The 107961-nt window shown below is 40.3% G+C and overlaps 6 protein-coding genes across 25 annotated transcripts in view; 3 read left to right on the top strand and 3 right to left on the bottom strand.

Moving 5' to 3' along the window:
• Positions 1-16153, top strand: part of LOC114798476 (pregnancy-specific beta-1-glycoprotein 4-like) — an 18407-nt gene extending 2254 nt beyond the window's left edge. The window contains exons 2-12 of one of the 3 annotated variants that reach the window (XM_028994222.1): positions 2012-2053; positions 2829-3092; positions 4932-5207; positions 12145-12417; positions 12609-12902; positions 13097-13372; positions 13501-13602; positions 14444-14507; positions 14590-14649; positions 15075-15119; positions 15198-16153. In XM_028994222.1, the coding sequence (XP_028850055.1) occupies positions 2012-2053; positions 2829-3092; positions 4932-5207; positions 12145-12417; positions 12609-12902; positions 13097-13372; positions 13501-13602; positions 14444-14507; positions 14590-14608 (1610 nt within the window). In that variant the 3' untranslated portion in view covers positions 14609-14649; positions 15075-15119; positions 15198-16153. Of the gene's footprint in view, positions 1-2011; positions 2054-2828; positions 3093-4931; positions 5208-12144; positions 12418-12608; positions 12903-13096; positions 13373-13500; positions 13603-14443; positions 14650-15074; positions 15120-15197 lie in introns of all 3 variants that reach the window. The other 2 variants (XM_028994223.1, XM_028994221.1) reach the window with 2 other exon arrangements.
• Positions 16154-22535: 6382 nt separating this feature from the next.
• LOC114798477 (Fc receptor-like protein 5) lies at positions 22536-35934 on the top strand. 3 transcript variants are annotated; one of them, XM_028994225.1, is made up of 16 exons: positions 22536-22609; positions 22949-22990; positions 23784-24053; positions 24411-24686; positions 26944-27216; positions 27915-28184; positions 28349-28618; positions 28738-29031; positions 29116-29391; positions 29490-29765; positions 32419-32520; positions 32773-32829; positions 32916-32975; positions 34036-34095; positions 34538-34582; positions 34657-35934. In XM_028994225.1, the coding sequence occupies exons 1-16, from the start codon at positions 22579-22581 to the stop codon at positions 34662-34664; spliced, it is 2610 nt and encodes an 869-aa protein (XP_028850058.1). In that variant the 5' UTR covers positions 22536-22578; the 3' UTR covers positions 34665-35934. The 3 variants fall into 3 exon arrangements, with proteins under 3 accessions (XP_028850058.1, XP_028850059.1, XP_028850060.1); XM_028994226.1 differs by lacking the exon at positions 29116-29391; XM_028994227.1 differs by lacking the exons at positions 32419-32520; positions 32773-32829; positions 32916-32975; ... (1 more) ...; positions 34538-34582; positions 34657-35934 and adding an exon at positions 30055-30089.
• A 552-nt stretch (positions 35935-36486) lies between these two features.
• LOC114797698 (synaptotagmin-2-like) lies at positions 36487-67387 on the top strand. Of its 8 annotated transcripts, none has more exons than XM_028992697.1 (9): positions 36487-36757; positions 55106-55313; positions 56223-56383; positions 60891-61031; positions 61447-61614; positions 61698-61865; positions 61967-62084; positions 62597-62730; positions 62877-67387. In XM_028992697.1, the coding sequence occupies exons 2-9, from the start codon at positions 55133-55135 to the stop codon at positions 63090-63092; spliced, it is 1287 nt and encodes a 428-aa protein (XP_028848530.1). In that variant the 5' UTR covers positions 36487-36757; positions 55106-55132; the 3' UTR covers positions 63093-67387. The 8 variants fall into 8 exon arrangements, with proteins under 8 accessions (XP_028848530.1, XP_028848533.1, XP_028848532.1 ...); XM_028992700.1 differs by having other exon boundaries at positions 55109-55313; XM_028992699.1 differs by lacking the exon at positions 36487-36757 and adding an exon at positions 50893-51034.
• Positions 67388-68214: 827 nt separating this feature from the next.
• On the bottom strand, positions 68215-82361 carry LOC114797700 (protein phosphatase 1 regulatory subunit 12B-like). 5 transcript variants are annotated; one of them, XR_003750971.1, is made up of 12 exons: positions 82281-82361; positions 79663-79753; positions 79363-79530; positions 79010-79103; positions 78737-78864; positions 72387-72403; positions 71658-71787; positions 71281-71385; positions 71140-71190; positions 70718-70768; positions 69160-69318; positions 68215-68735 (listed from the first exon to the last, which is right to left on the bottom strand). XR_003750971.1 is itself a non-coding variant. In XM_028992708.1 (12 exons), the coding sequence occupies exons 1-11, from the start codon at positions 82298-82300 to the stop codon at positions 70045-70047; spliced, it is 894 nt and encodes a 297-aa protein (XP_028848541.1). In that variant the 5' UTR covers positions 82301-82354; the 3' UTR covers positions 68215-68735; positions 70014-70044. The 5 variants fall into 5 exon arrangements, 4 of the variants coding, with proteins under 4 accessions (XP_028848541.1, XP_028848540.1, XP_028848539.1 ...); XM_028992708.1 differs by lacking the exon at positions 69160-69318 and adding an exon at positions 70014-70083 and having other exon boundaries at positions 82281-82354; XM_028992707.1 differs by lacking the exon at positions 69160-69318 and adding an exon at positions 70014-70086 and having other exon boundaries at positions 82281-82354.
• Positions 82362-83190: 829 nt separating this feature from the next.
• LOC114798421 (centrosome-associated protein CEP250) lies at positions 83191-89241 on the bottom strand. Its single transcript, XM_028994129.1, has 5 exons — positions 88918-89241; positions 87469-87905; positions 87234-87366; positions 86015-86813; positions 83191-83741 (listed from the first exon to the last, which is right to left on the bottom strand). The coding sequence occupies exons 1-4, from the start codon at positions 89191-89193 to the stop codon at positions 86034-86036; spliced, it is 1626 nt and encodes a 541-aa protein (XP_028849962.1). The 5' UTR covers positions 89194-89241; the 3' UTR covers positions 83191-83741; positions 86015-86033.
• Positions 89242-91725: 2484 nt separating this feature from the next.
• On the bottom strand, positions 91726-107724 carry LOC114798320 (immunoglobulin-like and fibronectin type III domain-containing protein 1). 5 transcript variants are annotated; one of them, XM_028993929.1, is made up of 29 exons: positions 107592-107617; positions 107403-107444; positions 106880-106963; positions 105958-105990; positions 105643-105765; positions 105342-105481; positions 103881-103980; positions 103765-103806; positions 103653-103695; positions 102503-102689; positions 102090-102203; positions 101402-101564; positions 100972-101244; positions 99922-100416; positions 99647-99772; positions 98535-98864; positions 97197-97346; positions 96512-96636; positions 96277-96418; positions 95504-95797; positions 95099-95395; positions 94849-95028; positions 94528-94656; positions 94119-94427; positions 93774-93859; positions 93455-93647; positions 93035-93331; positions 91921-92247; positions 91726-91833 (listed from the first exon to the last, which is right to left on the bottom strand). In XM_028993929.1, exons 3-29 carry the CDS (start codon positions 106920-106922, stop codon positions 91829-91831), a joined length of 4746 nt encoding a protein of 1581 aa, XP_028849762.1. In that variant the 5' UTR covers positions 106923-106963; positions 107403-107444; positions 107592-107617; the 3' UTR covers positions 91726-91828. The 5 variants fall into 5 exon arrangements, with proteins under 5 accessions (XP_028849762.1, XP_028849764.1, XP_028849763.1 ...); XM_028993931.1 differs by lacking the exon at positions 107403-107444 and having other exon boundaries at positions 105958-105975; positions 107592-107724; XM_028993930.1 differs by lacking the exon at positions 107403-107444 and having other exon boundaries at positions 98535-98861; positions 107592-107724.
• Between the last annotated feature and the right edge of the window lie 237 nt (positions 107725-107961).

Genomic DNA, 107961 nt, shown 5'->3' on the forward strand with positions numbered 1-107961 from the left:
ACACAACCCATCAAGAACACCAAAGAACTCTTCTTTAAAATTTCTACCAACAATCCTGTTAAACTCCAGGTAAACCTGAAAAATATTAAATATGCTCAGTTTTGATATTCAGCCAGAGTTATTTATAACACAAATAAACCTCTCTGAACATCATGTATGTAAAACAAATAAGAAAAAAAATACATTAAAGGACACATCCACAAACCTGGTTTTCAGTCAAAAAAGCACTGGCCAGCTTTGGATCATCTGGTTGATGTCAGGTTCATCCTTTACAACCTCCTCTCATCTAAGAACAAACATGATTCCTGATGCAAGCAAGGAAAGGGCTTAGTTCCTTCTTGCATAAGTTCCATATTTTAGCCTGTAACGTTTAAAAAACTGTGCTCTTCTCGCAGATAGTACTTGCATTTCCAAAGCATTTTAAAGTGGCTTTAAACAAAACTAGTAGTGCAAAAAAAAAAAACTGGCATATGTTGAAAGTGGGTGTTTACTTTTTCAAACCTACATTGAAATAATTTGAATTCTACAAAACTGCATGTAGATAAGTAGAGAGCTACTCTAAAAACACATTGCTGCAAGTATCAAATGCTCACTGTTCCCTTAAGATGACCTCATAATTAAATGCATGTTTCAAACTACAAATGTTCCAGCAGTTTCTAATTTGAATAGAGAAAACAACTCACCTTGTTCATCCACAAAATGGTTCTCGTTGCAGCAAGCAAAACTCCTTTTAAAATAAAAAGTCCAAACTTGAGAGAAACAGACAAATGTAGACAGAAAGGTATACTTCTAAAATACAACATTAAACCCCAAAACCCCCTTTCACATTGTATATGTAAAATAAAGCTTACCGATCTCCGTGTGAGTGAGTACACACAAATTGCTGGCCCCAATGCAGTCGCAAGATATTAAGCATTGTTAGCATAGCAAGTGTTAGTTAGCAAGATATTAAGCATTGTTAGCATAGCAAGTGTTAGTTAGCAAGAAAAAAATTCTCCTCCGTCCTTCTACCCGCAGCTTTTGCCTCAGAATTTTTTTTCCGCCCGTCTCCTACCCCCGCGGCTTTCGCTCATAAAATAATTTTTTCGCCCTTCAGAAAATTTTTTTTTTCGCCCCTCAGAAACTAAAGACGGTGCAAAGACAATGGCGGCTTCTCTCGCTGATGTCCCAGGTAGTTGACATGACGTGCGTGCTCTCTTTCAGGTCCGCGTTCCCAACCCAGCACCGCTGGGTTACAGATCGAGACCGATTTTCAACCCAACAACAGACTCAACCCAGCATTTGGGTTGAAAAAACAACCCAGCGTTTTTTAGAGTGTAGGTAAAGCACTTGGCCTCTTCCTTTAAAACATTTTAATTTCAGTTTGGTTTTAAATCAAGTTGCTGAGACAGCATATTGAACTGCAATTTTTCTGAGATCTGCTGTCTTGGTGCTTGACCACCAGATTCTTTGTAATTTTGGCAAGTTACAAAATGCTCTTCCTTTTGAAATAAAGTCAGCACTATCAACCCAAATTGATTTTCAATTTAATTCAGATAGGCCATACTTATAACAGGTGCAGGGTAATCAAGGACATAGGAAAATGTCAAATTGTGACAACTTGATTAAAATAAAGTTAATTTGTAATAGTAATACTTATGCATACACTGTGCTTTTGTCACGGCGGCGAGCAGACGGGGGAAGGAAGCGCAGAGACAGGACATTCGGGAAACAAGGATTTGTTAATAATAATAAATAAACACAAATAAACATCAGCACGATGGATGTAAGCAGGGGAATAGAGCCCGCAGCTGTGTGGGTGTTGCCAGAACTCAAAAGGTTGCCAAGTTGCAAACGAAGGTCTAGTTCACTCAACTGAGTCCACTAAAATTTCGCCGCTGCAGAAGGGGTGGAGTTATAGTCTTTTAAAGGCAATCAGAATTGGTTTCAGCTGTAGTGATCACCTGGAGCCAATCCTGACAGCTTTGGCATTTTGGCATTAATAAATTTTTTTTTTTTTGCTTTTATTTAGTTGCATTTGCTGTGGCATGCTTGGCTCAAGAATCGACTGATAGTAAGTAAAGATTTTTTTTAGATAATTATATTAGTATATTATGATGATGATAGGGTCAGAGCCTTGTATTCTGTGAGGATGCTGAGTATGCACATGACAGTGAATCTCTTGGTGCCTGGGTAAATGGAGGAAGGGAAGCCGGAGGGAGAAGAGCAACAAAAAGCTAGCTCATGTATGGACAATTAGCACATGCACCAGAGAGCTACCAGGACTGAAGGAATAGTTGGGAAATTACACTGGTAAATAGAATTTGGGAACATCTGGAAAAACCTAATTAGCTTTGGACACCTGGAAAAACCTAATCCCTTATATTTAAAAACACATCTTTCAGGGAGTCCACAAGATGACATCTGTATTGAAATTATGTGAAATTGTTTGAAAACTTGCATTTAAAACTTATATATTAAAAAACAGAAAAATAATAATGGTCAAATACTTCTTGAGTTCTCCACTATCTGACATCATTGACTGAGTTATCCTCTGAGACAGTGACTATGAAGTGTGACATACAATCTAATAAGGCAGACTGGGGTTATAAATGGTGTAGATATGGAAGAGAGCTGGAGGTGAATGTGGACATTTTTAATTAACTATGCTACCAAAGAATCTTCAGAGCTTTAGCAAAGTTGTTGACTGATTATAGACACCTATTTTCATATATAGAAAACAACAGCAATATCAACCTTATTGTCATTTCCTTATTTTATTGCATGAAAAAGAATTCTATTTTATTGCAGACAAACTGAACAAATATCACTTTCTATTTCCTGTTTAGATATTCCTGAACCACGGTTGACATATGAATGGAAAAACATCTTCGCTTCTGAGAGTACGGTTCTGAAGTGTAAAATCCAACCTGAATCAGAAAGTTGGAGTTATAAGTGGTACAGAAATGGTGAAAGTCTCGGTGAGAATGGAAACGCTTATTCAGTTAGTTCGGCAACCAAACAGAATGCTGGAGTGTACACCTGCCAAGGAACCCACAAGAAAAGAAATGTTACATCTAAACTCAGCAAAGCTGTTGAACTCATACTTAGTGGTGAGTTCTATTGAATGTATCTGTCACAGTCTTCCAACTTAATTTTAAATATATGCTCAAATTATAATGCCTATTATGTAAGTACGAAACATGTCATAATGCTTTTCATTGCCCATACCCCACTGCCCTGATGACAAACTAACGTAGACCCTAACAGCATAGCATGCTTGTTTCGTAATATATATATTACATTTTCTTGATATATACAGGGAGTGCAGAATTATTAGGCAAGTTGTATTTTTGAGGAATAATTTTATTATTGAACAAAAACCATGTTCTTAATGAACCCCAAAAACTCATTAATATCAAATCTGAATGTTTTTGGAAGTAGTTTTTAGTTTGTTTTTATTTTTAGCTATTTTAGGGGATATCTGTGTGTGCAGGTGACTATTACTGTGCATAATTATTAGGCAACTTAACAAAAAACAAATATATACCCATTTCAATTATTTATTTTTACCAGTGAAACCAATATAACATCTCCACATTCACAAATATACATTTCTGACATTCAAAAACAAAACAAAAACAAATCAGCGACCAATATAGCCACCTTTCTTTGCAAGGACACTCAAAAGCCTGCCATCCATGGATTCTGTCAGTGTTTTGATCTGTTCACATCAACATTGCGTGCAGCAGCAACCACAGCCTCCCAGACACTGTTCAGAGAGGTGTACTGTTTTCCCTCCTTGTAAATCTCACATTTGATGATGGACCACAGGTTCTCAATGGGGTTCAGATCAGGTGAACAAGGAGGCCATGTCATTAGTTTTTCTTCTTTTATACCCTTTCTTGCCAGCCACGCTGTGGAGTACTTGGACGTGTGTGATGGAGCATTGTCCTGCATGAAAATCATATTTTTCTTGAAGGATGCAGACTTCTTCCTGTACCACTGCTTGAAGGTGTTTTCCAGAAACTGGCAGTAGGACTGGGAGTTAAGCTTGACTCCATCCTCAACCCGAAAAGGCCCCACAAGCTCATCTTTGATGATACCAGCCCACCTCCACCTTGCTGGCGTCTGAGTCGGACTGGAGCTCTCTGCCCTTTACCAATCCAGCCACGGGCCCATCCATCTGGCCCATCAAGACTCACTCTCATTTCATCAGTCCATAAAACCTTAGAAAAATCAGTCTTGAGATATTTCTTGGCCCAGTCTTGACGTTTCAGCTTGTGTGTCTTGTTCAGTGGTGGTCGTCTTTCAGCCTCTCTTACCTTGGCCATGTCTCTGAGTATTGCACATCTTGTGCTTTTGGGCACTCCAGTGATGTTGCAGCTCTGAAATATGGCCAAACTGGTGGCAATTGGCATCTTGGCAACTGCACGCTTGACTTTTCTCAGTTCATGGGCAGTTATTTTGCACCTTGTTTTTTCCACACGCTTCTTGCGACTCTGTTGACTATTTTGAATGAAACGCTTGATTGTTCGATGATCACGCTTCAGAAGCTTTGCAAGTTTAAGAGTGCTGCATCCCTCTGCAAGATATCTCACTATTTTTTATTTTTCTGAGCCTGTCAAGTCCTTCTTTTGACCCATTTTGCCAAAGGAAAGGAAGTTGCCTAATAATTATGCACACCAGATATAGGGTGTTGATGTCATTTGACCACACCCCTTCTCATTACAGAGATGCACATCACCTAATAAGCTTAATTGGTAGTAGGCTTTCGAGCCTATACAGCTTGGAGTAAGACAACATGCATGAAGAGGATGATGTGGACAAAATACTCATTTGCCTAATAATTCTGCACTCCCTGTATATATATATATATATATCTTGTAATAGCTCATTTATCAGTATTTCTGAAATCTAAAATGTCACTATTCCTATTACACCCTCTTTAGATCTTCCAACAGCCCAGCTGAATGTGGAGTCCAAATGGACCAAAGTTTTTTCAACAGAGAGCGTGGTTATGAAGTGTGATATTCAGCCCGGTTCAACAGACTGGCGTTACAAATGGTACAGAAATGGACAAGAGGTTCCTGATCCTACAAACGGGAACAAATATTCAATTAGCCGTACTAACAAAGAACACAGTGGAGAATACACATGCCAAGGAGTCCACAGCATACGAACTGTAGCAACCGGTGGCAGCAATGTCATTCAGCTCACTGTTGATGGTAAATATTTTTCACACTATTCTATTTACACTATATCTACAGTACTGCGCAAAAGACTTAGGCACCAGGAAAAAACAGTAAAAACAAAACTGCTGTTTTTCTAAGATGCTATTTTGTTAACAAATACTAAACAAACCCTTTGAAACACTGACTTTCGTTTTTTTCAATAAAAAAAAAAAGAAAAAAAGAGTCTGTTATCCTATTGTTCCGTAAGCAGCAACACAATGTTGTTCTCAATTGATTTGCTTGTAAGAAATCACTTTCTGAAGTATTTCAGAGTTATTTTAAATTATCTTTGATTAGTTTCAATACTGCCTAAAACTTTTGCACAATACTGTATATATTTATCAGATGCCAGTCCACCTGGAGACAATCGGGGTTAAATGTCTTGCTCAGGGACACAATGGTAGGAAGTGGGGCTTAAACTTGTGGTTTGTTTCACAGGCAAGTGTCTTACTCACTACGATCCTGTCAGGGAGAGGAGTCTACAACAATATACAGCCTATGATTAATCTCCAGATAGTTTAAGAGAATAATATATATAGCAAAAGATACCATATATGAAAAGTTCTGAAAATGACACAAATAGCGTTTTTCTCAAAGTTCGCTGCTTCCAATTTGTATTATGGCAATTTGCATATACTCCAGAATGTTGAGTTATCAGATGAATTGCAAAGTCCCTCTTTTCCATGAAAATGAATTCCAAAAACCCATTTCCACTGCATTTCAACCCTACCACAAAAGGACCTGCTGAGATCATTTCAGTGTTCCTCTTGTTAACACAAGTGAGAATGTTGAGGAGCACGAGGCTGGAAATCATTCTGTCATGCTGATTGAGTTAGAATAGCAGACTGGATGCTTTAAAAGGAGAGTGATGCTTGAAATAATTGTTCTTCCTCTGTTAACCATGGTTACCTGCAAGGAAACATGTGCAGACATCATTGTGTTGCATAAAAATGGCTTCACAGGCAAGAATATTACTGCTACTGTCACGTCCCTGTCTAGGGGTCAGGAGACACGACAACAAACGAGGGGAATATGTGCAGTGGGAAGACACATATACCAAAACAAAGTGAAATATTGTGCTTTTATTTACAGTGAGCGGTGAACAACAAACCAAAACCAAAAGTGCTAAATACAACAAACACAATTCACAGGAGGACAACGTACCATGAAAGGAGAGACAAAACAAAGCCACAACCAACCACACTAATCACTAACACAAGAACAACTCTTATCTAACTAACACTCCAACGCTAAACTCAAACTCTCCTCTCGCTTCCTCCTCCTCCAGCTCCACAACAATGAGCCCTGAATGGTGGCTGGAATGGTCCTTAAGTAGTTCTCGGTCCTGTGCGTTGATTGGCTGCCAGCTGACGAGGGAATTAGAGGGTGGAGCTGTAATCCAAATCTCCTCCCCCAGAAGCCAGCCTAAAAGAGAACATGCACAAAACAGAGCACCCCAAGCCATTCTACGGCCTAAAGGACGTAACACCCCCCCCACCACAAAAAGAAAAAAAAAAAAAAAAATATATATATATATATATACATATATATATATATATATATATTTTTTTTTTTCCCCTCGCCTCAAACAATTTTAACACGAATGAGCGCGTGATAAGGCATCCGCCAAAATGTTGTCCAGTCCTTTCTTGTAGCGGATCACTAATGCAAACCCCTGCAAATACAGGACCAGTGAAGAATGCGTTGGTTTACATTTACATTTACGGCATTTGGCAGACGCCCTTATCCAGAGCGACTTACAACGTGCTTTCAAGTTACCATCGATGAAGAGATCAATTCCGGTTCACTAGGACCCCAACTATGAATACATCTATTTTATTCACTCTGTTGTAGATTCTGTACACAAAGTTTGACAACAAGAAAATTACAATTTAATCTAAATATTCTTTAAAGAGGAAGGTCTTGAGCTGTCGTTTGAAGGTGCTCAGTGACTGAGCTGTTCTGACCTCGAGGGGAAGTTCATTCCACCACCGAGGGGCCAAGACGGAGAAGAGTCTAGATGAGTGTCTTCCTTTTACCTTCAGAGATGGAGGGACCAGGCGAGCAGCACTGGAGGCTCGGAGTATACGAGGTGCAGTGTGAGGTGTAATAAGGGCTGTGAGGTAGGATGGTGCTGCTCCATGTTTGGCTTTGTAGGCCAGCATCAGTATTTTGAACCTGATGCGTGCAGCTACTGGGAGCCAGTGGAGGGAACGTAGCAGAGGGGTGGTGTGGGAGAATTTGGGAAGGTTGAAGATCAGTCGTGCTGCTGCATTTTGTATGAGTTGTAGAGGTCGGATGGTACATAGTGGTAGACCAGCTGGAAGGGAGTTGCAGTAGTCCAGTCGTGAGATTACTAAGGACTGAACCAGTAGTTGGGTGGCCTGGGTTGACAGGTAAGGGCGGATTTGTCTGATTTTGTAGAGTTTGTGTTCCTCATCCTGGAGAGAAACACCAGAGGGTCATGATCCGTGAACACGACAACTGGAACAGTAGTGGACCCAATGTAAACTTCAAAATATTGAAGAGCCAATTCTAGTGCCAGTGCCTCCTTCTCAATAGTGCTATAGTTTAGCTGATGTTTTAGAAACCTTTGCAAGAAGTAGCAGACAGGGTGATCAATTCCTTCGGCATCTTCCTGCAATAGTACTGCACCAGCTCCGGTGGCACTTGCATCTACTTCCAGTTTAAAAGGTTTTTGAAAATCTGGTGCCCTCAATACAGGTTCACTACTTAAAGCCTTTGCATGTTGTAAACAATAGAAATTCACAGTCTTTCTTAACGGCAGCAGAACGGATCGTCGCCTCACGTACAACCTCTGCTTGGTCAACTGAGAGCGTTAATTTACAGTCAGTACCTTCGCTCTCGTCCCGCACAGATGGACCTTCAGTCGGGTTTGACACCGCTGTTAGGGACGTAGAGCTTTCAGACCTGTGATCTGGAGATAAGAAAGATTCAGAGAGATCCACAGTATCCTGACATTTTCGTGACTGAGCTCTCGTAACTGCACAAGCAGGGAACGTACTAGTATTCTGAGAGGATTCACCGAGTACTTTGCTAACCAGAGGATTTCTAATCACCTCGGGAGAGGGAAAAATCTGTCCGCCAGCCAAATCATTTCCAACAATAAAAAGAATCCCATTCATTGGTAACTGAGGTCGAATAGCGACGTTAGCCAAACCAGAAAATAGTTCGCTTTTAATATGGACAGAATGCAAGGGAACAATCATAACGGTCATATCGAGTCCCTGCACTAACACATCATAACCATAGTAAATGGTAAACAGGAATCCAAGATAAAAGATTGCGCGGCACCTGTGTCACGCAATAATTTAATGTGCACACGTTTTCCAGACTCTCCCACAGAAACAAACGCATCAAAAACGAAAGGACTAAACTCCTTATTTACCGAATCTTTCACCTGGGTCACACTAATATTATCTACTAAGCCAACCCCCTTCTTCACAGGGTTTTTTCGAGGATTGCTCCTTCTGTTTTAAAACAGGGCAATCCGTAATAAGATGTCCGACCTTGTGGCAGTAATAACACTCACGAGACTCCATCTGTGGGGATGCTCGGTCCGACCTCTGATTTGACCAGCCCCGCCGTGGGAATGTCGGTCCGAACGATCCTACAGACTCGTTCATTAAATGGTGGCACCATGCGAATATTACGCGCAACATCAAAATGATTACCAAGCTGTTGTGCGTTTTCGGGTTCTTCTGAATGTGGCAAAACTCTCCGCGACGGTTCCCCGCGTCCTGGCGAACCTCCTGGAGAACTGAATCTGGAACCACGGAGTGGTACCGCAGGTCGTGGGTCGACCCCAGTACGGACCGCCAGTTCCAGCTCCAGCTTTCTTAAGGTGAACTCGCGTTCTTCCCGATCACGCTCACGCTGAAACTCACGAACACGCTTATTTTCCTGCGAGTACTGCTCTAACTTTTTCAAATCCAGCTCCTGCTGAATTTCCAATTTCCTCAGCTGAATTTCCTTCTCCATTTCCTTTTCCCTAAACGCACGAATGTCCCGCTCCGAATGTAATTTGGCCGCTTCTAATTGGAGTACACGTTCCTGTAAGGAGTACTCACGGATTTTAAGCTTGGTCTCTGTGTCAATCGCGGCCAAGGCCGAATTGGACCGTGAGACCGGATCTGACTATGCAGCAAGAATACGTTTTTCTACTAGACCCGTTTTCATCGCACGAAACAAGGTCTCTTTTAAATTTCTATCATCGCTGGACAACAAAATGGAGAAATATGCATCAATCTGAAGCAACTGTTCCTTTGTACAGTGTGACAATAAATTCTCAGAAGGACTCTGAAGAAACTCCTCCAGCACAGACAGTGTACCTTCCATCCTGGAGTACAGCACTCACCTAGTTTGCAAATACAAAAGCACAAGCTTCACTACTGCACACCCCAATGTCGGAACGGCTCTCACCCAAAACTTCCAGTCACCTACTTACCTAACCAACCTCTAACTTTCCTAGTCTTCAAAGCTTACCAACAGCAGGCGACTTTAAACGCGCAACGTCAGCCCTGCGTACTTCAGACTGAAGTAGCAGCCTGACCGCGTACCTACCCCCGGAGTCACTTCAAAAATAAGAAAGGAAAAATAACAAAAGAAAATGTTAAACAGTGCCACGAAGGAAGCTCTGCAAGCAGAACCAACTGCAGCACTCTACTGACTGGATTTCGGGTTACTACTGCACGTTCTGAAACTAACCACACGGGCACAAAATGGCGACGATCCCAGACAAGCACCCCACTTGTCACGTCCCTGTCTAGGGGTCAGGAGACACGACAACAAACGAGGGGAATATGTGCAGTGGGAAGACACAAATACCAAACCAAGTGAAATATTGTGCTTTTATTTATAGTGAGCGGTGAACAACAAACCAAACCAAAAGTGCTAAATACAACAACAACAACACAATTCACAGGAGGACAACACACCATGAAAGGAGAGACAAAACAACTACACAACAAAGCCACAACTAACCACACTAATCACTAACACAATCCAAACTCCAAAACTCTCCTCTCGCTTCCTCCTCCTCCAGCTCCTCAACAATGAGCCCTGAATGGTGGCTGGAATGGTCCTTAAGTAGTTCTCGGTCCTGTGCGTTGATTGGCTGCCAGCTGACGAGGGAATTAGAGGGTGGAGCTGTAATCCAAATCTCCTCCGCCAGCAGCCAGCCTAAAAGAGAACATGCACAAAACAGAGCACCCCAAGTCATTCTACGGCCTAAAGGACGTAACACTACTAAGATTGCACCTAAATCAATCATTTATCAGATCATCAAAAACTTCAAGGGTAGATGTTGAAGTGTTGTGAAGAAGGCTTCAGGGTGCATAAGAAAGTCCAGCAAGTACAAGGACCATCTCTTAAAGATGATTCAGCTGTGGGATCGGGGTGCCACCAGTGCAGAGCTTGCTAAGAAATGGCAGCAGGCAGGAGTGAGTGAGGTGAAGACTTTTGGAGGATGGCCTGGTGTCAAGAAGAGCAGCAAAGAAGTCACTTCTCTCCAAGAAAAACATCAAGGACAGACTGATATTCTGCAAGGGATTGAACTGCTGAGGACTGGGGTCAAGTCATTTTCTCTGATGTTGCCTCTTTTCGGAATTGTTTGGAGCAATTGGAACGCCACCATTAGTCTTGTCTCATGCCAACAGTAAAGCATCCTGAGACCATTCATGTGTGGGGCTGCTTCTCATCCAAAGGAGTGGACTCACTCACAACTTTGCCAGAACACAGCCATGAATAAAGAATGGTACCAAAACATCCTCCGACAGCAACTTTCCAAACCATCCAAGAACAGTTTGGTGAAGAACAATGCCTTTTCACGGTGATGGAGCCATAAGTGTTAACTAAGTGGATCAGGGGTAAAAACATTGAAACTTTGGGTCCATGGCCAGGAAACTCCCCAGACCTTAATTCTCAATTGAGAACTCGTGGTCAATCCTCAAGAGGCAGGTGGACAAACAAAAACCCACAAAATCAGTCAGGATTTGGCCCAGAAGTTGATTGAGCATTGATTGACCACACTTTTTGGTTTTACTCTGGCGAATTGTAGAGGTCTTAAAAGAAAAGACAGTGTAAATATTGACTCTTTGCATAATATTGATGTAATTGTCTATAAAAGCCTTTGAAACTTATAAAATGCTTGTAATTATACTTCAATACAACACAGAAAGAACTGACAAAAATCTAAAAACACGAAAGCAGCAAACTTTGTTAAAAAAAAAAAATTGTGTCATTCTCAAAACTTATGGTCATGACTGTATAAAATAAAAAGTTATTCAAAGTTATTTTATTACTTACTCACTTATTTTCCATAACTGCTTAGACCTACTCAGGGTCCATGACACTGACTACATCCTGGACTTCTCCAACCCTACAACTGTAGGACTTATTATTATATCATCCCCAACCCTGCACTGACACCATTTGCAGGCTCACTCTACCCTGGAAGGGGGTCCCTCTCTGTATCACTCCTTCCCAAGGTTTCTTCCTTTCTTTTTTTCTCTCTCCTAGAGTTTTTTTGTGTGGAGTTTTTCCTTGTGTGCAGAAGGGTCACGTGTGGGGGGTGTCAACTGTAGGGCCTGTCAAAGCCCATTGAGACATACTGTATGTGATTTTGGGCTATATAAGAAATAAATGTTGTTGTTGTTGTTGGTTGTGGATGCTGGAGCCTTGGCACTGGGCACAGGCAAGGGGTGTCAACCCACCACAGAATGCACACACATACACCATTCACTCGTGATGTAAGGTCCAGGTGTGCCTGGCCCACCATATCCTTGTTTGCCTTCTTGTCAGTTGTAGTAATTCACCACGTGTGCATATAATTATCAAGGGAGTAAGAAAGCTCAATTGCTCCACTACACCCTCATGATAACACCCAGCCTACTTACTATTTACCCAATAGATCTCCCTGTACCACAGCTGACATCCGAATGGAGAAACGTCTTCTCCTCTCAGCCAGTGGATCTGAAGTGTCGCATTCAGCCTGATTCGACACACTGGGATTACATATGGTACAGGAATGGACAAACATTCAGTGTCAGTGGAAATGTGGACACACATTCAATTAGCTCCGCAACCAAAGGGCATGCTGGACACTACGCCTGCCAAGGAAACCACAGGACACGACTTGTGGACACAACTGAAACCAGCAAAAAATTTCATCTGTTGGTCAGTGGTGAGTGCTGGATAACACAAAGCATCATACTATTAATGACTTTTCTATATAATATTTTTTACTATTATTTATTTATGTATTTATTTTTATTATAGTTCCTAAAATTGGTTGAATTCTGGCTATGAGAAGAATGTTAGGACAGACATATCTTAACATAACGTTTACCTCGGTTTTTGTTACATGCTCTTTAGATCTTCCAAAGCCACATCTGACCCTGGAGTCTAAATGGACGAAGGTGTTTCCCTCTGAGAAAGTGAATATGATGTGTGACATTCAGCCGAATTCAACAGACTGGCATTACAAATGGTACAAAAATGGACAAGAGTTTCTGTACACCATGGACGGACAGAAGATCGATTCTGACAAGAAACGTCTCATCCAGTTAGCTTCTAGTGGACAATCTGGAAACTACACTTGTGTGGGAAAACATAAAACAATGCCTGTGTCTACTACTGCCAGTAATATGATTGATCTGTATGTTTATGGTAAGACGTTGGCAATAGAAAATTCACTATTTTTTGTCATGTCAGCTGAGACACGTATCGCTCAGAACTCAGCAGATCTGTGAATCTGATGGTAAAATGTACGTAGACATGATGTCCTCCAGATGTCACTATAACTGCATTCTGCGTCTGTGCTCGTAAAGCACAATGAACCCTGTTTTTTTGTTTGTTTCCAGCCCTCCCATCAGCTTCGCTGACTGTTGACACCAGCTGGACAGACATTTTGTCTGTGGACAGTCTGACATTGCTGTGTGAGGTTCATTATAAGGACAACTATGGATGGAATTTTACGTGGTTCAGAGATGGAACGCAACTGTCTGACAGTTTTCAGGAAAGACTCTCTGTCAAGGCCACAGAAGACATGTACCAGAGTGAATTTCAGTGCAAGGGATTCAGAACAGAACGACCAACGTCTTCCACCTTCAGTGAGGCTTTTAAAGCAAACAATCTTGGTAAAAACTAAATTTAGATTATTTTTTATATTTTGTTCTGTAAATGAGAGAGCTCTGGGCAAAAAATGAACTGCTTTACATTCACTTCATTTCACCCAATCAAACACTGTCTTTCTGTATCTTTTCAGTTTTGAAACGGAAAATCCTTCTCTCCATCTCAGGCTGTGTAATCACTGGAATTGTTGTCACTTTTGTGTGTTGCATTTATCTAAAATGCAGAAGAAAAGCAGGTTTTTCATCTTTCTTGCATTTTCACACCTTGAATCTAAAATGATTATATTCTGAAAATGTTAAATTCACAGATCAGACTCAACATTAGTGACATCCTGGCATCTCCTGGCAATTGAAACAGTCCATTCTTTAATCAATTGAAATATTTGCTACTTTGACAAGGACCAAATGACTTAGTGTTTTATGATTGGTCAAGGCATCTCCAACTTGATGGGTCTTGTAGGGTGTTGGTGTGCAGTGGTTATTAACTATCAAAATTGGTATTTAAAAACCAATGGCCAGCTCATCTGGTCCCAGTGAAGGCAATGAAGAACACAGCTTGATATTTTGATCATTTGAGCAGTCAGGTTGTGTTTAACTGGGTACGAGATGGAAGCGGGAATGGTTTAAGGTGCATTACAAAGAATTAATGGTGTTGGTGGGTGGGGGGTGGTAGTAGCCTAGAGGATAATACACTCGCCTATGAACCAGAAGACCTAGGTTCAAATCCCACTTACTTCCATTGTGTCCCTGAGCAAGACACTTAACCCTAAGTTGCTCCAGGGGGGACTGTCCCTGTAACTACTGATTGTCGCTTTGGATAAGGGCGTCTGATAAATGCTGTAAATGTAAATGTGTTAATTTCAAATGTACTCAAGCATATGTGAATTGTACTAAAAAGCTATTCCAATCAGATATGGTGGGTCCATGCAATATTATTCAACAGTTGTTAATGTTCTGGCTGATTAGTGTATATGAAACTGATTGTGATGACTGTTATATAGCAGACCTACTTTAAGAAGTAATTTAAGAATTAATTAATCACATTTGTTTAATAATTTCTTTTTTTCTTATTTACAGCAATTGAGTCTCAGTCTTACTATCTCCATCAAGGATACAAAATTGGGTATCAAATACATATTATGTGTGTGTGTGTATATTCTTTGTAATTGTTTACAACAGACAAATAACTATGATAATAATAAAAGAGTAAACTTTTTTTTTAGGTGCACTGTTACCATGTAATAGGTATTCATATACTGGTGGTAGATCATCACCAACTAAAGGTAAGTTGAAAGAGATATGCAGAGACTCAACATAATGCAGATATGGGCATTTCAGGATCAGATGTTTTGTACCTCAATGTATGTAAAATAATAGTAAGTTTGGTACAGAAGATTGAGAAGAACTGCACATCACAATTCATTGTTGACCATAGAATTGCGCATAAAATTGGGAATTAAACAGAGCCCTAAACAAAACACAACTAATAGTAGTTTTTTAAAAAATGATATTGCACTCTAACTTTATTATGGTAAAAAATAAAATGCACGAAATGAATCAGGACTGTGATGCCCTGACTCCCTGCAGCCTCCAGAGTTTGAAATCTCATTGTGTTGTTGTTTTTCCAATAAATTGTCCTTGCTTTTTTCTATGCCCCTGCCCCATGGGAGAAATTATATATTAAATGCAAAACTCTTTTTAAATACAGGTGAGGATGGGACAGCAAATCATGAGCAATTTAAATCATTCAGAGGTATGGTAGGATTGTGACTTCATGAATTTCATAACCTCATGTTAGCATTTGCTAATTTGATACAATCATTCTTTTTAGGATAATGAGCATCCCATAAGACCTGGCAAATGAAACATCTGGATGACCACATTTTTTCGGTTTAATGCTGTTCAATAAGTTTGATCCTATTGATCAGTTTTATTTGCTGTATTATCTGTTATTTATACATTATTATAATAAACAGTCTTATAGTCAACTACAGTCAACAGAAAGTAAATATAAATATGTAAATATGAAAAAAGGATCAAGTACAAGATAATAAGGGTTAAGATTAGCTCAGTATTGGTGTAGTATGGGAATAATGAATAGTCTTTATTTTATGGCTTTCTGATTTAGTTCATGGCTTGACAGTGTACTGCCCTGAAATATCTATGAATCTGTCTGTTTTGTCTGTACACTTTTCCCTCTGGGCTCTCTGGTTTCCCTCCAAAAACTAGATGAATTGGTGATTCTAAATCATGCTTAGGTATGGGTGCGCACCTTGGGTGAGCCCCACTCTGCACCTAATGAAGTGGTTATTGAAAACATTGATTGCAACATGAAAAAAGCAAAAAGAAAAAAAATATGCATGTAGCTGTACATATGTATTGTGTTATTTGTGTTCTTGTGAACATTTATGTTAAATCTTGATGGTAATGACTGCTTGTAATACACTTATCCTCATTCAGCTTATGTTTTACACATACGATATGTCTAATTTCAGAGGAGAATTCATAGAAGGCTGTTTTTAAAGATCAAATAAGACATAATATAATTTTTTGTTAATCTGTGCATTTATTTATTTTATATTTCAATTTCCCCTTATTGATGGTTACACATTTTTCAACGATGCCTCAATATGTTTTATGAACTCATATGTGTGACTGCATGCCAGTGACCTTTATTGTATTATTGCTATACAAGGAACATACAGCCCCATTCTGTTTTAAATTCACTTGCGGAGGGATGATGTTTTGTATCTCGGCATATTTCTGGAATAAATGGTTCAGCAATAACTTTTCTGGAAACTCTGGTTCTTCTAAACTCTTTCTGTAGTCTCCCTACTTCTTGTATGTCTTCCTATGTTCTATTGCCTGTGAAGAAGACAGAACTGCATATCCCTTGATGACAAAATGTAACCCAAACAGCTGACAAGGAAACACATGAGTTAAGAAATCAACTATTATGCACAGCATGGAATTTGCAACCAAACTAGCACTGCACTAGAAATATGCAAAACTATATAAATGTTCTGCAACAAAGGAAACAAGTACTCTGTGCCTGAGAATAAAATATGGACCAAAATAGGCCTATGACCTCAGGATTTTAATCTTGCTTTAGAAACTGCAAAAAAAAAAAAAAAGCTGTAGGTCAACTGAACTCAGTAAAAAGATTGAGCTAGACCATGCAATGATTAAACAACAAGTATAGTTATTTGGAAAAATTACCATAGCAAGGACAGGAAGCCAGTGAATGGAAACTATTCCAGTAATACGATCATGTTCACTCCTTCCTGTTTGAAAATGTGTTGCAGCATTCTGTTTGAAATGCAAACCTGCCTCTCTATTGCACAGGGGCAGAATGAGAGTAGCCAGCTTTTTTTTAGATCTCTCCGGATATGCAGACGCTGCTTTTTTATTGCAGCTGAGATGTTTGTTGACCATGAGCAGTTGAAGAGGGTTGCTAATGTGTGCACACAGAATTAGAAGTGGGCTCAATACACTGCCTTGCTGAGGCTAATGGTGGAGGAGATGTGGGAGGCATTTAGGGCCCTCTTGTACCTCTGCTCTAGCCACGGCCACCCAAGGACACAGCTCTCCCCTGCGAGGCTCCACTACTAACACACCACGGTAAAGACTGGACCTTACTCCACACGTGTGATTCTCAGGACTGCTTCCCCGCGCTGCACGCCCAAGCTCCAGCCCTCTCTCTCTTCCTGCTATTTCATCCTGATTTAACCTGGCCTCCTGCATCTCCCACATTTATGAACACTCCTGCAGATGCACCCCTCAGCCCAAATATATATGATCAATTGCATTAATTCCTTTGTTGGGACATTTCACATGCTCTCAAAATATGGGAAGTCATGCGCAATAATGTGAACATCATGCCAATGGGCACAAGCAAAACAAATGTTAACAGTGGAAAAACGAACACAGCAGTTGCAGTGACTTGTACACTAATTAGTTGGCATCAACCACAAGTTATGTGTGATGGACCTGTGGAGTATTCTCAGTTTCTATGGTTTCAGCGCTTGCTTCCTGGCCTCGCATCTGCTTCCTCTCTCTCCTCCACCTGCGCCACTTACTTGACCCAAACAGAACCCACAGAGATCCTGCACCTCTGTTGTGAGCCCACTGATTGTCTGCCGTTATCACAGTTTTCCATTTTTAAACAATGGAATATAATTTTCTTGCAAGATGTGCATCTACTTTGACAAAAATTTTACATGAACACTAAGATACACGTCAAGACATACAGATCTTCGGGTAGTCTCGGCAGTGTGTAGTCAATCATTGTAAACAGGCTCCCAATGTTTAAAAGCAGATTAAATGTCTTATTAGTGTCAGCGTCTCACCAATGATCAGGAAAACCACATTTGGCAGGACCTGACTACTGCAGACATACCATATGCCATGAGTTGCTCAAATCCTTATACTTTTCCATTTCTTTTCTTCCTCTAACACATCATCCTCAAGGAAAAAGGTCACACTCACTGTCATTGTAATGAAAAAATCAATGTTATTCACTTTACCACAGTGATCTTCATATTATGTCTGATTTATTTTTATGTTCTTTTTTTATGTTCTTTTCTATTGATGCATTGTAGTTTGACTGCAAATTCTGGCCTTTTTTTAGAGTTCATCCTTCTGCTCTGTCCTTTACAGTTGAGACAATGATTCCTGCTGCACATATTGCATAAAGCTGTTCCATGCATTTTAGACTTTTGCTTCATAAAAAATGACTAAAATCTTACACAAACTCCATAGGAAACAGACTACAGAGGAGCGGAAGTGTGAGCAAGTCATGGTATCAAAGATGGAAGTGACAACCACAAGTAAAACCTTCTGCTTCTAAGAATCTCCACGGTATCTTCCTGCACACAACATTTAGGGGAAGTTGCTTAACTGCCACACTAGAACCACAGATAATTTGTTTTAAGCATCTGGCACACTTTACCACAAAGTTTATTTAGCTTGAGGGTTTTTTTTAGGATTGCAAACTTTAAAAGGGATAAAAATGTTCTTTAAATCTGTGAAACGTACAATGCTGTTCGGTCAATACAATATTGAAGCTTGACAACACCACTTGAGTAGGAGATCACAACTAATTGTAACGTCTGTGAGCTGACGGGGGACATACTGGGGATGGGATAGTATTAATAATGTAAAAAAGACCATGTGGTGTTGGAGAAGAGAATAGAGTGTGTAGAAAAAACTCTTTCTCCCTCCACACAAAGCACTGTATTCAACCACTCCAATATGATGTTACCTGGCAGAAAGAGGCATGGCACAATAGAGGTTAAAAATGAACAGTTTCTAATTTATTAACACCGGTAAATAATTATTGTAGTTACATGTGAATATTGAATGAAAAAAGGTACCAAGGTTGCAGAGAAAATAAACATGAGAAAGAGTAAAGAGGGAGAAGAGAAAGAGAGGGGGAGAGAAAGTCTCAGAAGCCTTCCGGCTTCCGATGGAAAACCCCCTGAGCAAGATAGCTCAGAGGTCCCTTTTTCCACATGTAAGCAGACTTTTATACCCCTGGCCTACAGGAAGTTGTCACTGGCCTACAGGAAGTTGTCACTGACCAATCAGAACCTGTTGTTTCTGATGTCACGCCCCCGGTGCCTCCCATTTGGGGAAGACAAAGAGGGTGGGCGGTCCTAACGGCTGATACTTCACACGTTGCCGTCGGACAAAAGGCATGTAAAAACCGGGGTGTCGAATCTTCACCCACAACCGTCGACACAGGAATGTCACACCTCTCCCTGCAGACATCTGTTATACAAGGCAAAAGCAGGCTCCCGTGATGTCCATTCTTACAATAATAACACAAACACAAATAAAATGGCACAAGGGCCAATAACAGGGGAAACAAAACAAACCTGCAGGCATGTGGCAATTGCCAGAACTGACAACAACACTACTCCTATGTTGCACGGTCCACATAAAAATGTCGCAGCCGGAATGGCTGCTCAGACACAACCACCCTATGTTATGATCTTGTCCAGAAGGGGTTACTCCGGGTCCAGCATCCGGACCAGAGTTTCATGTTGGTCCTGTGTAATGTTTCCTGATCGTGTTCAACTGTGTCTGATGTATAAAGCTGCCCTTTTCGTGTCGGTTCACCATCGGGTCATTGTAACATGTTATTCACCTGTTACCGGATGTCTGCCCTGTCCTGTTCATAACGTATTAAACCCCTGTTTCATGACGTTGTCCGAATGCGTCCTTCTTCATCGTGAAGTCTTGTCATCTCATTTCACCTGCCTCACTATGCCAAACGGCCGTGACACCCTGCTGTCATGCAGATTGGTGCCAGGTGAGTCTCTAGCTGCACCTAATCGTGACACTTATCAAATGGTTAATGATTTGCAAAGCTATTAATGAATAAGTAGAGGCAAAAGAATTCACAATTTATTTAAACATTAAGCAAAAAATCAAGGTGCAATTAACTGTGCAATTAATCAAGGTGCTAGTCACCAAATGTCACCAAAGAAGAATTTACAGCACATGGCAATATACAAACAAGAGAACACTATTGACTCACTGCAATCTCAATCTCCTCTCGCAACCATTTCAGCTCCAACTGCCGGCAACCCAGAACTCTGACACTGTAAAACACCCCTGCTTACCTGGGCCGCAGCACCCTGGTGAGTGTTACGTCTTTTGGGCCGTAGAAGGGTTTGGGGTGCTCTGTGTTGGTGCATCTTTCCCTTTTAGGCTGTCTTCTGGGCAGAGATTGGGATTATGGTTCCGCCCACAGATTCCCTTGTCATCAGGCAGCCAATCAACGCATCAGATGGGAGCACTTAAGGACAACTCCAGCCACCAGTCGGGCCTATTGTTGTGGAGCAGGAGGAGGAGAGAGGAGTATTGCAGAGTTGCAGAGTTGCCTTTGTTGTGTGTTAGAGTGGTTAGTGTTGTTAGTTGTGGCTTTGTTGTGTAACTGTATAGTCTCTCCTTTCATGGTGTGTTGTCCTCCTGTGGGTTGTTGTTGTTATGTACAGGTTGTTCACGCCTCACTGTTAATAAAAGCACAATACTTCACTTTCGGCCTGGTATGTGTGTATTCCCGCCTCACACATCCCTCTCCTTCATTGTCACGTTTCTCAACCCCTAGGCGGGGACGTGACATGAGCCGTGAAACCCCTCGTTCTGCCACCTGTTGCACGATTCCGATCACAGTGAGCTGGACATCACCGACCCCTGGACAACAACAGGGGTGTGGATTCTGGGGCTGCCATAAATCTGATTGGTCTTATAAGGCCACCTGTCTCCAATGTGTCTATCATTCGTTGTGATCCCCCACGCACGGCCATGGGTCTGGATGGATGCCCGTTGGGCTCAGGATAGCTGCTCTTCCAGATGGAACCAATTCAAGTATTCAAAATCGAATACCGCGAAACAACCACCCCACACAAGCCCCTTGTCTTTGGCTACCCCGGGCAGGCTGCTCACAAACCCAGCATCCAGTGAGCAACCAGCTCCATTCAGCAGTAGGGACACTGTTGCAAGTACCACTGACCAAAGCAACATCACCGCAGGTCATGTCCTTGAACCCCCACCTTGCAAGACCCATACAGAATGAATCTACTCTTCTGGTAGCTTGGCCTCCTGAGCGACATCACCAAATACATGGCCGTATCAGCAACCCCAAGGGCTCCACTGCCTCGACCTCACTGCCCATGATCCCATGTGTCCCTGGATTTCATCACTGGTCTACCCCCTTCCAAAGGTAACACCACAGTCCTTGTAATGGTCGACTGAATCGTCAAGGCTGCTTACTTTGTCGCCTTATGATTCATGGCCTCCCAGACCACCACGCATGCCATCCATGAAATCGTTCATCAGCACAGGCCCCCCCATGGAACTACGGTCAGACTGGGGACCCTTCTGGGATCAGCTGGGGGTCTCGGTCAACATAACCTTCAGCTACCAGCCTAAGGGAAATGGGCAGACAAAGTGAATAAACCAGGAACTGGAGAAATAGCTCCTCTGTTGCTGCTCCACCCATCCTAGCACCTGCTCCTAGATGAACTTGCAACAAACCAATATGTGTCTACCGCCATCGGCCTCTAGCCCTTTAAAGCCTCCACTGGGCATACACCTGTCTGGTTTCCTGCCCCCTCGGCCGAGGGGCCCATACCCATGGTCAGCCAGCGGATTCGTCACATCTGAACCCTGGTCCACCAGGTGCTTAACCTTACTGCTGAATTGGCGATGCTGCCCCTATCTGATCTACCACCTGGGTGATCAAATCTGTTTCTCAAGCAGAGGATTGCCAATGCCTTCCCAAAACAAGAAAATGGTACCTTGCTAAATCGGTCCCTTCTGGGGAGGCTGGGAGGGGTATGGGCCCAAGGAGCCAAGACATACTGATTCAGCTCTCCTTCCAGAGTTTTTTGACACCCATCCAGCGGCTCCTGGCCCGTCCGACGCCAGGCCTAAAGAGGGGTCCTGTCATGGTTGGGGCACACTGCAGAAACCGGAACCCATGACCTGGAAGCACCCCGCTGACAACATCAAATAGCATAAATATCAACTCACATTAAATGTTTCCGTTCCGTGCTAACTCATTCATTTATTCCTGCATCACATCTGCTGTTAGCCTTTTCCTGAATGATCACACCAGCTTCTTCTCTTAACTACTCTTCTGGATTTGCACCCTACTCTACTGTTGCCCCTCAATATTGTCAACTGTTGCCCTACTTCTGACACCGATACCACATCCACTTCTGTTGACCAATGTCAGCGTATGAAACAATTACAGCCTGCTGTTTTCATCTAACAGAAAAACTCAGGATGGTACTCTTCCCACGACCCGTGTGCAATGGAAAAAGAACACAGCCGGCTTCACACCTCAAAGCGCTCCCACATTCCTCATGGAAGTGGACCAGGCAGCACTTCTACTGCACAAAGTATAGGAGATTAATTACGGCAGTAAGTGGGTAACCTGTGTAAGTGGAGTTTGATGTGTTCTGGTTCGTAGGCAAGTGTGTTTTGTTTGGGTTGGTGATTTAGTGCCTAAAACGGTGTGCAACACATTTAATGTTATAGTGGTTACAAATTACTACAGCTTTACCACAGATATATATTTTGATGATCGGAACTTTGCTGCGTGAAAAAAGACAGTGCTTATTTCCTGCCCCACCTCTAATCTGCTCTCATCTGGAGCAGACTGAATCCTGACTGAAGCTGACAGAGCAGCTCCACAAATGGCTCTTCATAAAGTCCCGATTATTGCAGGTAAACATGGGAGAGTTTCTGTTTCTTTTGTTCAGAAAGTTAACTCAGGCATCACGTTTTTCTTTCAGTATTTACTGTATTCAGTGATCAAAGTAGCACTAAAATGCATCAAATTAAATGCTTTATCTCATCATGTAATATAAGCATATCAGTGCTACCTTTTACATTGCAGCTATTTTTCCTTTTTATTTTATTAACAATAGTACAAATTTGATCACTGGCTTGATCACTAATGTAATGTGATTCATGGTATGAGATTAAAAGAAATTGTCCCAATCAAGAGGGTATTTTGTTGCTTTTTATTGTACCGTGACATTGGGTTTTCTGACTTCTATTTAGTAATTGCTGCTGTCATCTGCTTGTCACATGAACTAAAAAATGGTAGGTGTTACTTTTATTATGTATTATACATTCTCTGTAAGAAAATAAAAATGCTTTCATAGAGGAGCATCTTATTATTAATCATCTGTAAATCTGACCTGTCCAACCACTGCTCTTTGAAAGATTTTAGTCTGGAGTTCCAGGTACAGCACTGGCTTCTCTGGAATGTGCTCTGCCTCAGGTCTCTTTGGTCTTTAAATTAGTTTTACAATACTCAACTCAAAGTAACTTTATGGAAACATTAGTAAAGCAATGAACAGTGATGGACACATACTTACAATCTGTGTCAATGAAATTCTATGGCCGCTTCTTTCTGTTGAACTGCAGATCAACAAGCAGCGATATATAACTTCCACCTGGGTCCTAAAGCACACCTACTAGCTATAGAATCTTAAACTGACTAAATTTGAATCAAACAAGGATGATGATAACAAGGCTATTTGTAAATGTGTAGTCCTGCTTCAATTTGTTAAATGGGTACCTGCATGAAATGTATGAACATATAATAAAAAAAAATAGTATGATAATTACTACATTTTAGGAAGGCTTGGGATCATTTGGGGAGGGTGGGGGTGCTGAAGCCCATCCAAACTAGGCCTAACAACATTCATGCCTTAACCCATGTCTGTGATTTTAAAATCTTGATTCATTACATAAGTACTTTAAACTATTCTATTCACTGAAAACAGTTGCACTGATTAAAGAAGCAGTAAAACTGGCCAAAATCACACGTGTAGAGGATCTAGGGAACACTGAATATTTGAATACTTAATACTTCATATTTCTTCTTTAGATATTCCTGAACCAAAGGTGATTCTGGAATCTAAAAGGGTCTTCACCTCTGAAAGTGTGACTCTGCAGTGTGACATTCAACCAAATTCAACAGACTGGAACTATAAATGGTGGAGAAGTGGACACAGGCTCACTAATATTGAAAATGTGACCACATATTCAATAAGCTCTGCCACAAAAGAACACTCTGGACAGTATTACTGCCAAGGAGACCACAAGAAAAAATCTCTAATAACTGAAATCAGCAAGAGTGTTAGGCTCAGAGTCAAAGGTAAACACTTTAAATTTTGTTTGTCTGTTTTGCAGTCTAAGATGCATGTGCTTATTCTTGTATGAATAAGCTATTTTCACCCTCAAAGTAATGCTAATTGTAATTTTGTAGAACCTATTTTTTGCAGAACATATTGCCTGATGTGTGTTGCCGGTCCTTCCTCATTATCTGTTGATTTGTCCTGTTTACTTCCTGTTTACACATAATTGTTGTTGCTGCTGTTGCCTGGGTGCAAAAAGGATACTTCCCTCTTTTTGTATTTAACCCAGCACTGGCAAGATTTCCTCTGTCAGTTGTTTTGTGTTGTAAAAGTATTGCCCATTCAAACATTAGATGAAAAAAATATATTTTATTCAGAGCTTCCCAAACCACAGCTGAACCTGTTGTCCAAATGGTCAAAAATCTTCTCCTCTGAAGAAGTGGTCCTAAAGTGTGACATTCCAGTAGATCAAGCAGCAGAATGGCTTTATAAATGGTATGTAAATGGCCAGGAGCTCACTTTTGGCAACACGAGTATGTACTCTATCAGCTCTGCTGCCAAAGAACACTCTGGACTGTACACCTGCCAAGGAGTCTACACTAAACGGCCTCTAACAACCAATAACAGCAGTGGAATTCAAGTCCTGGTCAGTGGTGAGTACCCATCCTTCCTTCTTCTTCTTCCTTCGGTTGCACCCATTAAGGGTCATCCCAGTAGGGCTGGTTGTCCACACAATTGATAGGACCAAAGTTTTATGCTGGATGCCGTTCCTGAAGGAACACTGTCTTGCCTAAATTATTAAATTCATGTGTTCAAATCACTTCCTTGTCCACGGTTATATGTTGTTAAGCACTAGGGGTGCAAAAGTTAAGGGGAAAAACGTACCTCGTTTTTTTGTGTAGCTGTCACTTTTGTACAGAATATTAATGATAAGGAATGTGTGACCTCTATATTGTCTGAACATCCGGGCATAGTAAGGTTGCAATACTGAAAGTTAATAAACAGGGAGGAAGATGGACATCCCCGCATCTGCATGAGAGTGTCTTTCTTTACGGTTTGCCACCTTCTCTCCGTGTCACTTCCAGCTCATCTCCAAGTGGGTGAAGGCACAACAGGGATTGAATATTAACTTGCTGGGAGGGCTTTCACCCATTGGCGCTTACAGCTGAACAGGCTCTGGTGCTGCAGGGATGTCCACTGTTCTGGGCCTGCAGAAGTAGATGCAATCTCCAAAGCGAGCACCAGAGCCTGCTAAATTCTAAGGACCAATGGGCAAAAGCCCTATTTGTGAGTTCATGTCCAACTGCGGTCCACAAGGGCATATTGGAGCATGCAGGGTGGACCAAACAGTTCAGTATTTTACTGAGTATCGTAGCACCCCTATTAAAGTACCTTGCCGTGCTGGCCACTTCTGCAAACATTTGTGAAAGAACTGATTGCTCTCAGGAGCTTAATGAATTTCAGCATGGTATTTGCTAAACAAATTTTTCCGCTGATAGTGACATTGTAACAAATTGGGAGCATGGCCAGTTTCCATGGTCGAGCAGCTCCAAGCCTTATATCACTAAGTGTAAACTGTTTTCTAGTGTGACAAATCACATTTCTCTGTCTGTCAATTCGAAATACGATACCGGGTTTAGCTAAATGAGGATTGGTGTGAGGTTATTTCGTGGTTTGGGAATTGCCTTCTTAGTTCCAGTGAAAGCATACCAAGGATTTTGGATAATTGAATGCTCCCAACCTTATGGGAGCAGTTTGAGGATGAATCCATAAAGACCTGGATTTGGTGTGGCAAAATGTCCTGCAGAGCCCTGATCCCAAACAAGAAGAACACCTCTAGGATGAGTTAGAGCGGAAACTCTAAACCAGGCTTGTCCAACATCTGTTTCTGACATCACAAATGTGCTTCTGTAAGAATGGTAAAAAATTGGCAACAAAACACACTCCCCAACCTTGTGGAAAGCCTTTATAGCCATATAGCCTTTATAGCTGCAAAGGGCGTGCCAGCTGAACATTGAAGCTTATTGAAAAATGTCATTAAAGTAAATTAAATGTCATATTAAGAATGTCATTACAGTTTGTGAGTGTAAAGGCAGTCGTACCAATACATTTTTTGGTGTGCCAAGTCATCTGTACATCTGAGTCAATATTTAGTTTAACCTAAATTAACCTTCTGATGAGATTTGAAATGCTGGTGTTGACAATACTTTCATTTCGTGTATATTCATTTTATGGCGCAGTTTAATTGTGCCTTCTGTACAAGATAAAAATATTCCAATAAAATTAATACATTTTTAAAAGAAGTTAGTTGTATGACAAAGCTTTTAAATGGAAACTGATTAAATGTTTCCACATCTAAATACAGGTCTTCCATCTTTAAACATTAAATATAGATAGACTTATCATTTATCTTGCAATATCAAAACAACACAGTCAACAACTTAAATAGGTCCGCAACCTCCCCCTTTTCTGTCAAGTGTAATCTGAAATCCTTTTCTCTCTAACTGATCCAGAATGAAGCCGCCCAGCTTCTCTTCCTCTTTTCCCAGTTCACTCACACCACCCTATTGTTATACTCCTTTCAACTTTTGCCTACAAATCCAGAAATGCTCCCTCATAGTCTCAGTTAGACTCAGTTTGGCGTCTCTCCATCTCTGTGGATTAGAGCCACAGTGGTCATTGTCAGACATGTTATGACAGCTTACAACCAGATGCCTCAGGAATTGTCTGGTGTCCTGAGGAATGTATTTGTACCAGTCAAAACAGAGTTATTTAACACAGTGATGTGTAAAGGTTTTGGGCAACCTTGTTTAAAATTTCCCACATCCAATAATACTATATCCAATAATAGCTCATTTTATTATTCAGACATAATGTTAAAACTCACTGCTTTTATTACATCCTTATTAGAGCTTCCAAGATCCCATCTCACCCTGGAGTCCAACTGGACGAAGGTCTTCTCCTCAGAGAGTGTGATTATGAAGTGTGACATTCACCCTGGTTCAACAGAGTGGCATTATAGATGGTACAGAAATGGACAAGTGGTTGGTACGCTAAATGCCGACAAATATTCAATTAGCTCTGCAGTTAAAGAAAACAGTGGGCAGTACACCTGCCAAGGTGTTCACAAGAATCGATCTATAACAACCAGTGACAGCAATAATATTGAGCTCATCGTTGAAGGTAAATACTTCATTTTATGTATTGAAATATGTTATAGTGCTGAATGAAAAAAAATTCTTCTAATTTCATGCTACTTTAATATTGTCCCATATTCAATATTAGTATAAAAACTGTAATAAACATTAATGCTGTACTGTACCATGGTGGTTAGTAATGTGGTGTCACAGTTCAAATCTCAGCTGGGACCTTGTGTATTTACATGCTCTCCCTATGTTTGTGGTGTGTGCGGAAATAGTAATGAGTAACAGTAGTGGAACGGGTAGTAGCCTAATGGATCAGGGTATCACCTGATCAAGACACTTAAGCCTGACCGCCTCCCTGTAACTACTGATCGTAAGGATAAGTGGTAGGGCTGAAAAATCTAATCGTAACTTATTTTGAAAGATATTGTGATTAAATATCCTATTCTTTGTAAAGTCAGCTCATTATTCACTATACTATGTGTATTAAAGACTGCAACATAATGCAGCATGTCTGCAAATGCATCATTTCACAGCAGCCCTGACATTAATCGAGAGTCTGGGGTTGCAAAAAGAATCGCAGTCATTGCACATTTATTCAAATTGCAATTATTCAGCCCTATTAAGTTCCCTTCATCCAGTGTCCCAGGATGGGCTCCACCAGCCGTGATCCTGAGTAGTACTAAGTGTTTATGGAAAGTGAGAGAGAAATATTAACAAAAAGTTCCTCCTCTCTAGATCTTCCTAAACCTGTCCTGACCCTGATGACCACATGGACAAAGGTTTTCTACTCTGAGAATGTGACTATGAAGTGTGACATACAGCCAAATTCAATAGACTGGCATTATAAATGGTACAAGAACCATCAAGAGGTCCCGTTCAATGAAGACACATTTTCAATTTACTTTGCAATCACAGAAAACACAGGGAAATATACCTGTCGAGGATTCCACAAAATTCGATCGGTAACAACCACTGACAGTGATAGCATGGGGATAATCGTAGACGGTAAATACAGTAAACTTTCCTTTTATAGTCTTCTACTATTCAAATATTTTTATAGACCTACAGTGTCAGAGATAGAAGTACGAATCACTCAAATTTAACCTTCATCATAAAACCACAACATTGTTCTCTGTATTCATTAATTAACCTTTGCATCAATACCTTAGATCTCCCTGTACCACAGCTGACATCCGATTGGAGAAACGTCTTCTCCTCTCAGCCTGTGGACCTGAAGTGTCGCATTCAGCCTGATTCGACACACTGGGATTACATATGGTACAGGAATGGACAAACATTCAGTGTCAGTGGAAATGTGGACACACATTCAATTAGCTCCGCAACCAAAGGGCATGCTGGACAGTACGCCTGCCAAGGAAACCACATTACACGACTTGTCACAACTGAAACCAGCAAAAGTTTTCATCTGTTGGTCAGTGGTGAGTGCTGAATAACACAAAGCTTCATATTATTAATTAATTAACTATTGAATTCTGGCTATGAGGAGAATGTTACGACAGACAAATCTGAACTTTTACCTTTGTTACATGCTCTTTAGATCTTCCAAAGCCACATCTGACCCTGGAGTCTAAATGGACGAAAGTGTTTCCCTCTGAGAAAGTGAATATGATGTGTGACATTCAACCGAATTCAACAGACTGGCATTACAAATGGTACAAAAATGGACAAGAGTTTCTGTACACCATGGATGGACAGAAGATCGATTCTGACAAGAAACGTCTCATCCAGTTAGCTTCTAGTGGACAATCTGGAAACTACACTTGTGTGGGAAAACATAAAACAATGCCTGTGTCTACTACTGCCAGTAATATGATTGATCTGTATGTTTATGGTAAGACGTTGGCAATAGAAAATTCACTATTTTTTACCATGTCAGATGTTTCAGTGTTAATAACCATTAAAACATTACTTACAGACGAGAAACTGGTTCCTGTTGTACGTCAGTACCCGTCTTTTGAGTTCATGTATGAGGAGGAGGAAGTCACACTGCAGTGTGAAGTTGCTTATCTGCCCAGTATCTGGAAATATCACTGGTTCAAAAATACCCAGAAAGAGCAGCTGCATGGCGGCCATGAGATGAACTACACCTTCAGCTCCACTCGTCACATGAATAATGAAAAGTTCTTTTGTGAGTCTGAAAGAGACACATATCGCTCAGAACGCAGCAGACCTGTGAATCTGTTGGTAAAACGTACGTAGCCATGATGTCCTCCAGATGTCACTGTAACTGCATTCTGCTTCTGTGCTCATAAAGCACAATGAACCCTGTTTTTTTTTGTTTGTTTCCAGCCCTCCCATCAGCTTCGCTGACTGTTGACACCAGCTGGACAGACATTTTGTCTGTGGACAGTCTGACATTGCTGTGTGAGGTTCATTATAAGGACAACTATGGATGGAATTTTACGTGGTTCAGAGATGGAACGCAACTGTCCGACAGTTTTCAGGAAAGACTCTCTGTCAAGGCCACAGAAGAAATGTACGAGAGTGAATTTCAGTGCAAGGGATTCAGAACAGAACGGCCAACGTCTTCCACCTTCAGTGAGGCTTTTAAAGCAAACAACCTGGGTAAAAAAGAGAATTTGCAATAATTTCTTTACATTTTAAGATCAAGTTTGAGAAACATTACCAGTGCATCATACATGTTTATAACAGACTACATGCACTCCCTTTTCAGCAGTCATTCTTGAACAAAGTACATATTTCAACTTTTAAAAGACATGGTTCTGTAGTTAAGAGAATTGTATATGGGGTAGAAAGGTGTGTGTATGTACAGTACAGGTCATACGTTACAGTACAGGACACACCTTCTCATTCAATGTGTTTTCTTTATTTCCACGACCATTTTCATTGGTAGATTCTCACTATGAATGAACACATGTGGAGTTATGTACTTAACAAAAAGTGGAGACCTGGCCTCCACAGTCACCAGACCTGAACCCAATCGAGATGGTTTGGGGTGAGCTGGACCGCAGAGTGAAGGCAAAGGGCCAACAAGTGCTAAACACCTCTGGGAACTCCTTCAAGACTGTTGGAAAACCATTTCAGGTGACGACCTCTTGAAGCTCATCGAGAGAATGCCAAGAGTATACAAAGCAGTAATCAGTCTGATCCCAGACCAGATTGGAGATATAATTTCTCCAGCGTGTCCTGGGTCCCCAGGGAGGCGTCCAGGAGGCATCCTGACCAGACGCCCGAACCACCTCAACTGGCTCCTCTCGATGTGGAGGAGCAGCGGTTCTATTCTGACACTCTCCCGAATGTCCGAGCTCCTCACCCTATCTCTAGGACTGTGCCTGGCCACCCAACGGAGGAAACTCACTTTGGCCACTTGTATCAGCGATTTCATTCCTTCGGTCATTACCCAAAGCTCATGACCATAGGTGAGGAGATCGACTGGAAAATCAAAGGTTATATAGGTTATGAACAGAACCGGTGACAATGGGCAGCCCTGGCGGAGTCCAACCCTCACCGGGAACAGGTCCGACTTACTGCCGGACCAAACTCACGCACGTCTGGTACAGGGACTGAATGGCCCTTAACAAAAGGCCATCCACCCCATACCCATACTCCTGGAGCGCCCCCACAGGGGGGCCCTGGGGACACGATCATAAGCCTTCTCCAAATCCACAAAACACATGTGGATTGGTTGGGAAAACTCCCATGCCCCCTCCATCACCCTAGCAAGGGTAAAGAACTGGTCCACAGTTCCACGGCCAGGACAAAAACCTCATTGCTCCTCCTCAATCCGAGATTCAACTGACCGGACCCTCCTCTCCAGTATCTTGGAGTAGACCTTTCCAGGGAGGCTGAGGGGTGTGATCCCCCTTTAATTGAAACACACTCTATGGTCCCTTCTTAAAAACGGGCACCACCATCCCAGTCTGCCACTCCACCAAATCTGTTCTCGATGTCCATGCAATGTTTCAGAGACATGTCATCCATGACAGCCCTAGGGTTAGCCATATGTAGCTGTGACTACCTCAGCAACCTCTGCCCCTGAGATTGGACAGTCCATGTCCAGGTATCCCAGCTTTGGTTCCTCATTGGAATGTGCGTCGGTGGGATTGAGGAGCTCCTCAAAGTATTCCTTCCACCACCCGACTAGTCGACATCAGCAACTCCCCATCCCCACTGTAAACAGTATGAGTGAGTTGCTGCCTTCCTCTCCTGAGGTGTTGAATGGTTTGCCAGAACCTCTTTGGAGCCAATCGGTAGTAGGGTGGCTACTCTGAGCTGTTATTTTGCACATATGCTCAAACAGTCAGGACCCATTCCCTCATGGGCCCCAATCCCAGGCCTGGCTCCAGGGTGGGACCCCGGTAGCCCTCTGGGCTGGGTACACTGACTCTTTGTTGTTCTTTCCATGAAAGATCTTCTGAACTTTACTTTTTTCTCACCCTTTACCTAAGACCAATTTCTCATGGGAGACCCTACCAGGGGCATCAAGTGCCCCAGACAACATAGCTCCTAGGATCATTAGGCCTCTTAAACTCCTCCACCACAATAAGGTGACGGTTCAAGGAAGAGATTTTGAAGAGACTAGAATATAAAACATGTTTTCAGTTATTTCCCTTTTTTGGTTAAATACATAACTCCACATGTGTACATTCATTGTTTTGATGCCTTCAGTGAGAATCTTCCAATATAAATGGTCATGAAAATAAAGATAACACATTGAATGAGAAGGTGTGTCCAAACTGTGTGTGTGTGTGTGTGTATATTATACTTAATACACCCTCTGTCATTGATAATTCCCTCCAAAATGGTAATATTTTTATTTGAGTAAACGCACACCTGACACACAACAATTTTGATCAAAACAAAAAAACCCTGCTTGTAATGACCGGGTTGTGACGTTGTGGCGTATTTTGGCCACCAGAGGGCGCCAACAAGCCTCTCTTTTCATTGCCAGGCTCTCAATGTCACATTGAAGCTGGAAACAACTAACCATGCAGAAATTATTTTGGGGAAGTATTTGGAGTTCAACTATAAACGAATAAACAGATTTACAGTCTGTGTCCAAATACGACAGAACAAGGCTGATGTGACAACAAATAAATTAATTAAATCGGAGCGCATTAATGACTGGACCATTATCAGATTAGTTTGACCCCCTAAAACTGCAGATAAGCCTTTTGAGCAGAAATTAAATGTATTAATGTATTTTTTTGCTTTATAATACCTAATGTAATATTTTATTTTCTATCCATGTCTGCAGTTTTGAAACGAAAACTCCTTCTCTCCATCTCAGGCTGCGTAATAACAGGCATTGTTCTCACAGTTTTGGGTTGCATTTATCTAAAATGCAGAAGAAAACCAGGTTGCCTGTTTTTGTTCCCTGCTTTTTCATATCTAGACACTGACGTGATTATGCTCTATATGTTGTTAATAGTAATAAGCATAATTATGCAATGATCAGCCTCAGTATTGAATCTAGTGACAGCTGTATTTAATGTTGTGGCTGCTGCATGTGTAGTTTTTCATATTTTTCATAATAGACAACTGTGGTATAGCACCTGCTAACATGGCTGGCCATATTTCATTTCTTTTTATAATCTCCTCTAATTTACAGCAGTTGAGAAGGAACCTCAGCCTGACCTTTTCATGTCCATGCAGGATGCAAAAACTGGTATAAAATAGTATAATTTAGCATTTTTTCTCACATTTGTTTAACACAGCCACAGGCAAATTCTAATGATAATAATGTCATTTTAGATGCGCTGATACCATCTAATAGGTATTCATATGTTGGTGGTGATCCATTCCCAACAAAAGGTAAGATAAACTTGGACATGATGCCGTTGTCTGAAATGCACAAGTGGTTGGTTGAAACAAACTCATGTTCTTCATGATTCTAACTTTTGATTGTGGAAAAAACATTTTTACAATTTGACAGATTTGAAAAAGAAACCATGTCTTTAAAATTGTCAAATACATCTGAAAATATGTATTTAAACCTTTTTATTATTTCATATATTTTTGTAATTATTTTGTAAAAGCAGGCTGAGACAATACACAACTAAAGGACAATCATAGTGTTTTAAAATATTTCACCAACATGGCTATGATAAAAAAAAAATGATTTAATAATAAGTGTACAAGTGTACAGTTAAATGTGTTAAGTGAATTGAAAAAGGTGTGTATAAATGTACTTGACACATTTAATTGCACACTTGTACAATAATAGGACATTCTATATCTGAATGAATGAAATATTCTTATTAAATAATTGACATAGTTTAAGGTGCTGACAAATAAATCACACAACAATTATCAATGAAAAATTACATTTCTCAACCCATGGAGTTTATCAACACCATTACTGACCCAATGCCAAACTGGTCATGCTGGAGGATGTTGCAGGCAGCACGTCTGTCACGTGTGCTCAGTGTGAACCTGCTTTCATCTGTGAAGACCACAGGTCACAGGTCTCGGTGTTCTCTGGCAAATGCTAAACGTGCTGCATGCACCCTCACGTGCACCCTCATGGAGTCTGTTTCTGACTGTTTGAGCAGACGCATGTACATTTGTGGCATGCTGGAGGTCATTTTGCAGGGCTCCTGCAGTTCTCCTCCTGTTCCTCCTTGCACAAAGGTGGAGGTAGTGATCCTGCTGCCGGGGTAGATTCTCATTGAAGGCATCAAAACTATGAATGAACACATAACTCCACATGTGTTCATTCATAGTTTTGATGCCTTCAGTGAGGATCTACCATGTAAATGGTCATGAAAATAAAGAAAACACATTGAATGAGAAGGTGTGTCCAGACTTTTCACCTGTACTGTATGTATACAATCACTGTATATGTGTGTTTGATTTTCTTTGTTTTTCTTAGAGTGTCACAGTTCTGAGGAGTCACTTTGTATGTATGATGTTGAGCTGGAGCAAAGGAAAGGTAATTATGCTTCACACTGGATTCAGGCCTCTTTCATGTGAGGAGATAATTGTGAAATAATTTGGATCTGTGCAAATTCAACAAACAGATTGGATTTCCCAGCATAATGTCTTTCATACATAATGTACGTGTGACATAGGCCTTATCCACATTTATGTGAAGAACTCTCTTGCACAAACAACTTCAACCAAAAACTTACCAGTGTGTGAGACATAATTTATTCTCTACTTAATACCAGGACAAACCTTTAAAAACCTGGTTTTATCTATACATTTAATAATCAGAATCAAGTTTTTTGATCAAAGCAAGTTTAGATATTAAGAAAGAAAAGAAAGCCAAAATCTTAAGTATACATGCTTAAAATATAGAAAACCATGTTGAATTACAGAGAGATTATATTGATTGTATTAATAATATTCATTATATAAACGTTTTTATTCAGATGATGACGGAACAACAAATTACGCAAAATTGAAATCATTCAAAGGTATGCATATATATTGAGTTTCTGAATTTTTCATGCCATGCTTCTTGCTAATTTGATGCAATCATTCTTTTTAGGATCTTGAACATCTTATAAATGTCAGCATCTGAAATGTCAGCATCTGGATGGATCTCAAACTTTTCAGTTTTGTTCTTCTGCATTTAGATAAGACTTCCTTATGGTTTTATTATTTATACATAACCTTTTCAACAGGAGGATAGAAGTATGAAAAAGCATAAAAGTGACATTTTTTAGACATTAATTACTGTGCTCAGGTTTCACACAACTGCATTGTTTGCTCATTTATATTATCTTCACTTTTTGGGGTCATTGTACTCAAACATGTGATTCTTGAAATTTTATATGTGTGTTTACATGTGTGTGATGAACCTCTCAGAAGAGGTTCACATAGTCAGTCACACTCCTGTCTAATGGTGAGAGGAACATCCTTTATTACATACATAGAAATAAAGACTCTTCGTGCAAACACTGGTTATGCTCGCCATCAGCAAACAGATTTTGCTCTGCCACTGGACGGCATGTTAAAGTGCCTTTCAGATCAGACAATCTTAAGAAATAGGTGAGAGTAAATCACCAGCCAGGAGGACAAGCCTGTAATTCACGCGACTCCTCTCACACAAAGTGTGAAAAGAAAAGTTGATCTGCGGTGGTGACCCCTAATGAGAAGCTGCCAAACAAAAAGAAGATCAATCACTACACTGTATGTTTCTTTAAAAAAATGTGTACTACAAGTTGGCTAAAAATTATTATTACTATTAGTAGTAGTAGCTGTTACTATAAGTATTGATAATGCACATTTGCTTGATGGTTCACATCTAAAAAAGTGTTTTGATTGCAAATCATCCGGCTAACCAGCAGATGGCTCTTGTATATTATTTGAATGAAGCAATGTTCAACACATTGCTTCAAACCAGTTCACCTTCTCTCTAGACACAAGGCAGGCTTGTATACACATGAATACACAACAATCAGGTAATAAGTAAAGACATGACAAAGCACAGATGATCACCAGAGGTTCAAATCTTCCACCACAAATTGCCAACCACACGTTTATAGACGCTTGAGTATATGTAAAATTCTTTAGTGTTAGGTTAAATATCTATACGTTTTACAAAACATACATGAACGTAATACTAATTGCTAATTGTTACCATTGTGGTAATAGTCTAGTTGGTTGGACACTTGCCATAGGTTCAAATCCCACTTAATAACATTGTGTCCCTAAGCAAGACACTTAACCCTGAGTGTCTCCAGGGGGACTGTCCCTGTAACAACTGATTGGATAATGGCGTCTGCTAAATGTCCTAAATAAAAAGGTACTAAAATCTGGTGCATTTGAAATGCACGACTTATGAATCATTGTATTTTACAGTCAGTGCGCCTATGATTAAAAACACAGCAGACTGGTTTTCCTCCATCCCCATTCCCTTCCCCGACAATGCATTAGGTGCATGTGCCTCAGCGCTCGCTGTTCTCAGCTGTGTGTCAACATTGCTGCACCCAACCCCCACTTACTTTCTATTCAATTAAATTGTGTGCATTACAGCGGAGCAGACCCGTCAAACCACCGTGCAATCCTGCAGCAATTGTGCTCAAGTACACGAAGCCGATAAACCACACTTGTGCGTGACTTTTGGTACACACCAGACATCCTTTTATCTGATCTTTTTTTTTTTCCAGCCTTTCCATGTCTCGCCTTTCTACCATTTTTTTCCCCCCAGCTTGTGTCTGAAATTGCAGAGCTCAGCAGTCCCCTGGATGGAGAGGGATAGAGAGAAGGGTGGGTGGATGGGTGGGGGTGCACGGAGAACTGAAGCATGGTAAAGCAGCCCCTCCCAACTTACATTACTGTTGGGCTGATCCTCCAATGAGAGAGCGGTAGGCAAATGCAGCAGGAAAATGGTAGGGGGTGAGTGGGCAAGAAAAAACTGCAGTGTGGATGTCTATTTTCCTCTCTCTGCTCAGATCTACATTCTGAGTTCTAGTGTCTTGTGAGTGTGTGGGCGTTTTTGCGTGTGAGTTAAAAAAGACCGTAACACATTTGGACCACCTAAACTGTAATTAGGAGATCCCAGGACTGTAGTTGAACCAAGCAGAGCAATAATCTCAAGCCCTCGTTGAGGAAAATTGATGTAGGGGACCAGGTCAGCACTCTTGGTGAGTACCAGATCTTCCAGCTTTACACAATTACTTTAAGCAGCGTGACAAGAGTCAGATGTCATGAAAGAATTAGGGGGGTCAGCAAATGTCTGCAAACCTGAAGCTTCTGATATGTTCGTATACGTGTTCCACTGCCATACAATTTTTGGTTTGGAACAAAAGAGATACAACAGTAATTTTTACATCAATTTTACCATCATTGTAAATGATTTGTAATCCCGTTTGGCTAGGTGTAAATGCTAGTGAATAATGGACACTAATGAAAATGGACACCTTCTGAATTCTTCAAATACAAATGCAAAAAATATGGAGGAACTTTTGAGGAAAAGTTAATAAAGATGTTAATGAGGGAAAAATGCTAATTTCCGGGACACGGGGTTCTTGAGTGTATTTGCTGAGGAGGTTGTGTGGGATGCTCTAATGCTGTGAATACTGAACATTACTTTGACTCGACTTGAGACAGATATGAGGACATAGGGAAAAAAGAAGGAGTGGGTGTGCTCAAAGAACCAAGCACTGCAGCACATTGCAGCAGCTCCATACAACACGGTGTGCCTAAAATTCAGATCCTGAGGGAAAATGAAATAACCACTCAGCTGTCTTAAACAGCTGGCTAAAAAAATTAATAAATAATCATGTTAATAACTGAGGACATCTACAGCCTAGTGCCGATTTACTGTAATGGCACAAACCCTTTATTTTATGTAATGTACCTTTGAAATGAAAGAGTGACAGAGTCCTAGAGACTGGTGGTTAGTTAATATGGATCCAATCAGGCACATGCTTTCATGTAAATCCCACTAAATAGCACAGATGGTTCTCACTAATCCTGTGAAGACTTTCAAAAGTGACTTGAAATGAGTCCAGCATTCTGAAGTATATGTTTCCAAAGGCAATGTTTGCTAAATAGATATTAAGCAATTTCCTTCAGGATTAATAAAGTTTTCTGATTCTGATAAAACACAAGGGGCACTATTTTATTAAGGGTGTGGGGCTTGTCTACCAGCAAGATTTACAAGATTTACATAAATGCATAGATAAAACAAGAAACACAATCTTAGAGAATATTTGTGACCTATTAACTGAAAAAGTAGCGTGCATGAGAGATGTCCTGCCAGTTTAAACTGTTTTTGAAGATCGTCTCTTGGACAACACACCAACAACAGTCTAGCTTCTGTTATTCAACATACAGGAAACCATTTATATAAATTTGACCTTACAGCAGCAAACAAGCCCAATGCTTAGCACATGGCATTGCGGATAGTGTTTGAATGGACAGGTAGAGGTAACCTTGAACCTCTGGGGTGGATGTTAGAATGTTCTCAACATGCAGCTTAATCAAAGGAATGGAAAGCTGGTGGTCCATTTTGGTTAACATTCCTTTTTATTAGAAATATCTTATCTGCATTAGAATACCCACTAATAACTTGTTTAATGTGACCCACTGCTATACACCACCTATTGGCTAAAATACCTAAAGTACATAATACAAGTTTCCATTCATCCTATCCAAAAAATTATATAATGGAATGTAGACCAATAATGAACAGTCTTCTATAGACCAAGGGGCTAAAAGGGGGACAGAATGAAACTAATTTATCTAAAACTAAGCACTACCTTATTTGTTCAGATTCATTCCCAGTAACACAGGTGACACACAATGTGCAGTTTTGTGTGAGGTCAGCAAACATCCCCAGGACGATGTCTCTGAACATGAGCTACACACCATGGCCTCTGTTTCAGTGCTTTACAGGTTTAATAATAATGAAAAATTGCTTTGAAATATAGCAAATCTCTTGAAGGTTATTGGAAATGACATTGTTTGGGGTTTACTGAACTCTGTATTAACTATTGTATGTCAGATCAGGTTCTGTGAAGGAAAACAACAGGCAGGTGCTCTATTAATCGGCCCCTGGTTGTTGAAGAGAACTGGTGTGGCATTGTGCTCAGTACAAGGACTTGTGGAAAATGAATAATTAAAAGGGAAAATGCATGATTAAAAGATCAATGAAGTCTGCAGATAAGCACTGTGTTTAGTGTCTCCTCCTTATCATCCACTTTACTAATATTCACCCACCAAAGCAACTGAACAGCAGCTGTTTTCATTGTAGTCATTTTATTTCAAGAGATTGCTCTTGAACTAAAATTATTCATCTAAAATAGTGTTACTTTTGGCAAGAATGTTCCAGCACTAAAATGTTATGCAAATATACAGATATTTGGGGTATAAAATGTGATATACAGTGTAGTGGCTCTGTGCATTTAGGTCAGAAATCTCACTCTCTCCTCTCTTAAGACATGAAGTGTGGCAGAATGAGGCGCGCAGGGTGAGAAAAGATGAGAAATGAAGTGCGGTGGGCAAGGCAGCCCAGCAGCTGGAGCTTGGAAAGTGCTGCATTGAGTTGCATAATTAATCCTGTGGGAGGGCCCTGGGAGTGAACCATGGGAGGGTGTCTGACAAAGGCAGGGGTCCACCGCCCAGACGATGGGCTCAACCACTGTTGGGGTGAAGCCTCACCTTCTCCCAGGCAACATATGTAACATGATACATATTCAGTGCATAGAACGCTGTGTCATTATTAATACTGGTAGTAAATCACAACACAAAACATTCCAATATTCAAATAATTCTATTCAAAATCATGAATAGTCTGTTAGTCTATTATTTAACATCTATTGTAGCCTCCACTGTTTGACTCCTCAGGCACATGGAATCAGTTAGTCTGAGAATCTGCTGCTTTGGAATCAGGAAGGCCCAAAGAAACTGCTGGTCATTGGCAGAATCATGACTGTTGTTATCCAGGTTGTCTCAAAGATGCTCAGGAGAGAAAACCGGCCAACAGGCAGCACCTGTGCACCAGTGTTCTCCAAAGATAAAACAGCTCAGTGTGACTGGCATAGGATTTTGTTAAATTGTTCATTCAGAGATTAGCTCAATCCACAAGTTAGCATTGGATATGACATCACAAATTTTTTTTGTACAGTACAGGTCAAAAGTTTGGACACACCTTCTCATTTAATGTGTTATTTTCATACTGGCCTGTTGCCTGGTAGCACCTCCATGATCTGGACACTATGCTGACAGACACAGCAAACCTTCGCGCATATACACACACACACAAACACACACACACACACACACACACACATATATATGTGTATATATATATATACTGTACACACAGTACAGGCCAAAAGTTTGGACACACCTTCTCATTCAATGTGTTTTCTTTATTTTCATGACCACTTACATTGGTAGATTCTCACTGAAGGCATCAAAACTATGAATGAACACATGTGGAGTTATGTACTTAACAAAAAAAGGTGAAATAACTGAAAACATGTTTTATATTCTAGTTTCTTGCTCTGATTTCTGCTTTACACACTCTTGGCATTCTCTCGATGAGCTTCAAGAGGTCCTCACTTGAAATGGTTTTCCAACAGTATTGAAGGAGTTCCCAGAGGTGTTTAGCACTTGTTGGCCCCTTTGCCAGCGGTCCAGCTCACCCCAAACCATCTTGATTGTATTGCATCTTGATGTAAATGGTCATGAAAATAAAGAAAACACATTGAATGAGAAGGTGTGTCCAAACGTTTGGCCTGGACTGTACATATTTACTGTTGTTCATGTTTGTCTCATTTGATTATTATGAGTCAAAACTTCTGAAAATCTTTCATGTCATGCAGAGTGAGTTGAGGGACAAGATACAGAAGCACAAAAATCATGGGGTGTGATTTTTTTTTCACTGAAAATAAACATGTTAATGGCCAGAAACATGCATTCAAAGTAAAGCAAGGAATGAATCTTTAGAAAAAAAAAATCTGCAAAGATATACAAACATATTATCCAAAGCATAAGATACTACTATCTGCCTCACAAACTAACCTCCATTTTACAATGAACAGGTATTTATTGCATAAGCACGTCAAACTTCAAGGTGCTTGTTAAAATCTATGGTAAATATCACACTGTGCGCATATTCCACGCTGGTCATTGTCTGAAAAGTGCATATTAAGTGGGTTTCTGTGTTCACCCGGTGATGTGCTGGTGTCTGAAGACTGTCGGGAGAGGCTCTCATGACCCTGAAAGTCAAGTTGGTCTAGAAGATTGATGGCTGGTTGGCTGCCACTCATAGTCTGCTTTGTTGACTAAATATAGTGTTGCCACATTCGGTTCATATTTGCATTTTCTTTTTCAGGTCTAATTCCATAAAATGTTTTTTTGTATAAAGGATGGTTGTAGTCTAGTGGGTAAGACTAGGAACCAGAAGACCACAATGTCACAGGTTCAAACCCTTTGTGTCCCTGAGCAAGACACTTAACCCTGAGTGTCTCCAGGGGGACTGTCTCTGTAACTACTGATTGTAAGTCAATCTGGATAAAATAAATGCCAAAAATGTCAATTTGAAATGGTTGTTAATTTCATGGTTTTTAAAGTTGTTAGATGGGTCTCCAAAACAACATTCCCTTTTGACATAGAAAGGGTCTCCATCATTTCATATCATGGGCACCCACGAGCAATTGCTGGTCAACCAACGGTTTTGAACAAGACTTTGAACAAGACTTTAGCAAGCATCGTTGCTATCCATTATTTGCCTCCACACTCAGACTTCAGGCATTGCACTTCAGGTGCTGAATCATTTAATTACCAGCTGGCCACATGAATTAAATTGCCATTTTGTGTCCTCTTCTTAATTAGTTATGCTGTCAAGGTTATGATCTTCCTCATCTTCAGGTTCCGGCTGGTAATGTCAAGGTCATTATTTCATTTGCTCATCATAAATGCATTGCTTTCAAATGTAATTTAATCCCGTAAGGTACTATTATACAATATAGAGAATGTTGAACTATTTACCAAAGTCACAAGCAGAAAACTAACAAGTAATGCTGAGGTCATAAATCTGCATTTTTGTGTAATTCAGAATCACAAAAAAAAACAATTTTTTATGCATGAATACTTACATGAATGCTAAAATGACTACAAAACAGCAGGGAACATAACAGGCCAGTGACAGACTCACTGACAGACAAATCAGCTACATTTCTGTCATTCCCTGGTCTTCAAGCCTACTACTTTAATTCCTTCTTCATAAACATCATGAAATCAATATGGTTTAACTTACGCACCAACTTCTTCTTTCCTCAAAAAAAAATTATTTTTAGCCAACACTCTGCTCGGTTCAAAGCACTTCATTAGCATCCTGATGGTGCTGACATGTGAAGATGCAAAGATATGAAAAAGTGAATTGAAGCAATCACAGCACACGATGACACAACAAAATGTGTCCTATACATTTAACTCATCATCCTTAGTGAGCAGTGGGCAGCCATGACAGGCACTAGGGAACATTGTGTCAAATGGTACCTTGCTCAAGGGGATCTCAGTGGCACATTGGCCATTGGGGATTCGAACCCGCAACCTTCTGATTATGAGTCCACTTCCTTACCCGCTGGGCCACCACTGCTATTGTTGTTATGTTACAGTTATTTAAGTTGTTGATTCAGGTTTCAGGGTTGGAGGCCTCCAAATGTGGATCTTCATATGCACTGATCAACATTATGACCTCAAGAAAATGTAAAAATCTCACAATGACACCTGTCAGTGGGTGGGGAGTAGTAAGAAATGTCTATTTTCAGGATTTGAGTAACTTTGACAAGTTGAAAAATTGTGATGCTAGACAGCTGGATCATAACATCTCCAACATCTCTAGATTGTATAGAAAGGTGTGAGAGCACACAGTGCATCAAAGTTTGTTGTCTGTGGGGCTGTGTGCTGACAAAAGTGCCTGAAATAGGTACATGAGCAGACATGGAACACAGAGTATCCTGGTCCAAAGATACATCAGAAGTATGGCCAGCACTCACTCGACACCAGGTGCATTATGGAAAGAAGAGAAGCCTGTGGATACACTGTGATGCTGTGAAACCTTGGGTCCGGCATTCATGTGGCAATTCATGTTACTTTGCTGACCGAGAACCTTGACTGGTTCAGAATAACGCACCCTACCATGCTGTTAAAATGGTTCAAATGGGTGGCATGAGGAACACAATGATATTGAGGTGTGGCCAAATTCTCCAGGTCTCTATTTAATAGCACATCTGTGGGACATGTTGGAAAAGAAGCTCCGATACATGGAGACACCGCCTTAGCAGACCTTTTGGTGGCCATATGGGGGCCTTGTTATACTACATTGCAATTATAATGATGACAATAATTTCCCTAGGGCTTAATAACAGGCCACAGGGTTAGACAATTGGATGCAATTTCTTTTTATTGGGAGCATTTGAATACAGTAGAATCTTTACAATGAAAACAGAGCAATATAGTTTAGACCAGTGTGTTTAAGGTACAGGTTTGTGGGTAAGATCTGGATTTCAAATTCTATGCAGACCTCAGCAAATCCTCCTTCGTAAAACAATACGTGCATTTCCAGCCATTTAAACTACTTATTAATCAAATAGCAACCCTCCCCTTCGGGAAGCCCAGAGCTATTTTTTTCACCGTGCCCACACAGGATTATGATAATTGATTATCATGCTTTCTGAATCGTATGGTCCACTGTCCTCGGTTTTATTCTGAAATGTATCTGCAGAATGCTCTGTTGCAAGAAGTCTTCATCCATATGTCGTGTCCTGTGTTTTGTAGATACCGAGGTGCTGCCCGTGAACCATTATAGAGGTTACTGGTATCTATGGGTTTAACGACTGATCTGCTGTTTAATGATTTAGAAACAATTTCAGGCCCGTGTGGGATTAAGAAATCTACAGTTGAATCATGCCCCCTACATTGATCTCATGGACGTGTATTGTTAATGTGCATGGATCAATCCGTGAATGAAACTATGGGGTCAGATATTATATATATTATTATAAGAAATTATAATAAAGATACTCTTGCCCAGGATGTACAGTAAGCATGCCAAAGGGGGAAGACATCCATATTTCACACATGTAGCTCTCACTACTACATAAAAAAAACGTCATATAATAGTTTGCACCTTAAAAACTGTATTTCCGTATAACGTCTGGACGCGGCTTGATTGGTGCGATTTCAGTGCGAAAACGAACGCAAGAAAGAGAACATCCTGAAGGCGGGAGTTCGTGTAAATCGGGAAGGTGAGACGTCCCCTCGGCCGAGACAACTGCGGCATTTCCAGCCCGGACCCGTCGTGCTCCTGCCGGCAGTAACGCGTTTTTGCCGCAGTGCGAACAGGCTGACGCACGTCGGCCACGTTACCGCCGAGCAAGGCGGCGCAGCGGCTGAAAAGCCTTTTACAATGTCCCTCGCGGCTCATCGTTCTGTGAATTGGCATCGTCTGCAGCGGCGGTCCTCTGATGTCGCGGAGCTTTTTTAATTTTTAATTTTTTTTTTTTTTCCTCATCGCGCCGCGATCGCACGAGGTTCCGGTCCGAAAAACGCGCCGAGTGCCACGTGCAGCCACTTCCGACGGAGCACCCCACTTTTTAATCCCGAACCGTGCCGGACCCCGCCCCGTCCGCCCACCTCCCCCTCTTACCGCTACGCGGTCCCGCGGGAGCTGTCCAGAGCCTGGTTCTGAAACGGGTCCGAATAAGGAGCTCTGCCCCGTAAAATGGGAGGAAAGATCGCATTGTACGAAGTTCTTTTTTTGTGTGTCTACCTTCCGCTGCTGTGTGCTACCGGGGTCATTTTGTAATTTGGGTTTTAATAAAACAGTAATTGAAAAAGAGAACCCCCTATTCTTCTCCCAGTTAATTACCACAATGATCTGGGGTCAAACCATTTAATCAAGAGATATGGCAGCTAATGTGTCACCCAGAACGTAAAGACACTGAAGACGATTTTGAGAAATATGTGTGCATTATATTTTAAAAACTATGATTTTTTATTTATTTTTTTTTTAATGGAGGGTAACCACCATATATTTTGGAGCTTCCATTGCTGATCTGGCATGAACTGTTATTTTGGCTGCTGATTAAGGAACTTCCAAAAGGGATTCTACTTGCAAGGGGAGGGCTGTGTGGATTTGACTCCCATGCAACATCCTTGTTATGAAATGCAAGGCATGAGGTATTGAGCCGTAGTTTCCAGTGAGCCTTGGCTTTTTTGACTGTTGTTGTTGTGGCACTGTTGCTTCATACAACCAACCTTAGTCATGTTGTGTTGTATTTGTCCGGCCCTGAAAATAAATCAAACAATATCATTGCTACTCCCGTATCAGGGAGAAACACTCTGTCAGTGGCATCCCGCCTTCAACAATCTGCCATGTGCTGGTTTTGGTCATTCCCTTAAAGTGACATGCTGCTTCTTTGGCTAGAATCAAGGAAACACAGGCCTAACTTGCCAGAGTGACACAACACAAAGAGACCTATTTCCGCCAAGGTGCTACTGAGTAAAGCACCGTCCCAACACACTGCTCCCCGGGCGCCTGTCATGGCTGTCCACTGCTCACTCCGGGTGATTGTTGAAAGCAGAGGACACATTTCACTGTGTGCACCGTTTGCTGTGCTTCTATATATCTCAACCCTCTTTGATGGTTTGTAATTCTGACTGACATCCAGGAAATTAACTTTGATGTCTTTATGAACAAAATATCATATATGAACCTTACTAACACATTCTGTATCAGTTAAACCTGCGCAAGCAGAGTACTTGATTGTTCCTACTCGGAATTGTCCATAAATGCCCCAAAACACAACAAACTGCCCAGACCATATCATAAGCATTTACCAGTGACTACTATTTAAAGCAATGCAATGATGCCTACTCTGGACAAGCAACTTTTTTCTGAATATGTTGAAATTCACCCAACCTGGCAACACGGAGCTAGCGCTCCAGCCTCCTTTCTTTCCACCTTTTCTCCCATAAATGTTTCTTTCTTTGTTGGCAATAACAGTTACCATGGCACTTCAAGACATTAGCGTTTTTATTAACAAATTCTGAAATCCTGATTAGCATCCACAAACATTCCCAATATTGCCAGCCTGAAAAAAATATCTATATTTTTTCACATTTAGAGTGAAACCCACAACTGCATTTTCATCCTGTAGTGCTATGCTGTAGTGCCGCCAGTTTTCATGTGTAATTACATTACCCTGTGACAAAACAGCATGCTATACTTTGTTACAGCAGTGACACGTTGTGTGCCCAGAGCTGCTAAAGTGAAATTGGATTCTGGAGCCCATGGACAGACGTGTATTTTTCAATCTGATCAATTATTAAAGAGCTTTCATTGAACAGTGTTTGTAAATGACAGACATTGTGGTGCATGAGGTGCATTTCTACAGCAATGGCCGCCTTAAACCGGGTATATTATTGTGCTTATAAATAATGATTAGTATTTATTGGTAAAGTGCAAATGAATTATTCTGTTTGGAGTGCAATACTTGATGTCTAGTGTGGATTAAAGGAGCATACACAGAACAAAAATATGACTTCATTTGGATTAGGCATACATTTGTTTGTTGACTTGATTTCTATACAGGGGTATGTAGGGGTGTCTTTTCATGTCCATGTGTGTGTAAGGGCTAATGTTTCTTCAGTTTCTGTGTTAATGTCAGTTGTCAGGGAATGTGATGGCTTATGATCAGCTTGATATAGTCTGCATCAATACCAATATATTCTTAATTTGAAGAATTCTTTGTGTGCATTTTGTGCATTCTTTTTTATTTCAGTTGCCTATGACTGCAATCAGGAAAGTTCCTGATTGTTCAGTTGTCTGATGGCCTGTGGAGTCTGGCAGTGAAGTCTGGCAGTGAGGGTCCAAATGCTTCAGAACTTTTTTCCAGATGGTAGGATGATGATGAGTGCATTGAAAGATGTGATGCAGCGTGTTTGGTAAATGTCTCATATGGAGGGAAGAGAGACTCTTTTCAGCTGTCCTCACTATCTGCTGTAGGGTCTTGTGCTCCGACATGATGCAGCTGGTCAGGATGCTCTCAATAGTCCCTCTATAGAAGGTTGTGAGGACGGGTGATGGGAGACGGGCTTTCCTCAGCCTCTGCAGGAAGTAGAGACGCTGCTGGGCTTTCTTCGCTGTTCAGCTGGTGTCGAGATTCCAGGAGAGGTTCTCCTCTAGATGAACGAGGAACTTTGTGTTCTTGACAGTCTCCACACAAGATTTGTCAATGTTCTGTGGAGAGGGGTCCCTCCATTGTCTTCTGAAGTCAACAATCCTCTCCTTCATTTTGTACACATTTAGAAATAGATTGTTGACCTTACATCAGTCTGTCAGTTGTTGCACCTCCTCTCTGTACCCTGAAATTCTATGCACATATTCAACACATGCATACTCTAGAGATGAGTGTTTAAGGAATTATGGGATCACCAATGAATGCACATGCTGGGTCAATCCAGTGATCCCTCCATCCTGCCATCAAACATTCACTAACATATCCATGCTGCAACATTTAAGAAAATAGAGGGCTCAACTAACGTTCATCTAGGGTCACCACAACTCACAGATCACAATTAATCCTAGGTGGATAGCAATACCATTCTCTATGCAAAATATGCATGCCGAGTGTGATGAGGGCTTTTATTGCTGTGCTGCATCGCATTTGTTATTTTGTTGCTGGAATCACTCTGTGAATAATCTTTATCATATCTTTCTATTCTTCTTTTTTCATGCTCATACTTTAGCATATATAACAGAAAATGTACACAGTGATGCAGAGAATAAGTTGACCAGGCTTATTTTACATAAGCAGGCCCGTCTCATTTTTAATATGTGCAGTTGTGATATTCATAACAAAGTCTAAGTCAATTACACTGGAAACCTCCACCCCCAACCTTCAAAAACCCCAGAACATAGTCCCATCTCCACCACCACAACCCCTACTCTACCCTCTGAAGACCCGCTGACTGCCCTAGAACAACTTTCAAATTTCACATCAAATGAAATCATCCAGATCATATTTACAGGAATTTCAACCACCTGTCCACTGCATCCAATCCCCTCCACAATGCTCCAAAACATCTCTCTTGACCTTATCCCCTTTGTTTCATGTCATAAATGTTTAAATGGTTATATAACATCAGCCTTTAAAGCAGCCAGAGTTCCTCCAATCCTAAAGAAACCCACTACTGATCTTGCAGATATTAACAACTACTGACCAGTATCTCTTCTCTCAGTTCTTTCTAAAGTCCTAGAACGCTGTATCTACAATAATCTATCATCTGTCTCAGAACAACCTCCTAGATCCCAACCAGTCTGGCTTCAGAGCAGGTTATTCTACAGAGACAGCCCTTCTAGCCCTTTCCTAGAAGCTACAAGTGCCCAGATCAGCAAAACTCTCATTTTTTTTATTCTCCTCGGCCTCTCTGCAGCGTTCGGGCCTCAGCATTGCAATGGTTTGTTTCATACCTTTATGAGCAGTCATACCAAGTGATTTGGAAAGGATCTACATCCACTGGCATCTCTCAGGGCTCAGAACTTGGTACTCTCCTTTTGTCCCTCTACACGAGATAACTTGGTGAGGTTATTTCCTCACATGGGTTATCATACCACTGCACTGATATGCCAACGACACTCAACTCATGTTCTCTTTTCCTCCCTCAGGTGTACATGCCGCTTCCAAAATCTTGGATGGCAACTCATCATCTAAAACTCAATCCCACAGAAACCGAACTGATATTCATTCCTGCAGATTCTTAACCACATCAGGAGCTTGCTATATACCTGAACAACTGATCTCTCCTTCTGCAACTGCATGCAACCTCGGAACTATAGACAACCAGCTTTTCTTCTCAATCTTCACCAATCTTTCCTGCTCATGTACATTCGTTCTCTACAATATCAGACAGATATCTCTCGACTCTATTACTGTAACTCTCTTCTTGTAGGTCTACCTTGCCTCTAAGTGAGAACAGCACAGTCACTGAGTATTTTCAAATGGCACCTTAAGACCTTCCAATTTAAAGAATACTTAGACTAACTTTCTGGTAACTTTCTTGTAGTCTGATTTATGTAAGAAAAACTAGAACACAGTTAATAAAATGATTGTATTGAGTCCTAGTGAACCAGAACTGATTACTTCATTAATTGTAACATGAAGGAACTTTGTAAGTCACTCTGGATAAGGGTGTCTGCCAAATGTGATATATGTAAATGTAAATTAAGCATATAATAAAATAAACATAAAATATGTATATTATTGCTACAAATTTACATAAATGGGCAGGGTGGGAAAAGTATGGGGTGACAACAACCACCACTACAATCAGTGTGCTAGAAACTGGATAGATGGGAAGACCTATCTCAAATTCACACTGATCAGTCTATGTATTCATACTGCTATTGTCAAAATCAAATAGTCAAATATTAAATTGAGGACAATATGCTTGTATTCTGTAGACTTAATATATTAAAAGATATTTTTTAGCCCCCCACTCAGACATCATTAATTTTTAGACCAAACCTGTCTTTGAAATAAAATATTATGAGTCTATAGAAATATAGTCTTGTGGAAATGTGTCTGGCTTGCAGGCCTTTGTGAATCTGATTCATTTAAGTCATTGTGATTTGTAATTCTTTGAAACTGCTGAATGTAACTGGCTAATAATTTATATGATAAAACAAAGCTTTAATCCACCAGGAGGGAGCGGAAAGGAAAAGAAACACATTTATGTTGCAGCAGGAACTGATGTAACTGAAAATTTAGGTGTTTTGATAACAGGATCAATCACATCCTTTTCCAAAATGTATATTCTATAGCAGTACAAATCCTGTACCTTTTTAAATGGCTACCAGTGCCTTAATAAATTCATCATGAAACCTCCACAAGTTAAATTCCAAATTCTTACCTAGTTACAAAGGAATGTTGATGCAAATTAACCTAATGATTAGACAGATATAAAATCACAGTCATCATGATCAATAGGGCTGTGTTTCCATGACAGTATTGTTCATGAGTGAAAGTGATTGTTTTTGTCATTGTGACATGCAGCAAAGCACAGCACATAGACCCTTGGTGAGCAGTGAGCAGCTATGACAGGTGCCCAGGGAGAATTCTGGGGAGACGCTACCTTGAACCCGCAACCCATTGATTTGCCTGGTTTTATCAATGCATGCAGCAACTCAGACAGTAGTAGAGTAATCTGTAGGCTCCTGAAATCTATCAATTCTCAGTTCATAGGCTTTGATATAGTTTAGGAGTTACAATTCTGCTACAATGCTGAATTCAAAGGGACCTCAAGATCCAGCCATTCAATTATCTCTTTTTCGTTTTTTTTTATATAATTTTCCAATTTGTGTGGCTGTTACAATGAATTATTTTAAAACATTAGTGAATGTAATCGTGAACCCACAGGTGTTGAAGTGTATTATTTTCTATACATTCCTATTGATTATTTCTCATTATTATTTGTTACTGAAACCTCTACTCTGTAGTAGTAATCTCAGCCATCAGACATTATCCTTCAGTATTACCATTATTATTGTTATCATGATCATCATTAGTATTTTACTTACACGCACCTTCCAAACAAACAGTAAAAAACAAAATCAATCAACAATCTGCAAATGGCTACATATTCCCTCTGGCCCATAATCATTGAGAATTTATTGATTTAATCTTCAGCTACCTCTTGAGGAGGCAGTTCCGCTAAGAGCCGGGTGGTGAAAAATGAGACCATTTCGGGATAATATTGATAGATTATTTTTCTGTATTTCTTTGTAGCTGTACTACTTAAGCTCATGGTGTAACAGTCATGACATCTGTCACACTCACATTTGCCATGGTATCGGCCTATAATGTTTCTGATCACCAATGTTGCTGAAACGTTCTAATACATTTTGCCATGGCGCGGGGTGGAAAAGAAACCGGACAGCCTGCTGTTTACGTAACACACTCAGGCAAACGTCTTAAGAAAGCTGAAGAATCCCTCCAAGCACTCTACCTTCTTCCTCAGTCCGCTGCACTGCCTCTCCCACTGCAGTGTGTGCAGCTCGCTGCCCCTCCCCCCAAGCCCCCGTCTCGCTCTCTTTTTCCAGGAGAGGGGGGAGTCAGGTTCTCGCTCCATCCCTCTCCCCCGTCTCCAGACGCACAACCTCGCTGCACAACGCTCACTTTTAAAAAATTTAGCCAGACCGTCCCCACCACCCCACCCCCAACACCCGGGTGAGCAGTAAAACTGAACGACGGCCCCCTCCAGGACGTTCAGGCTGATGTACTGTGGGGGTGGGGTGGGTGTGCCAGTCCTACACATTGATCTGCTCAGATTGCCCAGTGCTGGAGTCGGTTGGAATACCGCATTCTAGACCGTGTGAGCAGCATCCCTAATCAGGAGCCTGAGTAAGTAAACGAGTGGAGGGACGGGGTAAAGGATGAGAGAAGGGAAGAGAGACAGAGGGAGAAAGAGAGAAGGGGAGGACCACTCCATGAGAGAGTGAAAAGGAGAGATAAAGCAGGCAGCAGAGGAGGGGAGGGGAAAGAAAGGAAGGGGAGGGGAGTGTGTGTGTGTGTGTGTGTGTGTGTACATGTGAGAGGAGTCCTGCGGCAGTGCAGCGAAGTAAGAGGGGTAAGGACTGCAGTTTCTCATGTTGATGGGAGAGCAATCAGAAAACACAGAGCCGGAGCTGAGACCAACACTAAATGCCTGTTTGTGGTGAATGGGGGAGCCCAGAGCCTTTTCTGTGGTAAGGGTGTGTGCCGTGATGCTTTCTGGAAAACTGGCTGCTGAGGACAATCGTTAAACTTAAGCTGCATGATGGGTATGGATGAAGATTTAAATCATGTCCTGACATTTCATCTTCTGTCCCAATCCGAAGTGTACAGTAACCGTGCATGGCTGTGCTAGTTGCTCACTCAGAAAAATATTAATTCAGTCATTCTCCTGTTATAAAATGCGGTGGCCTTATAATGTATTTGTATTGAGTTGCATGCTTGAAGCCATGGAGGTGATTTTGCAGGGCCAATTGCAGCATCGTGATAAATTAATCTTCTGGGACTACCTGAGGAGACAAAAGCTTCGGGGCCTTCGGCATCTGCGTGCACGGTGCCACGGGAACTTGTATTTCTGAGCGGGCACAGGACATTTGGCCTTGGCACGCAGGTCAGGGATCTCTGATGGCATAGTAGTCTGTCCTTCCACACTTGGACACTGTTTTCCTGGAGTGTGTCCAGCGATCTGGCCGCTGACAGCTGTTCTGTTTGCCCCACGGGTGACAAGTACCAACAGCTTCGGAGCTGTGAGGACCTAGTGTGAGGCCTAGCATCTGCATGCAATTCAATGTTTTTTTTTATTAAACATATTTCTCCATTATTCAGGCATCTCATACTTACCAAGTGAAACCATGCAAGAGAAGAAGTGCTATTTTAGGATGCAGACAATCGTAAAACAATTAATGAAAAATCCAACGTTAACCTAAATAATGATGTCTCTTTATGTGTTTAAAAATGTAAAGCCTGAAGAGCATTAGTGCATGTAGGCAGTGAAAAGACCCAAATGTTGGTCATTTTTGCAAGGCTATATCTAGTTTTTATTCGTATTTTTACTACTCTCTACAGGCTTGTGGAACAGTAAATGAAAGCCACCTCATGCGTGCACAGACAGAGACTATTGTTCCTTTGAGGAGTGATGTATGTACACAGAACGGAAGGGGATTACATCAGAACTGCCATACAAATGCATTTTTTAAAAACGGATGCCTGTAATTAAGGGGGAAGTGAAACCAAGGAAGAATGCTAGCTTTCAGGAACAGGGTGAGCATGAAGTGTGAACTCATATTGAAATTGGATTCATGAAAATATGTGGGGACTGTGGTTATACAGACTATAGGCACAAGAAAGAATGCAAACATACATTACAGGGAATTATATTATTTGTTTCTCTCCAAAATTGTTTGTTAGTTGCATTCACCTAATAATAGCCAGAAAAATGAATGCGTTGCATTAACACAGACTGATCTTAGATCAGTTAGAAAGGACAGCATAGATGCACAGACTGTACCAGTTGGATCAAATTTCAGTTTCCCTCCCTTTCGTTTCATTGCTTCGGATGCAGGGAAATGCACCCCGACACATTAATTCAATTGAAATATGGAGGAAGAGTGAGAGCAGGAGTTAAGCTGATGCTAATGGAAGTGTCATGGGCAATGTTTTTTTTTTTCCTGTGGCCTTGTGGCTCTGAGCTCGTGTTGAAAATGTATAGCAGTGTACATACATAAATAGATATGAATTGTTTGCAGCACAGCTGCACTTTGAATATTTTTACTGTAGACACACCTCATGTCAGCTGTTAGTCACTTTATGTGGGACCTGGGAACGATATTTTTCTTATTTTAATGTTCTGTGTCTTTTAGTTGATTTGTCTTTATAGTTGAATGCAATGAAGTGAACTTAAATTTTCAACCAATTCCATCAAAATGTCATGAGCTTTTGTTGCTTTCTTGTGCTTTCTTTTGAAGGGTGGGGCTGCATATGTCCATCTGTCATTTAATTTTTCATATGTTGGGTTCAGTATTAGTTTCACTCATTTCTTATGTGACATATAGAGAAGAAGCTGCATGTACCTTGGAATAACTTGGGCAGTTTACAGTTTCTAAAAAGTCAAAGATTCATGTCATGATATTTACATGTTCTATGTTCTAAAGCATTTTTGACATAAATTGGGCAACTCAGCCCAGAAGCTATGGATGATAAGGTGATTCAGCCACTTATGATTCAGCCAATTTATGTACGTTTAAAAATATGGCTGTGAAAATTGAGTAATGGATTTAGTAAAAAGGTTATTTGCCCTCCATTTAAGTACAAGCATAATCTAGAGTGTCTTACTATTATTTCTACAAAAATAAAAGGTATTGATTAATATCTTACAAGGTCCTTGCAGGAGCATCCTCCCTTTATAAATCAATATTTATCCATCGTCTATAATAAGTCATAATCTTATTATGATTTTGTACCATAATGGTTTTCAGCGATTAATTTCTTAAACATTAAATATTTAACATGTTATTGAAGTCCTGAAAGTTGTTGTGTCAATTCGTGTTCTAAGCAAGAAAAGCAGACCAATCAAATCAGTTAAATCAGCATGAAATCTGTTGACCTTAGACACCTCAGAACACCTCACTTGCTCCAGACGTTGACACGGCCGGCGCTGCATTCATTTCACTGCAAAAATCGATGGTTTCATTTAGAGGCTTGCGGTCATGCTATGCAGTGTAGAAGACGCCACTTCATAGATTTACAGAGGCTATATTTTGTATAAACAACTTTTCCTGCTAAAAAAAAAGAAGATGTGTGGACTGTTGGGAGTTGACTGAGAGGAACATTATGGACTCAAGGCAAATCATTAATGCGATTATGTATTGGCTTAGGGGGTTCTTCAATGTTTTAAAGTCTAGTTTGTGCTCCAGTGACTCTTCTTCTTCATTGCTCTGCTGAATATGTAGAAAGGCATTTTTCTGATTTGGCTGCGATCTGTTTCACATGACTGGCTACATTTTTAATTACGCATTTGTTGGAAGAGTTTGACAAAAATGTTCTCAGTCAAAAACAGAAACTTATTTCAGTTCTCATGGGTCCAGCAAAATCAAGCTCAAGAAAAGATTAGCGATGTCTGCAATTGGGAGATATTAGTATGTTTTTTAGGCTTATTTGTTCATTCAAATGTCTATGCCTTTTCAAAAGATCAAAGACAGATGGTTCAATTCAATTCACAGTTTTACACCATTTGGCAGCAAACTATCCAGATGGAGCTGGGCCAGAGGCACGAAATGTTGTGCCACAAATCACCATAACTAAGAATTCATAAAAATACGTTGTCTTGGTTTTATGTTTTTGTTACTTATGTCAGATTTATGTTTTTAACTACCCTTATACCCATCAGAATTTCAAGCTAAGTATTTCAGAGCTGGATGAAATTCTGTTGAGCTGGACCATGCTGGCCTTAACTTTTATTTTATTCCATATCATTCAGGTGTATAATTCTAGGCCATGATCTCCCATGCCAAGTCCTGTAACCTGCATCAGCTAGTTCCAGAAAAAACAGCAAATAGATTCATGCTTGTCTGTGCTTTATGATATTTCTCAATGTACACTAATATTTGGGGTAAAAAGAACAGAATGTTCTAGGGTTTGTATTTCTTTGGATAAAAGCAACTGCATTACGTTTTCAGTGTCACCTTGTCCCATTCAAGGTCATGGGTGGGGGCTGGAGTGTACTGCACAAAAACAAAATTCCTTTCCTTTCATCCCAAGGACTTCACCACGAGCATTGTGAAGTTCAACACTGGGAGGAATTGTGGTCCAAATATTTCATTAGAATGTTTTCAGAACATAAAAGCATTTCAACTAACAGAGATGCTCTTGTGCCACAACGTAAAATACGATTGCTCTTCAATGATTTCCTTCCTTTTTCCCCAGCAGTGACAACACTCTTCAGGCTCGACAATGAAGTTCAAAGTGTTAAGTAAAAAGCCAGAGGCCATGATAGCGCCAGAGCCTACTGGTGCTAACTCGCTGACGGTGGCTCCAATCTCTGCAAATGACAACTCCACCGACGGAGCGAACAAGAACGACGTCTTTGATGAGCTCAAGAGCAAGTTCCTCAATGAAATTGACAAGATTCCACGTGAGCACAGCAGCACTAAAATGTTTTAAAAACACTCAACAAAGGGGTGTCCAAGTCATGTTTGATTTTTGAAGCCGAGTCCTGTTTGGATGATGCATTTGTCACAATTTGTGGTGCTAAGCACATCAGTGTGCGCCAAGCATGGGGCTTGTTCGTCAGTGTAATGCTAGAGGTGTCATATTGATTTTCTTTGGCTTGAAGATCAGCGACTACACTTTTTGTTGGGTGTGTCATTATTTTTGTCACCCAGAACTCTGTCTTTAATTATTTTTAAATCTGAGTAAAATGTACATTAGGAGGAGACCTCATCTAGAACTATCTAGATATGCGCTATAGGATCTGGGGGTTGATCTACACCCAGCAAAGGTTTACAGATGGAGAACAATAATATGAACAACAATAATGCCATTGTTTAATGAAAGTGAAATAAAATTTGGCAATAACCTGTTTAGTTAAATTTATATTTGATCAAGGTTTGTGATGTGTGTTATGTTACAGCAACAGCGGTTTTGTTTTCAGTAGATTGTATTGGCGCTAAATACCTTTGTACAGTTCTATATATAAATCCAGAGGATACCTTTCACCATACATTAGTGAATGAGCGCCAGAATGAGCTATATGAGGGCACTGTGACGTAAAATTTCAATATAGACCTATTTGCTGCCCTTTTAATGCCTTCAAACACTGATTGGACTCTGGTAAATGTTTGGATGCCCCAAACATAAAGCCTTCAAAACCTTTAACAAGAAGATTAAATTAAAACCCTAGAGCAGAAGCCTCATAATTTGTTTGTCTGACATTAAATGGTCCAGGGCTGGGTGAAAGGCTAGTTAACTTGAAATGCAAACGGCTCTGGGTTACATTTCATTTAATTGAAAATGTTTTTTTTTTCCTTTTTTTACCTTTCAGTGCCTTCATGGGCCATCATTGCCATTGCCATAGTAGCCGTCCTCCTCATCCTTACTTGTTGTTTTTGCATCGTGAAAAAATGCTGCTGTAAGAAGAAGAAGGGGAAGAAGGGGAAGAAAGGGAAGGGTGACATGGGCATGAAGAACATGAAAGGTGGTGAGGTAGGGTCTAGTGTTCAATCCACTTTGACTCGTCTATGAAGGACTTGATGCTCAAACTTGTGTCAGACGTTACCTTAAATAGATGTTACATTTTAGGCAGCAGCTGCATAAGGCCAGACGTTGTCTTTTCTTGCTTCTATGTTATTCTACATAGGTCACGACCATTTAATGACCTAAGTCAAGCATATCCTCAGGTTGCTGTTACTCTTGTTTAGACCTATGCGATATGTTTGTCACAGTTGTGCAAAGGAACCAAGCCACAGGGTTTTCCTTTCTCCCATTCCACTGACTGTGTTCTTATCATTTATATTTCAGTGACTCTTCTGGTTTTGTTAAGTTCTTGTGCTTAATGGCCTGTGAGTGAAAAATGACACCAGCTGCTTATCACCAAATATCAATTCGATCTTTCAAATGATTCCAATGGACAGAATTTATTTCATGTTTACGGTGAAAACCAATACCATACCACGGTATGTGGAAGCTTGTGTCATTTCTCATCGCATGCCCCTACTTTGAAGTTGACTGCTTTTGTTGTGATTCGTCCGTTGGTGTCTCCTGTGAGTTCAATCTCTTCCTCTCTCTTTGCTCTCCTCCATCCTTCCTGCTTTTTGTCTTGTATGTGCACCGTGTATCTTGACTGTGGGGGATCTCTCTGCCAACGGTAGGTCTGAACAGCTCGCAGCGCCCCTCTCTGGACGCTTGGTGTAAGCGCAGACCGGGGAAGTGGTGGGCTGGAGGGGGTGATCTTGGGAATGAATGCTACAGCTTTTCCTTAGTCTTGCAAGCTTTAGTTGCTGTGGGTGCTTGGAGAGCTGAAGGGGAGCTGCTTCCCATCCCACCAATGCGATATGCCACACAAAACTGCTATGTCTTGGGAATCCCAGAGATGTCTAGAATTTAACCATGAGGTCTTGAGAGTGGAAATGCCAATTGTTTTGAATCTGAAAAGTCATACAGCTGTTTAGAACTTGTGCACAGATGCAACACACCAATATTCACTAACATGCATGTTTAAAGGGCGAAGTTGGTATTTTGCCATTCGGTAATTGAACTTTACCCATTCACCAATTTTAAATGATGTTCTTAGCAAATTTAGCTGTAAGTTATTGTGACATATTTGTTCAACTTAAAGATCTGTAATGAAATAATAATAATGATAATAATCTATCTGGGTAAAGATGGCTGTAGTTTTGGCAAAAACCACCACATGCCCTTCAATTAGGTACCAGTGAATGACCACAACCTGACTTGAGATCAGCTTTCCTTAATGACACATTGAGTGGGAACTACTTCTAGACACTGTCCATCTTCATTTGTAAAGGCAAATTGATGGGGTGAAATTTGAACTTTGAAATATGACATTTTTCGAGCCTTTCTGATAATTCTTTCTTGTTTGGCTCTGTTGTTGTTTCATACTGTAAGGGAAAAGACCGGCACTGTACCTCAATCAAATATTTTGCCATTACATTGTATGTTCATGCATGGCTCATCTTCAAGATTCTAACGAATGATTAATTTGCTAGGTATGCCTGTCACTGAGTGAGAGAAATTCCCCTAAAGAGTGGAAAGTGCAGGACTCACACTGGTTTCAATCTTCAAGATTTCAAAAGTGTACAAAAGTGTACAGTTGTGCCAAAGGTTTTGATAATGATACAAATGCTGGTTTTCACAATTTTTGCTGCTTCCATATTTATTATGGCAATTTGCATATACTCCAGAATGCTATGAAGAGTGATCAAATGAATTGCAAAGTCCTTCTTTGCCATGAAAATTAAATTAATCCCCACAAAAAACATTGCCGCTGCATGTCAGCCCTGCCACAAAAGGACCTGCTGAGATCATTTCAGTGTTCCTCTTGTTAACACAAGTGAGAGTGTTTAGCAGCACGAGATCATTCTGTCTTGCTGATTAAGTTAGAATAGCAGACTGGATGTTTTAAAAGGAGGGTGATGCTTGAAATCATTGTTCTTGCACAGTTCCATGCAAGGAAACATGTGCAGACATCATTGTGTTGCATAAAAAGGGCTTCACAGGCAAGGATATTACTGCTATTAAGATTGCACCTAAATCAACCATTTATTAGATCATCAAAAAGATTCAAGGAGAGAGATTCAAGTGTTGTGCACAAGAAAGTCCAGCACGCGCAAGGACCGTCTCTTAAAGATGATTCAGCTGCGGGATCGGGGTGCCACCAGTGCAGAGTTTGCTCAGGAATGGCAGCAGGCAGGTGTGAGGGCATCTGCACATACAGTGAGGCAAAGACTTTTGGAGGATGGCCTGGTGTCAAGAAGGGCAGGAAAGAAGCCACTTCTCTCCAAGAAAAACATCACGGACAGACTGATATTCTTCAAAAAGTGCACGGATTGGACTGCTGAGACTGGATTAAAGTCATTTTCTCTGATGAAGCCCCTTTCCAATTGTTTGGGGCATCTGGAAAGATGAATCCGGAGAAGAAAAGGTCAGCGCCACCATCAGTCCTGTCAGTAAAGCATCCTGAGACCATTCATGTGTGGGGCTGCTTCTTATCCAAGGGAGTGGGCCAATGCCTTTTCCAGCATGATGGAGCACCGTGCCATAAGGCAAAAGTGGCTTGTGAAACAAAACATTGAAATTGTGGGTCCATGGCCAGGAAACTCCCCAGACCTTAATCCAGTGGAAAATTTAGTGCAGACGTTGATTGACAGCATGTCAGGGCGAATTTCATAGTTCTTGAAAAAATGACCAACACTGCAAATATTGAGTCTTTGCATAAACTTGAAGTAATTGTCAATAAAAGCCTTTGAAACTTATATAATGCTTGTATTTATAGTTCAATGACCCACAGAAACAACGACAAAAAGATCTAAAAACACGGAAGCAGCAAACTTTGTGAAAATCTGTATTTGTGTCATTCTAAAAACCTTTGGCCACTGTAGCTATGTCAGTGGAAGGATTGTGCTTGCAAGCCATATGAACGGAAGAAGGAAACATGGCCTGAGCTGTATGAATCTCTATTCAATTATTTTGTCATTTGAATGCTACCAGAGGAGTCATGCTGCTTAATTGTCAGTTACCAAACTTCGGCCAAAATGAAGGTGTAATTTCTCCCACACCATTTGTCCGCCCACTCCCGATTAGGAAATTAAAATTGGTTTGTAGTGACATCTCCCCATGCAGCATGGATTATTGTTACCTTTTCTTCGGAATGACAATTATATGCTAATCAAAACATAGACAATACCAAAAGTGCGTCCTCTTCAGGTTATCTTTTGGCAGTCATCAGTACTTTGTGGAGGATAAGACAGACTTGACGACTGCATTTCATTCTTTAGCTATTGAGCTGTTTGAATGCTTTGCATTTTGTGGCTTGGCATGCACAAATATTAAGCAATATACATTGAATGATTAAGTGTGTGTGTGTGTCTGTGAGATAGAGAGATTGTGTGTGTGTGGTTTGTGCATGACTGTACTGCTTTTGGTGTTTTGTTGTCCCTGTTCCCAACATAGTACAGGTTCAGCAGTGGTGCTTTGGCCAGGTTATGGATGATGCTCTGAACGCAAGGCAAGGTTTTCCAAAATAATGTGCTTGCTGCAGCAGAATTAGAAGGATTTCCATGCAGTTAGATTTATTTAATAGTTGAAAAACAACTTTTTTTGTCTTTGGCATGATCCGTATCAATATAAAAAAAGACACATACAATAATGACTGTTAAATCACATCACTAAAATCTAATTATGTTCTGAATTCACCTGAATTAAATCAATCAGACCCAATGCAATCAAAGTAGCATTTAAATAATTATTATAAATTAGGACATGTCCTTGCTCATTTCCTTGGTGAATAAAAAATATATTAAATCACATATGGTCATTTGCTCCATTTTTAAATTTACTGTAAGGAAACATTTATGTTTTAATGATCAGTTAATTTAATGTTCTGATTATTAACTGACATTCATGATATTATGTTACGTTTACACAAATTTCTGCCTAACAAGCCCAGTTGTTCATTACACACATTTGTGCACGTAAAATAATGTTTGTGTCATTTTTAATCAGAATATCATCCCAGTGATTAAATCCTAATTACATTTCAGTCTGGGTCTAATGACCATGCTCATATAGTGATAATTGAAACATGCTTATTTACATTTTGCATTCAATTGTTCCAATGAGTGAAATGAAACCAGAGGGCTATTTTGCCAACAAATGGCGCTTCTACCAGTCTTTATTATTTTTTTTCTTAAGGTTACTTACACTACAGTAAAACAGAAGCTGATAAAAAAGAGAGGTGTAGTTGCTCTCTCATATCTCTCTCACAACTGTGTCACATAGTGATAAGTGAAATCAAGTCATGTTGCAACTAAGGTCATTGCTGAAAATATGCACATTTTTTTTTTAAAATGTGCTTTTTTCAGCTGTTTGTAGCAGGTAAGCATGAGTCAGTTCAGGTAGGTAACCTGATTGCATAGGTGATTGTAACACTTTGTGTCTTGGGACTCCCTTTTTATTCACACGAATCCCACAGAAACACCAGGATGATGATGAGGATGATGATGACGATGTGGAGACTGGGATGACTGCAGAGGAAAAAGAGGAAGAGCCAAAGGAGAAGGAAAAGCTAGGGAAATTACAATTCTCCCTGGATTATGACTTCTCAGACAACAAGGTATGTATGACAGTGAGGTCAATTATTGGTTTTTAGTTGACAAAGCACACGCCTACTGCACAGTGATGCGAGGAAGCACAACTAAATGAATTGAAACTGTACATTGCTCTTTCATTTTGTGAAATTACATTTGACATTAACCCTTTGGTGGTGTTCATATTTTTGCGGGTCCGTTGGAGGGGAGGGAAGTTTTAAAATTGCTTCATGCTGGTGTAAAGTTGTTTTTTTAAAGTAACAAAATGTTAGTAATAGTTAGATGTTTGGCAATTTGTTCACAAATTGCCAACATTTCTCAATCTACTAGTACACTAGTATACTTATTGATGGATAAAAATGTGTTGATCCCAAATGTACATGTCAACGCCTGTAAAAACGAGTATATCTCCATCTGTTCTGAAATGAATACCACCCTCAGCTCACAGTTGGAATCCTACAAGCAGCAGACCTGCTTTCCATGGACAGCGGGGGAACTTCAGATCCATATGTCAAAGTTTTTATTTTGCCCGACAAGAAGAAGAAGTTTGACACCAAAGTACACAAGAAAACATTAAACCCTGTCTTCAACGAGACGTTCAACTTCAAGGTAATTAATGACAATTGCGTGATGTTCTCCTTAACACGTACACATAACTGAATGATGTTTAAGATGATTTGTTCGCTTTTTAGATCCCTTTCCAAGAAATGGGCGGGAAAACATTAGTCATGGCGGTGTACGACTTTGATCGCTTTTCCAAACATGACATCATCGGTGAGATAAAGATCCCCATGAACACCCTCGACCTGGCACAACCAATTGAGCAGTGGAGGGATTTAGACAGCGCCGAAAAGGAGGAGGTGAACGGAAAAGTGTCAATTCTTTTAAAGCTCGGTGCACGCCGTTTCACCGCGAGTCTCTGTGACAATGGCGCATATGTCTTCTTTCTCCATGTCCACAGCCTGAGAAGCTGGGAGATATCTGTGTTTCCTTGCGCTACGTGCCCACGGCTGGCAAACTCACAGTCTGCATCCTTGAAGCAAAGAACCTGAAGAAAATGGACGTGGGTGGCCTTTCAGGTAAAAAAACCTGACATCTATCTATCTATCTATCTCTCTATCTATCTATCTATCTGTCTATCTATCTAACGATCTATCCATCTGGAGTACATGATGCCTTTAAACGCACTGCTGCAGTGCACACGTCACTGAATTATTTTGGACTCTTAGCCATGCAGAAATGATGGTGCTCACGTGCTGACGCTGCAGTCTTTTCCTCTCATTCTCTCTACACAACCCCCACTCCCCCAACCAACCAACACAACAGCAGCACTGCTGCCATCTGCCGGTGGGCTGCCGCTTCACACCTGCTAAGAATGCAATTCTGGTGCAATGCTGCCGAATGACATTACGCGACCTTGGTCTTTTTTTTTTTTCCAAGGGCAAAGCCTGAATATTTTAGTATTTTCTTAGTTTCTCAATCGTACCCAATGAATATTGCACATCTACATTCACATCTTCCTGCAGATGGCCTGCGAAATAATGAAGAGCAAACAAGACAGATATAACACTCATATATGTTATATTTCCAGATCCATATGTCAAGATTCACCTTCTGCAGAATGGAAAGAGGCTGAAGAAAAAGAAGACCACAGTGAAAAAGAATACTCTCAATCCATACTATAATGAGTCTTTCAGCTTCGAGATTCCTCAGGACCAGATGCAGGTAGAGGGACACCACATTGAACCAATTTTAGCTGCTATGTGATGCGCATTAAACAAATTGTGACTAGAATATTTAAGATGACCTTGTTTATGACAAAATCATACTGTGATGGCGCATGATACGTATCTTTATGTTTTGTGCTTTAGAAAATCCAAGCTGTGATTACAGTGCTGGACTACGACAAGATTGGCAAGAATGATGCCATCGGTAAGATCTGGGTGGGAAGCAAAGCGACGGGCACGGAGCTGAGGCACTGGTCAGACATGCTGGCCAACCCCCGACGCCCGATCGCTCAGTGGCACCCACTCAGGCCTGAGGAGGAGGTGGACGCCGAACTGGCAGGACTGACCGCCAAGAAGTAACGCTTCCCTCGCACCCTGCCACGGCTCACAAACTCACGTCCATTTCCACTCACACCGCTGCATGACGCTACCAGACCGCTCTGTACTATCTGTGACTGTTTTGTACAGGAAAAAGTGTACAAAAATAACCTGATAGTTACTGTTTTTTTTTTATAATATACAGTAATATACTGTACTACTTACATAAGAGATTAGATAAATCTTTATTGTCATTGTCACTTCTCAAGGAACAACAAACTTTAAGGTGCAGTTGACTCAGTGTGAGATATATAGTTAAGACAGGAAGTAAAAAAGACTTAAATAACAAACATTATATATACAAATTACACTTGAAACAAAATATAAGTAAGTTCGTTAATCACTTCAGGACTTACTGTATATTCCATCTAAAAAAATACAGTTTAACTCATCGAAATTGTTTTATTGGTTTGCTAGAGAACTATGGAAATGTAAATGATAATAATTCTAACTCTAATAATACATTCTTATATTCTGTTCCTCAATTTTATGGTAAAGAAAGATTAGAAGCGGGACACTTAGTGATGCTTTCTGAGTGCAAACCATAAAATGTCAGGTGACATCTTCTTCACTGCCTGCAGTCTACCACCTCTCTCACTCTGCCTCCTGTAGCTCAAGAACAAGGCTTTCAGCGTTACGTCTTGAATTACAAATTCCTGCATCCATCTTTAAGACTTTAAGAGGAAACAAGCCTTCTAACAGTAAAGCAATTTTCAACTGCCAGGGACACCTTCAAATTGATGATTTTTATTTTATATCAATCACATTCCTAAAGCACTTTAATAAATATAAATTACATTTATTTTCCTTCTACAAAACAATGTTTGAACAACATAGTATGTTTTGGTTTGGAATGTACCTCTGTTGTCATGATTTTCTTTCCTGATGGTTGAATATTTATTTATTTTATTTATTGAAAATGGTGGGAAAGATGGTACTGTTATCTGTATTTATACGCAGTTTACCAAACGACAGAATCTATTTAATTGCACTACTCTGTTCCGTGGATGTCAAGTGTGCTTTTTTCAGTTCGCATGGTGATACATGGTGATGCTCCTGCGTTGTTGTGACCGTAGGATGCAAATCATTCTGAAAAAAAAAAAATAATAATAATAATAATATGTGAACTCTAAATTAGATCTGTCACCAGGTCACACATTTAGCAGTGTGATGAAAAACAGCAGGAATTCACTTGAAACCTCACTGAGATAAAATTCAAATTTTAGATTAAACTTTTTCTTTAATTAAAAAAATGCAGTAATTTAATCCAAACCATTTACAACCGTTTAAAAGGTAGCGGGACGAGTTCAACCTTTTCCATCATCTTGGGAACAACATGCTTGTTTTTTTCTTTTCTTTTTCATGTTCATGCTTGTTTGTAGAGCAGGGGGTCATAATAGTTACAATTGTGTTTATATATATTTTTTTTCTGAAGACTCTGTCCCTTATTTCTGAAAATCAGTACGCAGAAAAACACAGAATGCAATTAAACAACCCATAGGTGTGTAGTTTTTGCCTATATATGCATAGTTCTTACCTGTCAAACTGCATGTTTATTTAAATTAATATAAAGCATGATTTAGAAACTAAGCAAAGATATATTGTGTGTCAATAGATGTCATTTGTCATTTAAATAGAAAAATGTGGGAATGTGGGAAAGATGCACCGTATATTTTCTAAACAAATGTGTATTTATTTTCCATGGACGGGTATTAGAGAGAATGCGTCATAAACGAATCCCGGTTTTCGGTTTCCTATCCAGACACTAGTGAACAATGTTGGTTTGTGTGCTTTCATGTAGGATGAAGATGTAGCCGCATGCTTGCTGTTGAATATTTTCGATGTGCGCATTTTATTACATCTTTTACTTTATTCAGTTTTTTTCTTCTCTCTCAAATTAATTTTTATTCAGCTAAGTGACAAATGTTTAAATGTCATGTTGCCAAACAGGTTGGTGGAAGCAATGACCTTCTCTAAGGATTCCAGAGTTAAGATTTGAGAATGTCATAACAGAAAATGAGAGTGGTTTTAATAAATTGGTCTGAGTTGCTGTCCACTGGGTTTGTTTCCCAAATCAGCCCCTTACAGAGCTGGACCCTTCCAACAGTGTAAGGTGCCTGCGCAAATTTTGGGAAATGCTCACTTTGATTGGCAGTGATGGGTACTGCAGGACCAGAAGCTACAACTCCAGCCCCGGAATTTTTGTGTCAACCAGTTAACTGAGTCATACTCAGTCATGGACCCACAGTCCAGCTGCTTGACTGGATAGCACTTCTGGCCTGGATTTGAAGCTTTCCCGATCAAGGAATGACCCTCGCAGATGATTGGTTGTTTACTGTAGATGATTTTTTCGGATGGCTCGCTTTAACAATCTGTGCCAACATCATACTGCCACTGGTTTCAAAACAATGTCATTTTTAATATGTGAACCAATTTAATTTTTTATATTACTACTGCAAAATGCAATGTTATCACAACTTGCTATACAGTAAGACAATGAGACAGTAAGACAATGAAAAACAAGCCTTGGGGTCCTCTTCCTGTACTTTTTTTTCTATATATACATAGTTTTGTTTAAATTTTTTAACTTTGAACCACATTGTGCTCACAGCATTTTACTAGCCAGTATACGTGTGATCTGTGCGGGTGTGAATGCATATAGAAAATGTTGAATATAAAATAAAGCCATAAGAATTGAGCTCTGAACTTTTAGTGCTCAGCTACGTAGAGTTAACTACAAATCTTCCATTCACAAACACACGTGTTTTGTGAACATCCCATTTCTTTGTTATACCTGGCAATATTAATTAATTAATTATTTTTTCTTTGCTGAATGAAACATGAAGTGCACTAATAGTACTTTGCTTTCGGTGTATATGTACAAATCGATCTGCTGTTTTACTGCAGAAGCCTAGATAATAAATTTGTGCTTGTGTAGGCCACAAAATGCATACACAAATGAAACGTGTTGACACACGTGCTTGCTTTTACAGCTGCATGTAGTAGCTAATTTGATTTTTAATGCTAGTTGTCGAAATTCGCTTACGTTTTACGTTCATTATTTTTTTGCTGTTGTTGCAGTAGGTCATTGCGCAGCAAAAACACCTCCACACATTTATAGACAGAGTATAGTTTTTCTTCACAACCCAGCAAATGCTTTGCTAGATGTAGGAAGCAATGTGATGTGTGGATGTGTTGACTCCAAACAATAATGCATTGGCCCTTTACAATTTTGTATTTTTTTATTTTTTTGGTTGTGGAGCCCTAATAAAGCACTTCAGCCTTCAATATCTACATTTACATGAGATATTGATTCGAAACATTCCTAGGAGTTCAGTTGTGTGACTTTAAGCATTAAATGTTTAGAGTCTGTCTTTCACAGTAGGTCTTAATAATGTCAATTTTTGATTTCTGGTCTCTGTGGCCGTAGTGGTTTAAATGCACAATTGCTTTGAGGCGTGAATCACAAGAAATTATGTTTGTGCAACTCAGACTATGGTGTTAATGAATTAACAGTTCTGTGTCTGTTTCTACTCGTTTTCATTCTGTCTTTTCAAATGTTATGTTGTTGAAATGAACTGCCAGGAATGGAACGTGTTCCATTCAAATGTTTCTTAAATGTTGATTTCTTTTCTTTGTCAGTTTCTTGCTGAGCTTGTTTTTGTGATCATGTAGTGTTCTGTACCTATAGAAGACTTCAGATCAGTCTTAGAGACATTCCATGACCTTTCCATATGCACACTAAAATAATCTTAAATAATAAGCTGTCATGGTCAGCCTGAAACGTCAAAAAAATAAAATAAAATAAAAAATGCTGTATAACTGCCATCTTTGGAAAAATCCCTCTGCCACTGCATTGCTATGGTAGACTTAAAACACACTATTTATTGATTTACATATTTATTGTTATTTATTAATAATTTATTGCCTTGTGTGTGTGTGTTTTTTTTGTTTGTTTTTTTAACCCAAATGGCAGAGGACTGTAAGACATAGTAGTCCTCAGGCTAGGTTTTTACGTGTCTAAAATGTTGAAGTGTTGTGGTGTGTGTGTGTACATGTCAGTAATATTGTGCCTAGTGTGGACTGCATGTTTTTCACCCTTGACGGGACACTTTGCAAAATGTTGCTCATGAACGCCCCATGGCCTTGGTGTACAGTAGATGAGCATCAGCAATCCTTGTAAAGACCTCAAGGGAACCAAATATCTCAACACAAATCTAACATAATTGTTATAAGCTCTGTACTAAACAAATAAGAATAAATGCCTTTTAATAACATTTCTTGTCATGTGATCCATTTTTGAAAATGACCACGCTGAATATGAGAAAAGGCATTAGAAATGTAAATAACATGTGTAACATATCATCTCGAATTCCATGAGCTGGCATATTGTGCAGCTGGGTGCACCTGGCTAGCTGGGTTAGTTAACCTTACTATAACCACTTTCAGCATATGTGTGTTGTGGTCGGCCCCTGGATTTAAATGAGCAAAATGGAGAGAGGCCATTTTATTAATAATGGGTTTCAGTTGGCAAAATGTTGCCATGAATACCTTTACATTTCTTAAACAGTCATGCAAATATGTCACTGCATCAAGAAAATAAAATAAAATTACTATAAATCCAATAAAAGTGGACAACCATCATGAAAGCAGAAGAAAAAACAACCCTGGATGAGAGATTAAGGTTAAAATTGTTCTACTCATGGTTAATAGTGAACATGATGACTTTAAATAGCTGTGTGGTTATATGAAAGTTAGAAATTAGGTTCAGCAACATTTTGCCTGAATATACTGAATGAACACAAAAACATATTTCAAGATGACAAAGTACCAGTAAATTTGAAAATTTACGCAAGGATTGGCCAGACCATAAACCTAAAAAAACCCACATTATCAGTAAAAATGGATATATAGTGTCAGTAAAGCAGCTGATACTGCATGTACTGTAACATGATGAGCATAATGTAACAGAGGACAGAAGAACTCCATCGATGATAGCTGAGCTACACTGATCGGATATTATGAAGCTCTGCTTCTTGTATCATTTGACTAAGAAACACTACAGCCTTGTGGTCTTTTTAGAAAAAGTCCGTAAAACACTTCATTTCAGCTTTGTATTTAATTACTGGTCAGCAAGTGTGTGTACAACAGAAACATAGAATGAAAATAAAATAAATTACACACAATATATTATGCAACCAGGCCTTATGCAGACAATTTCAACAAAGGTGATAGGTGCTCTGAATGAACATGTCTTTGGGACCGCGAATATAAAAAGCTGAATGGCAACCAACCAGAAATACACACTGGGGTGAACATGACAGTGAAATGCACCTCTTACAAACGGTGCAATTTAGGAGAAATGTACAAACAGCTGCAACAAAACATGTGTTCATGCGCTTTGTGACATGCCAAAAAAGGTACAAAAAGCCACACTCTTCGACGGCACGTGTGGATGTGAGGAGAGGTGGCATGAAGTGAGACGGTGGCCTGTGGTGTATGTGCACACCGTGCTGAAACGGCCATTGGTCCTTTCTTTCATTTGGAAAGCTTGCTGATGACTCTGATCAGTGCGCCGTTCTCGTCCTTCAGGCGCTGATTGTCCGATTTGAGCTCTGTGAGAACCTGAAGGAAACCACACACACACAAATAATGAATAATAATGAATTGATAATGAATAAATGTATATAATCATAATTTAAACAGCTGATTGTCAAAAACAGTCCTGAAGAATGCTCGGTAGCTCTACTGCATATTTTGTTTAATCACATAATAGTAATATCATTATATATATGTGTGTGTGTGTGTGTGTGTATTATCCTGAGAGAAGACTGTCATGTCAATCATGTTCCTATACTGAGAAGAAGAAAAAAGTACACTCAGCTGCTCGGAAACTAAACGGCAGCTAAAAGGCAAAACTCTGAAGCAGGGATCATGATCATTTCTCTAACATGTGACTTTAATCCAGTGCAAAGATTAAGAAAAGAGGGCCAAGGATCTTTATGGAACTATTAGCTTTAAGGTGGTAGAAAGAAGAGAGTGTAGTGACCGTTTGGAAAAGCTGTTCACGCCAGAGCACTTGCGGGGGATATAAATAACTTCAAAGGGCTGGAGCCACATTGGAGGAATTTGAGGAGGCGTCTTTCATCAGTCTTGTGAAGAAGAGACACTCTGACGAAGGACCAGAAAGGGAGGAAGAAAGACCTGCCTGGGCATAGTGAAAAGAAGTGCAGAGACGACTCAGAAGCAAAGCAGTAGGTGAAAGGAGGGCAAGTCTGTGCTGGAGAGGTGTGGCGCGAGGGAGAGGAGAGGAGGTAGGTGGCAGGAGGCAGCAGCTAGGAACTAAAGATCCTCTGTCTCGGGCAGGGCAGCCATCTCAGAGAGGCGGGTGAGGACGCGCAGCATGGCTCTGTTCTCCGCCTGCAGGCGCTCATTCGCCCTGCGTAGAGCCTGGACCTGAGCCAAAGCAGGAAGAGCCTATGCAGACACAGAGACAGAGGAGGAGAAGGAAGGGTGGGATGCAGAAGGGCGGACCCAAAAGGAACCAAAAAAAAAAAAAAAAAAAAACAAAGGGAGAAAAACAGTAAAAGACAGAAGGAGGGTTGCTAGACATGATACTGCGTATGGAAGGTTCAGAACAGTAGTATCGGTATACATGTACTAACTGACTTTCATTGGACTGGGAAAGAACATCACCACACAGTCCCTGTATCCTTCTTATATCCTTATATCCTTGCATGGACCAGTATAGAAAGAATGTGGAAGGAATGATAAAAAAAAGACTGAGATGCCTATAAGGCAGTGGTTTACAGTGAACACTGTGCTTGAGAGGGTGAGGCAGGTGAAGGACAGGCAGGTGTCCGTGAGCAGGCTGCCACTCCCACACTTGTGTGTCCCACTCACCGGTGTTCCCACCCTCCCACTCACGGTCCACTCACGGCTGGTAGCCACAGCGAAATCTCACTGGGGCTGTCTGCTGGAGCAATGATAACAGTACATGGTCACACACAACCACTGCTCCCAGTACACCCCCTTCTCACTGTGGGCGTATCGAGGTACGCAGCGTTAATTCACGACGGTATGCCTGTGCTCACGAGGGTGCGTGTCAGGCAAAAAAAAAAAAAAAACATCCATAACATAATATGAGATATTAAAACGTTCATGAATTGTTGGATTGGATGTTAAAGTATCCAATACCTAATGAACAACAGAGTGCTGAAAGTCATTTTTTGATATACTAAAAATGCTTTAGAACCTCTGACAGGGAAGAGTCAAGAGAGGCATCAAAAAGCCTGTTTTCTCTTAGAGAAGACACAGATTCACTTTGTCCAAATGTAGCCAAGGCCCAACTCCTCTAAACCCCAGCTATGTTCAATTACCGCTGGAATGCTGAACAAAAGCAGTGCATGGCTCACTGGTGGAGCTGCGCATTCAGCAGTAGCCGGGCAGAGCTGGAACTAGGTCAGAGCCACCCCTGCAATGGTGGTGCCGCAGAGCTGGGGGGGAGGATATCACCATGGCTCGACTCCAGCGAGCCCATGGCTCGGTGCTCTGGATCCACCTCTGATCACATTGATTATTAACTGCACTTCCTTTTTGGGTCTTACCTTCAGTTCCTCCTCCATTTCAGAAACCCGTTTCTCCAGGGCTTGTTTCTCCTGAAAAATATGTGCATTGCAGTAAAAAAAAAAAAAGGTATTTGTGTTTGAAGCAATATTCATTTTTTTTTGTTTCTTATTACATATGCACATGAAGCACATGTTGATGTTGATTATTGATGAGTATTGATATGCATGAATGACTGAGGTACACAGTTCAATTAAATGTGCTGAAAATTGGGCACTATTAGTGACTAGTGAGTTCTACCATTAATTGTAAACCAAGTTGCACAATCAAACCTTTATAAGTGTGGGTTTGCACCAGTAGAATGTAGAATAATTCTCTAATTAATCCAGAGGTCTGTTATAGGTGTAACCTGTAATTGATCAATCAGGTCAATCGGGTGGTAGATTGATCAATAAATGCATACCTTTTTTTCAGTTTCAGATACACCCATCCTCTCTGATATTCTATCATGTTTCTGAAACATAAGATATAATGCAAAAAATAACCCACCACCTAGTTAAAACATTCTGCATGCTAGCATGTTAAGAACTGTAATATTTAATACCTGCACGACTTTCTCGAGCTGAGACCGAATCTTGCTCATTTCTTGTTTGTTGTCATCAAGCCTGGATTTGAGCTTCTCATTTTCTGTCAAAGCATCCTCATACAGCTTAAAGTTGAAAGAAAGAAGAAAACATTAGTTAAGAAAAATGGGGTAAAAGAAGAAAAACAAATTAAAAGACATTATAAAATGACCCTAAGTATACTATTGTATTCAAATTAAATAAAAACATAGCATGTAATTGATTTCATTTCGTTTATTTTACCTTAAGCCTAGTACTAGGCCGAAGGAGAACTTCAATGAATCTTCCATTCAAATTATGGTTTTAGAACGGGACTAGGCTTAATCGATGAATAGAAAACCCACCCACAGTGTTTTACCTTCTTGTAGTCCTTGGTTCCTCCATCAGTCTCTTCTTTGTTTAGCGATGCCAGTCTCCTCTCCCTCCTTGTGTAGTAACTGGTCTGACTGAGCACCCTGTCTGCGGTTCCATCTCCGCTGGAATTTGATCTAGAAGTATTTAACCCCAATTAATGCTAATATAGCAATAGCATTGTGTGCAACTACAGTTTGGTCAACTCTACATAGACAAAATTTGTAACAAATCTACGAAAAATAACAGCTGACTGTGTATTGAATAAATACTTTTCTTTTTACAAGAAAACAAAACAAAATGCAAATGCGATTTCCAGAATCTTCGATATTCTCAGCTGTTTTGTTGGTGTGCAACTATTTATGATACCCAGAAGATGACTTTTATAAACAAAGGTTAAAATGGGAGGAGCCGTTAGCTATGACTCACATAGCCTACTTCCTTATTCTGTATTATTTAAACCTGTCAACGCATCATACATGCAAATGTAATGCAAGGTTCTCTGTTTTCTTCTCTCGCAACGTCGCTTGTATGCAGGGGCATAAGTTGGATGTCACAATTGTTATCTCTGCCACAGACATCCCACAAATTATGGTCACAACTAAACCAAGAAGTAAACAAATTATCCGAGCAATTAGTCAAGTATGTGACAATTAGTGACTGTGACTGTGACATTGACAAATTGGGCTGTAAAAATATCCCATTTAATTGGCAACTTATATAGCTACTCACTTACCTAGATGCCCTTTCATGCTGCCAAAGACAAAGAAAACACTTGTTAGAAAAGCAATGAACATATTAACTGATTCAATTTTTATTCATGTCATATTGTAGACAGATTTTTGTATTGGCTGTGAAAACTATTCTTCTGTTAACTGCACATCATGTTGGAGGTGTTTCTGATTGACTATATATACCAAACGTGATCTCTTGCAGTCGTGTCATGTGGTGGAAGAACTTAAATGTGCAGCATGCCTAGTTAATCAGGGTCTTGTCAGTGAGGCCATACTTCCTACACTTCTCAAATCCACACAAAACAGGAAACATATTTCCTAAAAAGGCAATCATGATTTTACAACTATGAAGATGTACCATAAGGGATTTAAAAATTAATCCACTACCTACACCGCCTGTAATGAAATAGTTGTCTGTTCTACGTCTCCCAAGAGGTAAATGCGGTAATGTGGCGAACTGTTGACAATATCCCCTTTACTAATCTATCAGCTGGTTTACACAAGCAGCAAGAGCCTGCAGCAGGCCGACAAGAGCCTGAAGATGCCTGAACAATTTCAAAATAAATGGTACATCCTGCCACTCAGCATTTCCAAATCGAACTCATTGATCAAAGACCTGGGCCTTGTCACCTGATTCGCTGGTGTCTGTTCCCTGTGTGCAATGGTTGGCTACTACGACCCCAAAAAATAAACCACAAAAGTGTGAAGCATTGAAAATGTGCATTTAGAAGCACTGAAAATGAAAAAAAAGAGCATGAGATGAGGAGGAAGAGATGCCCTTCCCTGCGGATCTACAGAAAGTCCCATGCTTTTGAGAGCGAGCTACAACACTCACCAAAGGGATGTTATCACAACACAATTTTTTTCTATGTGTGCTTTCATCACACATTTTAATTGGCTAAAATCTGCATGTAGATATTGTTTTGTATATTGTTTCAAATGATGGCAATCACATAACTCCCTTATTTTATGGCTTTTTTTGCACATAAATTAAAACAAAAGAGAAAGGAATGCAGGCCCCTGAGAGTCAAGAGATGTTCCCTCTTTTAAATGTTTATGCACTCCTGCCAGAACAGCCTGGCCTTATGTGGTCATGCTGCAGACTCCAACCTCTGTGTACATGATGAAAGAGAACATAGTTCTATCAGACAGACCACGTTATGCTGCTAGTGAAAGAACTACTTGTGACAACGTGTAATGTTAAGAAAGTCGTTAATAAGACATTGGAACGAATGAAATAGGAGGGAATGTTTACATTTTTTTAAAGGTGGAACAATGTTTGGTTTTAGAGCCTAGAACACAAGGTATCTGCTGAAGTTGATGAGAATAAGAAGTTTATATATGTGTGACGCGTAGTAAACCATGTAAGGACTAGCAGATGACTGTACAGACATTCCATTCTGTTGGTAAAAATAACCCAACATGAGAAGAACCGGCCCTGGACAGGGATGTGAGTGGGTCACGGTTATTCCGTCTTCTATATTCAAAGAGGGACACTTGAGTGTCTGATGTCTTGTGATATGTCTAATATGTCTACACCCTCATCAGACCATTTCAAACTGATTCAAACTAAATGTGAGTGGAGGTCCGCCTGACCAGGACTCCAAAAAAAAACAAAAAAATAAACGGAATATCTAAAATAGCGTGTTATTTTGCTCTTCTAATGCTCTCCTTTTCCCCCATTTCCTCACGTCCATTTGCCAGATTGGGAAAAAACAAGGATTGTCATGGATTAAGCCATATACATTCATAGGTATGTAGGTATATAAAGATTTTTTTGGATATATATATCTCCAAAAAAATCTTATATGATATGTTGATGAAAAACTCCTGGACAACATGCTGCAATGGTATTAAAGAAAAATGCACTAAAGAAATGGCATCAGATCTGCTGTAAAGTTGGAGATAAATGCTAAAAATAATATTTTCCAAGGCCAAGTCAGAGCTTGTTAGCATCATGGAAACATTATTCTTCAAATATGGATGCATGTGTCGTAAAATGGAAATTTGCACAATACTCAAGAGAAAGCTGGGGAGGCAGGATTAGCCCCTTGCGTGCATTAACCCTTCACTCTGTTTACTGTAGGATTATTAAAGTTAAAAAGTATGTTTTTTTTAAACGCTGAAGTTGTCTTTTTCTAGTTTGGGCATAAAGAGCCACATTGTAAAACTATACAAATTCAGTAAACAGATGTTTGCAGGTTTGTTTTGTTCAAGGTTTGAGCAGCAACTGTAGGTTAAGCATTATAACAGGGAGCGCTCGAGATCCCTGCAGGACCCTTACGTTCGACAAATGCTTGCTCATGAGTCTGGGAATCACTGATTTGGGGAGCATTTCTGCACAAACAAATTCCACGCTTTTTTTCATGTGTGTTTTTATGGATAAAAATCCAGTCTTAATCACACACTGGACAGATGATTAGAATGCATGCTTTGTAAAATACTTTTTTTTTTTTATTTATTGGAAAGACTGTGAATGTCACAAAACTTTCACTTTTAAGACAAATACTTTCTAATACTTTTCCTACGCAAAAATATCTCAAAATATCATTGTTCACCTCTTGATGCCAAGGAGAGAGAGAGACGTAACCACAAAAAAATCTTTTCTGTTAATGCAGTTGTTGCGTCATAACTTTTAGAGCTCAGAGGGAAAAAAAGAAGATAATTTTACCAAAGAGAAGTTCTGTCTTATTAAACCCACAAAATCAGCCGACTTAAAACTCTTTGACAATGACTCTTTGACGCAATGACAAGAAAAAGTCTTACTCTGAAGGTTTTGGTGGCAGGAGAGGGAGAAGAGGGTGGAGAATCCGACAGAGATTTTCTGATGCGCGATGCGTCCTTAGAACGTGGGTACAGTGATGACATCTCCCTGTTCTGAAGCAGTGGAGCCAAAAAAATAAAAAAAGCTCCGGCACCATCTGACCATGCAGCAGAGAGTGGCAGATGCTCACATCCACGCGTGCAGCTCACGCGAAACGTGCACGGATGCCCGAGTGGGCTGTGCGGACGCCCATGACGCAATGCTCAACAGGTGTCTGCCTTTGGAGGAGCTTGGCGTGACGTTCCTCAAAGAGGCGGTGGTATCTTCAGCTGCCGCTGCTTCTTACTTCTCAGCCCAGTGCTGCCCCAGCTGTAGTGGTCAGAGAGCTGCACTTCGTCTCGTGAGCACTGATAGTGAACTGGTCATTAAACAAAAATGAACACAATCAAGCTTCTTTCTCTCGTCCTCTCTCTCTCTTCTCTCTTTCACTCCCGTTCCACCCTCCCTCCTTCCCTGCTACTCCCGCAGAGTCCCTTTATCGTACAAACCCACGTAGACACCAAAAACTCGCAGTTAAACACCTTCACAAAGAATGAAAGGAAATGACCGCATGCGGTTTTTCATACACACCTTCCCCTCACTGAGCAGATCTTACTCTTTGGCTTTTGGCCACATGGCTTGAATTGTGGACACGGCAGGGTGCCGCTCTCTTCTAAGGCAGCCCAGCGTTCCACACTCAGGCAAAACTGGCTGCGGTGACGTAAGATTCCGAGAAGCCAGAGAGTGTGACAGGACGACCCAAACAATGCAACCAACTATGTGAATGGCTGCATATGTTATTTATGTCATATTTGGTGTGTACAGATATACTTTCACACTGCATTCATAACATAATAAATGTGATTAAGATTTATGCTGTGCATACATAATAGATAGTAAATACTTGTGACACGCACCACCACCTATGCAAGGTAACAGATTGGATACACAGTAAGTTAAACTGTGAAATACACTATATTGCCAAACGTTTTGGAACAAACTGTTTTGCCAAACGGTTTGTGAAAGAACACCATGAAAGCTGTGAATTAAATAAAAGGTTCCTGGCTAAGAACGGATCCACAGTCAACTGCCTGTGGTTTTATAACAAAGGGAAAACAGCAACTCGGCCTCAAAGTGGTAGGCCACGTAAAAAGACAGGGCGGGGCCAGAAACATGCAATGATGACAGCCTTCACATAGCGATATCAATAACATATCATTTCAAAAGACACTTAATGTTAAATCATGGATTTGCAGCACTTCAGTTGCTGCAGTAATCAAACTTTCAGACAGCCACAACCACGGAATACTGAATTATGTTCTTCTCATTATTATGAACAGATTATATTATAAGCAGTGTGAAATTAAAGGAAGTTAAAGTCTGCTCTATGGGTAACACAGACATGAATTATGCAAGCAGGGTCACATGGCCTAAAAATGCCATGATTATCGTAAATCATGCATGGACTTAATGTCGTAATTAGTGATAAGCAATCAAATAAAATCCTGAATACAGAACTAAAGAAACTATAAGCATCGTGTAGGAAAACGGCAGGAACGTACAATGTACCCTAAACATACCACAAAACCTATTTAGAACATTGAGGACACGCGTATGAACATCATAAGTACATGATATTACATTTTGTTACATGATCTGTTGTATTTACCGTGTAAATTGTAAGGCGTAAAGTGTGACATTACATGATTTTTATCTCCCAGCTTCTATTTTCAGAATTGACTTTTAGCACTTTGTACATGAAAAAGAGAGAGCCAAAGTATAATGCATAAAAAGGATTTTAAATAAAAAAAAAAAGACTGTCCATCAGCTTTCAATATTCCAAAGCGGGAACTATCATATGTATATATAGCTTACTACGACATGGAGAAGGGCTCGGATTACCTTCGAAGCCTTTCTGACATCCCGGGACTGAGGGCAACTGAGGCGGGACACAGTAGGTTGGTCAGCCAAGCCCCTCCTCCATCGTTGAACTGACACTGCCCTGCTGCACGCACTGGAACCCTGACTGCATTCACATTCTAACAAATTCCCAGCAACCCCAGACCTATTTATGGGGCATGACAGATCTAATCTAATCCCATTTATCGCAGAGTTCCCTGTTAGAGTTGGACATAAACCTCTCGCATTTGCTTCACTAGCGTTTCATCCCGCTCCAATCTACTAATCTGTTTAAACTGTCTGCAGTTCAAGGAACCGAGGGTGACACTCTTGAGATAAGACTCAAGTCCAGGTCAGTGGTAAACAGAATGTGCTCAGCGTGGATGTCCTTGATATTTTGGAAACAGGACCCTCTCGGAGGGAGAAGCCGGAGAAGGCAAAAGATTCTCCTTACATGGTATGGAATGTAAAGATGCATAAAATATGGACGGAAAAGAAGATTGTTGTGGTCCTTCCACCAGAGTCTTTTAGTCTGACTGTTTTAGATGCCAAAAAAAAGAAGCAGAAAAGTGTAAAGCATCCTTTTACACATAAAATATACCTAATTTGCTAAATGAAATACAAAAAGGTTTTCATGACCTATGCAGTATCTTATGTTTCTTTGACATATAGACAATAGTCACGTTACCATTAATCTTCCAATTGCACAAAAGCTTCAAGGAACCAATATTTCCCCCATTTATAGGTCACATGGCACATTAACAAACAGTAAAATAATTTTTGGACAATCACCTCCTAGAACTTCAACACGAGGAGTATGCCCTTCTGTAATAATATGTCTGCATCGCCTTCTATTCTGTAACATAACATGACTGAATGGAAACACAGTCATTTTGTAAAACTCTTGTACTCTCTCAGTCACCTTAAATTGGACAACGGGGACGGTCTCCAACAGTGCTGAAGGTTTATGCTGAACACTTTCTTATCCTTCACTCATGTTAATGAACATCTCATGAAGCGACTTCTCATGAAGTCAATAGTGAACAAAGCAGTCATGTAAACAAAAAATTGCCTCTGTCTCTATAACCGCCACAGATTAAAATGTTTGACCGAGTGTGTTAATCTTCTTTATATTCTTGTTCAGCTGATTGTGATCAGTGTTTTCGTCTGTACCTGGACTCCCCTTATTTCATGTTTTACCCTTTGTGTTTGTCTGCTGTCTCACCTGTTACCTGGCGCTCTGCTTTTATGATATGATAAGGTCTCTACACTTAATCTGAATATTAATCACCTTTATTCTGTCACAAAACTCCATTTATAGTTATGCTTGGCCTACTTTCTTCATTCCATGCACAAAAGATTTGCTTCTGAGGACCTCACAGGGCTTCATTTACCTCTTGATCCTCAGGCTGCTGACCTCTGATAATGACTAACCACAGATCTCACCTAGTTTCAAGTCTCATTATCCTCATTATTAATTTAGTGTCAAAGGTAAGAATATTAAATGAATAAAACTAATGATTCTGTCTGAATGCATGATAAGGTCTGGTGGATTTGTATGAACTCTTTGCTTTTGGCTCCACCTATAGGTAGAGTACTTAGAACACTTTCACTATTACCATGCAGTATTAAAAAAATAATGCATATCACCACAGAACAGGCTGATCCAGAACATTCCTCCGGGGTGGACTGGAATGTCCGCGTGTGTCCGTAGTTGTCTTGAACCCGCTGGTGTTTCGTTGAAACAGTGTTCTCATTTTCATCCATACATTCAGAACCTATAACGTAAAGTTCTGCTTGTGATGTGCAGGGAATTACAGTTTTACAAGCTTGACCTCACTGCCACATACTGAAAAATAAATCTGGTTTATGTTTTGGAAGTCTGTTTTTGAAGTTGTCATAAGTGACAGAAAAGTTTCTGACCCGCCAATGCATTGGTGTCACATGCTCCAAGAGACACTGGAGTCATGAGGGATTCACAGTCTTCTGCAGGAAAACCCAGGAGCCAGTTTCCAAGCTTGGGATTGACAGATATTTGTGTTACTATTTAGCAGCTGGAAAAAAAATGTATTAATGTGTCTTAGTGTTGCCTTTATCAAATAATTAATCATTCGTAGCACCAAGGTATTACAGTACTGAATCTGAAGAATTATGTTTTGTGTGAGTGACTGAGCTTCAAATGACACAATGTGCATACACACACAAAAATAAATAATTATTCAGCAATGCTGAATTATTAATCAGCCTGTTTCATGCTAGCTCTGCTGGACTCTCACCTCATCCGTATCCTTATTCCATCCACCATTACGATCCTCAAACTCTGAACAGCCACACACTACTGACGCTGCGCCACAATCTGGATCACTTCTGCATTCCTCGTCTGTTTGATTGTCCAGAGTTGAGAGGGATCTCTTCGCCTCTTTTAGCTCAGCAAGTGTTACACCCTAAACAAAATAGGCCAAAATAAAAAGAGAATTGCCAAAACAAATCAAATCCAATAACAATTATTGTCACATCATGTGTCACTGTGTGTCACAGATATGGTACTTGTGAATCTGCAGATGCCTCATCAATACCTTTGTTGATCGTCGGGTCTGCCTTACATGCCGTGACCTTGCTTTCCGTAAAGATTCTGCCTCTTCATCTCTTACAGGGGTCAGATAAGGCCTACAATGAAAAGCAGAAAAATTCCATTTTCCATTTTCTGCACAGAGGACAAACATTTGGAAGTGTCCAAATAGAACCATGGAGCTTAAGGTCATTCATTGATAAATCACTGTACACCAAATCACCTTGAAAATGTAGTTGAACATTCATGCAAACTAGAGAAAACAGAGCAATGAGGAGGAAAAACAATGCACCTTGCTAATTAAAGAATTGAAAAGAGAAGAAGGGCATATCGGCATCAGCCATTGAGAAGACCACAACAATACACAAGAGATCACCATTTACATTTACATTTACGGCATTTGGCAGACGCCCTTATCTAGAGCGACTTACAACGTGCTTAAGTTACACCAAGTCTGTAGTTGAAAATATCTGAGGGTTATTGGAATGAGACCACTTGGGTTGGATGAAGTAATGAATACTGGGATCTCAGCTCAGCAGCCAGCATTCCAACATGTCGCCTCAAATGCCACGTAATGGTCCTGCACCAATATTAAATATTAAAAGGCTCTTTTATGCCATCTAGTGCTTAGAGTCTACTACTCCACAGAAGCTTAAACCAATAAATATAACCATCAGTCATTTTCTAATGTAAAATCAACAATCATTCTGCAGAATTCCTACATCAATAAATGATACAAGAATTTAAATGTCCATGTTTAACAACTGAGGACAACAGGGCTATATGAGGGGGCAGACATAAATGTGAAGGGGGCACATGGTGGCAACAGAGGCGGGATATGAGTGAGGTGGGGTGCGCTGGATAACTGTTTTTGTCATATAACTGGATTGCACTTTATGTGTGTCCCACCTGAAGACTGGTCTTAGGGTCTCACAAAACCCCCTGATCACGACAAGGTTTCCTCGAGTCTGCCGCACTTGAACTAGTCGAGATTCCATGTGCTGCTACTTGAACTTCAGTTCTGTGTTTGCACATGCACAGTGAGGGCAAAACCTCAATACGGGCAAACAGCTGTCTTGGGAGGTGTGAAGCGGTGATCGTACATCACGTACAATGTACGATGCATGACCAAACTGGCTGTATAGCTCGGGGGAGGCGGAGTAAGGTTCTGCCTAAAAACAGAGCTACTGTAGTAAATACTGTAGTAAATCACTTTGTGGGTAGTCTGTTATTTTCTTTCTCAACTTCTAAAAGTTTAATTCAAGGGAACAGGACGTTTGTTTAAGCTGGCATTGCCCCCACTTGCCCCAGCCTAGAAATACGGAAATCAGTCCAGTGCACTGATTCATTTGGAATTTAACATCAAATCCAAGAGATCAATACACTGAAAAATATTTCCTGTTTGTTTGAGAAATTGTATTAATTTTTTAATGCTTTTTCAATGATGATTGAAGATGATTGAAGAACCTGGCCACTGGGGATGCATGTGACTGTGTATTTCTTCATGCCAATTCCAATCCTGGTTAAATGGGTAGGGTTGTGTAAGGAAGGGCATCAGCTTAAAACATTTGCCAAATCAGTTATGTAGACAATCAGACCGGTTAGTTGTACACTGAAATACGATGTCCCACAAATAGCAGCCATGACAAGCAAGCCGCATCATGGGAGACGAAACTATAGAGCAGCATCAGCTGCACACAGGAGACTAAATTTAAGGACTGAATGTTGGCTAAATATAGTCATATGTCATATGAATTATATTTCATTGTTATATATTTTGCTATTTTAAAGTCTAATAAAAAAGGGTTAAAAGCAATATTAAGGTATTATTAAGAGTTTTTTCCCCACCATTCCCTTCCATCTTCCACCATATATATGTCCAATATTCAACCTCATACCACTTACACATCCCACTGATGAAAGAAATAAAAGTGGTGCTTCATCTCAGTATTAAACGTCACGGTGGAGGCACTTAGAGAGGATAACTGATGAGTACTCAGGGTCATCATGACACAGACAGCTGCGGAAGCTGAGCAAGCGTTTAGTTTTAATGGCAGCTTCCTCTCTACTTAGATGTCCAGCTCACTGATGATCCTTCAGCAGGAATCGATCCGTCACAGCAGCACCAAGGCCAGAAACACCCCAGAATAACCGAAGCTCCTGATCTGATCCAAATGCATCCTCCATACTGCTTAATTAGCCTGAGATCCATGTACTGGCACTTTTCTAGTAGAATATTACAATTAACTAAAGATTGTTGTAATGGCAAGATCAGTTGTCAAAAGCAATATGAAATGAAACATTCTATGCCACAGTCCAGTGCATGAATAATACATTTTATATACACACACACACACACACACACACACACACATATTGCAGTCCAACGAGTGAAAGATGAATAGAACTGATTTGGCATATTCACACTTATGTAAGTGGCACATTTTACATTATTATAAAGAAGACAATCACTTGACAATCACTTAAAGAAGACACATTACTTATTATCCTTCTACCAAAAGTAAAAAAATAAACATCTGAGGAACATAGCTGAGTCACGCAACAGTGGTCCACCTTTAAATGAACAAAAGAACTAAGGAAGAACAAAGAACTAAGGTACTTTACCTAGGCAGACAGGACTGCATGCTTGCATAGTCCTGGGCGTGTCATGAAGAGAAGCCGCTCAGCTGAAAAGCGCTGTGGAGCTGACACAAGAAGCACAAACGAAACAGGATGCCTGAGTAAGCAGGATGCAGAGAGAGAGAGAGAGAGAGAGAGAGAGAGAGAGATGCTGCTCGAATTAACATGAGTTCACCATCCTCTTTAAACACAACGCATTTTCGTGCTTACACTTCAAGTCAATTATTGTTACTATACTATAAAAAATGCATGTCTGCACATCCCAAAAGCAAACTGTTCATCAGCCACAGAATTAAAAATGCCTGCCTGAAATAGCTGATCCCTGTCATATGCCACTCAGTAATAGTAATAATTTATTGACAGTGCACTACTGATTTATCGCAAGGACAAATTACTCCAAACTGACTGAGACCAGAAATAGTCCACTCTTAAACCCAATGTGCTTCGGAATCAGTCAACATTCTTTTGTTTGTGTGGAATTCTTTTTTTTTATTAGAATATCACAGTTAAAAGTTATTTGTTCATTTCAATAAATTAACCATTTTAGAAATGATCCAGGACATTTCCTGGATTGGTTTACCTTCTCTCTATTCTCCTCCACCTTGTTTTTAATGTTTTATTCTTTTTTCCATTCATTCACATTTTCGTAATATTTATACATCATCATAATCATCATAATGATAACATCATAATGTTATCATTTAGAACTGTTAAACACTTCACTGTGTCTGTTGTATTTTAATTTGTTTAATATTAGAGTGTGACATTGCTATGACTTATATGTAGTTGGTCGGGAAAGCACTTGGTTTTGCATTGTATTTCTATGAAAAGCACTTTTTAAATCATGATTGTTCGATTAGACATACTTGAATAAAAAACACAAATCACAAAGACGAAAAAAAAAAAATCCAGTTTTATTTCAAAAAGTGCATCACTGTGATCTGAGACAGCAACATTAACATAAACTCAGATACAGAACAGTAAAACTAAAATGAGAAACCGAACACAAAACTGAAAGAAATGTGCAATTATATCATTTTGTCTAAGTGGTCTCAACGTTTACTAAAAAATGAAGATGGCAGCAGAGCGAAAGAGTGAACTTCCTGTTTAAAGACATATTCCTGAGCTGTCCCTTGTTGGCAAAATATACGAACTTTTTGCAAAACGGATGCCTTGTAAAATAGCCCAGCACTGACGCGCAGGAAAAACTGCACTCCCACTAGAGTAAAAAGGATTAAGGCTAACAAGGCTGGTGGGGGAACTGCATGACGGCCAGTGAGCCCTAAAAATGCAAACCGCGTGCAGCCACATTGAACAGTTTCGAAGACAGCGTTGCTTCCTTTAAGTAAAACACACCACTGTTGAATAAGCAATCATTTATTTTTCCTGCTCGACATCAAGCAACCCATCTTGGATGTCTTCTTGCCCTCGGCATGTGCATTTGCTCTGCGGAGAAAAAACATTTAGATGAATGAATGTCGAGTCACAGGACTGAAACTGACTTTAACCCTTTCCCAGCTTTTACACAAATGTATACGCAACTGTGCAAGACTGACCTTTTCCACTCTGAAAGCAATGCACCACTCCAACCATTTGATTTCAATTCATTCTAAGCATAAGTGCATATCTTGAGATTGAGACAGAGAATGTTAGGAAATGCCCCCATTAAACTGACATGTAAATTGAGCACTTTAAATGAGCAAAGAATAATACTGAGAACATGTCAGACGTGTTCCAAGTAAAGGTACGGTCATAGCAAGAAACTTACACTGATGAATAACTAAAAGGAAAAATAATGCATAGTAAACTTCCAGGATCATGCCATAGAATCATGGGTGATAAAAATGACCAGGTAGCTTAAGGAAGAGAAAACATAATCAGTGAGTTTAAGAGTAAGAGTAAGAAAAAAAAATGTGACATGTATCACATGTGATACACAGCAGCACAGCACACGGTGCACACAGTGAAATTTGACCTCTGCATTTAACCAATCACCCTGAGTGAGCAGTGAGCAGCCAAGACAGCCGCCCGGGGAGCACTGTGTGGGGACGGGGCTTTGCTCAGTGGCACCTCAGTGGCACCTTGGCGGATCGGGATTCGAACCGGCAGCCCCAGAGGTATATATGCATTGCTGGTCTAGTAGAGTTCTGTGGTAGCAATCACTTACAATAAATCAAAAGAAAAGTTGAGAGAGGACACCGGAGAAAGGCCAAAGTTCATCTGCTATGTTTTACAACAATTAAAAACTTATCAAAAAAGGTTTCATGATACAGAAAACTTCACTTCTGTAAATGACATTTACAACTTCAGAAAGATGTTCTTTACATTCTTTGTGTGTAATTTTGTTTTTGCACATTGAACTATCAACCCATAGAGGTCTGGATTTGGAGTCACACTCAGAATTAAAGTGGAGTAACACACTAGAGTCTAATCCAACTTTGATGTTATAACCTTAAAACAAGTCAAAATGAGGCTCAGTTGTGTGTGTGGCCTCCACGTGCCAGTATGACCTCCCTGCAATGCCTGATGAGGCGGCAGATGGTCTCCTGTCCTCCCAGACCTGAACTAAAGCATCCACCAACTCCTGGACAGTCTGTGGTGCAACGTGGCGTTGGTGGATAGAGCAAGACATGATGTCCTAAATGTGCTCAGTTGGATTCAGGTCTGAGGAACGGGAGGGGCAGTCCATAGAATCAATGCCTTCATCTTGCAGGAACTGCGGACACACTCCAGCCACATGAGGTCTAGCATTGCCTTGCTTTCTGAGGAACCAGGGCCAACCACACCAGCATATGGTCTCACAAGGTGTCTGAGAGTCTCATCTTGGTACCTAATGGCAGTCAGGCTACCTCTGGCGAGCACATGGAGGGCTGTGTGGTCCTCAACAGAATGCCACCGCACACCATTACTGAACCAATGCCAAACACGTCATACTGGAGGAAATGGTCCAGTGCTCAGTGTGAACCTGCTTTCAACTGAGCACAGGGCGCCAGTGGTAAATTTGTCAATCTTGGTGTTCTCTGGTGAATGCCAAACGTGCTGCACAGTGTTTGGAACTGAAGAAGCAGAGGAACTGAAGAGGTCTGCGGTCACCTTTATTGGGGATGTATATAATTTGCACCTGTTGTCTCTTCCATTTGCACAATATCACGTGAAACTGATTATGAGTGTTCCAAATTGGAATTACACTGCGTTCCCTTTATTTCTACTGAGGGGGACAGAGAATAAATAAATAAATAAATAAATAAATAGAATACAGAGAATACAGTGCTGCGCCTATGCAGAATATCAAACAGGACTTTGAAAAACAGAGTTTGAACTAGTCAAGATGGCAGGTGGCAAGTGAGCAGCATGTACGCAACATTAGCCATGCTTTACAGGGCTAGGGATGGATATCAGGTAAGGTCACTGTTCAAACCCCACTTACTACCATTGCGTCCCCGAGCGAGACATTTGAGTGTCTCCAGAAGGACAGCCCCATGTAACTACTGATTGTATGTCACTCTGGATAAGGCAGTCTGACAAATGCTGTGAATGTAAATTTAAAAACCACTTGGTGCATTTTTATAAGTTAGCAAGTAGAAAGGAACTGATCAGCAGGACTAGCAGTAAATTACAAATAAATGCGCAGAGCAAAAAGACAATCACACAAACTGACAAGCACACCTTCAACCTGCAAAGCATTGATCTTAGAAAAAGTAGCTTCTAGGAAGACTTACGGCATTTCCAAGATGGATTCTACATCTGCTCTATGCTGTCCTCCTCTTGAAGTTCTTGTGGTATGGGATTCTGTGACTTGTCTTTTTCTTCCAAAATGTCCTCAGATGATGTTTCTGAGTCTCCTATCTTTCCCTCTTCAGTAGTAGAAGGAGATGTGGCTGATGGCTCCTTAGAGGTGATTTCTTCATGCACAATGGGATCAGGGTCTTCCTCGTGACCATCACCTGTCACCTTGTCTTCTGAATTTGCTAAGCTTTGGTTCACGTATTCTTCGGTCTGTTCCAGCTGATCTTCTGGGGTTCTGTCCTCTGGAAGAGTCTTGGTTTCCAGGGTAGATAGTTCTTGTTCATCCTGATCATCTTGTAGTTGTTCCACTTCCTTAATGATATCTGCCCCTGACAGTGCTGTTAACTGTTTGCCAGTTTCTTCTTTGGATTTTTGATCATTGATCTCTTCTTCCGTTTGCAGAGTTTCTCCTTTAACAGTTTCTTCTTCTGTTTGCTCAGATTCTCCTTCTGCTGTGTATTCTACTTCTTCCGTGGTCTCTTCTTTTGTTTTACCATTTTCTTCCTCAGAGGACTCTTCGTTTGTCTCATTTATTGGAGTTTTCCTCTCTACTTCTTCTGCTTCATTTCCAGCAAGGTCTTTGTATTCTTGAAACACTTCCAGGTCTTCTTCCAGCCTGCCGGTCCCCACATTATTAGTAGGACCTTGCATTTCCATTTCTGCTCTCTGTACTTCAGAACGTGAAGATTCCTCCACTGGGAGAGCATCTACTTGCTCACCTATATTCTTTAGCTGGAAGAGAAAGAAATCAAATTAAAAACGAACTGGGTCATCCCTTTGGTGTGCTATTTTCACCACTTACAGACAAATTACAGACACACATGATGGCAAAAGGGCACAGGAACTGAGCCATCTGACATTACATTAAACCTTCATGTGGATCTGAGCTTCAAGGCCACACTATGTCACAACTGGGCAAAAATAAAAAACCTTCTGTGAGAGTTGCATACGTTCATATTACTTACATATTACTACACATTCATATTATAGCGCTCGATTAGTGTAGTTTTAGACATGACATGTTTCATGTAACAGAATAATGAACAGATAAATGACAAGTGTTAAGACACAACATGCAATATGCTATGAAAATATATATTTTTTAACACACACACACACACACACACACACATAAGAATGACCTGAACTCACTTGAAGTTTCACAGCCTCCAGCTGGGCCTTATGCTCAAGATGAAGACTCTCAGTAACCATGCTTTGCTTCTGAAGACTCTGACGTAACGTGTTCAGCTGCTCTTCCACATTACCTTGTGCCTCCAGCAATGCCCTGACCAACACAAAGAATCAAGGTTTCAATAAATGTTAAAAATGATTATCATGAGGAACAATGAGAGCATATTGTGCGTGCATACTTGCAAAACGTTCTTACTTCAGCCCAGTGATCTCTTCTGAACCTGTCTGAAGCTGACCCCGCTGTGTGGCCAACTGATCCCTCAGTTGCTGGAGCTCGGTAACATTGATGTCTACCTGGGAGCTTAGAGGATCAGAGAAGCTCTGCACTTTCTGTGCCAGCTCAGCATTATAAACGATTAAGTCGCTCAGCTGCTGCTTCACGGCGTCAAACTCCTGCTGCTGTCCGTTGAACAGGGCCTGGAGCTGGGACAGATCTTCGGGGGACACCATGGTCCGTTTCATTTCCAGCATCCGACTGTTCAGCTCTGTGTGCAGGGCAAGAACCTGTGCTGGCAGGTCGGAGCTCTTCATCTGTTCTGCGGTGGCCAGAGCAATATTGACTTGATTCTGTGCTGATAGGTAGGACTCCTCGAGCGAATGCAGGCGGTGCTCAAAGCCTTCAACGTTCTGCTTCTGCGGAGGAAAGAAAAAAGGTTTCACATTCATTCATTAAAAACCAGACTATTGAGCGCACAAATAAACATGTGGGGAATACACTGCAGCACGGCACACCTTCGCTCTGTAGCACCTTGGTGGTTCGAGATTAGCAAGGCCACCACTTCCACTGAAAGCGAGTGTGATTTTCCAGATACAATCTCCGGGAGGGTACGCCACTGTATTACATACGCTGTCATCTATGTAAGTTTACATTTACAGCATTTATCAGACGCCCTTATCCAGAGCGACTTACAATCAGTATTTACAGGGACCGTCTCCCTGGAGCAACTTAGGGTTAAGTGTCTTGCTCAGGGACACAATGGTAGTAAGTGGGATTCGAACCCGGGTCTTCTGGTTCATAGGCGAGTGTGTTACCCACTAGGCTACTAGCACCTTAAGTGGTAAGTGTTTTTCATGTTGCAATTAAATATTGTCTATATATATATATATATACATACATACATACATACATACAATTATATGACAGATTCTCCTATAGTAAACTACAGCAATTTGTTTCAGACAATCATTCACCGGTGGGACCAACAACACTGGTACTAGTAGCCTAGTGGGTAACACACTCGCCTATGAACCAGAAGACCCAGGTTCAAACCCCACTTACTAGACACTTAATCCCGACTTGCTCCAGGGGAGACTGTCCCTGCAACTACTAATTGTAAGTCACTCTGGATAAGGGTGTCTGATAAATGCTGTAAATTAGAATGAATGAGAAATGACATTACAATCGTCTAAAAAATAAAAGAGAGGTCTTTTGGTAGAAACTGGGGCGTCAGGACCCCCAAATGCCAACAGCTGTGTCGCCTCCACATGCAGGTTATTAATAGCAGCACGCGTGTCACTTGGTCTTGGAAGCCCGGGGCGAGGAAACTGGATCGTGGTTCCCAAATATAGTCCCCCCCCAACACTCAGCGGCGTGGCCCGAACTTCTCGACTCGGTCAACTTATTAAACGACGTCACCGCGGTCACCTTTTCGTGCGTCCGTCGCATCTCCTCCTGGAACGACTGCAGCTGCACCACCGTCATCTGCACGCTGCTGAGGCCGGCCGTCAGGCGGCCCAGGCTCTGGTGCTGCTGGAAGCCGAACCAGGCGGCCGCCACCGCGACGAGCGCGGCGAGGAGGAGGAGGAGGAGGAGGAGAGGGCGCCTCCCCGCCCCGCTGTCGGGCTCCGGCGGGTCGGCTCGGAGCGCGCCGTCGTCCGGCTTGTGGTTGCCTCTGCCGCCGCGTCGGTGCTTCGTCGTCATTGCTCTGGGCTGGAAGTGCGGCGGCGCGGCTGCAACTCCGGGCGGGACGCGGAGGGAGGAGGAGGAGGAGGAGGAGGAAGGTGAAGGTGAAGGCGGGCTGTGCGCCCGCCACGTGCCGTTATAAAAAAAAAAAATAAAATAAAAAAAAAAACTCAAACCTTTTAAAACAGAAAAGTTCTCCGATTCTCCGTCCAACGCTTGAAAACGCGCGGTGCAACTAATGCCAGTTTGGTACCAAACTAAACTCGATTATTCTCTACTTTCGAGTTTATAGCGCCGTTTCTGCACCCATATACCACCCTACCCCCCGTAACAATAAGGTGAAGTGATTGTGAAACATTGCAGCGCAGCACATGGTGACACAACGAAACGTGTCCTCTGCTTTTAACCATCACCATTGGTGAGCAGCGGGCAGCAGTGTGTGGGGACGGTGCTTTGCTCAGTGGAACCTTGGCAGTTCGGGATTCGAACCCACAACCTTCCGATTACGGGGCCGCTTCCTTAACCGCTAGGCCACCACTGCCCTCTCGTTGCAGGGGCTACTAGTTTTTTTTAAATCAATACCAAATCATAAATACTGAGTATATTTCACGTGTATTCGTCTGGACTACATTCCACAATGTCATAAACCAGAATAAATTAAGTTCTCTTGATGTGCATTAAAGTTTTTTTTTTCTTCTCATTTCCTGCAGGTACAAAAACAGTATACCTCCTTCCAATGTAAAACAATTGTATGTATGTATATATCGGCTAAATGCAGATGAGCAACAAAACAAAATCAAATCAATATTTTGTGTGACCACCCTCACCTTCAAAACGGCATCAATTCTTCTAGGGGCACCTGCACAAAGCTTTTGAAGGATCTCTGAAGGACATTGTGGAGAGTTTAACCACGGATCCTTCTGTCTCCTCGCTGAATCGCATCCAGACCCGATGATGAGGAGATCAGACCCCGTAATAAGTGTCTGCCTGTGTTTCTCAGCGTGGAGGACGCCATGGCCGGATCTCCGACTCCACCTGCAGACATACAGTCCCTTGCAAGGAACCTCCACCATGTTTCCCGGTTCTCTGCAAATCTATTTATTTTTTTCCACACGTTAGGCCTTCGGTTCAAATCTGTCCAGATAACCTGGTGCCATTTTTCTGCCCCATCGTTTCTATAGCAGGACCCGTAATCAGAAGGTTGCCGGTTCGAATCCCGATCCACTATTGTGCCACTGAGCAAAGCGCCGTCCCCACACACTGCTCCCCGGGCGCCTGTCATGGTTGCCCACTGCTCACCAAGGGTGATGGTTAAAATCAGAGGACACATTTTTGGTTGTGTCACCGTGTGCCGTGCTGCTGTGTTTCACCATGACAATCACTTCACTTTCACTTCAGTTATGTTTCTGTACATAGTTGAGTCACTTGGCCTCGTTTCCATGACTGCAACTCTTCCATGAAGACCACGTTTGGCCAGACCTTTCTGTACAGAAGGTGGGCATTTTTGGATCTAACTGTTTTTTGCCAGGTCTGAACTGATTGTTTCAAAAGGTTTTGCTGGGAAATTCTGTTTTCCTGGACCAACTATTGTGTCTATGATCCTCAATATTACTAGTTTCTTTGTGCTTTCCGAAAAGAGCTTTGAAACCCCAGTCTGCTTTGTCTGGGGAAAAACCTTGCTGATGCTGTAAAACCACCTGTGTCATGAAACCGTCTTCCACAGCCTCACCTCGGTATGTCTGTTCCCCGTCGAGTTTTCAGGCAAGTTTCTGTTTCAGTAAATTACTGTGTTTCAATTTCTTTGTGAAATTGATGATCATTATACCCTTCCTCTTTAGAGAATATTTAGATGAACTTGTAATCTTCTTATTGTCTGACTTATGTATAGTAACTACAACAGAGTGAATAAAAAGATTGTACTCATAGTTGGGGGTCCTAGTGAACCAGAACTTCATTGATTGTAACATGAAAGCACGTTGTAAGTCGCTTTGGATAAGGGTGATTGCCAAATGCCTTAAATGTAAATGTAACTGATTGATCATACGCTTCAATATAATGCTGCAAACTAAATCCTGCCTTTGTTCAAGTGTACCCATAAAAAGGCGATGGGTAGTACCACTAAATAAATCTCATTTAGTTTTTCCTTTTGTGTGATCACTTTGCGTGTGTAAATTATAAAAAAAAACATTTGTTTCTTGAAAGCATTATTAGTTTACATTTTTTCACACTTTCCTAATAACTTGCACTGTATAATTTATTTTATATTATACAGATGATTATTAATCCAAGAGCTGTCTGGTACAATGTTGAGGTGAATGTTCATAATAAACCATAGCATAGTATACCAAGATGAAATTTTTTATCACCCAGCACTACTTGTCATTCCAAAGCAAAGAGACCATAATGGTTTTTTTATTATAATAAATACATGGGAGCTCATACATATAAGAACTTTATCAAACAAACAAACAAAAAAATATGTGTGTGTATATATATATATATATATATATATATATATATATATATATATATATATATATTGTAATTTGTATGCTATATATTTTTACGATACAATCTATTTTTCCTAATAATCATCATCTATTCAAGCTCTCGCAGTTTTCATGAGGAGAAGGGGAAAAGCTTCAGTATAGTTTCATTCTGACAAGGAAAACACAAGTAACATTAGCATAATGACATGTTCAAAAGGAGGCTGGATATGACATTAAAAATGTAAAAAAGACACACCTTTGAGAGTGAGTGTGGTGGAGCATTCGGCCCGGCCCAGAGAGCTCTCAGCTCTGATTGTGTATTCTCCCTCGTCTTTGGGCCCCACCCTCAGAATAAGCATGGAGCAGACTCCGCAGGTGTTGGTGATGTAGTAGTTGGTGTTGGTGTTAAGGCTGATGCTGTTGCGGTACCAGGTTATGCGTGGCACTGGGTTGCCCTTCACTGCGCAGGTCATGTAGCATTCATAGCCCTTGGGTGCTGTGTGTAGTTTCAGTGGGACAAGGAAAGATGGTGCACACTGCAAATTGTATTCTTTGTAGATTGGCATTTTGATGACAAATTTATCTGAAATGAAAAAAAAAAAGTTTTTTTAAATTGCTCACATTCAACACTCAACATTAATTCAAACACTATATTTGAATATTGTGTTTTGGATAAAAGAAAGAAGCAGGGTGCTGCCATTCATTCCCAGTCAGTGCATGCACTGATATTGTAATTCAGTGTATATGACCTGATTAGAGGAATGCTGTGTGATTCTGGGCTCTTGTCATCAGGGGTTTAAATGGGATTTGGCAGGAGGGAGAACCCAAAGATCGGGTGAAGTGGTGCATTATGGAAAATGACTCCTCAAAATGACTGCGGGTTCAACGTGAACGGGAATCTTCATATGCTTGATCGTACTGTGCCAAATGCCGTGAAATGCGACTGCAGTCTGCGACCCGTAGCTGTGCTAAGCATCTTGGTACACACATTATCCAACATGTCATTCTGGCTGAACAAATGACAAATATTTGGTATCACCCATTCATTAATCCATATTGGTATGCGGTAATGAATACATGGTGGCTTACAATACTGACAGTGTGGCCTTTGGAATACCAGGTAAATGTTTAATAGGGTCACATCTTTATAATGTTTTAATCTTGGATACATGCTACAAGACAAATAAATACATATTAGGAATTAGGCTGAAGATTTGTGTTTCCACATATATTCAGGACGCCTAGGTGTTACTGTTGCAAAGAATACAGTAATGTGAAAATGTATTTTTTTTTTATGAATGAAGGAAAAACCATATAGGCCCAGGGACAAACATAAATGCCACATGAAGTTCTAACTTTCCCAAAAGTACCTCTCTTTCTGCTGCTTCCCCAAGTCGGTGACTCAGAGGGCTCCGACATGCCCATGTCATTTTTGGCGTAGACTCGGAAGTGGTATTCCCGCCCTGGCATTATGTTGCAGGCAGTGAATTTGTTGTTGAAGAGTCTGTCTCCGACGGTGCTCCACGTCTGCTTTGTTGAATCGCGCTGAGACACCATGTAGTGTAGCCTGTCATCACGCTTCTCGTCTGGTGAGGACTCCCAAATCACGGTCACTGTCCCTGGAACATTTTCTTCCAGCGCAATAGGACCCGGTGGCTTAGGTTCATCTGTAAGACATTGAGGAGTCATTATGGGAAGTGGATTGGAGCCATTATTCATAGAAATGATCTGTAAACTGTGCAAATATATGTATGAAATGGTCAAGGATGAAACAGGGAATCAAATTTTACCTGTTACTCTAACCTCTACACTAAAAGTCTCTTGTCCCACCATGTTTTTGACCACAACAGTGTAGACGCCTGTGTCAGTGCGCTCTGAGGACGGGATCAAGAGCTGCGAAGTTCCGTCAGAGGTGCTAATGGTAGCACGTTTGGACACAGGGACGCCATCTTTGAGCCAGTCAACCTCTGGCCACGGAGATGCCTGTTGGCAATGATGCGACGACTTTACAATGCAGTCAAATCAGTCTGACAACGAATGCACCTTGTCCCAGTTAACTAACTGCTTGTTTCCAGTGGCAGCGAAAACAAAATGACTGTCGCTACTTACCGCAAAATTCACTCTGATTCGTAGTGAATTCCCTGCTCGCACTACCATAAAGCTGTTCATTTTCTGGTCTGTGAACCTTGGCCTGACTGCGGAAACATTTAAAAAATATTTAGAAGACAACACACACTTATAGACATAGTGCGCTGTTTTCTACAGTGTGGGACATAACGTAAGGTGAAATAGTGCAAGTAAGATTGATGGGTGTTGCCATTTTGCACACAACACACAAGCATAATTTTGAAAACTTGTCAAGAAAACAAGTGCATAAACGTGCCTTCAATTGGCAAAGAGAAAAGCCATTAATGACGAGGTGCGAATTACGTTTAGAAAAGACACGGGCCTTACCAGGGGGTGGCATGGCCACAACGTAATTATCCACGTCAGTGGGGGCTCCATTGCCGCCATCATTGGTTGCTATTACCCTGACCCAATACATAGACATAGTCTTCAGCCCCTTGATAGTGAATGATGTTAAAGTGATGGGGTGGGCATTGCAGCGGATCCACTCAATACTCTCTGCTGGTCTGATCTCCACAAAATAACCTTTGGCCTCATCCTGAACGCCCACTTCCTGTGAGGGCTTGGCCCAGGCCAGGGACACTGTGTTGTACGTAGTGTCTGTTACTTTCAGGTCACTAACATTACCGGGTGGTTCTGTATTGATAGAGAATGGTAGAGTTGACATAATTACAATGAATGGTTGAGTAAATGTAATGTGAGTTAATATTTTTATGAAAGGGGATGCTTTTCATACTTTTTGGATCTCGAGCAAACACAAACTCTGATGGAGGACTGGCCTCACCAGCTCCAGACACATTGATAGCTGTCACTCGAAATTCATACTCCGTTCCACTGACAAGATCTTTGACAGCATACTTTTTTTCTAAAGATAATGAAAAATCTGTTATTCAACATCCAACAAATGCATAAACCTTATTGCTGGCAAACAGGCTTTGCTTCCCAAGAGCATTTAACACTGAAATTAATATGCTTTAAAAATCTGCTTTAACTTTTGTTATTGCTTTCAAATACAAAGTATAAAAGAACATGGCAAATATCATAATAAATAAAACACCTTTGATAGGTTCTTCTGGTGGGTTGACAGCACTCCACAGGCTGCTGCCCTTCTTGCGCTTCTCCAGGTTGTAGCCCATGATGCGAGAACCTCCAGTGTTAGAAGGAGCAGTCCATGCAACGTTGATGCAATCGCTGCAAGCACTAACCACTTTTGGGGCAGCAGGTGGTCCAGGAAAAGCTAGAAAAAAAGACTACAAATAAGCAGGCATGCTGAATTTAATCTCTTAAAAAAAATTGCCTTCACTCACCCAAGGTTCCCGCCATTACATCTTCAGTCATCATTATTTCACTGACTCCCTCATCAGTAACGGCCTGGATTCTGTAACAGTATTTCCTCCCGTGGTCTACATCTGTATCTCTGTAGTGTGGGACACTGGAAACTTCTCCAATTTTCTTCCACGTGTTGCGGCCAATCTGTTGACGCTCCAGTATGTAGTTCTTAACCGGGGAGCCACCGTCGTCTTTTGGTGGCCTCCACTTGAACTCAATGCATGTGGCTGAGCTCTCACCAACTTCAATTGGGCCTTGAGGTGGTCCAGGCTTGTCTGAAAAGAACATCCAAGATGTCTAAGCGTTATGTGGCCATCTGCGTTGGTGTTTCCATTGACATAAACAACTTCAGGATTAAATTAGGTCAATACATCGGTTCTTACCGAGGACAACGATCTTAGAGTACGCCTCAACTGTACCGTGGTCATTTTTTATCTTGATCTTGATTTCTCCCGTCTGTTTACGCTGGCACTTGCTGAGGATGAGTCGGCTGTGGGTCGAGAACTTCTCGATTTTGACGTTGTTCTCCTCAATGAGCTCCTCACCATCTCTGTACCACTGGATTTTCATTGGCTCCTGACCCACAAAGGGCATCTTGAATATTGCGTTTTGTCCAGCTTTCACAACAACAGGTTCTGAGAATTTGTCAAGGTCACCCGGATTCAGTCGTGGTGGATCTAAAGATCAAATTGCCATCAAAGGAACAATTAGGCAAAATAATAAAGTGTGAAATTTCAGCCATTTCCCTGCAGTCCGGCCCCACGTTCTCCCGACCGGAGTTTCATGTTTGCCTTCTCTGGCGCTCCCTGATTACCTTGATTGTTTTGTGTCGTTTGTTCTGTCATTTGTCATTTTACCTTGTTTTGTGTGTGTTTATTTTACGTGTCTGTGTGAGGGTCCGTGTGGCCCATCTATTATTTACTAAATCCCCCTGTTTACGAGGTGAGTGATTGTGTTCATCTTTTGTGTACCTGACAAATAATGGTAAAATTCCACTGCATTTCAGCAAAGTCTTATCGATTGTCATAAAAAAAAATAATACTGTTTTGTGTAACAAGTGTGCTGTTTCTTTTAAAGATTCAATATAATTCATTATTTTAACCTGTCAGAAATACATTTTTCAAATGTAGTTTTTATTGGATAAAAGAAATCTCACCTTCTACATGAAGTATTGACTCTGATTTTCGTCCATCAGCTTCAAAGCGATATTTTCCAGAATTATCTGCTTGACAATTCTTTATTGTTAATTTGTGGCAAGCCCCATCCTTACTAATGATGATTCCTTCGCCTGTCGCCAACTGATCAGTCAGGAATCATTAATGATACAACTGATGTAGACTGAGGTCTGTTTTAGAACAATTAAAGGCATCTTTAAAAATGATATACTGCACCTTCTTTCCATCTTTGTACCAGGTTCCATCACACTGGTCACTGCTGACTTTACAAGTGAGCTCAGCTGGCTGGCCAATGATGACATTTACGTTTGATAACCCACTGACAAACTGAACTCCGGGATCTGTAAAAGGTAAGAGACTGTAATGAGCAAGGTGAACTGAACTGTGCTTCCAGATGAACCCACTCATAAATTCTGAGTCTCTAGAAATGAAAAAAAAAAATATATTTCTTTCAAAAAGAATGTTCTTTCATGTTAGCTTCACATATTGCCTGAAAAGAATCTACTTTAATTGACTTTAAAGTAATTACTTCTGCATACTAGTTCTGGTAACAACCAGTGTGACCTTGACCATGGATATTTGACCTCCAAAGTACAACCAGCTCATGTCAAGTGAACATGTCATGTTGACGGTGCCTCCCTCAGTTTGGCACCTTTTAAAAATATCATTGGCATGGGTCTTGATGGTATTTAAATATGATTAAACTGCGGACCATTTTTTTAAATGAACATTTTAATGTTTTAGCCACATGTTGCATCTTCCCTGATGCAACATATTTGTCATGCTGGACCTCATTCCTCACAGTCACAATGTAGGAACAAAGGTGTCTTACCAAGACAGGAATCTTAAATAGTCTCAAATGACGTCTTTCTTAACATCAGCAGCCTGATCATGATCTTACCAGCGACAGCTTCGGGTAGCAGAGGTGCCTGCCTTAGCCGTCGCTTTGTGCGGTCCTTGTTCTCATCAGAATCAGATGGATCTTGCCCAGTGTTCTCAGCGTTCTTATCTTTGCCATGTAGCTCATGTTCACCAAAGCTTTTAAGGTGTCCTGTTGAAATGAGCTCAATATTACATCCGAGACGAATAAACTAAGACAAACAGACTAAAATCTCGAATCTTCTGGTAAATGTAATCCTGTATGTCATTGTGAAGTCAAATTCTAAACATTAGTATCCTGAGGGATTGTCTGGCAGGTTATCATTCTGATGCTAACCAATCAGAGAATTCCTTCCAAAGAACTAAAGTGATTGGTTTGCACAAAGTGAATGTTTACACAAACAATTAGTTTGACATTTTGGGGATTAAAATATTTCACACATGTATCTCCATACACAATATATGCGTATGTATCTACACGGAAAAAAAGTGAACACTGGTTTAAAAAATTTAAGTAATCTGTCACACCCATTTTGTAAATGCTGTAAATGTAAAATGCTGTAAATGTACCTAATATTTTAGCATTGAAACAGATTACAGCAGGTTTGATTGGTTTATTTATATTATGTCAAGGCTAAAATATTAGGTGTGACAGATTAACCAGTGTTCACATTTTACAGTGTATGGATGCACTGAAAAAAATAAACCTGTAGCTGCTATTTGTTCAATGTGTTTCTCCACATTACAGTAGTTAAAACATATTAGTTTGCTCTTCTAAAGAATGTTAATGCTTATGAGTAAATAGGTATTTTTACTTTACTACAATGCTAAAGTAGGCTTGTTTGGTTTATTCACATTACAGCAATGCTAAAATATTAGGTCTGACAGATTCATGAAATTATTTTAAATTTAGCCAGTGTTCACTTTTTTCAGTGTACGGTATGTGTGAGCATCTGCGTCGAACAAAAAGTCATATTAGGTATATAAGAGCAGCACAGGTGAAGAGGTCAGTTACCTTTTCTGTTCAGAATTAACTTTTTTTTCAACTGCAATAAGACCATTTCTTCCATTCAGCAGAGTTTTTCTTGAGTCAGATATAGACCCAGGGTACAGATTCGAGCCCTCTTCACAGTTTAAATACACCGTGAAAATTGTCCGCTGTGTATTTAACTCGTTGCGTTAAGTGGTTACAATATACATTCCCACATGTGAACGTAAACTGCTCACGCTGTTAGTTTAGTAATTATGTACCAGGTAAAATTACAACAAAAATTCAGCCTAGAAAATCTTCTTTAAAGCAAAATGTCTTCATTGTTTGTGCCGAATGACACAAACAATGTGTCTAATGTCACTTTCTTACCAATGATATTATCAAGAGACTCAGCTTGTCGGTCTGATTGGCGATCTGATGGACCATTGTTCTCTCCCGATATGCCAGTGTGTCTGTTCAGTCCCTCTTGTTCATTCTGAGCATAGTGAGTACTTTTTATTTTCTGAACATCTTTTGTGCATTGAGCATCTTGTTCATTTGATGCATGCTGATCATCTTCTCCATTCATGACACTGTGTCCTCCGATTTTGGCACTCTTGTGCTGATTTGTAGCATCTTGCCCATTCTGAGCATCTCGTCCCTTTAAAGCATTCTGATTCTTTCCTGTATTTGTTGTGGATGCTTCAGGATTCCCGGCTTCTTTTTTATTTTAATTGAAAATATTAGTGCACAAACACAAACTCTTTGGTTATAGACTGAACTTTTAAAATTGTTGATAAACATTGAGCTAAATTTCTTATTAAATGTTACCCTTGGTAGTCCATGGCAATTTTGTAAATTTGTGTGTGCCTAAAATTCAGCCTACAAGACCTCCATTCATGAGTCAAAATAAACAGTTGTAAACAGGATGTACCAAACAGACACCACATTAAACATTAAGACATTAAAATTATACAAAACATGTTGTGTTTTTATGTTCTTGTTAATATATATGATGTGGTAACATAACCATTACTTTAATTCAGTAAAAACAAAGTAAATGGAGGTTTGATTCTAATCAGTGTTTGTGGGCGTGGTTTAGATGGGACAACTTGAATAGTTCCCATGTGTGGGGGCCACTTTGTCATAAAAGACAGCATTCATAACATACATGTCCCACAGAGGTCCACACATGGGTTCTCCATGGAGCCAGTGGCTACACCCATTTATATATATATTTATTCAGTGGCTACACCCATTTGAAGACCACTGATTTGCCCTTTTTCCAATGCAAATTAGCTCTACATGGGATGCTATGGAAATGAAATGAATGGACTCAGATAGTTTTTTTTCTCAGATAATTTTTTTCATTGAACAAAATAATATAGTTTGTATTTGAAAAGTGTGAAGAACTTTGTGTTAGTCCAGGTTCTGGATTCTTTATGACATTATGCATGTTCATCGCTTGCATGCATGTTTACATTTAGAAAGAAAACTTTTACCAGTTTCTTTGTCACTGGTCATTCGCTCATTTCCATGGTATATCCTGTTTGCTGCATCTCCATCGTCTTTGTGTCCACCAAGTCCATTCTGGTTGATATCATTTTTGGAGTTTCCAATCAGACATTCTGGAGATTGTATATGGCAATAAGTTAACATGCATGTTTCAACATACTTTGTGAGCAAATAAAATAATTTTAAAAAATATAAAAGAAAAACAATGGCCATTACCTTCATGATATTTTAGAAAAATGCATATAAAAATGAACAGATTTACCTTTCTCCTTGTTTGGGTCTTGTTGATGATTATTTAATAAGTTGTTGTTTGGGTCATCTGAGTTCTGAGATGTCCCAACATTTGGATCTTTGTTTGGAAGTACTCTTCCGCTTGAATCTGTGTATTCTGCACCACTGTCACTTAAGGCATCATTGCTGTTGCCAGTGCCTTTAATCCCAATGTCATTTAAATCAGCCCCACCAGAATCGTGACCATCTTGGCCTTTACGGTCTAATCCTCCACTTCCTCCACAGTCCAGTCTGGATCTGCTGTTATCAAAACCATGGCCCTCTCCATGCTCTGCATTACCATTCACCATGGCCATTTTCTGCTGCTTGGCTTTGTCCTGCGTTTTTGCTCCGTTTTTTTCTCCGTTACCCATTTGGAGTTTGAGTTGCTGTTCCTGTGCTAATTTTTCCACATTTAACCCTGACCCACCGGCTTGTGTTGTTTTGCGGGACTTTTTCTTGTAGGGTATAGGAGGTCCACTGTCAGCTGAGTAAGGCAGAAATTACACAACAGTAATTATTGTTGCCGCAATAATGGTCACTTATTATATTACCAATATATGAACAAGAGTGGATTTCCCTGTACATGTGCACTGAAATATTGTGACTATTAAGTTCATGGTGCTTACAGATCAGATTGTTGAAGGAATAGTTGTGAAATCTCATCTGAATCTTGAGATGAAGACATGAAGAGAATAATGGGATTGGATGGATGAATATGTACTAACAGTCAATTGAAAAAATATATATTATTGACCTCAAAAGTGTATTAAAATGCTATTTATTTAATGTGTTAAACAGATTTGTCTGGTGTTTCGACTGCTGCCTCTTGGCACTTTTAGACAAAACCAAGGTTTTCTTGTATGACTTCAACCTCTCAAGTCTGTGTGTGCGTTTGTGAAACATGTTCCATCAGGATAGGCTTTCGGGATTGAATTTGGGAACGCCAACCCAGAACTACATGGCTACACCCCAGTTTCCTCACCACAAGCTTTGAATGACCAAGTCACAATGAATAATGTTGTTTAATGTTAAAACTCACCTTCGATCACAAGCCAGGCACTACAACTCTTAATCCCGGCTATAGCTGTGTATATGCCCTTGTCTAGTTGCATGCAGTCCTTTACGAGCAGTCTATGGATGAGTTTGTCCTCTGATACAGTAATGCTGTACTTGTCTCCATCCTCCAGGGTCGCGTTCTTCCCAATCCAAACTATCTTGGGAAGGGGCATAGACAGGACACACTCAAAGAGCGCATCCTCCCTCTCTTTGGCTTTCACCTCTTGGATTTTCACAATGAAGTTCACACTAGGAACTGATGAGATATGGAAATAATGTAATGGAACAGAGTTTTTAAAAAGGACTTAATGAAACCAATAAACCTTGCAATAATGCCTTGACAATTCTGAAATATTTTGCTTGACATTATACTGTAAGTAGAGAGACTTTTAACAACCATGTTAAAATCTTACTTTTGAATTCCGTTGAGAATACGTTGACCTCCTCAACATCCACTTGGTACAGTCCTGCATCCTCAGGAAGCAAGTCTTTAACAGTAAACACTAATTTCTTTCCAACTTTCTTAAGGTTGTGCTTCATTTCCATGTTTTCACTGTAGGGTATCATCACTCCATCCTTCAGAAGAATGAGGTAGGTTACAGGCACAGAAGATCACTGCTGGCAAGTAGCATCATGATGAATGGAATGAGAATGAAATGATGGTGAAAGTCACAGCAATTTTAGATTGGCTTTCAACCTTTGTTTCCATTGTACATTTGGATCAACTTGTTGATGTTACTTTGCCTTCCATCATTTTCATGTTATAACTTCTGTCTTCTATTAGCTTTCTAGACAGGATTCAAATCCATTATTTAATTCATTTAGATTAATTTCAACTAAATTCTAAATTCGTATGTAGTGGGCATTCTCCCCACCCTCTGTTTCCGGATGGGCTCCAGCACTTACAACTGTGAACAAGGAAGATCTTTGTTTGACAGTTGCATTAATATGCATTTTATGCATATTAATAAATACCCCATTACGGCTCTTAGAGCAATGGATTCGTTGTTGGTTTAGTTTATTTTATGCATTGGTGGTAGTCATTTTGCTCTAAAACAGATTGTCACCTTTAGCATCCTTCTGCCTTGGAACCATTCTCACCTTGTAAAGAAAGATCCTACTGCAAGGATCTTTGAGCTCCAAGTCAAGCTCAAAGGAAGCAGTGCCATCTCCTTTCACCTCAATGTGCCGGAGGTTACTTATTGCTTCAACATACTACATGCGGTAAAAGGTTGGAAGAGATTTCCATGGTAAGGAGATGGGGAGATGCAAGAAAAATGAGGGTTAGCAACCATGAATGTATAAATTATTTCACCATGGAAAAAGGGCAATGTTTTTCTCAGTTAAAAAAAAAACAATGCATGTAAGTTTTTGCAGAAAACGTCCAATGAATACATAATTCTTTTTTTTTTACTTTAAACACAGGACACAGGACTGCACTGGACACTCTGGTTAGAAATGGAAAGAATGATCAATGTAATTATTTTTCGTTAAACAAATAAAACCATTCAAACCAGTTTCTGTTCCTCCTCTTGTTCCTTCTTAAACTCTCCAAGTTTCTTGAGCATCCACCGGTAATCCGTGACCCCAAACTCGGTGCATATGCGTTCATAATCCTTTTTTTCAGCACTCGTCATTATCTCCCAGAAGCTTTCATCTACGTCTCCCTCCTTTTTCTCCTGTGGCTTCGCTCGCCCAGCCCTGAATAAGAAATAAACTACATTTGTGATGGATTCTTAGCTAAATTAATCCTTTAGATCCTCCCAACTTCAAAGTTTTACACCATTTTGGCCAGACTCTGAGAAACAAATGGCACATGACAACATTCACCTTAAATTAGTATAGAAGTGAAAGTGAAGTTATTGTGAAACACTGCAGCACAGCACACGGTGACACAACGAAATGTGTCCTCTGCTTTTAACCATCACTCTTGGTGAGCAGTGGGCAGCCATGTCAGGCGCTCGGGGAGCAGTGTTTGGGGTCGGTGCTTTGCTCAGTGGCACCTTGGCGGCTTGGGATTCTAACCGGCAAGCTTCCGATTGTGGATCCGTTCCCTTACCCGCTAGGCCACCACTTCCCCAGAACCCAGTTATCCAGGGTATAATAATAATTATATTAATAATAATATAGAATAGTAATTCAGTATAATAAAATAACATTTTATAAAACAAATGTTTTATGCTGCTCAGATTCTTTTAAAAAAATCTAAACATTTGCCACAAGAAACACACATTCAGGCCGGCTGGCTGAAATAATTTCAACAATACATCATATATGGTCTCTTAATCAATTTACCATCAAAACATTAAAGTCTACACCCTGCAAAACTGTTTGACACAACACACACTTCTGGTGCTACCATACCAACCATTTCTGCTTTGAGTCGCTGCTTGTAAAAGTGTTTTGCCGATTGGTAAAAGTGTTTCGTGTCATTTCCACTCTTGTTATTTTCACTCAAGAAAATTTGCTTCTGTGATTGATAAAAGTATTTTGCATGTTGTAAAATTATTTTATGAACTGTTTGATTTCAACTTTTTTTTCCACCATAGGGTCCCAATCTGATTGTACAAAATCCCTAAATTCTGCATCTGGCAACACAGCACAGCCAAGCTGAATGAAACAGAGAATTCCTTACTTTAATTGTTTGAGAACCCAGAAACATACCTTTTCCTCAGCATTTTTCTGAATTCAGCTGGGTCTGTTGTAGCTTAAAAAAAAGTTTGGTCCAGGTTATTCCATGTTTAGATCTCATTGCTGGTGCTGGAAAATTACATACCCATGTCTGCCTCCTCCATGGCCTTCTTTTTCTTAAATCCGACTAAATGCAGAGAATGCAAAATTAGACGCACTTAATGTAAAACAGGCATAACATGTCCAAAGTAAAATTCTTACCTTCAATAACATTTAATGTAGCTGTGCAAACCGCCTTCCCAAATTCATTGTGGGCGTAGCATTTGTAGGTATCTGCTTCATCAGTCGTAACTTTAAGAATCTAGTGGTTTGATGGTAAATGTATTAAATTTAACAGGTCATGTCTCTTGTGCATTATTATGAATGATGTGAAATATAATTGGTATTGAATGACATTAAAATACAGATAATATCATACAGACAGAGTTACATTCAATGTTTTATAACCTGCTTCATTTGCTTACTCTTGCACTGAAAAAGTGAACAGTGAGTTAACTTTAAAAAATGTAACTAATCTGTCACAATATTTTTTACGTAATGTAAATAAAAAAGGTAACAGAAGGTTTGATAGGTTTATTTATTTATTACATCAATACATTACTTTTATTTTAGTTTTTTACACACATTATCTCACTCTTTGCTCTCCGAGGATTTATTACCTCACATATATATAGGCATCAAAACTATTAATGTACATTAATGTGGAGTTATGTACTTAACAAAAAGTGGAGACCTGGCCTCCACAGTCACCTGACCTGAACCCAATTGAGATGGTTTGGGGTGAGCTGGACCGCAGAGTGAAGGCAAAGGGGCCAACAAGTACTAAACACCTCTGGGAACTCCTTCAAGACTGTTGGAAAAGCATTTCAACTCTTGAAGCTCATCGAGAGAATGCCAAGAGTGTGCAAAGCAGTAATCAGAGCAAAGGGCGGCTATTTTGAAGAAACTAGAATATAAAACATTTTTTCAGTTATTTCACCTTTTTTGTTAAGTACATAACTCCACATGTGTTCATTCATAGTTTTGATGTCTTCAAAGAAAATCTACCAATATAAATGGTCATGAAAATACATTGAATAAGAAGGTGTGTCCAAACTTTTGGCATGTACTGTATATATATATTGGCCTGTACTGTATGTGTGTGTGTGTGTGTGTGTGTGTGTGTGTATATATATATATATATATAACTAGTTTTTAGTTGTTTTACTTTTCTTACACAATGTATTGTACTAAGTATTCAGTTTAAAGTCTGTATTGTAAAGTAAAAGACATTATTTTCTCAGTTACAACTTCCAGCTTTGTCCAATTACTGTTACCTTTCCACAAATGACTAGTAAGTGGTGAGAATTGGCATTCATTGCAAACAGCATCCGCTGTCACTATCTCCTTTTAGCTGAAGATGGAACTTCTTCTACTACACATGCAGGAACTTAGTATTCTCCTGTAAATGCACCCCAAAAGCAAATAAACCTTGCAACAAGCATTCATCTATTATTATTAAGGCCAGTATTCTCCCAAAATCCTGGAGGGATTGACATTTGAGGAGCCATTAATAACCATTAATAACCATTGAGCCATTAATAGCATTTGAGAATACTCTGCATCACACAGAAACCCTTGATCCATTTTAAATTACCTATGAACATTCTTGGCTGGACTCACCTCTAATGTGTACTCTCCAGTGGACTCATCATATTTGTTTCTAAATTTGTCAGTGTTGTTCATGTCACCCCTAGCTCTTCGCCAAGATACTTCAGGTCTAGGCTCCCCACTCACAACTGCTTTAAATGCAGCCGTTCTTCCTACAAGAAATTTTGGTTACATTTCCTTTTTCAATTCAGAATGACTTGTTGATTATATGAGATTAGTGTCTGGTAAGGTACAGAATGCAAATAAATTTGAATAATTCATATAAGTATTATTATTTAATTTTTTTTATCTGATGATACGAGTTGTGTCTCACCCTCCTGAATAGTTAAAGCTATAGGCTTGCGGAGGAAGTCAGGGTTACTCTTCCCTTCTGGAAGCTCCTCCATCCACTGTGTGACCATGACCCCAGGAATCTTGGACCTTTTCTTGAAGCCGACTGTATGAAATTAAAACATTTTTCTGTGATTCCTCCCATTGACGCATGCTGCTTTGCATCAATTCTACCACTGGGTGGCAGTCACGTGTAATAATTCGTCCTTGCATGCAGGCATAATAAAGAGAGACTGTGCCACTGACACAAAGTAAATATCCAATTTTATGGTGTATTATACTTCATGTGAACTCCTACCTCTTTTCTTGTGGGGTTCTGCAGGTTCAACACCTGGACAGTTAAAGACAGGGACAGCACAAAGAAGGAAAAAGCTTTGCAGCATAAGCACCCATCCATGTTATCAGGCAAAAGTTTTTTCTTATGAAGATGGTTTCCAGCCCAGTGATTGATTTTAGGGGGTACATCAATAGGGAACATTTGTATTTGTCATGCCAACATTGTTGCGCTCCCAATATTTTAGTACTATACAAAAGTTTCATCCAGTCAAAGTAATAGCTGAGGATTCATGTGAAAAAAAAACAAAAAAACAATTCAACTCAACACAGTAAAGCAGAAAGCACATGCTTAATGAAGGCAAGCAATAATAACACAGAATAGAAAAATGTAATAGAAATATGTAACACCTTGCATACCCCTGGGGCCTGAATTTTATAATAAGCAAAACAATTATAACCTTACTACACCAACAATGTCATGGCTTAACAGTCCCTGCCATTCGTGGCATTTCCCTGCAGGTTTCAAAGTTGACCTTGGTGGAAACTATGATCTATCGATCTACCGTGTAGAGGAAGCCATCTGTAAGGAGCTGCATGAATTACATAACCTCTCCCAGCTGGTGTATCAACATTCATTCAGGCGCGAGTCAATGTCATGATCAGCACCGAATGACAGCTGAAGTTTCCTTCCATTAAAATAAACAAATAAATAATTATATATATCATTTGTTTTTCATTTTAACACTGCTTGTATGTAACACATATTAGTAACTGATATTACCAAAAACATTATTGTGATCACATGACAATGAACAAATATGGCTGTTTCTGTATTACATTCATAACAGCAGTGCATATGCAATATTATGATGATGCTTTCATGTGAAAGGTGCACTCTAGATTAAAACACACAAACACACACACAAATATAATATATTTTTTACCTTGGCCTGTGGCTGTGTGGTCAGCAATTATTGCCTTCATCATCTTGATGTTTCAAGGTCTTAAATGCAAATTCTTTTCTATTTCTGCAGGTGACAAACCAAACATTTTACCTTTTATTTGACATTTTAAATGTAGTTTAGCATACAGTATACACAGATGGTTTTTAGAGTAATATTGGGTTTCTACAGCACTCCCCAGTGGGATAAGAGTGTGGTATAAGAGCAGTGGTTCAGCTGTAAGTCTGCCCTTGGAATTCCATGATGACATGGATTGAATACATTTCCTCCATCACTGAAAAATCCATTAAATTTGAGGTGTGTGTGTAATATGTAGCATTAACCCAGCTGAAGAAGATCAAGCAGACCCAGATCATATGAAACTGCCAGAATCATGGTGACAACAGCATACAAGAGAGGGATGCCGGAAATATTCCCTTGATAACATGTTTGTAACACGTCGCAATTCTCACACAACTGTTATGGAACATACAAAAAAGTGGAAATGTGTGTGACTTCACAGCACCTGAAAATGTGACATCCAGCCAGATCACATCAAAATGATGCCCTGCCATAATGGGTCAGTGGTTAAGAGAAAAGGACAAAAAATCTAGACTCTAATCTGATTTGCTCTCCAGATGAATCTGACATTACAGCAATGTTCATTTCGCATTTTGTGACTCCTGCTGGTGTGAGAATGAAATCAAATCTTTACCTTATTCCGGTCCCAAATTTGCTCGGTTGCAAATCAGCTCGTGAAGACCGCCCTTTATACTCTGCTGTGAGGTAATAAATCCTCGGAGAGCAAAGAGGTGCTGCCGACCCGTGTGAGACCAGATGTACTGAGACCTAAAGAGATTCTGGACCCTGTATTTAGACACCGAGTTCAAAGGGGGATGGGAGACACCCAAATACAACCTGCCCTCATCATTTCAGCTCGCGCCGCGCTTCCAGTTGCTTAATTACTGGCGACAGTCTTGGCAGCTTTCTCCCAACATCTGATGACAAGCCCATGATTAGTAATAGCTGCCTTAATCCCGAAAAGAGGATTCATGTCAATGTCATGTCACCATATTTCTTCTACT

The sequence above is a fragment of the Denticeps clupeoides genome, chromosome 10, assembly GCF_900700375.1.
Source record: "Denticeps clupeoides chromosome 10, fDenClu1.1, whole genome shotgun sequence".
NCBI classification, from domain to species: domain Eukaryota; kingdom Metazoa; phylum Chordata; class Actinopteri; order Clupeiformes; family Denticipitidae; genus Denticeps; species Denticeps clupeoides.

What these genes read in the sequence shown, in the direction of transcription:
- LOC114798477 (XM_028994225.1), top strand. Translation starts at nt 22,579, where the DNA reads ATGGCTCTTCATAAAGTCCCGATTATTGCAG. An exon ending in TTTTCATCTGTTGGTCAGTG is followed by an intron (nt 28,619 to 28,737) that starts GTGAGTGCTGAA and finishes CATGCTCTTTAG; the next exon opens with ATCTTCCAAAGCCACATCTG. An exon ending in TTTTAAAGCAAACAACCTGG is followed by an intron (nt 29,766 to 32,418) that starts GTAAAAAAGAGA and finishes CCATGTCTGCAG; the next exon opens with TTTTGAAACGAAAACTCCTT.
- LOC114797698 (XM_028992697.1), top strand. Translation starts at nt 55,133, where the DNA reads ATGAAGTTCAAAGTGTTAAGTAAAAAGCCAGAGGCCATGATAGCGCCA. An exon ending in ATGACTTCTCAGACAACAAG is followed by an intron (nt 61,032 to 61,446) that starts GTATGTATGACA and finishes TACCACCCTCAG; the next exon opens with CTCACAGTTGGAATCCTACA. An exon ending in TTCCTCAGGACCAGATGCAG is followed by an intron (nt 62,731 to 62,876) that starts GTAGAGGGACAC and finishes TTTGTGCTTTAG; the next exon opens with AAAATCCAAGCTGTGATTAC.
- LOC114797700 (XM_028992705.1), bottom strand. Translation starts at nt 82,300, where the DNA reads ATGCAGTCCTGTCTGCCTAG. An exon ending in GGAATAAGGATACGGATGAG is followed by an intron (nt 79,104 to 79,362) that starts GTGAGAGTCCAG and finishes GTCAATCCCAAG; the next exon opens with CTTGGAAACTGGCTCCTGGG. An exon ending in GAACCAAGGACTACAAGAAG is followed by an intron (nt 71,386 to 71,657) that starts GTAAAACACTGT and finishes TTCAACTTTAAG; the next exon opens with CTGTATGAGGATGCTTTGAC.
- LOC114798421 (XM_028994129.1), bottom strand. Translation starts at nt 89,193, where the DNA reads ATGACGACGAAGCACCGACGCGGCGGCAGAGGCAACCACAAGCCGGAC. An exon ending in GAAGAGATCACTGGGCTGAA is followed by an intron (nt 87,367 to 87,468) that starts GTAAGAACGTTT and finishes TGTGTTGGTCAG; the next exon opens with GGCATTGCTGGAGGCACAAG. An exon ending in TGGAGGCTGTGAAACTTCAA is followed by an intron (nt 86,814 to 87,233) that starts GTGAGTTCAGGT and finishes TTTCTCTTCCAG; the next exon opens with CTAAAGAATATAGGTGAGCA.
- LOC114798320 (XM_028993927.1), bottom strand. Translation starts at nt 106,922, where the DNA reads ATGATGAAGGCAATAATTGCTGACCACACAGCCACAGGCCAAG. An exon ending in CCACACAGCCACAGGCCAAG is followed by an intron (nt 105,991 to 106,879) that starts GTAAAAAATATA and finishes TTAACTGTCCAG; the next exon opens with GTGTTGAACCTGCAGAACCC. An exon ending in TGTGGCCATGCCACCCCCTG is followed by an intron (nt 93,860 to 94,118) that starts GTAAGGCCCGTG and finishes ATGTTTCCGCAG; the next exon opens with TCAGGCCAAGGTTCACAGAC.